The 144,179-nt window shown below is 32.3% G+C and overlaps 11 protein-coding genes, 2 long non-coding RNA genes and 1 other non-coding gene across 19 annotated transcripts; 6 read left to right on the top strand and 8 right to left on the bottom strand.

Annotated features, from left to right (window-relative positions):
• Positions 1 to 6,291: 6,291 nt before the first annotated feature.
• Positions 6,292 to 7,687, top strand: LOC110624082 (legumin type B). The gene is made up of 3 exons (XM_021769158.2): positions 6,292 to 6,546; positions 6,615 to 7,344; positions 7,416 to 7,687. Exons 1-3 carry the CDS (start codon positions 6,357 to 6,359, stop codon positions 7,567 to 7,569), a joined length of 1,074 nt encoding a protein of 357 aa, XP_021624850.1. The 5' UTR covers positions 6,292 to 6,356; the 3' UTR covers positions 7,570 to 7,687.
• A 28,788-nt stretch (positions 7,688 to 36,475) lies between these two features.
• LOC110624329 (legumin B) lies at positions 36,476 to 37,722 on the top strand. Its single transcript, XM_043961298.1, has 2 exons — positions 36,476 to 36,785; positions 36,854 to 37,722. The coding sequence occupies exons 1-2, from the start codon at positions 36,545 to 36,547 to the stop codon at positions 37,585 to 37,587; spliced, it is 975 nt and encodes a 324-aa protein (XP_043817233.1). The 5' UTR covers positions 36,476 to 36,544; the 3' UTR covers positions 37,588 to 37,722.
• A 5,602-nt stretch (positions 37,723 to 43,324) lies between these two features.
• On the top strand, positions 43,325 to 46,487 carry LOC110624717 (probable LRR receptor-like serine/threonine-protein kinase At3g47570). The gene is made up of 2 exons (XM_021769983.1): positions 43,325 to 46,007; positions 46,099 to 46,487. Exons 1-2 carry the CDS (start codon positions 43,325 to 43,327, stop codon positions 46,485 to 46,487), a joined length of 3,072 nt encoding a protein of 1,023 aa, XP_021625675.1.
• Positions 46,488 to 48,341: 1,854 nt separating this feature from the next.
• Positions 48,342 to 48,876, bottom strand: LOC122724875. Its single transcript, XR_006352276.1, has 3 exons — positions 48,729 to 48,876; positions 48,558 to 48,622; positions 48,342 to 48,429 (listed from the first exon to the last, which is right to left on the bottom strand). It is a non-coding gene; the product is annotated as an uncharacterized LOC122724875 (long non-coding RNA).
• Positions 48,877 to 49,232: 356 nt separating this feature from the next.
• Positions 49,233 to 51,932, bottom strand: LOC110624328 (probable LRR receptor-like serine/threonine-protein kinase At3g47570). The gene has a single exon (XM_021769426.1). The coding sequence runs from the start codon at positions 51,930 to 51,932 to the stop codon at positions 49,233 to 49,235; it is 2,700 nt and encodes an 899-aa protein (XP_021625118.1).
• Positions 51,933 to 57,148: 5,216 nt separating this feature from the next.
• Positions 57,149 to 64,984, bottom strand: LOC110624326 (receptor kinase-like protein Xa21). The gene is made up of 6 exons (XM_043960732.1): positions 64,790 to 64,984; positions 64,381 to 64,440; positions 58,998 to 60,433; positions 57,808 to 58,472; positions 57,296 to 57,703; positions 57,149 to 57,191 (listed from the first exon to the last, which is right to left on the bottom strand). Exons 1-6 carry the CDS (start codon positions 64,982 to 64,984, stop codon positions 57,184 to 57,186), a joined length of 2,772 nt encoding a protein of 923 aa, XP_043816667.1. The 3' UTR covers positions 57,149 to 57,183.
• An 11,324-nt stretch (positions 64,985 to 76,308) lies between these two features.
• On the bottom strand, positions 76,309 to 83,292 carry LOC110625242 (probable LRR receptor-like serine/threonine-protein kinase At3g47570). Of its 5 annotated transcripts, XM_043960638.1 has the most exons (8): positions 82,952 to 83,292; positions 82,536 to 82,641; positions 82,296 to 82,414; positions 81,222 to 81,605; positions 80,605 to 80,658; positions 76,986 to 79,611; positions 76,474 to 76,881; positions 76,309 to 76,370 (listed from the first exon to the last, which is right to left on the bottom strand). In XM_043960638.1, the coding sequence occupies exons 5-8, from the start codon at positions 80,605 to 80,607 to the stop codon at positions 76,363 to 76,365; spliced, it is 3,045 nt and encodes a 1,014-aa protein (XP_043816573.1). In that variant the 5' UTR covers positions 80,608 to 80,658; positions 81,222 to 81,605; positions 82,296 to 82,414; positions 82,536 to 82,641; positions 82,952 to 83,292; the 3' UTR covers positions 76,309 to 76,362. The 5 variants fall into 5 exon arrangements, with proteins under 5 accessions (XP_043816573.1, XP_043816571.1, XP_043816572.1 ...); XM_043960636.1 differs by having other exon boundaries at positions 81,222 to 81,381; positions 81,485 to 81,605; positions 82,296 to 83,292; XM_043960637.1 differs by having other exon boundaries at positions 82,296 to 82,641.
• A 662-nt stretch (positions 83,293 to 83,954) lies between these two features.
• Positions 83,955 to 86,238, bottom strand: LOC110625240 (60S ribosomal protein L13-1). Its single transcript, XM_021770844.2, has 5 exons — positions 86,189 to 86,238; positions 85,304 to 85,419; positions 85,057 to 85,190; positions 84,441 to 84,599; positions 83,955 to 84,355 (listed from the first exon to the last, which is right to left on the bottom strand). Exons 2-5 carry the CDS (start codon positions 85,410 to 85,412, stop codon positions 84,134 to 84,136), a joined length of 624 nt encoding a protein of 207 aa, XP_021626536.1. The 5' UTR covers positions 85,413 to 85,419; positions 86,189 to 86,238; the 3' UTR covers positions 83,955 to 84,133.
• A 6,032-nt stretch (positions 86,239 to 92,270) lies between these two features.
• On the top strand, positions 92,271 to 92,403 carry LOC122724959. Its single transcript, XR_006352409.1, has one exon. It is a non-coding gene; the product is annotated as a small nucleolar RNA Z247 (small nucleolar RNA).
• A 12,225-nt stretch (positions 92,404 to 104,628) lies between these two features.
• On the top strand, positions 104,629 to 125,698 carry LOC110625235 (membralin-like protein At1g60995). Of its 2 annotated transcripts, none has more exons than XM_021770838.2 (14): positions 104,629 to 105,033; positions 117,763 to 117,825; positions 118,122 to 118,553; positions 119,644 to 119,725; positions 120,429 to 120,490; positions 120,670 to 120,764; positions 121,232 to 121,311; positions 122,169 to 122,252; positions 122,429 to 122,545; positions 122,885 to 122,970; positions 123,141 to 123,247; positions 124,478 to 124,569; positions 124,659 to 124,735; positions 125,044 to 125,698. In XM_021770838.2, exons 1-14 carry the CDS (start codon positions 104,881 to 104,883, stop codon positions 125,527 to 125,529), a joined length of 2,016 nt encoding a protein of 671 aa, XP_021626530.1. In that variant the 5' UTR covers positions 104,629 to 104,880; the 3' UTR covers positions 125,530 to 125,698. The 2 variants fall into 2 exon arrangements, with proteins under 2 accessions (XP_021626530.1, XP_021626529.1); XM_021770837.2 differs by lacking the exon at positions 104,629 to 105,033 and adding an exon at positions 116,883 to 117,339.
• Positions 105,220 to 106,385, bottom strand: LOC110625246. The gene is made up of 2 exons (XR_002489553.2): positions 106,265 to 106,385; positions 105,220 to 105,494 (listed from the first exon to the last, which is right to left on the bottom strand). It is a non-coding gene; the product is annotated as an uncharacterized LOC110625246 (long non-coding RNA).
• A 793-nt stretch (positions 125,699 to 126,491) lies between the features above and the next one.
• On the bottom strand, positions 126,492 to 127,742 carry LOC110625238 (dnaJ homolog subfamily B member 13). The gene is made up of 3 exons (XM_021770842.1): positions 127,571 to 127,742; positions 127,006 to 127,159; positions 126,492 to 126,933 (listed from the first exon to the last, which is right to left on the bottom strand). The coding sequence occupies exons 1-3, from the start codon at positions 127,740 to 127,742 to the stop codon at positions 126,492 to 126,494; spliced, it is 768 nt and encodes a 255-aa protein (XP_021626534.1).
• Positions 127,743 to 132,168: 4,426 nt separating this feature from the next.
• Positions 132,169 to 136,954, top strand: LOC110625236 (probable receptor-like protein kinase At1g11050). The gene is made up of 2 exons (XM_021770839.2): positions 132,169 to 134,387; positions 136,872 to 136,954. The coding sequence occupies exons 1-2, from the start codon at positions 132,412 to 132,414 to the stop codon at positions 136,891 to 136,893; spliced, it is 1,998 nt and encodes a 665-aa protein (XP_021626531.2). The 5' UTR covers positions 132,169 to 132,411; the 3' UTR covers positions 136,894 to 136,954.
• A 4,354-nt stretch (positions 136,955 to 141,308) lies between these two features.
• On the bottom strand, positions 141,309 to 142,808 carry LOC110624322 (ankyrin repeat-containing protein ITN1). The gene is made up of 2 exons (XM_021769421.2): positions 142,167 to 142,808; positions 141,309 to 142,094 (listed from the first exon to the last, which is right to left on the bottom strand). Exons 1-2 carry the CDS (start codon positions 142,767 to 142,769, stop codon positions 141,309 to 141,311), a joined length of 1,389 nt encoding a protein of 462 aa, XP_021625113.1. The 5' UTR covers positions 142,770 to 142,808.
• Positions 142,809 to 144,179: the final 1,371 nt, after the last annotated feature.

Raw genomic sequence — 144,179 nt, 5'->3', positions numbered from 1 at the left:
CATCAGACAGAGTTTGCAACTCCATGAAGGTCTTATAGTTCATGACGTGCTCCCTCGGGTTACCAGTTCCATCATAAGCCGCCATTGATGGCATCATAAACTTTTTAGGGACAGTCTCTTGCTGTACCCACTTTGAGAAAGGGGAAGAAGTAGGGAAAGAGGTTTGGCTTTGGTCTTTCTTACCTAGCTCAGCGAGGAGCTGTTCTCTCCATTTCTTCAACTTTTGGTCCACCTTCTCGTCTTCTAGGCTAGGTTTTTTCTCCAGGTGGTACTCCTCCTCCTCTGCTCCAGTTCCCGTCCACCCGGTTATTTCGGCGGAATAGTTATCCACCTCCTCATTTTCTATCATCTCTCTCGCCCTCCTCGCATGGATTCGGGCCTCCGGTCCTTCCTCTTCGCCGGCTTTTCTTCCTCTTTCTTCAGTATCGCGGCTGCTGGTTTGAAGACGGTCAGGTGCAGGTCGGGGGTCATTGGTCTGAGGTTCCTCTACAACCGGAAGTGTATTTACTGGAGTGTTGAGGCCTCTCTGTTGCATTATCTGCCCCAACCAGTGGGCGGTATTCTGTAACTGGAAAGCCATGTTTTGAAGATCTTGGTTAGACAAGGTAACAGGGGGAGTATTCCCTGCCAAACTTGGCGAGGGATTAAGAGGAACAGGTGTTTGGTTGTTTAATGTCGTGGGACTAGAAAAAGAGAATTGTTGCCCCTCTTGGGCAGAACTTAGGTCATTTGGGACGTTAAGGTTACTTTCTTGGTGATTGGCCATCGTGGATCTCAGTGGGTTTTGTTAAGAGTGAAAACTCCGGTGATGAAAAGATCTCCGTCGTTTCCCACAGACGGCGCCAATTGATGATCTGAGATCCAATAGAATAGGGTTTTACAAGGGTTTTGGTATTGAAAAATAAAGTTTAAACTTTCTGAGGAGGAGACTCTCCTTTTATCCATTATCTTGCTTGCTGGTGACGTGTAAAGGCCTCTCCATGATTGGGCCACGCATCTCTGCCATACAGATTCTGGTGTACGAGGGTATCAGGCGCCTGCCCCATGCGTAACGGCCTCTGATTCTCCTTGTGCGTACGTTCGAGCGGATCTGCCAGGCTGTCTGGTGAGCATCATTCTGGATCCGGGGTTGGACCGAGAACTTGGGCCAGAGAGGAAGGGACCTACTTTGCGCGGACTGGGTCGATCTGAGTGAGGAAGCTTGATCGGGCCGGCCTTGAAGGTCGGATGAGCCGGACCTGCTTTGAGTACCAAATACGTGAGCCTTCGCTTTGTGGGCTGTAGATTGTGGCCGAGGCCCTGGACCGGGGTGAAGAAATCCAGCGGTCATCAGAACTAATAATAATTTAATAATACACATTTTTTAAATAATAAAACTATTTTATGATTGACGATATTTATTAGCAGGTATTATTAATAATTAAGTAAGTATTTAGTAGTTCACACTTTTATATTCAATGATTTGGTGAGCTTTTTATTGTTGATCTGCTTTACATCTCAATTTAAATTATTTATATATTATTAATTCTGATAAAAATATAATTTTTTATAAATATTTCAATTTTAAATTCAAAATTAAATTATTATAAAAATATAAATAATTTGATAATATAAAATTATTAGATAATATGTTGTTCTTCTAATTATTAATTATTATATTTAAATATTAAAATGAAAAATTAAATTTATTTTAAATAAATATTTAAATTTTGGTTATATATATTAATAAATAAAAATATTAAAATTAAGATAATATTAGTAGAATAAATTTAATTTTGATAATATTAAATTATTAAATAAAAATTTTAATTTAAAAAATATTATAGAATAATAAATGATAATATAATTAAGTCATTTTATAATGATAATTCAATTTTTAATGAAAATATTAAAGTATTATTATATTTTAATTATTTAATAAAATATTTAAATTTAAGAAATTACAAGTATATCATATATATATATATATATATTATTTTGAAAATTATTAAAAATAGCACTCACAAATTTAATCTGATGGTAAGTACATCTGAGTAAAATTAAAAAATTTTAAATTCTACTCCTCCCCTTTATTTTCATTTAAAAAAAATATTAAAAAAAATATTTAAATTTTAAAATGAATGATAATTCAATAAAAAATATAAATTATTAAATTGATAATATAAAATTATTAGATAATGTTATAAATAATTTGATAATTAAAAAATTTAAAATATAAAAAAATTGATAATATAAAATTTATAAATATTATAATGAATTTAAAACGTGCAAACGCATTTTGGATAATATTAGTATATATGAAAAATGAAAGGTGAAAAAATAAAAAATTAATTAATTAACCTATCATTAAAGTAGAGAAAGAAGAATAAATTGAAAAGAAAGAAATTTAAAAATAACATAAAATAGAAATAGAAATTCCAAATATATAGGAAAAATAGAAAAGTAAAAGATAAATAATTAATTAATTAGCCTACCATTAACTAGAGAAATTATCAATTATTATATTATTATATTAAATATTAAATTGAAATTGACCAATAAAAATATAAAAAAATAAACAAACAACTTAAATTTTCTGAAAAAAATATATAAAAGATAGAAATGATCTTAATGATTTTTCTGAAAAAAAATGTGATTAATGCTTTGTTTCTTTTTTTTTTTTTATAAATCTATGGTTTTCAAAATTCATTATAGGTGAATTTTATTAAATAAATAAATAAAGAAATTTGAAATTAAGATTTTATTTATTTTTTATATTAGATAAAATTATTATTTAGTCCGTATAGTATCAAAGAAAAAATTTTATTAGTTAACCACTTAATTTTAAAAATATATTAAAATATTTTTAATATTTTAAAAAGTCTACCATTTAATTTCTCTGTTAGTTTTAATTTGTAAATATTGTAAAAAAATCTAAAATGCCTTTAATATGGAGGATTAATTAGTTAATTTTTTAAAAATTTAAAAATTAACTAATAAATTTCTCAAAATTATAGAGATTAAGTAATATAATATTTAATAATTAACGAAAAAATTAAACTATAAACCTTTTAAAATATCAAGAATATTTTAATATATTTTTAAAATTAAGAAATTAATTAGTGAGTTTTCTTATAAAAATTAAATAGTAATTTTTTCTCTATATTATTAATTTGTATTTCACATGCAATTTATTCATGTTTATATATATATATATATATAATATTACAATAATATATTAAATTTTTATAAAAAATAAAAATTAAAGAAAATCTAAATGATTTTATTAATTTAATTAAAAATAAAATAAAGTTGATTTTAAAAATATAATTCAACTTTATTTAAAATAAATAAATTAAATATATAAAAAGTTTAAAAAATATTTCTAGATAAGAAAGAGAGGATTATGATAAATCACATTATTATATAATAAGATATAATGAAATGCTTTACTTTTAGTCATAAAAATACATTATAATATTAATAAAATATTCAATCTATTAAAACTTTAATATTATATTTCTTAATAAATTATACATTAAATTAAAATATTTTAAATAATAATAAGGATGTATAAATTTTTAGTTTATTAAAATAGAAGTTAATGTAAATTAAAATATCATATTATAAATTAATTAAATAAAAAATCTACTAATAAAAATAAATTATAAATTTTACAATTTAATTATTATTTTATAAATAATAAATTATATATTTTTTTCATTAATAAATATAACGAAGGCCATGCAAGTCACAAACGTAAATATTTAATTTTTTTAAATTAAACTTTTATAGAAATGAATTTTTTTTTTAGTAAATAGGTTCAATTTTTTCAAAAAATTTGTTTGCAAAATCGATTTTATTTTTTTAAACCACCCTTTTTTAAAAATAAACAATATGATGACTAGTCTAGCTTGACTGCCGTAAGCATATCCTATGCACTACCTCTTACACAACCCATGATAATGAACCGGAGGGAGATGGGAGAGAAACCATATCTTCCGGTCCATCCCTCCGCTTAATTAGCTGCCGTATTTGATTTAAATAAAAAAAAATTATTGAATTAAATTAATTTAAAATTTTAATTTAATTTTTTACTCATTTTGATTTGATTTAATTTTTAATTTTAAAAATTTTAATTATTTTAATTCAGTTTAATTTTAATTAAAAAAAATAAAAAATTTTAAACTGAACAGATTAATAACAATTCAGTTTTTATCATAAAAAAATTAAAAAAAATAAATTAAACCAATTAATAATAATAATAATATATTAATCAGATTAATTCGATTCTATTTTTATTAAAATTAATTTGATTTAATTTTATAAATATTAAAATTTTAATTTTTAATTTATATAATTCGATTTAATTTTAAAATAAATGTCTAAATAGGTTGTGAAGCCCTACCACCTACTTTTTTTAATCAGTCTTGGCTCATGCTACAAAGTTTTGATGAAATTACTCACTTCAAAAATTGCGTATATAGGCAAAAGTTCAAACGAAAGTACGTCAATAAGTGTCACCTCTTCCAGCAGCACACCTGCTTCACCTAAAAAAGGTCTTACTGATGTGGTCCAAGATGGAAAGATGTGAAATTCATTCCAATTCCATATAAATACTACCACATTATTTAACATTAATAATAAATTTAATTATGTAAAATTTAAATATTAAAATAATTTTTAATCAATTTAAATTTAAATAAGATAATGAAAAAAATATCCTTTCTCTTCTCACTTTTAAATAAAATGTAATCTAACTTTATTTAAAATAAATAAATTAAATATATAAAAAATTTGAAAAGTATTTCTAGATAAGGAAGATAAGATTATGATATGAGATATAATAAAGTACTTTACTTTTAGCTATAAAAATATATAATAATATTAATTTTAAATCTGATTTATTAATAATAATAATAACTATATACATATTATATATTTCTCTTAACAAAATCGCGAGTTCAAATTGCGACCCTACTTGGAACCTGCCACCCTCCTTGGAATCGATCCCGCATTAACCAAAAAATATAATTCGATACATTGAGGAGTTCGGTATCACCACACAATTAAGCAATCTATTTATTTATTCATTAAAGCACAAGTGGTGTGATGGTCTCCTAATATTTTTTATTCAAAATTATAATATTTAATTAAAATTAAATATAAGAAAAGTTTTTATATACATATTATATTTAAAGAAAATTAATGGGGTCCTAATATTTTATAAAGTATTGAAATTTAATAAAATTATGATTAAAAATATATTTGATCTAAACTATCAATTAAATTCCATAAAATTACACAGTTTTAAGTAGTTTGAAAATCAGATTTATAATGAATAATTTTAAGACATTTCTTAATAAATTATACATTAACTAATAGTATTTTAATTAATAATAAATATATATATGATTTTTTAGTCCATTTAAATAGAAGTTAATGTAAATTACATTGTCATATTTATAAATTTATTAATACATTAAAATTTCCTTTAAATTTTAAAAAATATACTAACTAATAATTTTATTAGTTTTAATTTATAAATATTTTACCATAACTAGTTATTATGGGTTTTCAAAATTATAATAATAACTTTTTAGAATCTTATTCAAAATTTATCTCGTAAAAACTATCTTCTGTGATTTTATTCGGGAGATTTTAATGATTTATATTCGAGAAATGAGAAAAAAAGAGAGTATTTTTATCAAATTATTTTATGAAGGAGTTTAGACAGATACTTAAAAAGTATTTTTGTCAAATTATTTTATACAGAAATTTAATTTTGAATGATTGTAAATTTTTATTAGACTCTAATTTATATTTCTGTTAGATGGATTCATCTTAATATTATTTTAACTACTCATATTTTAGTTAGAGAATCTATTAATATAATCATCTCTTATAAAATTTTATTAATATAATAAATAATTTTACTTTAAAAAATTTATAAATAATTTATTATATAATCCATTTAATTTGAAAAAATTATAGTATTTTAATTTTATACAAAATTTATTAATTAAATTTTTAATATTAAGAATATTTAAATTTTTTGAAATGTTTAATATTTTAAACTAATAAAAGAATTAATTAATAAACTTTTACTAATGAAAAATTAATTAGTATAATTTTTTTTATATTTTAAAAATACTTTAACATAGTTTTTAAAATTAATGAATTAATTAATAAATTATTCCCAAGGATTAAGTAATAATTTTATCATAAAATTGAAATTTAGCTTATCATCTTCTATACCATTGCTGGATCTTGTATCTCTATATAAACTAATTGAGGTATGCTCCTTCTCCCTATCTTTCTCATTCTTTTTTCCGTTGAAACTCTAAGAGTCTATATTGTGTTTGATAGCGTTGGCCATGGGTTTGGACTTGTCCCCAAAGTTTCCCCAGAAAAGAATATTTGAAGGAGAAGGTGGATCATACGACACTTGGTCAAGTTCAGAATTGGCTGAGTTGAAGGTTGGGGGAGCAAAGCTTGCGCTCCAGCCTCGTGGTTTTGCTCTTCCCCACTATGCAGATTCCTCCAAAATTGGTTATGTTCTTAAAGGCAAGTCTCCAAACTTCACCTGTCCATTAATCACACAGATGATTGATTTGATAAGTTTTAACATGCAGGTACTGAAGGAGTAACGGGAATGCTGCTTGCTAATTCTTCAAAAGAGGTAGTGTTAAAGCTTCAGAAAGGAGATGTAATACCAGTGCCTCTAGGAGCTACCTCATGGTGGTATAATAATGGAGATTCAGAATTTGTTATGGTTTTCTTGGGAGAAACTTCCAAAGCTTACGTTCCTGGAGACTTCACCTACTTCTTCTTATCTGGAGGTATAGGAATAATGGCAGGATTCTCATCTGAATTCACTCGTCGAGCATATAATCTCAAGAACCAGGAAGAAGCAGAGAAGCTCGCTAAAAGCCAAACTGGTTCGTTAATCATCAAGATAGAAGAAGGAATCATCATGCCACACCCTCACAAGGACCATCATCATAAAATGGTTTATAACATCGACGCTGCATCAGCTAATGTTGACGTGAAAAACGGCGGTATCTTGAAGATACTAACGTCATATAAACTGCCGTTGCTTGAGCAAGCAGGGTTAAGTGTGAGTCAAGTGAAACTGGAGGCTAATGCCATGTACTCGCCGACATTCACTACCGATGCAGCAACTCTACTTATTTATGCTGTTGAAGGGAGTGGAAGTGTACAAATTGTGGGTATCAATGGTGAGCGAGTCCTGGACACCAACATAAAGGCTGGCCAAATGTTTGTAGTGCCAAAATTCTTCGCTGCTGCTGAAATTGCAGGCAGTGAAGGGCTGGAGTTTCTCTCTGTTTTAACTTCTACAGAGTAAGTATAATTTTCGTGTTTCTAATTGTAATTTGCTGTAAAATCTTTGATTGATGATATTTTTTTTGCAGGTTTTGTGTTGAGGAGCTTGCGACTAAGCAGTCAGTGTGGAATGCCATTTCCCCTGTAGTTTCACAAGTTGCTCTTAATCTGACACCCCAGTTTACAGAAGTCTTCAAGTCCAACCTTACCAAAAACTCCATTATTATTCCTTCAACCAATTAGATTTAGAATAAGTACGTGTATTTTATATTTGGAAGTTTATTTAAAGGGTAGGAGTTATCCACCCCCGTGTGAACTCTTAATCTTTTGTGTTGTTGTTTTAATGACTTCTTTTTATTTACCTAATAGTTAAATAACGAAGAGAAAGAAGCCAAGTATGTGTGTAAATGTGTGTTTTCTCTAGGGCACATTTATTTATTTAAATAAAATTTTATTATCAAAATAATTCAATCAATTTAAATTTAAATAAAATATTAATATTTAATATAAAATAAATATAAATATAAATATTCTATTATTTTTATTTTTTTAAATAAAAATTAAAAATTAAAATAATAAAATATAAAATTTATCAAATTAAACTTACTGTTAAAAAAAAATTCTTAACGTAACGTCACCGAATATATGATTGATAAATTGTTGAATATAGCAATTTATCCCACTTGTCCGGCTTGCCTTATTGGGAAGGAAGAGCGCATCAAGAAAATTCTAGTAACTTCACGGAATAAAAATAAAAACAAATTATTGAACGGTTTCTAATAAATATTTTACGTGTCGGTTTCGAGAGTGACGTGTGACTTGTCAGAAGGTGTAAATATATTGCGTTGTCACGTGTCAGAAGATAAAGATATGGACAAATTCATAAAAGATAAGAACGGCTTAGTGCTTGCCAGATGTGCTTGATATTTGTCAAAAGCCTGTCACGTGCTCTATTTCGTTTTGTGGTCGGTGTTCTTAATTATCTGAGGGTAAAATCAAATTTCACTATGATTTTCAATTTCTATACATGGAAGTGGACGTTTGAATACTCTCTTTTAGATAATCCAAGTTAATTAGGTATGGAAGAAAAATATTTTTATTTTTGATCATTGATTTTCCATCGTTCATATATATTCTAGTTGGAAATTCGCAATTAATCGTTTCTTCTTTTATCCCAACATAATTGACGGAAAATTATAATTTAATAAATATGATATAAAAATTTTTTAATTTTAAAAAATATATTAAAATATTTTTAATATTTTAAAAAATTTATTAATAAATCTACCAATTAATTTTAACAGTTAATTATTATAAAAAATTTAAAATATTTTTAGAGACATAAATTAAATATTTATAAAAATTAAATAATGAAATATTTAATAATTAAAATTAATAAAAAATTAATTAATAAATTTTTAAATATCATAATATTTTAATATATTTTTTAAAATTAAAATATTAATTAATAAATATTTTCAGGGGATTAAAAAATAATTTTTTATATAATTAATGAATATATATAACTTATAATTATCTCCCTTTCTTTCTTTTTTTTTTAATTTTCTCTAACACTTCATTTAGATAAAATTTAAGCGGAGAAATAAAATAAAAAAAATATATTTTATTTTAATTTTTAATTTTAATTTTTCGTGTTTAATTAAATAAAAATAAATAACAATTTATTAAATCCATTTTTATCGAAGTTGTTAATTAGTATTGGATTTGTTAAATTAATTAATGTATTTGATTTGTTAAATTATTATATATTTAGAGTAATTTTATTAAATTAAAATTAAATTAGTATAAAAATTGTTAAATTGATTTTGAATGAAAGTAAAATTCATTGAATTAATGGATAATCATTGTTGGATTTTATGGTTACTAGATCAATCACTAATGACATTAAAATGCAATACTCTACTTCAAAGAAAACTTGAGCAGAAATATTTCTAAAGACAAAAGATGAATACTTCAAACTTTTTCGGGTAAAATACAAATGATATCTTTATATTTTTTGTATGTATTTTAAGTTTGTTAAATTTACTAAATATTGATTGTTATTTATAAAGTCGATATGTATCAAATAAGAGTGAAGAAAATATACTTCAAATTGTTGGGGGAAAAGTTGACAAGGAAAGCATGTGAGTCATTTTGAATAGAGATAAAAATGAAATATTGCATAAACACATGAAGATAAATATTTCTTATCTACACAATTTAGAATCAAATTGGATAGAGACAGAAATATAGAATTAACTTGTTGTCTATTGCAGTATACTAGAGTGGAAGAAGAAATTAAAAGCTGGTAAAACTAATAGAAATATAGAAAAAGATGAGATTATTATGAAACACTGATTCAATAAAAATAGTTCATGAGAATAGATTAGTATAACTTTATTATTTTTTATTTTTATTTATAAAATTTTATTTTTTATCTAAATTATTAGGAATTATTTATGCATCATATGTGTTGTGTGATTGTTTTTTTTTTTTTTTGGCAAATAAGTTAAGTAGACCACCAACTCAACTTGAAATATTTTGTGTAATTTACACAAAAAAGGAGAGTAAATGTATCTCCATTGATGGAAAATCACAATGAGTTTATGTAAGTTAATTTCTAAATATTTATTATTAGCACATTATTTTTCTAATTGTTATATTATCATTTATTGTGTATGGTTAATGAAATATCTATTATATTTTTTTTTGCACTTAAGAAGCTTATTTAAGTGTTATTATTGAGAATATTAATGATAATTTTGAAAATCAGTCTGCTTTTTATGTGAATAAGTGAATTAAAATTTTTAAAAGCAATAAAGGGAGGATGGTTTGTAGTTTTGGATTGATCTTCTGATATTGCAAAATCAAAAACTCCAACTACCTCTTTCTCATGTACATCAACTCATCCTAGAGAACTTTCTCAAACTATATTTTCTTTAAAAGAGGTTGAACAAATATTAGAGTAAAATCAGATGAAAATGAAACAAGTATGAAAATTGGGTGTTGGTTCCACTAACTAAGGCACTTTTGCCAGGCCAAATGACGAGTTTCACCAGATCAAAAGACTGGGCATTGATCCCACTAATCAAAGCATTCATGTAGGGCTATAAGGCGGATCTCGCCAGGCTCAAGGATCGGGTGTTAGTCCCCTATAAAAAGTTTCTAAAGGCATTTGATGAATATAAAATTTTCTAAGGTATTTCATTATCAAAGGTAGGTATCCTTTAAGTTCAACGATTGGGTGTTAAGCCCATATACAGATTTCTCCAAGCCCTTTCTTGCTGCAAGGTGGGTATCCGCTGGACCACATATCCTAGTGTTGGTCTTGTTTTACAAAAGGAACAAATTATTTTATAGCCAGTTGTTAAACCAATGATTGGGCGATATGATCGGGAGTTTACCCTTTGGCAATTCTTATAAGTCATTCAAGTCTGGATTGACAATAAAGGAAAGAGGGTTACGGGCGAGTACCGATCATACAAATGCAAAGATAATAAAAATATGAGAAAAATATTTTCATTTATGCCTCAGTAAAATTACAAAGGAGGAGGGATGACTCCAGGAGTGTCAATCACACTAGCATTCTCTACATCTATTACACTTTCTGCAGAGGCTTGATCGATATTATCAATCCTCTTCTCCTCATGCTTGTCCTCATTCTCCCTCCTCCTCGGAAAGAATATCATCTATCCAAGAAAAGTCTTCAAAAGGAAACCACTTCACCAGCTACTTCTTGACTGAGTCTTAGCCCTCAATGAACATCTCTCCTCTCCGGGCTAGCGTCTCTTGAAGCTCGATATCTAATTCAACAATTCTATTGGAGGTGGCCTAGTTCTCCTCAACCTAAAATTGCAGCTTCTGGACTTGGCACTGAAGCATGACCACTTGATCCTCAGCACTTTTAGTCCAATTCTCAAAGGCAAGTCAAGAAGCTTTGCCCTCACCTAGGTCTGCTGTAATACACGGCTAGATTCCAGCATCGGAATCCCTACTTTTCGGTGGAATCTCCGTTGGAATCTGGAATTCTGAAGATGCCAGAGTCTTCTAGAGGGGTAAAATGTGTTTAAAAAATGTTTTCACTTGATTTTATGGTTTTAAATGGAAAAGAAATGGAGTTTTGAAAAGAATAGGCCAAGGAGGAAGGACCCAGGTTCGGCCGCCGAACATGGGGCTATTTCGGGAGTGCTTTAGGCCTCCAAAGGCTTTGAGGGAAGAAACTAGGTTTGGCCGCCGAACCTCAAGTTCGACCGCCGAACATGGGTTAGTTTCGGAGGCATGTTAGGCTGCCGAAGGTGGTGGAGCTGTGGAGACAGCTTAGGCCGCCGAAGGTGGTTGACCGGCCACCTATAAAAGGCCCTCAGACCGAAAATGGGCGAGTTTTCTCCCCATTCTTGAGCTCAGGTGTGTTCATGTCCTCCTTTGGTTGATTTCATGTTCTTTCTTCAAATCCTTCACGTTTTTATGAGTTTCCTTTTGGGTTTTGAAGTTTGAAAGTCTAAATCAAGTTTTGGGAGCTTGGAGATCCAAGGAGTTTGTTTCCTCCCATCTCCAAGTTAGGGATCGCACCAACCCTCGATCTTCAAGAGGTAAGAGTGGATCTTTGCTTTCCTTTATGTTTTAATGAAGTTTTAAGGAGTTTTGATGCTTGTGTGTGGGTAGATGTGCATGTTAAGGTTTATGTGGGTTTTATGCTCGATGTATGTTATGTTTTTATTGTTGAGATGTGAACCAGGCTTGATATATGTAATGTTGACCCAGCTAAAGCATTGATGAGGACTCTAGCATGGAGTTTTTATGTTTACAGTTATGTAGTATACGAATCAAGCTTGGTATATGTAAGGTTTTAAAATTTTTATGTTTATGTTTGATCATGTATGAGATTTTACCAGGCAACAGGATGTATGTTTGGCTTGCTACGGGTCCCGGCGGCCTTAAGTCGATCTGGATCCTAGCGTCGGTAGCGGTTCGATTTTCGGGTCGTTACAGAGTGGTATCAGAGCCCTAGGTTCATATGGTCGGACCTAGTGTTGTCGGGCTCATAGATGTCATAGAAGGGCAAGCACAATAGAAAAAATCATGTTCACTAGGATAGGATGTAGAGTCCTGTCTTAATTGATGATGTGAAATGCCATGATCCTATGCATGTGCATTAATGTTATGCTATGTATGTGATGCAGGTTCATGTGTTTCCACATGAACCATATGATGCTAATGATTGTTTGTATGCTTGCGTGTTGTTCTTTAGAGGAGTCGGGATGCGAGGCACTCGTCGATCAGTGGAATCGACTGGAGTTCCGTCTGAGAGGGAAGGTATGGGTACCTTTCCCCCTGCTCTGCCAAGAGCGCAGTCGTGTAGAGTCGGCAGATAGGGAACATCAAGGGACCCTGGAAGGTCTTTTGATGTAAGCAGAAAAGGAATGGATCTAAGGAGAATGTCAGCTGATGCGAGAGAAGTAGAGATGGATGTTCAGAGGAGAGATGGAGGTCTGGATATGAGCATGTTTGAAGAAGGTATGGGAGAGTCTCAAGAAGACGCTCAGACTCAGGATTCCAGAATCTCATGTTCAGGAGGAATTGATCCCTCCACCCTGAGTACAGCTGCCACGAAAAGTAAGAAGTGGGGCAGAGGCCTCCGAAGATCGAAGAAGAGTAAGTTCTGGAAGAGATTTAAGTCTAGTCTGGGATTAGGAGGTGGTGCAAGCTCTGGTTCAGATTGTACTGAATGCATGAGGTGTGGGAGGCCGCACAATGAGGTTTGTCGGTATGGGACCAATCTATGTTATAGATGCGGACAAGAAGGGCACATGGCACGTGAGTGTCCTACTGCGCCCTGGTTGGCATAGTCCCAGCGGACAGCTTCAGGTAGAGCAGCTTGGCCAGCAGCTCTAGCCATGTTGCAGGTCAGTGGTCGAGGCAGAGGGAGAGAGCCAGCCTTTTCTTCTGAAGGTTCCCGTGGAGAAGGTCCGTCAGCTCCAGCTCGGATCTTCACCCAAGCTCAACAGGAGGCAAACACATCGAACACAGTGGTGCCAGGTACGCTCACTTTTGCATGTTCCGATGTGTATGTTTTGTGAACCCTGGTGTTTCTCTTTCTTTAGTTGCTCTAGGAGCCATCGAGAGGTTGAGTTGATAACTTCTAGGCTAGAGTGTCCTCTTTGGGTCAGTGGACCCAAGTGTGATCCATCTGTGGCAAAGTCAGTCTGCCGGTTCTTTTCAGTATCAGTTGAGGGTAGATGCCTTCCACCCGACCTTGAGGTCCTATACTTGACTGTCTGGACGTCATCTTAGGGATGGATTGGGTTTTTCTACTCATGGTGCTATCTTGGTCTGCAGAGACAAGGTAGTCAGGTTCAGAGGACAGGATGGGTCAAAGATAGTTTTCTGAGGGGACAGTGTAGCGATGCCTAGAGGTTTGTTGTCAGCCTTTTAGACTCGTATGGTGCGTAGGAAGGGTTGACATAGGGTTCTAGATCTTGTTTGAGAGTTTAGCAGTCAGGTTAGGGAACCAGCCTTAGTGTCAGTTGTTAGAGAGAGTCCTTAGATGTCTTCCCAGACGAGCTGTCAGGTTTACCACCTGCTAGAGAGATAGAGTTTGGAAATAGAAGTGATGCCTAGCATCAGGTTCATCTCTATTCTTCTCTACAGGATGGCACCTGCAGAGTTGTAGGAGTTGAAGGAGCAGTTGCGAGGCTTGGTAGACAAGGGTTTTATCCGACCTAGTACCTCACCCTGGAATACTCCAGTGTTGTTGTGGGAAAAGCAGAATGGATCCTTGAGACCCTGTATTGACCTCAGACAGTTGAACAAGGTCACTACCAAGAATAGGTATCCCTTACTTCGGGTTGTAATCTATTGGACCAGCTCGAAGGAGCCGGTTGTTTTCCAAGATAGATCTGAGATCCGGGTACTACCTGTTGAGGGTTAGAGAAGAAGCCAATTTAGTAGAGAAGAAAAGAGAAGAGAAAGGATCAGAGTGCGCAGCGGAAGCTTATGGAGTTCAGGAGAAGGTTGGGGTATTGCTTAAGGTGTCTCCAATGAAGAGGGTGATTCGTTATGGGTCGAAGGGTAAAGTGGCTCCAAGATACGTCGGACCCTTTGAAGCTAGATTTACCTGCTTCGATGGAGAAAGTCCATTCGGATTTCCATGTTTCTGTGTTATGGAAGTTCGTATCAGATCCAAGTGGGGTTCTCAAAGAACCAGAGGTGGAGATCTCAGGGGGTCTCACCTATGTTGAATTTTCAGTGCGGATCATAGACACACAAACCAGGAAGTGGAGAAACAAGGAATCCCGATGGTGATAACCCTTTGGAATCACCACCTAATGGAAAAGTGTGCTTGAGAGACCCGGGAGTTCATACTCCAGCAGTACCTGTGTCTCTCTTTGGAGAGAGGTTTTAAACTTTTCTTGCTTGCTTGCTTGCTTATTAGTTTGTTGTTTGAACATTCGGAGACGAATATTCTTAAAGGGGGGAAGAATGTAATACCCGGCTAGATTCCGGCATCGGAATCCCTACCTTCCGGCGGAATCTCCGTTGGAATCTGGAATTCTGAAGATGCCAGAGTCTTCTAGAGGGGTAAAATGTGTTTCGAAAATGTTTTCACATGATTTTATGGTTTTAAATGGAAAAGAAATGGAGTTTTGAAAAGAATAGGCCAAGGAGGAAGGACCCAGGTTCGGCCGCAGAACATGGGGCTATTTCGGGAGTGCTTTAGGCCTCCGAAGGCTTTGAGGGAAGAAACCAGGTTCGGCCGCCGAACATGGGTTAGTTTAGGAGGCACGTTAGGCTGCTGAAGGTGGTGGAGCTGTGTAGACAGCTTAGGCCGCCGAAGGTGGTTGACCGGCCACCTATAAAAAGGCCCTCAGACCGAAAATGGGCGAGTTTTCTCCCCATTCTCGAGCTCAGGTGTGTTCATGTCCTCTTTTGGTTGATTTCATGTTCTTTCTTCAAATCCTTCATGTTTTTATGAGTTTCCTTTTGGGTTTTGAAGTTTGAAAGTCTAAATCAAGTTTTGGGAGCTTGGAGATCCAAGGAGTTTGTTTCCTCCCATCTCCAAGTTAGGGATCGCACCAACCCTCGATCTTCAAGAGGTAAGAGTGGATCTTTGCTTTCCTTTATGTATTAATGAAGTTTTAAGGAGTTTTGATGCTTGTGTGTGGGTAGATGTGCATGTTAAGGTTTATGTGGGTTTTATGCTCGATGTATGTTATGTTTTTATTGTTGAGATGTGAACCAGGCTTGATATATATAATGTTGACCCAGCTAGAGCATTGATGAGGACTCTAGCATGGGGTTTTTATGTTTACAGTTATGTAGCATACGAATCAAGCTTGGTATATGTAAGGTTTTAAAATTTTTATGTTTATGTTTGATCATGTATAGGATTTTACCAGGCAACATGATGTATATTTGGCTTGCTACGGGTCCCGGTAGCCTTAAGCCGATCTGGATCCTAGTGCCGGTAGCGGTCCAGTTTTCGGGTCGTTACATCTGCCTAGAGCTTGTCCACTGACTCTAGAGTTTCTTTCATCGTGCCTTCCACTTCGTCAACCCGAGTCTTTAGCCTCGAGTATTCCTCTATCAGGAGTCTTCTATCTGTCTTTTGAGCTCCAAACTCTCGCCTCAGGATCTTATTACGCTCCTTGGCCATATAGACATAGAGGTCACTCTTCAGGGTAGAATGTATAACGTTGTCAAAAAACTCATCCGTCTTGACCTCGTTCAGGCGACGACGGTACCCAAGCCTCAGAGCATTCTTAAATAGTAGGATGACTAGGCTAGGATACTCAAGGAAAGAGGGTGTTCAAGTTAGTGCTAGCAACAAACATTGAATGTTAGGAGGCCATGAGGAATCACCCCACGTTCACAGGAATGGGCTCAATAGAAGGGGGGACTGCAGCAGAAGGCTCAAAAATTGGGACAGGTGTAGAGACACCCATTACAAAAGACTCAAGCTGCAAGTAGGCCGACTCTTCTATTTTAGGTTAGGGAGGAGGAGGAGGAAGCATAATTAATTTTTTTCACTCGGCGGGCACACTTGGGAGGGGGACCGGTTGCCCCAGTGATAGCTTTGCCTTTGCTGGCAGCACGCACCAGTTCAACAAATTTGCCTCTTGACCTAACCATATCTACTTAAATTGAAAAGTAAGTAAGACAGTTTGAAATCTAAAAGAAGGCAGAAAGGGAAATACCTTGATCTCCAGCCAAGGAAGTGCTCTCCTTAAGGCTAGAAAGGCTGGGCAGATGAGGACCCCGAGTCTGGTTCGTTTAGAGATGACTTTGCCAAGACAGAATGACGTTTCTCACCACCTTAGTAATGTTTATTTTATGAGGGGACTTAGCCATCATCAAGAGAAAGGCTAAAGGCTCATCCTCATCCCTCCTTGGATGGGCCCTATCCTTTCTCAGCTCTACCCACAGATTCCAACTCGTTCTGAGACGTCTAAAACCCCCAGACATTTGATGACAGAGGATAAAAAAAACTTGTCCTTCAACCACTTTAATGAAGTGTAACGACCCGAAAACCGGACCACTACCGACGCTAGGATCCAGATCGACTTAAGGTCGCCGGGACCCGTAGTGTAACGACCCGGATTCCGGACCATTACCGGCGCTAGGATCCGGATCGGCATAAGGCCGCCGGGACCCGTAGCAAGCCTCCTATACTCTCTGTATACCTGTGTAAATCCCATACATGATCAAACAGTTCCTGTAAAAATTTTGTTTTGTTTCCTAGCTTAACCTGTGCATGCACTAACTCTGTAACCTGTATACAAACCCCCTAACCAGAGCACTCATTAAGCTCTCTAGTGGGTCCTTACCATATGTGTTAAGCCTGGATACTCATAGTCATTCGTTACACATAAACATAATCGAACATGTATATAAAAAGGGTTTAACATAAAACTGGGCCAAGCACAATACTATACATAATTCTTAACAATACTAAACATCTCTTTCAAGGTTTACATCAATACATGTCCACAACTAGCTATTACATAGACAAAACTCTTCAAACACTCGTCAACTCCCAGAACTTTCCCATACCTGCAAACTAGGGGTAAGGGAAAACGGGGTGAGCTATAAAGCCCAGTGAGTAGAAACATGGGGCAATTTCATATAAACATGCTTTCATGAAATGCATCATAACTCAAACATTTCACGTAACGGATGAATCTTGTCACCATTAGCCCTCTCATCCTATGCCCGACCCTCGACGGAGCTCCGCAGGCTATCACTTAATATCATACAATTGCCAAGACGCGAGGACATGAGGCAGCCCTGGACTTTCATCAGCATGCATACATAGGGGGGATGCCAGGACGCGAGGGCATAAGGCAGCCTTGGACTTTCATCATCATACATAGGAGAGCTAATGGATCACTCAATATTCACCCACATCATCAACGTAGTATGTAATGCACCAACTTCGTGAGACTAATGCATAACACCCTAAAATAATCATAGCAATCATGATGCATGAGTTATGCTTAAAGTTTAAAGCATGGTTCAGTTCTACTCACATCAAACTGACTCTGCTGCAGCTGACTTACTGCTGAGGTCCTCGATTCCCTCTGGTCCGAACCTACATAGGTGGACTCAAATGAGGTACCAAACATAGATTCTTAGGACGCGAAACAACTCCCCGAAAGCCCCCTAGAACGTCATAAAACAAGCATGTAAAACAAGCAAATAAAGGCTGGACAGGGCACTTTCGGCGGCAGGTTCGGTGGCCGAAACCCCCCTCCAGAGACGAAACTCATGCATGTTCAGCGGCACCTTCGGCGGCCGAAAGTCTCGTCCAGAGACGAAACTCATGCACTTTCGGCGGCCGAACCTCTACTTTCGGCGGCCGAAAGGCTCTTTCTAAGTCGAAAGCCTAGCTTTCGGGGGTAAGGTTTGGCAGCCGAAACTGCCTCCTCAAGGGGTTCGGCGGCCGAACCTCCCTTCGGCGGCCGAACCTGGTTTCTTCCGTAAGGCAGAAACCCTGCATCTCACATGCACAACTTCCCCAAAACCACTCAAACATGCATCAAACATAACACAACCTGCATATACTCAAATATATGCACAAAGGGGTCCAAAACTAACTTAAAACCCCAACAAACATACCACAAAAACATGTCAACATATCATCATCACAAAACCCATAAAAACACCTCTAAAACCTAACCATGCATACTGCCCATGAAAACCTCATGAAACCTTCAAAAATCAAGAAAGGAAGTTCAGGATCTTTACTTACCTCTTTCAGATGAGAGAATAAATGATCTCAACGTGGGGTGATGAAGAAATCTTCCCTCAAAACCTCCAAACTTCCTAACTTTGCTCTTTTGTTTAAAAACTTCAAAATCAACATAAAACTCATTAAAACTTTGAATGATTTGAAGGAAACATGAAACTCACTCAAGGAGAACTTCAGCCTCACCTCTGGTTGGCAAAAATGGCAAAAGTGAGCCAAATCACCGACCTTTGACCATTTATAGGTGGCTGGCCAGACCACCTTCGGCGGCCAAACGTGAAGCCGAATGCCATGCATGTTCGGCGGCCGAAAGTGACCTTCGGCGGCCGAACATGGCAATTCCTCCTTGGCTCTTTTCTTTCAAAAACTCATTTCTTTTGACCACTTTTAAAGCATTAAAACTCATTTAAAACATATAAAAACATAATCCGACCCCTCTAGGTTATTCCGACAATGCCGGACTCGAGCCGGGTATTACATTCTCCCCCCCTTAAGAACATTCGTCCCCGAATGTTCCTCATATATATAACAAAACACATAAGCACCTAGAAAAGGGGAAAGCTCACTAACTGACCTCAAAACAAATACGGATACTGCTGAAGCATAGATTCTCGTATCTCCCACGTGCACTCCTCAAGATTATGGTGGTTCCACAGGACTTTCACCATCGGAATTTCCTTGTTCCTTAGCTTTCTAATCTGCGTGTCTAAGATCCGTACTGGCTGCTCTACATAGGTGAGATCTTCAAAGATCTCTACATCAGGCTCACTAAGAACCTTACTCGGATCAGGCACGAACCGTCTCAACATAGAAACATGGAAAACCGGGTGAATTCTCTCCATAGATGCAGGTAAGTCTAGCTTATACGATACCTTTCCGATCTTTTGCAAGATCTCAAAGGGACCAATGTACCTCAGAGCCAGTTTACCCTTTCTTCCAAACCGAACCACTCCCTTCATTGGAGACACCTTCAGCAAAACCATATCCCCCTCCTGGAACTCTAACTGTTTCCTGCGAACATCTGCATAGCTCTTCTGTCTGCTAACTGCCGTTCTAATCCTTTCCCTGATTATGGGCACTACCCTGCTGGTAATCTCTACTAACTCTGGCCCTGCCAGAGCCTTCTCTCCTACTTCTTCCCAGCAAACAGGTGTTCTGCACTTCCTTCCATATAAAGCTTCATAAGGAGCCATCCCGATGCTAGCATGATGGCTGTTGTTGTAGGCAAACTCCACCAGAGGTAGATGCTGCCTCCAAGAACCGCCAAAGTCTAACACACACATTCTCAACATATCTTCTATGGTCTGGATGGTCCTTTCTGACTGACCGTCCGTCTGTGGATGGAAAGCGGTGTTGAAATCCAGTCTGGTGCCCATAGCAGCTTGCAAACTCCTCCAAAACCTGGAGGTGAACTGAGGTCCTCTATCCGAAACTATAGAGACAGGAACTCCATGTAGCTTTACTATCTCTTCAACATATACCTGCGCAAGTTTGTCCACAGTGTAGTTACTCCTAACTGGGATGAAGTGAGCGGATTTAGTCAGTCTGTCCACAATCACCCAGATGGAGTCTAGCCTGTTGGACGTCGCCGGTAATCCCACTACAAAGTCCATGGCTATGTTCTCCCATTTCCATTCTTGAATCGGCAGTGGGTTAAGCATTCCAGCCGGCTTCTGGTGCTCTAGCTTCACCCTTTGACATATTTCGCAGGCTGACACATACTGTGCCACTTCTCTCTTCATCACTGGCCACCAATATACTCTTCTCAGATCTTGATACATCTTAGTGGCTCCAGGGTGAATGTTGTACCTTGCATTATGAGCTTCCCTCATAATGCCTTCCTTTAGCTCTTTGTCATCTGGTATACATAAACGATTCCCATAACGGAGGATCCCTTCTCCATCAAACCTGAACTCTGCACTGTTGCCTGACTGGACCGTCCTGGCAATTTTCACTAGTTCTGGGTCCTCGTGCTGTTTCTGAGCCACCTGCTCCAGAAACACTGGTGTTACCCTCATTTGTGCTATCAAAGCACCAGTACCAGATAACTCTAACTGTAATCCTTCCTCCAAGAGCTTATAAAACTCCGACACCACTGGTCGTCTCTCTGCTGATATGTGGGACAAACTGCCGAGTGATTTCCGGCTTAAGGCGTCTGCCACCACATTCGCCTTACCCGGGTGATACTGAATTTTACAATCGTAGTCACTGAGCAGCTCCACCCACCTTCTTTGTCTCAAGTTCAGTTCTCTCTGACTCAAGATATACTGTAAACTCTTGTGGTCTGTGAAGATCTCGCATCTAACTCCATAGAGGTAGTGTCTCCACATCTTGAGTGCAAAGATAACTGCTGCCATCTCCAGGTCGTGTGTAGGGTAATTCATCTCATGCTTCTTCAACTGCCTAGAAGCATAAGCGATCACTCTGTCATTCTGCATCAGAACACAACCTAGCCCTACTCTGGATGCATCACAGAATACTGTGAAGTCCTCACCACTGACTGGCAAAGCCAACACTGGTGCTGTCGTCAATCTCCTCTTAAGCTCTTCAAAACTTTCCTCACACTGGTTAGACCAAATAAACTTCTGATTCTTCTTGGTTAGCTTGGTCATAGGAGCGGCTATTTTCGAAAACTCCTGCACAAAACGTCTGTAGTAGCCGGCTAAACCCAAGAAACTTTTAATCTCTGTCACCGTAGTGGGTCTAGGCCAGTTAGCTACAGCTTCTATCTTCTTGGGGTCTACCTCTATTCCGTCTGCTGATACAACATGTCCCAAGAAAGAAATGCTCCTCAACCAGAACTCACACTTGGAGAACTTAGCATACAAGCCATGCTCTCTCATAGTCTGCAAAACTGTCCTCAGATGATGGGCATGCTCTTCTGCATCCTTGGAGTACACTAGGATATCATCTATAAAGACGATCACAAAGCGATCCAGGTACTCCCTGAAAACTCTGTTCATGAGATCCATGAATGCTGCAGGGGCGTTAGTTAACCCGAACGGCATTACCAAGAACTCATAGTGCCCATATCTGGTTCTGAAGGCTGTTTTTGGAACATCCTCCTCTCTAACTCTCAACTGGTGATATCCCGATCTCAGATCTATTTTTGAGAAACAACCTGCTCCAGCTAGCTGGTCAAATAGATCATCGATCCTCGGCAAGGGATACTTATTCTTGGTAGTGACCTTGTTCAACTGTCTATAGTCGATACAAAGCCTAAGGGATCCATCCTTCTTCCTGACAAACAGTACTGGAGCATCCCAAGGTGAGGTACTAGGGCGGATGAAACCCTTGTCTACCAACTCCTGTAGCTGCTCTTTCAGTTCTTTCAATTCTGCTGGCGCCATCCTGTAGGGAGGAATAGAGATCGGTCTGGTACCTGGCATCAATTCTATCTCGAACTCTATTTCCCTATCAGGTGGTAGTCCTGGAAGCTCTTCCGGGAACACATCTAAAAACTCATTAACTACCGGTACCGAAGCTGGTTCCCTAACCTGTTTATCTAGCTCTCTCACATGAGCTAGAAACCCCTGACAACCCCTCCTCAACAACCTGCGAGCCTGAAGGGCTGATATCAAGCCTCTAGGCGTCCCCCTCCTGTCTCCTCTGAAGACACATACTGACCCATCCAGATCTCTCAGACTAACTACCTTGTCCCTGCAGTCCAAGGTAGCACCATATGTAGATAGCCAATCCATCCCTAGAATGACGTCAAAATCTGTCAAGTCTAGAACCACCAGGTCGGCTGGAAGGCATCTACCCTCTATGAACACTGGACTGAACCTGCAGATTGACTCTGCTACTGATGGGTCACATTTGGGTCCACTAACCCAGAGAGGACACTCTAACCCAGACACTATCAGACCTAACCTCTCGACGGCTCTAGAAGCAATGAAAGAGTGAGTAGCACCGGGGTCCATCAAAGCATACACATCAGAACACCCAATGATGAGATTACCTGCCACCACCGTGTTAGATGTGTTAGCCTCCTCTTGCGTCATCGTGAAGATCCGTGCTGGAGCTACAGGACCTCCACCTCGGGAACCTGCTGCTGCTGAAGAAGAGGCTGCTCCTCTCCCTCGACCTCTGCTACTAGCCTGAGTTTGTGCTGGAGCTGCTGGCTGAGCTACACTGCCAGAACCCGTCTGCTGAGACTGCGCCATTGGAACTGTTCTAGGACAATCCCGAGCCATATGCCCCTCTTGTCCACATCTAAAACATGCATTTGTCCCAGCTCGACAAACTCCTCTGTGTAACTTTCCACATCTCATGCACACTTGACTTCCCGAACCAGGATTCGAACTACTTCCCATTCCCAATCCAGACTTCAGCTTGTTCCAAAACTTACTCTTTTTAGACTTGGACCTATCCATCTTCCCACTTCCTGACGCCTTAGGCACTGCAGTTTGCGCCACTGTCTGCTTAACCTTCCCTTCAATAATAGCACTGGCCTCCATTTTCTGCGCCATATCTACTATAGTATGGAAGCTCTCCCTCTCAGCTGACTGTATCAAGGAGGCATACCTGGAGTTTAACTTCATAATAAACCTCCTGGACTTCTTCGAATCAGTCTCTAGCGATTGCCCGGAGAAAGGCAAAAGCTCCATAAATTTGTCAGCGAGATCATCCACGGTCATCTCATCACCCTGCCTCAATTGTTCAAACTCTAACATCTTCATCTCCCTCGAGCTATCGGGAAAAGCCCATCCTGCAAACTCGTTAGCAAACACCTCCCATGTGAGACTATCAATCCTTGGTTCCACGTAGCTTCGATACCACTCTTTAGCTTTCTTACATTTCAATGAGAATCCAGCCATCTGAATGGCTCTGGTATCGTCAGCCCCTAGCTCATCTGTAAGTGTCTTCACCGTCTTGAGATACTCAAACGGATCGTCACCTGTATCAAATTGGGGAGCACCCAACTTCAGATAAGCGGTCATTTTGACCTTTCCCCTTCTAGATGAACTAGGCTGTGGTACCGGAATTTCTGGGGCCATAGGTTCTTCTGGTGGTGATGGAGGTGCAACATTTTCTGGTATAGGAGTTACTGTTTCTGTATGATAAGATGGGGGTGGATACATAGGATACTGGGTGGTGAAACAAACTCCGAGGCCTGAGTGCCTCCCTGAGACTCACCCATACCTTCCTCAGACATACCAACACCCAAACTGCTATCCATCCTCTGCCCCACATCCCTATCATCTTCCACCTCCATAGACATTCCACCTTGCACTATTCCCCTTCTGCTTCCATCAAAAGACCTTCTAGGGTCCCTTGATGCTCTTTCCCTACTAGGCCTGCTTGACATAGACCTAGGCAAAACAGGAGGACGGGCATCTGCACCCTCGTCCTGCGGTGGTACTCTAGTCAATCGGGTAGACCGACGAGTTCCTAGCATCTTGTTTTCTGAGAAAACAACACATAGCACAAAAAACACAAAACATCAGTATCATATGGTTCATGTGGAAACACATGAACCCTCATCATCTATAACACATGCATATCATATCATTCACATCATCATCAAAAGGACAGAACTCAACATCCTACCCTAGTGGACATGTTTTTCCTACTGTGCTTGCCCTGCTATAACACTGATGAGCCCTATGCACTCTAGGTCCGACCATATGAACCTAAGGCTCTGATACCAATCTGTAACGACCCGGATTCCGGACCATTACCGGCGCTAGGATCCGGATCGGCATAAGGCCGCCGGGACCCGTAGCAAGCCTCCTATACTCTCTGTATACCTGTGTAAATCCCATACATGATCAAACAGTTCCTGTAAAAATTTTGTTTTGTTTCCTGGCTTAACCTGTGTATGCACTAACTCTGTAACCTGTATACAAACCCCCTAACCAGAGCACTCATTAAGCTCTCTAGTGGGTCCTTACCATATGTGTTAAGCCTGGATACTCATAGTCATTCGTTACACATAAAAATAATCGAACATGTATATAAAAAGGGTTTAACATAAAACTGGGCCAAGCACAATACTATACATAATTCTTAACAATACTAAACATCTCTTTCAAGGTTTACATCAATACATGTCCACCACTAGCTATTACATAGACAAAACTCTTCAAACACTCGTCAACTCCCAGAACTGTCCCATACCTGCAAACTGGGGGTAAGGGAAAACGGGGTGAGCTATAAAGCCCAGTGAGTAGAAACATGGGGCAATTTCATATAAACATGCTTTCATGAAATGCATCATAACTCAAACATTTCACGTAACGGATGAATCTTGTCACCATTAGCCTTCTCATCCTATGCCCGGCCCTCGACGGAGCTCCGCAGGCTATCACTTAATATCATACAATTGCCAAGACGCGAGGACATGAGGCAGCCCTGGACTTTCATCAGCATGCATACATAGGGGGGATGCCAGGACGCGAGGGCATGAGGCAGCCTTGGACTTTCATCATCATACATAGGAGAGCTAATGGATCACTCAATATTCACCCACATCATCAACATAGTATGTAATGCACCAACTTCGTGAGACTAATGCATAACACCCTAAAATAATCATAGCAATCATGATGCATGAGTTATGCTTAAAGTTTAAAGCATGGTTCAGTTCTACTCACATCAAACTGACTCTGCTGTAGCTGACTTACTGCTGAGGTCCTCGATTCCTCTGGTCCGAACCTACATAGGTGGACTCAAATGAGGTACCAAACATAGATTCTTAGGACGCGAAACAACTCCCCGAAAACCCCCTAGAACGTCATAAAACAAGCATGTAAAACAAGCAAATAAAGGCTGGACAGGGCACTTTCGGCGGCAGGTTCGGTGGCCGAAACCCCCCTCCAGAGACGAAACTCATGCATGTTCGGCGGCACCTTCGGCGGCCGAAAGTCTCGTCCAGAGACGAAACTCATGCACTTTCGGCGGCCGAACCTCTACTTTCGGCGGCCGAAAGGCTCTTTCTAAGTCGAAAGCCTAGCTTTCGGGGCAAGGTTTGGCAGCCGAAACTGCCTCCTCAAGGGGTTCGGCGGCCGAACCTGGTTTCTTCCGTAAGGCAGAAACCCTGCATCTCACATGCACAACTTCCCCAAAACCACTCAAACATGCATCAAACATAACACAACCTGCATATACTCAAATATATGCACAAAGGGGTCCAAAACTAACTTAAAACCCCAACAAACATACCACAAAAACATGTCAACATATCATCATCACAAAACCCATAAAAACACCTCTAAAACCTAACCATGCATACTGCCCATGAAAACCTCATGAAACCTTCAAAAATCAAGAAAGGAAGTTCAGGATCTTTACTTACCTCTTTCAGATGAGAGAATAAACGATCTCAACGTGGGGTGATGAAGAAATCTTCCCTCAAAACCTCCAAACTTCCTAACTTTGCTCTTTTGTTTAAAAACTTCAAAATCAACATAAAACTCATTAAAACTTTGAATGATTTGAAGGAAACATGAAACTCACTCAAGGAGAACTTCAGCCTCACCTCTGGTTGGCAAAAATGGCAAAAGTGAGCCAAATCACCGACCTTTGACCATTTATAGGTGGCTGGCTAGACCACCTTCGGCGGCCAAACGTGAAGCCGAATGCCATGCATGTTCGGCGGCCGAAAGTGACCTTCGGCGGCCGAACATGGCAATTCCTCCTTGGCTCTTTTCTTTCAAAAACTCATTTCTTTTGACCACTTTTAAAGCATTAAAACTCATTTAAAACATATAAAAACATAATCCGACCCCTCTAGGTTATTCCGACAATGCCGGACTCGAGCCGGGTATTACACGTAGCAAGCCTAACATACATCCTGTCATACCTGATAAAATCCCATACATGATCATACATTTTCATAAAAATTTAAAATTTTCCATATACCAAGCTTGACCTGTGCATGCACCATAACCACATACATAACAGCCCCATACTAGAGCCCTCATCAAATGCTCTAGTGGGTCAACATAACATACATCAAGCTTGGTTCAACATAAAACATCATTAAAACATTTATAAAAAGATTATGTACAAAGGGATTAACCATACATTACGGCTAAGCACAATACTAAACCTCAATACACTTCTTTATATTACATTACATCATTGTACATGTCCACTACTAGTCTATTACATAACTTAGTCTTTACCCTTGCTGACCTCTCGAGCTATCTCTGACCTGCAAGCCTGAGGGTTAGGGAGAGGGGTGAGCGAAAAAGCCCAGTGAGTAGAAGAATAAAACATTACTATAAAAATATGCTTTCATATAATGCATCACAACACAGTCAATTCACATCACGGATGTACTGACTCAAAAATCCCTCTACTCTGTGCCCGGCCCTCGGTAGAGCTCCTCAAGACTTCTGTTACATACATAAGCTCTGTGCTCGGCCCTCGATGGGGCTCCTCAGGACTTCTGTTACATATCATGATATCTAGAGGGCTAATGGGTCGTCCTGTTGTCCATCCACACCCATAATGAATAATGCAATGCGTCATATTCGTGAACTCTAACGCAAACAACATGTTACATATCATGATGCATGAATATGCTTAAAACATTTGGTTTCTCGAAATAAAAGATTAGTTTAGTTCTACTCACCTCTGGCAGACACTGAACTAACTCTGAGACAGCTAGCACTGCGGGCCTCCTCGGTTCCTCAGGTCCGATCCTACAAAGGTGGACTCAAATGAGGAACCAAATATACTCTATAAGGACTCTAAACATCTCCCCAAAAACCCCCTAAAACCTCACAAAACATGCATGAAAAACAGGCAAAGGAAGGCTGGGCAGGGGACTTTCGGCGGCAGGTTCGGCGGCGGAAAGCCCCTACAGATCCGAAAGTCAGGCACTTTCGGGGGCAGGTTCGGCGGCCGAAACTCCCCTCTAGAGCCTAAAGTCCAACTTTCGAGGGCGAGTTTAGGCGGTCAAAACTTGCCTACATAGGCAGGTTCGGCGGCCGAACATGCCTTCGGCAGCCGAACCTGGGTCCTCCAGAAATGGCAGAACCCGATTCGCCTCTCACATTTTTGCCTCCCAAACCCTCCAAACTCATACACAACACTCACAAGCATGCATAAACATGTATTCAAGCATATAGGGGTATAAAACTAGCCTATACCCCAACAAACATCACATTTAGCATCACATTTCACATTCATTTACCATTAAACTAACATAACCCTAACATTTAGCAACTAGCCTAAACATGCATCAAACACCCTTAAACCCCTCAAAACTTACTTAAAACATAAAAGAAGGTAAAAATATACAGTTACCTCTTGAAGATCGAGAGAGGATGCGATCCTAGCTTGGAGATTGGGAGAAAAAGCTCCGGAGGTCTCCAAACTTCAAAACTTCGGTTTTGAACTTAAAAATCTTCAAAACAAAGATAAAACTCGTAAAAATCATGAAGGATTGGAGGAAAACCTCAAAACCAACCATGGAAGGGCATGGACTCACCTTTACCCGAAAATGGAGAGAAAAACTCGCCCATTTTCGGACATGGGGCCTTTCATAGGTGGCTGACTAGACCACCTTCGGGGGCCAAAGGTGCTCCCAAAACTACACCATGTTCGGCGGCCGAACATGAGGTTCGGCGGCCGAACTTGGCTTTCCTTCTTTGGTGCTTTTCTTTTAAAAACTCAATTTCTTTCTTACTTAAAACCTTAAAACACATGAAAACATTTTAGAAAAATATATTTTACTCTTTTAGAGAGTTTCGACATCTGAGATTCCGCCGGACGGTAGAAATTCCGATGCCGGAGTCTAACCGAGTATTACATGAAAAAGGTATCTGGTTGAATATCGCCTAACATTTCTGCCCGCTAAAAAACTAGAACTCTTCATTTATCTGAATACCTATATAAAATAATTTTTAATAGATTAGAATAATTTTTTAAAAATTAAATTTCAATAATAAACCATATCTTAAAATATTATATTATTTTAATAATTTTTTTCATAAATTTGCATGTTATAACTATGGCGAAAAATAAAATTTTAATAATAAATATTATTATAAATCGACTTTATAGTGATAAATTATAAATAATTGATCGAAAACTTATATTAATATGATTAAAAATATATTTTAATGAATGAAAAATAAATGAGAATGAGTATAATTTAATTATAATAGTTTATTTATTTTTTATAAAAATTTATTTTTTAAATATATATTTATTTTATACTCTCTTATTCTATATTGATATTTTATAATTTCAAAAAGTTTAGACAAATTTTTTATGAAATTTAAAAATTCGATAAATTATATCAAAATTTAAATACTTGAATTAAATTGTTAAATGGAGTACAAAAATTATTTTTATTTTTCACCATTTATTTTGATTATGCTTGTGCATGTGCATGTGCATGTGCTTCAGCCTCGTGGTTTTGAAAAGAAGTGGAAATCGTTTATTTGAAAATTAAATTGCTCAAAGTCATTAATGATTTTCTTTAAAAAGTTGTGATTCATATTTTTTTTTTTATAAAACATACCTTCAAACTAAAATAATCTCGTCCAATAAGTAAATAAAAATATTTAAATTTTAGATTTAATTTACTTTTTATACTTTAAAAAATAAAATAAGATCAATTACTTCATTCTAAATTTTAAATGTAAATTAATAATTTATTTTAATTTTAATAAAAGTTAAATAGCAAATTTCGTTTAAACTCTAATTTTTTAAAATTCAATTAAATATATTTACTATTAAATTAAATTTGTAAATTTGTTGTAAGCATTTAAACTTTGTCCAATATCAATTAATAGTTTAACTTACTCCCATCCAATCACTACAGAAAAATAAAATCCATTTAATTTTATATATTTGAATTAATAATCTTAGTAAAATTATATTTTGAATAATTTATATTTTAAATTTTTAACAATTCCATAAATTTTATTTATTTAACATATGATATATAAAATTGTAAATATTATAAAAATATATATCTACATTTAATTAAGGGAAAATTTCAATAAAAAAAATCTAAAGTTTACCATTTTTTTTGCGATTACACAAACTATTAATTTTATTTAACCGTTCCATTATATACCATCTCAGTACTTTTAATCCCCAATTAAACATAAACCCTAGTAATTAAAAGAGATAAACCTAATCCCCCAAATTAATGCTACCCTTGTGTCACGTGCATAAATTTTCGAGGATGCCGTGACACCATACTGGAGAAGATGTTGCCGTAAAGATTAGGTGGGGAGTTGCTCGAAGGGCCGTTGTGTGTGGGATCACCATACCTGCACACCCTGGTCGGGGGCGGGAGCCGCTTCCCTGATAAGCCCAAGGCAGAGCGAAACCAGTCAGCATGGCAAAACTCCTCGATAGGCTGAACTTGGCGGGCTGTAACCTCGTTGGGGCCTGTCCAAGTGCCGCACAGGCGCAGTGCTCAAAAGCGCCCTGTGACACTTGGCTGGACTTCTGGTAAGTTTGAAATAAGCGGACTCGAACAACTGATATCTGCCATAGATTTATATAAATTTTTATTACATTTTCTATGTTACTTCTTTGGTATAACTTTTTCAAATTGAGGACTTAGGCATTTGGATTTTGTCTGATTTGGATGCTTCACTCGAGTTCATAGAGAAATTAGTAATAGAAATTATTTAGAAGCTCTTGCATATTGCTGATTGGTACATATTACTGGGACAAAACCCTATCGGCAATTCGTTTCTTTCTAAGGTGAGTTTTCCTCATCCACTACCGGTAGTTTGTGCTTCTCAAATACTGGCTCTTGTTACTCTGGTTCTCTCAATGTGTTGTGTGCAATTTCGTCGGAGTTGGTAATACCTTTCTTTGTAGTGACAGCGGACGAATATCCCAAACAGTTTATTTTGCTGTCAATAGTTTTACTTCTAGGGTTTCTAAATTAAGATTATTTTTATTGCTTTTATAAAAAATTCTTATGATTTTTCAAAATGAATGTTAACTAAGTATCGTAAATAAATTGCTCCCGGCTAAACTTCTCTTAATATCTTTTTGAGCAAGAGCTAAAGTAGCTCCGGTGAACGGCGGCCGTAACTATAACGGTCCAATGCTAGATGCAGAGGCGCATAATAGATCGATATGAACATCATGAGCTGTCTCATAATAAAACCTGTTGTTGCTGATACCTTCTTCTCAGTTCCTTCATCCGACATACGTATTTTTAATTTTTCAATGGATTTACATCTTCCATTTGTCCGTATTTCGAGAAAAAGTATCTCTTGCTTTTCGTTTCCCATGTTTGTAGTTTATGTTAGTTAATTTAATTTTATTGATTCAATTTGTCTGAATTATTTTTTACTAGTTGGGACTTGTATCTCTTATCTATTTGTATTTTTTAGCTAATTCAGCCTCATAAATATTATAGGTACATGGATTAAATCATAAAAAGTTCAATGAACTAGTCAGCGGCTTCCTCCTCTACCTCCTCCACCATAGTTGTATCGGGTATTTCTTACATCCACTCTTGAAAAAGTTCGTGCAGGTCATACCGACGTAATGATACTTGCGAGAATCCCATAATTGCAATTGCAAGTCATCACTCAATAAGTTCGGCTCATTTGATGGAAGGTAACGGTGGAGCGCCATTAAGGAAAATTGACATTTCCATAGTTGCGGAATGGGAAGGATAAGGATGACATCAACTCATCAAAAAATGGATCCTAATGAGGGATTTGGACAGTGAAATTTGAATGGAGTGACTCTGATATGGCAAATAAATTATTTTTTTTTTTAGCCATGTGTATTTTATCAAAAAATTCGTTGCAAACTTAATTAAGTGACTATTTTAAATAAATATTTAAATATTAATGATTTTACTGAAACAAATTAAAATTTAATAATTATAATGAAACAATAACTTAACAGTGACCATAAATAAAAACTATTCTAAATATCAGACTCAGTTAAACATTTAAAAAAATTCTCATTGGCACCAAATTTTTTAAAAATAAATATAAATTTTATAATAAGTAAACTAAATATTTACACGTTTATCGGCGGCCGGCCAATATCACTGACTTTGTGATTTTATACTCCAATCCATACAGCATTTAGGCCATTTGAACTAAGTGCAGCCTTCTAACCCTTCTTAGCGTGATGAAAATTAAAAATAATTTGGCTAGGAAAAGCCAGTGACTCCAATTTAAAGCGACCGAATGTAATGCGGAGAATTTTGGTAAAGTGGAGGCCAAAATACTCTAATAGAAAATTAACTAGTGTTGGCCAAAATTATGGAGTGAGGAAAATGGCGAAAGGAATTTAGAATGAAAAATGGAAGCTTGGCCGAATGATATTCAAGAAAATAAAGGCTAAGGGAAATTAATATGGCGCATCGTATAATTGCAATTGGTTGGCCAAAAATAGCTAAAGTGGAAGTTGGGAAGAAAATTTGAATTTTGGGAAGTGAAAGAAAACAAACTATACAAGTGTACAAGGGATGACTGAAGGTAAGCTTACAATTGCTCTCTACCAGTGTCTCTCTTATGTGTCTTAAATGGCTATGTATAAGGGGTACTTACAGTAGTGCGTGCGTCCAATGTGTTGGCTAAAATTAATGGGTTGTTGAGTAAGCCTTTCAATGAGAGCTTGCCACACGGAAGTTTTTTTGAAGAAGCCATGCTGCTGCTGACCGCCGCCTCTCTGATTTGGTGTCCAGCTCCCTCCAGCAGCTTCGGATTTTCCCATACTGAACACCCAAAAGAGGGCCAAATCGGGCCCAACACCTTGTTGCCACCACCTGCTTGAAACTGAGCTGTTTTGAACCTCATTCACGTGACAGACTGCTGGAAATCGTTCAGCCCGCTCAGCACGGGCTTGATTTCCAGCCCATTCGGTGCGAATTGCGCGGCCCAGCTCACCTCTTGTCTGGTTGGCCCGCACGCGTGTCGCCTCTGGGGGCCTGTTACTGTGGGCGCGCCTAGGCCTGATATTGCCCGTGCGCACCTCACTCCCGCGCAGCCTATCCCTTGCGCGCCTGGGCCCCTTTCCAGCCCGTATGAACCTCACAGCTCACTCAACATCTGGCCCAGCGCATCTCCAACTCGGCCCAGCTCTTGGCCCACGTGTGATTCAGCTGTCCAGCAATCTGTCCAGCCCGCCAGCATCTAAAATTGGCCCAATCAAGCCGCACGCTCAGCCTACACGCCCAGCAAACATCCAACACTCCCATGGGCGCCCAAATGACTCAATTTGCCACCAAATGAGCTCCAAATTACCGAAACTAGCCCAAATTGAACAACCAGCACCCAGATTAATTTCAAATGGTTTCAGCCAAGCTGTTTTCATGGAAAATATTCAAAATGGTCCCTGTAATTTTTTGAACCTCTCCAATAACCCAAAATTAACTATCACCGTCCAAAATGACGTGATTATCCATGTACCATCTACTTGGCACCAAAATTAACATCTAACTAATAAAAAATATTTTGAATATTTTTGAGAAAAATTATGGAGATGTAACACTAGTCACGTGTAAGAAAAAAAAAAATATTTATTAGATAAAAGTAATTTAAAAATCAATATATATTAGATAAAAATAATTTAAAAATTAATATTTATTAGATAAAAGTAATTTAAAAGTAATAGAAAAAACCTTAAGAGAAATGGCACTCCAAGGCTTAGCCTGGTGGAAAGTATATCTTGTAGCCTTGAAAGGTCTAAGGTTCGACTCCCCCAACCCTTATTTTAAAAAAAAAAAAAAAAAACCTTAAGAGAAATGATCTTCCCTAAAAGAACAACGGTACACTAAATTTTTTATTTAATTAAAATTAAAGTATGTTAAATAATAAATAATTTATAATTTTTAGAAAAAAAGTATAATATGATATCACATATTTTTATTTTAGAATTTATAATTTAATTTATTTTAAAGTAGTATTTGTGATATCGTGTCATTAGCAAATAGTAGTAATTTTCTAATGCTGTTATAAAATATTGATGTTATAAAAAAAATCTAATTATTAATTAAAAAAAATATAAAAACAATTCTCTCATTTCACTTATTCGTGAAATTCTCATTTCAGAATCTGTGATTTAATTTGTATTAAATTAGTATTTCATGATATAATTTTCATATCAACATTTTTAACCGCATTTAAAAATTAGTACTGCTATTTACTAATAACGCGATACCACATATATTATTTTAATATAAATTAAACCGTAGACTTTAAAGTAAAAATTCAATAAAACCATATAGTAATTTTTTATAATTTCTACATCTATAAATTTAAATTAGTGTATGGTTAAGTTGTTTGTGTCTAGTTAATATAGATTCATAAACATAATTAATGCCCTAAAATATTAAGAGTCATGAGTGTTAAGAGTCACTATTATTTATAATATATGTATGATGGTTTATAATATATATGAGCTTTCATTTTTTTTAATATTTTTTTAATAATATCCATCTCTATTAAATAAAGTTGTATTAAAATATTTCCAGTAAATTGATAGCTGACATGTGATATTTTTTTAGAATTAAAAAGTGACACAATTTTTTAATTAAATTAAATTGTATTAATATTATGTTTATTACTACTTTATAAAATGATTAATTTTATCTAATTTTAGGAATGAAATTTTGATGGTCCCATAATATTTGATTTAATTGTTTCATATTAATTTTAAGGATCAACTTAATTTTAAATATTAATAATTTTAACATAAATAAAATTTTAAGGATTATAATAATATATGAAATTCAAAATAATAATTAAAATTAATAACTTTGATAATACTAAAATATTAATTATCAAATCAATAATTTTTAATAATTTTATTTTCGACATTGGACATTATAAATCATTTTTATCATTATTATCTTTATATCTTTATATTTGTAACACTTTTCTATATAAATATTATTAATTAATACAATAATTATTCTACGTTGATATTTCGACTTTTATCTATGATATTATATAATATCCGCTTAAAATAAATTATGAGTTATTACTACAAAACAGGAATCACGTAGAAGATCTTTGATATTATATAATATTCGCCTAAAATAAATTATGACTTTAATATTATATAATATGCGCCTAAAATAAATTATGAGTTATTATTACAAAACAGGAATCACGTAGAAGATTTTTAATATTATATAATATCCGTCTAAAATAAATTATGATTTTAATATTATATAATATACGCCTAAAATAAATTATGAGTTATTACTATAAAACAAGAATCACGTAGAAGATTTTTGATATTATATAATATCCGTCTAAAATAAATTATAATTTATTACTACAAAACAGAAATCACGTAAAAGAATTTGATAAGTGGGAGACGCGGTCTCACTATGAAAATGGAGACTCATACACTTTAATACCTAAATTATCGTCAAAGACTTACTCTCTCCTGATAAATTGAATTTTAGTATAAAAATACTATTATTAGGTATATTTCCGCTTTGTTTATGATCGTAGAATCACCAACTCATTAGCTAACAATATTCTAATATTATTGAGCAGTTTGCAATATCATCGACGAATTTTCATTAAATACAGTATTAAAAGAGAATAATCACATAAATAAAGATACACTATTCTCCAACACTAAAATTTTTATTGTTTCTCTTTTTATCCAATATTAATTTGAGCGTATTTACTGTGAGCATTTACTACTATCTCACATTTTTTTATTTATCGGTTTCAACCAATTACAAATAGTTCCATTCGGACTACATTATCAATCTAATATCAGTTACATTAATTTCCACTACGTAATAAGAGATTGGGGAGGAAACATGATTATTTTTCTAAGACTTTCATTTATATATATTTTTAATTCAATTATTATAAATTATTTTTTATATATACAAATAATATTATTATTATAAATTGATTGAATTAATTTTATAGTATTATAATTTTAATATTATAATATTTTTTTAATTTTATTATTATAAATTGATTGAATTAATTTTATAATATTATAATTTTAATACTTTACTGTGAAATTAAATTATAAAATAAATTTATCTATAAAAAAAATTATAAAATAAATATTGCAATCAATATAAAACAATAAGCATTAAATTATTTTATTAATTATTATATATTTGAAAGCGATATAAATATATTTTAAAAATAGTTTTGTCATATAATTTAAAAAAGGATTAATCACAAAAAAAACTTGAAATTTTTAATTTTAATAAATATATTCTAAATTTTTTTAACAAATAAATCTTATATTTTAATCGGTAATATATTTCTATATTAACTTTAGAATAAATATCTTAAAATATAATATTATAAAAATATAAAATTTAAGTTTTTTATTAATATATAATAAATGAAATAAATGATATGATTTGATATTCGCTGGGGATCAATTTGTAATCCAGACACCTAGGCGGCCAGGCTACGCTGTGAAAAAATCGTAAGAACGGTGTATGTCTATATTTAAGTAAGGGAAAATTTCAATAAAAAGCCTAAACTTTACAAATTTTTTGACAATTACCATGTTGATTTCCAGTCGCCATTCTCAGACAACAAAATGTTTTGAAGCTTTATGTAGCTAAGCAAACCATTCATATCAGTCTCATGTAATGTCAGCTCACAATCATTAAACTAAGTATTTACAAAAAAGTCACGTGTATGAAAAAGATGGATGAATGAGAAAATTATTATTTAGTTTTTTATTAATTAATTTATAGATTTTAAAAAATATGTTATAATTTTTTTAATATTTTAAAAAATTTATTGATTAATTATTTTATTAATTTAAATTAATAAATATTATAAAAAAATTTAAACTATCCTCGATACCAATGAATTAATCTTATTAACTCTATAAATTTTCCTTCATGAATCCATAGTTTCCAAAATTATGACACCGTCACCGTCTAATCAATTGAGGTAAAATTGAAATTTAGCCTATAATTTTCTATATAATTAATTGAGGTATGCACCATCTCTAGCTATCTCTTTCTCTTTCTTTTTTCCCTTGAAACTCTAACTCCAGACAAGAAAAATGCTTGGATCTATATTGTTTTTGATAGTTATGCTGGAGAAAGTGATAGCCATGGATTTGGACTTGTCACCACAGTATCCCCAGAATAAAATATTTGAAGGAGAAGCTGGATCATACGAGGCTTGGTCAAGCTCAGAATTGGCTGAGCTAAAGCTTGGGGGATCAAAGCTTGTGCTCCATCCTCGTGGCTTCTGTCTTCCCCACTATGCAGATTCCTCCAAAATTGTTTATGTTCTTCAAGGCAAGTTTCCAAACTTCACTTGTCCATTAATCACACCGATGAAATATTTAATAAGTTTCAACATCCAGGTACTGAAGGAATAGTGGGAGTGGTGCTTCCTAATTCTTCAGAAGAGGTAGTGCTGAAGCTTAAGAAAGGAGACGTAATAGCAGTGCCTCTGGGAACACTCTCATGGTGGTATAATAATGGAGATTCTGAACTTGTTATTGTTTTCTTTGGAGAAACTTCCAAATCTTACGTTCCTGGAGATTTCACCTACTTCTTTCTATCTGGAGGTATAGGAATAATGGCAGGATTCTCATCTGAATTCACTCGTCGAGCTTACAATCTCAAGGACCAGGAAGAAGCAGACAAGCTCGCTGGAAGCCAAACTGGTGTGTTGATCACCAAGATAGAAGAAGGAATTAGCATGCCTCAACCTGACAACGAGTTCCTGCACAAAATGGTTTACAACATCGACGCTGCATCAGCTGATGTTGAGGTTCAAATGGGCGGTGTCTTTAAGACACTAACATCATCTAAATTGCCGTTGCTTGAGCAAGCAGGGCTAAGTGTAAGTCAAGTGAAACTGGAGGCTAATGCCATGTACTCGCCCACGTACACTTGCAATGGAGCAGCTCGAGTTGTTTACGTTGTTGAAGGGAGTGGAAGTGTAGAAATTGTGGGTATTTATGGTCAGCGAGTTGTGGATACCAACACAGAGGCTGGCCAAATGTTTTTAGTGCCAAAATTCTTCGCTGTTGCTGAAATTGCAGACAGTGAAGGGCTGGAGTTTCTCTCTGTCTTAACTTCTACAGAGTAACCAATAATATTACTTGTCACTAATTATAATTTGTAGTAAAATCTTTGAATATTGATTATATAATTTTCTTGCAGGCCATGCGTTGAGGAGCTTGCGACGAAGAACTCAGTATGGAATGCCATTTCTCCTGTAGTTTCACAACTCCATTATTATTCCTTCAACAAATTAGAGACTTGATTATTGTTTCAGTGACTTCTTTTCTTTATTTAATAGTTAAATAATGAAGAGAAAGAAGTCCATGTATGCTTTTTGGTAGTGCACATTTAGTTATGTAAATAAATGCCCAACAACCTTTCTTCTGGGCAGCTGCAAATTAAAATTTCCTGCTGCGAGAGAACACCTTTGCCTAGGCTGTATAAGACAACTGATTGAATATCTGATGGGTAAATAAATAAAGGAAAATTTATAATTTAGTCCTCGAGTATTATCATTATTAATAAATTAGTTTCTGTATTTTTAAAAATTTATTAAAATATCTTTATCTTTTTTCTCGGTCAACGAAATAGTCCTTTCATCCATTTCTATCGTTAAAAATATAATAAAAAACCAAATTACTCATTCTTCTCCTTCTCCTTCTTCTTCTCCTTCTCCTTTGATTCTTCCTCTTCTTCTTCAATTCTTCTTTGATTTTTTTTTTCTTTTTTTTTTTAAGAAAAAAATGAGGCGATTTTTCTTCTTCTTCTTTTGGAGGAAGGGGAAAGAGGAGGAGGAGGAGGGACTATTTCATTGATAAAAAGAAATAATAAAAACGTTTTAATAGATCTGAGAAAAGATAAGCACGTTTTAATAGATATGGAAAAAATAAAGACGTCTAAATAGATCTGAAAAAATATAAGGACGTTTTAATAGATTTCTAAAAATATAGGGACTGACTTGTTAGTAATGACAATATCCAGGAACTAAATAAGATATTTTATTTTAAAGCAAAATTAAATTTTAAAAGTTTTTTCTTTTATTCCTCATTTATTTTTAATAGAAAATAGGACGGAATGATTATTTCGTTGATGAAAAGAAAATATAAAAACATTTTAATAAATTTATAAAAATATAGAGACTGATTTGTTAATAATAGCAATACACAAAAATTAAATAATAAATCTTTCATAAATAAATAAACTAAATAATATTTTATTCAGAAAATGGAAAGTAACTAAATACCAAAAATATATATATATATGATTTTATTTTTTTGTTCTATCATTTTCATTGTGCAATGCTATCATCAGTATAATTATGGCTAACCAATGGAGTACCTATGATGTTGATAAGTTCCACATGACTCATCACTAATTTTTGTAATTTTTAATATAACAGTTCCATAAATAAGTGAAGTTAAATCATAAGTTAAAATGATATATATATTGAATTCATTTCGGTTGTAATTATAAAAAAAATGAAATATATGATATTTAAGTGAAAACATATCCAAGAATTTGAATTCAACCTGATCCAACTCTTTGCCATCAAGAGAATAATTAGGGATGTCAGGCGGGCGGGTTTTTACGGGTACTCGATCCGTCCAAACCCTATTAGGACGAATTTGGGTTTTTACAAAACGGATTTAGGCGGATTCGAATTTAAAAAATGTTACCCGTTTCGGATTCGGGTAGAGTTCGGGATTAAGTGATCGGATACCCATTACCCGAACCCGATTACCTATATTAACAAAACTAACCCTAATTTCCTTTTTCATTTTACTCTTTCCTCTCTCCGTGGGCGCCTCTCTCCCTCGCTTCCCTTTCCTCTCTTTGTCGACGCCTCTCCCCCACTTCATTGACGACTGCCGGCAGCCCAGTCACCGGCGACGTCTCCTTTCTCTCCCCATAAATCTTCTCTCTCCTCACTGCGATATCTCCTTCTCTCTCTCCAGTCGGCGACATCTCTCACTTTCCATCAAGGCCTCTCTCCCCCACTTCACTGACGAGTGCCGGCAGTAGGCACCGGCCACGTCTCCTTTCTCTCCCCAGTCGACAATAAATATTCTCTCTCCCCAGTGAGCGATATCTCCTTCTCTCTCTCCAGCGGCGGCATCTCCCACTTCCCAGTCGGAGACAACTCTTCCCTCTCCTCGGTCGGCATCGACGATATCTCCTTCTCTCTTCCAATCGGTGACATCTACTCTTTTCAATTGACGCTTCTCTCCCCCACTTCACTGACGCTGGACTCTTGCCTCTCCCCAATCGTTGTCGGCGACATCTCCTTTCTTCAGGTTTGCAATCAAATTTTTTGATAATCAATATCTTTTATGTGCATGTTGTTAAAAATTTTTAGTTGCTATTAAAAATTTTTAGAATTTATGGACTATTAATCTGATTATTTGGACACTTTTAAAAAATTTAATTATTTGCTATTTGATTTGATTAATGTAATACTGTTGATTTTTAGAATTTATGAAGAATTAATCTGATTATCTGATTATAAATCATTATTTGCTGGGTTGCTGAGTTGCTGTTTCTTGTCATTTAATATTTCTCCTTCTACTCCTACTGCTGGGTCTGCTGGGTCTGCTGTTTCTTGTCAGTAATTTTTGTCATTGAATTGGTTATTTAGATACTTTTAAAAAATTTAATTATTTGCTATTTGATTAATGTGATATTGTTGATTTTTAGAATTTATGAACAATTAATCTGATTATCTGGTTATAAATCATTATTTGCTGGGTTGCTGAGTTGCTGGTTCTTGTCTTTGAACATTTCTCCTTTTACTATTGGGTTTGCTAAGTTGTGCAAATGTTAAGTAGTTTATTTGCTAATTTTTGTCATTGAATTGAATTTAAAAAATCGGGTTCGGGTTTGTGCGAGTATTATTAAACGGGCTTGGGACGGGTTCAGATAATAAAATTAAAATATTAAACGGGTTTGGGACGTGTTCAAAAATTATATATATAATCGGATTCGGGTGCTCTCAATTTTGCGGGTACCCTACCCGTTTTCATCCCTAAGAACAATTATCAAAAATTAAATGAATTATCAACAATTAATAAAAATATAAAATCATTCGTTTTTATTAAATTGTGGTAAATTACAAATCAAATGATTATCAAAAATTACAAACAGTTTAAATATTTAATTTTTAATAATGTGAGATTTTAAGTGCTAATTCTCTATATTTATTTATAGAGATTTTTAAAAATATTTTTCTACAGAGAAATATAAACTCTCATAAAATATATTTTTATACTTAAATCTTAAAATTTTAGTATAATAATATTTATTTATTTATTTAACTGATTAAATAAATAAATATAATTATAATCCCAAACTTTAGTAAATCGATTATATAAATTTTAGATAATTTTAATTAACTCTTTATTTAATTAATTAGATAAAATCACAATTTTTTTAATTTTATGTCAATGTTATTTTATATGTAATAAGTCCTATTTAAATTTTATCTATTAATTTTAGATATTTCACATAATTCAATCTATAAAATCACTTGTTTTTTTTTAAATAAAAAATATAATATATACTAGTAAAAAAAGTTCTAATTATTGTCAAATTATAATGGGAATATCGATTAGAAATATTTGGAGATATTACTTTAAGTACAATAAAAATTTAACAATTATAACTCTATTATAATTTTTTATAATTTCATAAACTTTATATTTACTCGAAATTAAATTAAATTAATATTAAAAATAAATAATAATTTTTATATAATATATTTAAATATTTAAAATACATAAAAAATAATATCAAATTATAATTAACAAATTAACTATAGGAAATATTTCTATCATGTAATGCTCATCAACCTTCCCTGCTTTATTTCTTTCAGCTCATCGTAGATTCCCTCTATCCATAGGGTTGGGGTGTAAGATAATGTACGCTGGTTTCGATCTTCAATACGTTTCATTTTTGGTGTAGTGGCGATAATTTTATAATTGTACATTGAAGGGGAAGGTAATTTGTTTATTATTTTATTGATATATATATTTTTTAATATATATTAAAAAATTAAAATTTATTAAAATGAATTATTTAATTTTTAATATAACAGTATGAATAAGAATATATTAAAAAATAAATAAAATTTTAATTTTATTAATTATATTTTTAAATTCAAAAACGTTATTTTTTTAAAGGAATGTTACAGGTTTAGTGTTAGCCTTGTCACCATGCTGGGCTTGGCCTGCTTACAGCATTGGACCCAGATTTGTACAGCCCAACAGATTTTATTTTTTCTCTTTATTTTCTTTTATTTTTAAAAATTTACCAAAAATATTATAAAGCTCAAAGATCAATATTTTTGTCCCAAAAATTCAAAAAAAAAATTTTGATTACGACCATTCTCTTCTATAGATGCTTTTGATTATAAAATTTTTTAACTGGTTAAATAGATACTAAAATAATTTTTTTCAGAAAATAATACAACTACGATTTGATGAAACTAATAAAATTCGAATAATAAATAAAAAAATAGCCTTAAAAAATTTTAACTTGTCTGAAAAAAATGTGGTTGGTCACTAATTTGAAAATTTTTAGGAAGATGACATCCATCATTGAAATAGGGGCAACTTCATTATTTTCTTGTGGGACTAATTGAAAACTTGCATAATTTTCTTTTGTCTTATTAAACATAAAAATAAAAGACTTTGTTAAAAATTTTTATTTTTAATAAATAAAATCTCAATTAAATTTACTATAATTGCCAGTTAATTTTTAAAATAATTAATTCAAAAAAAAAAATATTTACGTGTCTTGATAAGCCATGAAGCCACAAGTGCTGCATGACTCAACTAGGCCAAACACATGTCTCTATTTGCTTTAAGAAAATACTAATGTTGTCTCTTTCTTGCCATTTTTGAAATAAGTTTTTTTTTTTATTTATTTTTATTTTTTTTATGCTTTTATCTTCTTCCATGTTCTTCTATGGAACTTAGTTGAGACTTTTTAAGTTTCATGAGATGGCGGAAGACATGAATCATCACCTAATTTAATTATTATGATTTGAAAATGGTATAGCAGATTTCTTTAGATTCATTTGAAAAATATTTTGATTTTCATAGTGATAACCTCCCGGCTTTTTTAGCCCAAGAATAAGGACGGATTCAAGAGAAGGCCACAAGTCCAAAACCCGTCAGACCATACGCTTGAAAGACGGCCCAACTTTTCAAGCCTGGAACCAGCAACCTGGAGCAATATGCTATACCAACCCTGTTCGCATGCGTGTCAGAGTAAATTAATTGACCGCCTGGCGTTGGGAAACAGGAAAAAAAGATTTCCTCTCTCTTCTCTTACTCTTCTTCTTCAGGGCCTCCCTTATTTTTCTCTGAAACTCTGGCCTATTCATGAAATATTACATCGCAAACCTGACTTGGGCATCGGAGGGTCTCCACCGGGGGCATTCTCGGTAGACCTCTGACCATTTTTCCCTGTTTTGCAGGTCCTTTCACCAAACAGAACATTGAGAGATCCATCTGATGGGCCCGTATGATAAAGTAAGAAGAAAGCCAGATCTATCATGGATCAGGTTCATGAAGCAGGAGAAAGAAAAAAGATTTATCACACAGAACTATCTCCATCATATGAACTTCACCGCTTAATTTCAAACCTAATAATTTCTATGAAATTCAAAAGGATGACTTTACTTTCTATCGACTTTGCTGAGTTAAGTCTGTGCTCAGACTTAGGTCATATTTTCCTCTCCATTAAAATGTTAATTAGATATTGTTTTGTACATTTAATGAGACCAAAGTGATGGTGGTAACTAGGAATTTCCACACGCACAAATGAGGATTTTGAGACTACTGTTTGTTTTCTCTATGAAATGTTTTGTTTTCTCACTTGTCATGAATCCTTATCTAATAACTCTCTCAACTGCTGCTGCTACTAGCTTTGATGGAAACAAGACGGATCATCTTGCCTTGTTAGCTTTCAAGGCAAAGATTACGTATGACCCTCAAAGTGCTTTTCGATCTTGGAATGATTCCATACATTTCTGCAACTGGGAAGGTGTCACATGTGGTCGCAAACACAGAAGAGTCACCATTCTTGATTTTCAATCTATAGGTTTGGTGGGTTCTCTATCTCCTTCCATAGGAAACATGAGTTTCCTTAGAGAGCTCAGACTACAAAACAACTCTCTCCATGGTGAAATCTCACCGGAACTTGGCCGTCTGTTCAGGCTACAATTTTTACATCTGGGCAACAACTCCTTTACCGGCCAAATACCAACCAATTTGTCCCGCTGCTCAAACTTGCAGATCCTTCGTGTCTCATACAACAAGCTAGAAGGAAACATTCCAATGGAGCTTGGCTCTTTGTCCAAGCTCAGGATATTCTCCATGCAGAATAATTATTTGAGTGGAAATATACCACCTTCCATTGGCAACCTTACATCTCTGGAAGCCTTATCTGCTCGTGAAAATTTCTTGAGTGGAACTATTCCAGAATCTCTAGGGCAACTAAAGAACTTGTTAATGCTTGCAGTTGCTACGAATAAACTCTCAGGTATCATTCCTCCAGCCATATATAATATTTCATCCATCAATATAATTTCTGTGAGTGAAAATCAACTTCATGGATGTCTTCCATCAAATCTTGGCTTCATGTTACCTCATCTTCAGCACTTTCAAATATGGGGCAACCAGTTTAGTGGATCAATTCCAGTGTCATTATCCAATGCTTCAGAACTTGAATACATAGACTTACAAAGAAATAATTTCACTGGAAAAGTAGCTGTTCATTTTGGAGCCTTAAGGAGACTTTATTTTTTATCTCTTTATGGAAATAGCCTTGGAAGTGAGGGAGGTGATGATTTGAGTTTTATCACTTCTTTGCTAAACTGCAGCAATTTGGCTATGCTTGATATATCCAGAAATCAACTCGAGGGAGCGTTGCCCAATTCTCTGGCCAATCTTTCATCACTGCAACGGCTGTCCATTGGCAAAAATCGAATATATGGAGGCATCCCTCCATGGTTTTCAACTCTTGATAACTTATTGGTGATGGGTATAGAAGATACTCAATTAACAGGCACTATTCCTATGGAATTTGGTAAGCTTCAAAATCTGCAACAAATGTTTCTTGGCCACAATAGATTATCCGGAGAGATTCCTTCATCCTTGGGAAATTTATCGTCGTTGACTTTACTTCATTTGCAGGCTAATAAATTACAAGGGACAATTCCTTCTAGCCTTGGAAATTGCCAAAACTTGCTATTCATTGACCTTTCTCAAAACAATCTCAATGGCTCCATACCCAGCCAACTTTTTTCTGTCCCTATGCTAGTTTCAATAGATTTTTCTCAAAATCATTTGGTTGGATCCCTCCCTTCACAAATTGGCTACCTAACCCATTTGAATGAATTGGTTATTTTCCAAAACAACTTGTCTGGCTGCATTCCATTTAACCTTGGAAAGTGCAGTAGCCTTGAATATCTTGTCATGGGTGACAACAAATTTCAATGTACTATACCCACATCGTTTGAATCCTTAAGAGGACTTAGACGTTTAGATTTGTCTATGAACAATTTATCTGGCAAAATGCCAGACTACTTCGTGAACTTTAAGCTAGAATATCTGAATCTGTCTTTCAATAACTTGGAGGGTGAGGTTCCTAGCAAAGGTGTCTTTGCAAATGCAAGTGTCATATCAATTGAAGGTAACAACAGGCTTTGTGGGGGCACATCAGAACTCAAACTGCCAAGATGCATGAGTCATGTATCAAAGAGAAGCAAGTTACATCTGGTTGAAATAGTTGTAATAATAATATCATGTGTTTTCATGGTGGCCATCATGTCAGCTTGCTTATGTTGTTGGTTAAGACATGAGAAAAAAGAGGAATCTCCTTGTCCCTCCATTGACAATTCATTGCAGCAATTTTCATATGGAAGAATTTTCAAGGCAACTAATGGGTTCTCTTCTGAGAATTTGATTGGTGCGGGAAACTTTGGCTCGGTCTACAAAGGCCATCTTGATGAGGATGAAGCAATTGTTGCAATAAAAGTACTCAACCTTCAACAACCAGGAGCTTCAAAGAGTTTCATGGCTGAGTGTGAAACCTTGAAAAACATTCGTCACCGTAATCTTTTGAAGATCATCACTTCCTGTTCAAGTATTGATTTTCAAGGAAATGAATTCAAAGCACTTATCTATGAATACATGCCAAATGGGAACCTAGAGAAGTGGTTGCATCCAACTTCAAACATAGATGCTATGACAATTGATGATCATTGCAGTCTAAGCCTTCTCCAAAGAATAGATATTCTCATAGATGTTGGAAATGCATTAGATTATCTCCACTTTCACTGCCAAAAACCGATTATCCATTGTGATCTAAAACCGAGCAATGTTCTTCTTGATGATGACATGGTTGCTCATGTTGGCGATTTTGGACTCGCAAAGTTTCTTCATCAACCACCTCACAGCAGCTCACTGGTAGTGAGAGGAACAATAGGCTATACAGCTCCAGGTTCACTTGACATATATATGCTAACTTTAATTTCTGTATAATTAACTACTAAATTCATAATCTTTACTTGTATGATTTTGTGGAATTACAGAATATGGTCTAGCAAATGAAATGTCAGCAAATGGAGATATCTATAGTTTTGGGATTATATTGCTGGAGATGATGACAAGAAAGAAGCCAACAAATGTCAATTTTGGGGAAGGTGATGGTCTTCATAACTTGTGCAAAATGGCATTTCCTGATCAAGTGTTGGAGATTGTAGACCCAATTCTTCTACAAGGAGATGAAGCAAGAGAAAATGATAAGCAAGGTTCAATCCAGACAAGAATTGATAACAAAAGTGAATGTCTAATCTCCATGATGAAGATTGGAATAGCATGCTCCATGGAAGCTCCTCAAGATAGAATGGGCATAAGTGATGCACTCAAGAACTTGTATTTGATCAGAAAGAATTGCACTCAAACTACAATGCTCAACTGAGTCCATATCAATAATAACATCTCTTGAAAATTTGGCACACAAAAATTGGTGGGGTTTTTCTTACAACTCCTACTGTTATTTCTATATGGGTTTTTCATTCTTTAAGGCTATTGATCACTTTATAAATTATTAAATAATGTAAATTAATTACTTTACATGTGTCTGATTGATTCAATATGTGTCTGATTGATTCAATATGTGGTAGGAAAATGAATGAATGCCTCCACCACGTCCACACCAAACAATCTGATTCAAATTGACTAAACAACTTTTTGGACTTACATTGGGCTGCCCTTTTCCGTTAAATTTGTGTCGGCAAAATTAATACCGAATCAGATTTGATTCCTAACTCGGCGGAGCCGTATCTCACACAAATTTAAAATAGCATCCATTTAAATTATATAATTATATATATTATACTCAAATTTTATCAATAACATTATATTGATTTATATTTAAATAATATAAAAATTTTAATTTATAAAATTAAGTCAAAAATATTAAATATGAGAATAATCATATATATAAATAATAATAATAACAATAACTTATTAAAAGATTTAATAATTGAAAAAAATATCTATTTAGAAAGATATATGATGAAAAATAAATACATAAATTAATAATATAATATACAATTAAAAAATAGATATATAATCAACAATGGTTATATAGTTTAATATATTTAATCCTTAAAAAATTTAAAAATTAAAGGAGATAGATAAATAAATATTAAAAATAAAATATTTATAACTTTTTCAATTAAAAAGTATTTATGATATTATTTGATACTTATTAATAGTATTTATTATTTTATTTTAAAAATATATCTTTATCTCATATATTAAATTTATTTTTACATATAGCACAGCATTAATTTATTTTTTTATTATAAATTTAAAATAAAATTATATAATAACTATATTTTATAATATAGTTTATAAATGAGAGTATTATTAAATATATTTATAAAATTTATAAATTAGTTTAGCTTACGAGACTTTTAATAAATCCACTCGTAAGCCTCTTAATGAATTTGCTTGATAAGCGAATTTACTCGACGAGACTTTTAATGAGTTTATTCACAAGTATGTTTAATATGAGCATCTTAATAAGTTTGTTCGCGCTTATAAACTTTTTAATAAACTAATTCGTGAACCTTTTAATGAGTTAATTTGTGAATAGTTGAATATTACTGATCTCAAGTTTAGTTGAATATTACTGATCTCAAGTTTGACTTGTTTAATAAACGAGATTAAAAATTAAATTCAAACTTGGTTGATTTAAAAAATGAGTCGAATCAAATTGAATTTTTATTAAATCGAATTTCGAATAACTTAGTTTAATAGTTTTACGGTTTTAGGTATAAAATTTATTATAATAATAATACTAATTAACGTTTCTCCATACATTTATTGTATTTTAAAATCTATTTCTTATTTATTTAAAATATAAATAATAATTGGTTTTCTTAATTTAATTAATTAATTGAGTTATAATGTTATTTTTTAATTTAATATTTTAATTGTATTTTAAAACTTATTTCTTAAATTGAGCCACGTTTGTTACACTAAAATCTAATAATTAACTTTTATTTATAATAATAATTAAAAAATACTATTTAATCTTTATATTATAAAAAAAATTATTTAATTTTTTAATTATAAAAAATATATTAAAAAATTTTCATCACTTTTAAAAAATTTTATTTATTAGTTTTTTCATTAATTTTGATCATAAAAAAAATTAAGTAAAATATTAGGATATATTTTGAAAAAATAAAATTTACATTGAAGAGAAGCAAATGAAAAGATTTCTCGTACAATCGAGAATGAAGTTTTCACTCCGTACATGTCGTAGAGAAATACTTTTTTTTTTTTTTCCAATGCAAACATCAACCTGCTATTTGCTCTGTTTATCCTGCCACTATTGCTTCTTCCACCTGCTTCCAGTATTACCAAAATTTTAGCCACCTTCATGTAAAATTCATGTATTCAACATATTTTTTTAAAAAAAAAAAAAAAAAAAAGTGGGTGAAACTAAGCTGTAAATCCATTGATAATCACTTACCCTTATAAACTCTGCTCTGCTCTGCTCCTTTAGCTGCCTCATTTCAAATTTCACACTTCATGATCCTATTGCAAGTTAGTAATTAGGAAAAAGAAGAGAGAGAAAAGGTTAAATAAATTCTTTTTTTTTTGGTTTCTTAAACAATTTTGTAAATTGGAAGCGATGAATAACTTGCTTGAGTGGAGAGGCCTGCTCTAGCTCCCATATAATACTTTCTGATTGATTGCAACTCATTGACTGCATCACTTATGGCCATTCTATCTTGAGGAGACTCCATGGAGCATCCTACTCCAACCTTCATCATCCTAATTAAGCATTCAATTTTCTCCCCATATCTTACTTGTGTTGGACCTTCATTCCTATTTAATCTTACTTCTTCTTCTTCATCTTCTTGCAATAGAATTGGATCCACAATCTCCACAGCATGATCAGGCAATGCCATCCTTGCAAAATCGTGAAGGTTGAGACCTTCTACAAATATATTATCAGTAGGTTTCTTTGATGTCATCATCTCCAATAACAGTATCCCATAGCTATAAACATCTCCGCTTGTTGATGGATCACTTCCTAGTCCATATTCTAGATTTATGAAAAGAAAAATGGAAAACAACAGTTAGAAATTGAATGTTGAAGCTAAATTAAGAATGTACGAGGAGGTGAGAGGGCAACCATGCATTAATTACCTGGTGCTGCATAACCAATTGTGCCTCTCACTCCCACTGAACTGCTGTGAATTGGACCACTGAGCTGAGAGAGGAACTTTGCTAGCCCAAAATCTCCAATATGAGCAACCATCTCATTGTCAAGAAGAATGTTGCTTGGCTTTAGATCACAATGAATGACTGGCTTTTGGCAGCCATGGTGAAGATAATCCAGTGCGTTTCCTACGTCTATGGCAATGTTTATTCTTTGGAGAAAGCTCAGGCTCCATTGTTCAGTTGGCTCGACATATATTTCCGAACTTGGATGCAACCACTTGTCCAAGTTCCCGTTCGGCATATACTCGTAAACAAGTGCCTTGAAATCATTTCCTTGAAAATCAATACTCGAGCAAGAAGTGATGGTCCTTACAAGATTACGATGACGGATGTTTTGCAAGACCTTGCACTCAGCCTTGAAACTTTTTGCAGCTCCTCTCCGTTGAGGGTTGAGTACTTTTACTGCAATGATGACTCCATCCTCCTCAAGGGTGCCTTTGTAGACAGATCCGAAACTACCAGCACCAAGCAAATTTGCTGTCGAAAACCCATCAGTTGCCTTGAGAATCTTTTGATAAGAAAGTTTTGGAAATGATTTTAATTCCAATGAGCTCGGAGATTGCATCCTTTTCTGCCTTTTGAACCAACAGTACAAGGAGGCTGACAAAATAAGCACACCAAGAATGCATGGAATTGTGATGACAGCTACTTTAATTACTTGAAGTAATTTTCTTTTCTTCGATACGTCGAAACTACATCTTGGCAGACGTAGTTCTTGAATGCCCCCACAAACCATCTTGTTACCTTCAAGTGATGTCGAACTCATATTTGCAAAAACACCTTCCGTTGGAACCTCACCCTCAAAATTGTTGAAAGAAAAATTCAAATATTCCAAGGCAAGTTTCCCTAAAAACTTTGGAATTGGACCAGACATGTTATTATTAGAAAGATCAAATCGTCTAAGGCCTCTTAATGACTCCAATGACATGGGTATGACACCATGAAAATTGTTATTGTCCATGAAAAGGAACTCAAGGCTACGACACTGACCAAGATTACTTGGAATTTCTCCAGACAACATATTTTGGGAAATATTCAGTTCATTCAAATTGAATAAATTGCCAATTTCCAAAGGGAGGGGTCCAACCAAATGATTTTGAAATAGAGATATGGAAATTAACATGGAAGCAATAGGAAAAAGTTGTTTTGGTATGAACCCAGTTAAATTATTCCTAGAAAGACCTATCCGTAGTAAGTTACGACAATTGCCTAAGCTAGACGGGATATTGCCTTGTAACATGTTAGTGTCCAATTGAAGATTAATCAAGAATGATAAGTTTCCAATAGATGAAGGAATTTTTCCAGATAATCTATTTCGATCAAGAAAGAGTTCCTGTAGTTTCTGAAGCTTACCGATTTCAGTAGGAATAGCTCCTGTAATTTGATTTCTTTGCAAGATTATTCTTGGTAAGTTAACAAGATCAAATAAGCCTAGGGGGAGGCTACCTGATATTCGATTATCTGCAATTGCTAGAAATCGAAGATTAGAAGAGAGATTGGCAACCGAATTAGGCAATGCTCCTGTAAACTGACTATGGGATAAATCCAAATATATCAAACTGCTACAGTTTGCCATAGATGCGATGAATTGTAAACCACCATTGAAATTGTTGTCTCCTAAAAATAAAATTCGCAACTGTTTGAGTAGTCCAAACTGGACAAGAACTTCTCCATTGAATTTGTTTCCTGACAAAGTCAATACTTGAAGTTCTGAAGCGTTGGATATTGACAGTGGAATTGATCCACTGAAGTAGTTATTGTCCAGTTGAAGCCGCTGTAGGTGCGGTAGGAGGATTCCAATGTCTGATGGGACACTTCCATGAAGCGAATTAAAAGCCACAGAGAAAATTTTGATGGACGAAATATTATACATGCATGGAGGGATGATACCTGAGAAATTGTTCAATTCAAGTCCGATCGTGGACAAGTGACTTAGTTGCCCCAGGACATCTGGAATACTTCCAATAAGAAAATTGTTAGTGACAGCCAACATTTCCAACAAGCTCATGTTCGCGATAGAAGGTGGAAGGCCGCCAGTCAAATAGTTTACATCGAGGTCAAGTACCCAAAGCTTACGCAAATTTGCAAGCTCGGTTGGAATTTGTCCTTCTAGCTTGTTGTTTTCTAAGAACAACAGCCTGAGGTTTGAACAGAGGGACAAGTTCCATGGAATTTTCCCTTCAACATGGTTGTAATACAGATCAAAAGCTTGTAGCCTAAACAAGCGACCAACTTCAGCTGGGATTTTTCCTTGGAGGCTATTGTTGCGGAGTCTTATCTGCCTAAGGAAACTCATGTTTCCTATATAAGGAGACAAAGAACCCACCAAGCCTTTATCTTCAAGATTAAGAATGGTAACTCTTCTGTGCTTGCGACCACATACGACACCTTCCCAATTACAGAAATGGGCAGAACCATTCCATGACCTCATGACATTTTGAGGGTCATGTACAATCTTTGCCTTGAATTCTAATAAAGCAAGATGATCGTTTTTATTCCCACCACCTGTGGTTACAGCATCAATATTAGAGGGAGTACTTTCCAAGCTCAGCTGCATGAAGAGCAAGAGGACAATGCATTTCAGAGAAAATGGAAAGAGAATGCTGAATCTCTTCATTTCTGAACACACAAGCGCTTCAGCTTTTTTTTTTTCTTGTTCTTTTCGTCTGTAGTATAAATATAAATATATATATATATATGAGGGAAATTTTCATAATTGCATTTCTCTTCCTTTAAAAAATTATTTGAGTGCCAAAATAATGAGATTTTCCACAGAGGGCAGCGGCAAAGACAGGTGTGGTAAGTACGGGGTTGAAATAAAAAAAAATTGATGGAATCAAATTAATTTAAATTTTTAGTTTGATTTTTTATTTATTTCGATTCGATTCGATTTTTAATTTTAAAATTTTCAGTTATTTTGATTCGATTCAATTTTAATCAGAAAAAAAAATTAAAAAAATCAAATCAAATCGATTAGTGATAATAATATATTATTTTCAATAATATAGAAAGATTAGATCATTTTAAAATTAAAATATTTTAATTATTTTTTAAAATATTAAAAATAAAGTGTAAAAAATTATTAAAATTTAAATTAATTAAATTAAATCGAATTAATTTGATTAAATTTCTAACTAAAATCGATTCGATTCAAATTTTATAAATATTAAAATTTTAATTTTTTAAATTATCTTATTTAATTTAATTTTAAATTAAGCCGATCGAATGATCGCAAACATGATAAAAACTGTGGCCAAACAAAATGTGAAGCACGAAATTAAGCACTAAGATTTTAAAATATTATTTTTGCACGCCAAAATAACGAGATTTTCCCCGACGCAGTAGGAAAGGGTTCATAATATGACTTTAAGTGGGAAAAACATTTTGAAAAAAATTACTTAACGTGTTTTGAGTTTTTGTGAAAGTTAAACAATATAGATAATTAGAGTGATTAAGAGTTTTCTAAATAAACATACTAAAAATTTTAATTTTATAAAATACAAAGATTATTTACCACTGGATTTCATACGCTCCGTTTTGAGCAAAACTTAAAAGAGACGAAACTAATTCAAAACTCTTAGAAATTCGTCTCGTTAGACCGATCTAATATTTTCGATCTTGGTTTAGACTCAGGAGATGGGTCGAATCATCCGCGAGCCTGAATCTCGTAAGGGAGAATCTAGCCCGGTGACATAATCGGAGAAAGGACATTAGACCCAATCACTTCACAGTTCTACCCGCATGCATGCCGAAAAAAATTAAATAGTCGTCTGACATAAAAATAAATTCTAATAATTCCGTATATATGGACGTACATAACAGGACATGTGGTACTATCGTTATGCGTCATTAACAGATAAAAGGGAAAGGACCTTCCTCTCGAGGACAAATTTAGACAATCACCATAAATTCTATTTTCTAAATCTCAAAATATCATAATATATAACTCTAATTGCATTTATTTGGGTATCTATATAAAATTGGAAAAGGGAGGAAAAAGCTTGAATTTGTAAATATACCCTTATAAATGTTTGATAATTACAAATTTAGTTTATGTTTTTATTTAAAAATTTTTTATTTCATTAGTCAATTATATTGATGTTCTAATAAATTGAAGAAATATTTTAACATTTAAATTCTATATACAATTAAATTTTAGTATAACATAAACATTTCAGAATTTATTAATAATAATAAAATAAAAATTAAAACTGAACATGCAAGATATATTGAATTAATTTAAACATTTGAATTTTATTATTTAAAAAAAAATAATATATATTAATTTTTTATTATAATAATTAAAATTTGGTATTATCAAAATAAAAAATTAATATTTTCTAATAAGAGTAAAATTTTATGAATAATATTATTTGTATTATTTTAAAATAAATTTATAAATGAAATAATTAACAATAAAAATATAATACATTCTAAAGAAATAGTCATATTTTTCAAATTATAAAATGAATAAATACAATTTATTTTAAAAATAAATAGTTTTAAATAAAATAAAATATAAAATTATTAAATTTAAAATTGTTTTTCCATTAAAAAATTATTTGAGTGCCAAAATAATAAGATTTTCCACAGCGTGTAGTGAGGGCAAAGGTGCCTAAAACTGTGGCCAAACAAAATGTGAAGCACGAAATTAAGCCCTAAAATTTTAAAATATTATTTTTGCATGCTTTCCACAACGCACTAGGAAAGTGTTCATAATACGACTTTATGTGGGAAAAAGATTTTTATAAATATTTGATAATTACAAATTTAGTTTATAAAATATTAACAATAAAAATATAATACATTCTAAAGAAATAGTCATATTTTTCAAATTATAAAATGAATAAATATAATTTATTTTAAAAAACAATAATTTTAAATAAAATAAAATATAAAATTATTAATTTTAAAATTGTTATTCCGTTAGAATAAACTTTTGTTTATCCAAATTTATATTATAATTGAAACTATAATAATTTTTAAAAAATATATGTTACTAATAATTTTATTAAATAATAAATATTAGTGAATAAAATTTAAAAAATTCGCATTCATTTATCATATTTTGTTTATTATAATAAAATTATTTAAACTAAATTTCATATAAAACATGATATAATATCAAAATATTATAAAATTCAAAAATAGAGTTTTATGGTATTTGAAAAAATCAGGTCTCTCTTCTTTTATTCCTTTTCCTCCACTCTATTATAATATCACATATTCCTGTCACTCAGATTTGGACTCGCAAAGTTTCTTCATCAACCACCTCACAGTAGCTCACTGGCAGCGAGAGGAACAATAGGCTATACAGCTCCAGGTTCACTTGACATATATATGCTAACTTTAATTTCTGTATAATTAACTACTAAATTCATAATCTTTACTTCTATGATTTTGTGGGATTACAGAATATGGTCTAGCAAATGAAGTGTCAGCAAATGGAGATATCTATAGTTTTGGGATTATATTGCTGGAGATGATGACAAGAAAGAAGCCAACAAATGTCAATTTTGGGGAGGGTGATGGTCTTCATAACTTCTGCAAAATGGCCTTTCCTGATCAAGTGTTGGAGATTGTAGACCCAATTCTTCTACAAGGAGATGAAGCAAGAAAAAATGATAAGCAAGGTTCAATCCAGACAAGAATTGATAACAAAAGTGAATGTCTAATCTCCATGATGAAGATTGGAATAGCATGCTCCATGGAAGCTCCTCAAGATAGAATGGGCATAAGTGATGCACTCAAAAACTTGCATTTGATCAGAAAGAATTGCACTCAAACTACAATGGTCAAGTGAGTCCATATCAATATTAACATCTCTTGAAAATTTGGCACACAAAAATTGGTGGGGTTTTTCTTACAACTCCTACTGTTATTTCTATATGGGATCATGTGTCTGATTGATTCAATATGTGGTAGGAAAATGAATGAATGCCTCCACCACGTCCACACCAAACAATCTGATTCAAATTGACTAAACAACTTTTTGGACTTACATTGGGCTGCACTTTTCCGTTAAATTTGTGTCGGCAAAATTAATACCGAATCAGATTTGATTCCTAACTCGGCGGAGCCGTATCTCACACAAATTTAAAATAGCATCCATTTAAATTATATAATTATATATATTATACTCAAATTTTATCAATAACATTATATTGATTTATATTTAAATAATATAAAAATTTTAATTTATAAAATTAAGTCAACAATAATATTAAATATGAGAATAATCATATATAAATATATAAATAATAATAATAACAATAACTTATTAAAAAATTTAATAATTTAAAAAAATATCTATTTAGAAAAATATATGATGAAAAATAAATAAATAAATTAATAATATAATATACAATTAAAAAATAGAGATATATAAATTAACAATGGTTATATAGTTTAATATATTTAATCCTTAAAAAATTTAAAAATTAAAGGAGATAGATAAATAAATATTAAAAATAAAATATTTATAACTTTTTCAATTAAAAAGTATTTATGATATTATTTGATATTTATTAATAGTATTTATTATTTTATTTTAAAAATATATTTTTATCTCATATATTAAATTTATTTTTACATATAGCAACAGCATTAATTTATTTTTTTATTATAAATTTAAAATAAAATTATATAATAACTATATTTTATAATATAGTTTATAAATGAGAGTATTATTAAATATATTTATAAAACTTATAAATTAGTTTAGCTTACGAGACTTTTAATAAATCCACTCGTAAGCCTCTTAATGAATTTGCTTGATAAGCGAATTTATTCGACGAGACTTTTAATGAGTTTATTCACAAATATGTTTAATATGAGCATCTTAATAAATTTGTTCGCGCTTATAAACTTTTTAATAAACTAATTCGTGAACCTTTTAATGAGTTAATTTGTGAATAGTCGAATATTACTGATCTCAAATTTGACTTGTTTAATAAACGAGATTAAAAATTAAATTCAAACTTGGTTGATTTAAAAAACGAGCTGAATCAAATTAAATTTTTATTAAATCGAATCTCGAATAACTCTAGTTTAATACATTTACGGTTTTAGGTATAAAATTTATTATAATAACAATACTAATTAACGTTTCTCCATACATTTATTGTATTTTAAAATCTATTTCTTATTTATTTATTTATTTTTGAATCAAACTATTTCTTATTTATTTAAAATTTAAATAATAATTGGTTTTCTTAATTTAATTAATTAATTGAGTTATAATGTTATTTTTTAATTTAATATTTTAATTGTATTTTAAAACTTATTTCTTAAATTGAGCCACGTTTGTTACACTAAAATCTAATAATTAACTTTTATTTATAATAATAATTAAAAAAAATACTATTTAATCTTTATATTATAAAAAAAATTATTTAATTTTTTAATTATGAAAAATATATTAAAAAATTTTCATCACTCTTAAAAAATTTTATTTATTAGTTTTTTCATTAATTTTGATCATAAAAAAAATTAAGTAAAATATTAGGATATATTTTGAAAAAATAAAATTTACATTGAAGAGAAGCAAATGAAAAGATTTCTCGTACAATCGAGAATGAAGTTTTCATTTCGTACATGTCCTAGAGAAATACTTTTTTTTTTTTTTTCCAATGCAAAGATCAACCTGCTATTTGCTCTGTTTATCCTGCCACTATTGCTTCTTCCATTCCACCTGCTTCCAGTATTACCAAAATTTTAGCCACCTTCATGTAAAATTCATGTATTCAACATATTTTTAAAAAAAAAAAAAAAAAGTGGGTGAAACTAAGCTGTAAATCCATTGATAATCACTTACCCTTATAAAGTCTGCTCTGCTCCTTTAGCTGCTTCATTTCAAATTTCACACTTCATGATCCTATTTCAAGTTAGTAATTAGGAAAAACAAAAGAGAAAAGGTTAAATAAATTTTTTTTTTTTTGGTTTCTTAAACAATTTTGTAAATTGGAAGCGATGAATTACTTGCTCGAGTGGAGAGGCCTGCTCTAGCTCCCATATAATACTTTCTGATTGATTGCAACTCATTGACTGCATCACTTATGGCCATTCTATCTTGAGGAGACTCCATGGAGCATCCTGCTCCAACCTTCATCATCCTAATTAAGCATTCAATTTTCTCCCCATATCTTACTTGTGTTGGACCTTCATTCCTATTTAATCTTGCTTCTTCTTCTTCATCTTCTTGCAATAGAATTGGATCCACAATCTCCACAGCATGATCAGGCAATGCCATCCTTGCAAAATCGTGAAGGTTGAGACCTTCTACAAATATATTATCAGTAGGTTTCTTTGATGTCATCATCTCCAATAACAGTATCCCATAGCTATAAACATCTCCGCTTGTTGATGGATCACTTCCTAGCCCATATTCTACAATTATGAAAAGAAAAATGGAAAACAACAGTTAGAAATTGAATGTTGAAGCTAAATTAAGAATGTACGAGGAGGTGAGAGGGCAACCATGCATTAATTACCTGGTGCTGCATAACCAATTGTGCCTCTCACTCCCACTGAACTGCTGTGAATTGGACCACTGAGCTGAGAGAGGAACTTTGCTAGCCCAAAATCTCCAATATGAGCAACCATCTCATTGTCAAGAAGAATGTTGCTTGGCTTTAGATCACAATGAATGACTGGCTTTTGGCAGCCATGGTGAAGATAATCCACTGCGCTTCCTACGTCTATGGCAATGTTTATTCTTTGGAGAAAGCTCAAGCTCCATTGTTCAGTTGGCTCGACATATATTTCCGAACTTGGATGCAACCACTTGTCCAAGTTCCCGTTCGGCATATACTCGTAAACAAGTGCCTTGAAATCATTTCCTTGAAAATCAATACTCGAGCAAGAAGTGATGGTCCTTACAAGATTACGATGACGTATGTTTTGCAAGACCTTGCACTCAGCCTTGAAACTTTTTGCAGCTCCTCTCCGTTGAGGGTTGAGTACTTTTACTGCAATGATGACTCCATCCTCCTCAAGGGTGCCTTTGTAGACAGATCCGAAACTACCAGCACCAAGCAAATTTGCTGTCGAAAACCCATCAGTTGCCTTGAGAATCTTTTGATAAGAAAGTTTTGGAAATGATTTTAGTTCCAATGAGCTCGGAGATTGCATCCTTTTCTGCCTTTTGTACCAACAGCACAAGGAGGCTGACAAAATGAGCACACCAAGAATGCATGGAATTGTGATGACAGCTACTTGAATTACTTGACGTAATTTTCTTTTCTTCGATACTTCGAAACTACATCTTGGCAGACGTAGTTCTTGAATGCCCCCACAAACCATCTTGTTACCTTCAAGTGATATCGAACTCATATTTGCAAAAACACCTTCCGTTGGAACCTCACCCTCAAGATTGTTGAAAGAAAAATTCAAATATTCCAAGGCAAGTTTCCCTAAATACTTTGGAATTGGACCAGACATGTTATTATTAGAAATATCAAATTGTCTAAGGCCTCTTAATGATTCCAATGACATGGGTATGGCACCTTGAAAATTGTTGTTGTCCATGAAAAGGAACTCAAGGCTACTACACTGACCGAGATTACTTGGAATTTCTCCAGACAACATGTTTTGGGAAATACTCAGTCCATTCAAATTGAATAAATTGCAAATTTCCAAAGGGAGGGGTCCAACCAAATGATTTTGAAACAGAGATATGGAAATTAACATGGAAGCAATAGGAAAAAGTTGTTTTGGTATGAACCCACTTAAATTATTCCTAGAAAGACCTAGCCGTAGCAAGTTACGACAATTGCCTAAGCTAGACGGGATAGTGCCTTGTAACATGTTAATGTCCAATTGAAGATTAATCAAGGATGATAAGTTTCCAATAGATGAAGGAATTTTTCCAGATAATCTATTTTGATCAAGAAAGAGTTCCTGTAGTTTCTGAAGCTTACCTATTTCAGTAGGAATAGCTCCTGTTATTTGATTTCTTTGCAAGATTATTCTTGGTAAGTTAACAAGATCAAATAAGCCTAGGGGGAGGCTACCTGATATTCGATTATCTGCAATTGCTAGAAATCGAAGATTAGAAGAGAGATTGGCAACCGAATTAGGCAATGCTCCTGTAAACTGATTCTGGGATAACTCCAAATATATCAAATTGCTACAGTTTGCCATAGATGCGATGAATTGTAAACCACCATTGAAATTGTTGCCTTGTAAAAGTAAAATTCGCAACTGTTTGAGTAGTCCAAACTGGACAAGAACTTCTCCATTGAAATTGTTTCCTGACAAAGTCAATACTTGAAGTTCTGAAGCGTTGGATATTGACAGTGGAATTGATCCACTGAAGTAGTTATTGTCCAGTTCAAACAACTGTAGGCGCGGTAGGAGGATTCCAGTGTCTGATGGAACACTTCCATGAAGCGAATTAATAGCCACAGAGAAAATTTTGATGGACGAAATATTATACATGCATGGAGGGATGATACCTGAGAAATTGTTCAATGGAAGTCCGATCGAGGACAAGTGACTTAGTTGCCCCAGGACATCTGGAATACTTCCAGTAAGAAAATTGTTAGGGACAGCCAACATTTCCAACAAGCTCATGTTCGCGATAGAAGGTGGAAGGCCGCCAGTCAAATAGTTTACACCGAGGTCAAGTACCCAAAGCTTACGCAAATTTGCAAGCTCAGTTGGAATTTGTCCTTCTAGCTTGTTGTTTTGTAAGATCAACAGCCTGAGGTTTGAACAGAGGGACAAGTTCCATGGAATTTTCCCTTCAACATGGTTGTAATACAGATCAAAAGCTTGTAGCCTAAACAAGCGACCAACTTCAGCTGGGATTTTTCCTTGGAGGCTATTGTTGCGGAGTATTATCTGCCTAAGGAAACTCATGTTTCCTATATAAGGAGACAAAGAACCCACCAAGCCTTTATCTTCAAGATTAAGAATGGTAACTCTTCTGTGCTTGCGACCACATACGACACCTTCCCAATTACAGAAATGGGCAGAATCATTCCATGACCTCATGACATTTTGAGGGTCATGTACAATCTTTGCCTTGAATTCTAATAAAGCAAGATGATCGGTTTTATTCCCACCACCTGTGGTTACAGCATCAATATTAGAGGGAGTACTTTCCAAGCTCGTCTGCATGAAGAGCAAGAGGACAATGCATTTCAGAGAAAATGGAAAGAGAATGCTGAATCTCTTCATTTCTGAACACAGAAGCGCTTCAGCTTTTTTTTTTTCTTGTTCTTTTCGGCTGTAATATATATATATATATAGATGAGGGAAATTTTCATAATTGCATATCTCTTCCTTTAAAAAATTATTTGAGTGCCAAAATAATAAGATTTTCCGCAGCGTCCAGCGGTAAAGGTTGATTTGATCGAATTTTATTAAATTGAAAAATTGATTGAATTAAATTAATTTAAATTTTTAATTATTTTTTTACTCATTTTAATTTGATTTGTTTTTAATTTTAATTTTTTTTATTATTTCAATTCGATTTAATTTTAGTCAGAAAAAATAAAAATAAAATCAAATCTAACTAATTTATTTGTGATAATAATATATTATTTTTAATAATATAAAAAAATTAGATCATATTAAAATTAAAATATTTTAATTAATTTTTAAAGTATTAAAAATAAAGTGTAAAAAATAAAAAGAAAAGTTATTAAAAAATTAAACAGATCAAACAGAATCGAATCGATCAGACCGATTCAATTCGATTGAATTTTTAATTCAAATCGATTCGATTCGATTTTTATAAATATTAAAATTTCAATTTTTAATTTATTTTATTCGGTTTGATTTTAAATCGAACCGATCAAATGGTTGCAAAAGTGTCACGAACTGTGGCCAAACAAAATGTGAAGCACGAAATTAAGCACTAAGATTTTAAAATATTATTTTTGCACGCCAAAATAACGGGATTTTCCCCGACGCAGTAGGAAAGGGTTCATAATATGACTTTAAGTGGGAAAAACATTTTGAAAAAAATTACTTAACGTGTTTTGAGTTTTTGTGAAATTTACTTATTTATTTTTATTTTAAATTCACTCAATTAATAATTGTCTGTATACTTTATAATATTAAAGTACTTAATTCTTTTATAAAAAAAAAAAACATTAGTCAAATGTTTATTCTAGATAATAAAAAAAATTAAAAAATATAAATATTTAAAATTATAAGAATTTATGTATAATTAAAATTACAAAGTTAAACAATATAGATAATTAGAGTGATTAAGAGTTTTCTAAATAAACATACTAAAAATTTTAATTTTATAAAATACAAGATTATTTTAATAATAATTTTTATGATGACCATTGAATTTTGTACGCTCCGCGAAACTTAAAAGAGGTGAAATTGATTCAAAATTTTTAAAATTCCGTCTCGTTAGACCGATCCAATATTTTCGGTCTTGGTTTAGACTCAGGGAATAGGTCGAATCACCTGCGAGCTTGGATCTCGTAAGGAAGAATCTAGTCTGGTGACATAACAGGAGAAAGGACATTAGATCCAATCACTTTGCAGTCCTATCCGTATGCGCGTCAAAAAAAATTAAATGGCCGTCTGATATAAAATTGAATTCTAATAATTCTGTACGTACGGACGTATATAACAAGACATGTGACACTACCATTATGCGTCACGAGCAGATAAAAGGGGAAGGGCCTTCCTCTCATAAATATCAGAATATCAGAATATATAACTGCAACAGAGTTTGCATTTATTTGGGTATCTATATAAAATTGGAAAAGGGAGGAAAAAGCTTGAATTTGTAAATATACCCTTATGAATATTTGATAATTACAAATTTAGTTTATTTTTTTATTTAAAATTTTTTTATTTCATTAGTCAATTATATTGATTTCTAATAAATTGAAGAAATATTTTAACATTTAAATTCTATATACAATTAAATTTTAGTATAACATAAACATTTCAGAATTTATCAATAATAATAAAATAAAAATTAAAACTGAACATGCAAGATATATTGAATTAATTTAAACATTTGAATTTTATTATTTAAAAAAAAATAATATATATTAATTTTTTATTATAATAATTAAAATTTGGTATTATCAAAATAAAAAATTAATATTTTCTAATAAGAGTAAAATTTTATGAATAATATTATTTGTATTATTTTAAAATAAATTTATAAATGAAATAATTAACAATAAAAATATAATACATTCTAAAGAAATAGTCATATTTTTCAAATTATAAAATGAATAAATACAATTTATTTTAAAAATAAATAGTTTTAAATAAAATAAAATATAAAATTATTAATTTTAAAATTGTTTTTCCATTAAAAAATTATTTGAGTGCCAAAATAATAAGATTTTCCACAGCGTGTAGCGAGGGAAAGGCGCCTAAAACTGTGGCCAAACAAAATGTGAAGCACGAAATTAAGCACTAAAATTTTAAAATATTATTTTTGCATGCTTTTCACAGCGAACTAGGAAAGTGTTCATAATACGACTTTACGTGGGAAAAAGATTTTTATAAATATTTGATAATTACAAATTTAGTTTATAAAATATTAACAATAAAAATATAATACATTCTAAAGAAATAGTCATATTTTTCAAATTATAAAATGAATAAATATAATTTATTTTAAAAAACAATAATTTTAAATAAAATAAAATATAAAATTATTAATTTTAAAATTGTTATTCCGTCAGAATAAACTTTTGTTTATCCAAAATTATATTATAATTGAAACTATAATAATTTTTAAAAAATATATGTTACTAATAATTTTATCAAATAATAAATATTAGTGAATAAAATTATTTAAACTAAATTTCATATAAAACATGATATAATATCAAAGTATTATGAAATTCAAAAATAGAGTTTTATGGTATCTGAAAAAATCCGTTTCCTCCTTTTCTATTTCTTTTCTTTTTGTCCTATTGTAAAGCATGACCGCCACCCTATTATAATTTCTTTTTCTTTTGTCCTACTCCTTTTATCTTACTGTAACACATAATCGACTGTCACCCTACTATAATACACTACAAAAATTTTCAGAATTACCAACGGATTACTAATGGATTACGATCCGTTGGTAATCATGTAAAAATCCGTTGGTAAACGAATTACCAACGGATTACTAACGGATTACGATCCATTGTTAAAAAGCTCGTTGATAAATTTTTACCAACGGCTTTAAAGTCTGTTAGTATTATTAACGGATTTACTAACGGAATTTTCATTAGTAATACTAACGGATTTACTAACGGATTTTAAATCCGTTAGTAAATTGAGAGAAAAATAATTTATTAACCGATTTTAAATCCGTTGGTAAATCCGTTAGTAAATCTATTGAAAATTTTAAAATAATTATTATTTTAATTAAATAATAAATTTCATTATTAATATTATTTTTTATTTATTATTTCAATTAAATAATAAATTTCATTATTAATATTTTTTTTTATATCACCGCCGCTCTATTATAATATCACATTTTTCTGTCACTTCGATCCATACATACGGATGTATAAGCATACTGCTATTTAATTTTGCGCTATTTAATTCTTCCAGCGTACTGATAGAACTGCGAAATAATTAAACATGCTCTCCTACTTTTTTATCAGGCTAGATCATTCTCTGATAAACCCGCGCATGATCCGCGTATAGGTCTGTTCGACCTACTTTAGTTACGGAATATGCAATATTGACCGGTCTTTTTAGAAGTTCTGATGGATTTTAAATTTATATTTTTCTCCAAAGACTGACCTCACCCCGAGTGTTAAAAGCCTGGCGATCATCAGTATTATTGATGTTATTCTAATTTAACTGCTAGTTTACCAGCCGGAGTATCTCTTTTTTATCCTGCAAGAATCTTTATTTCTTTCTTTCTTCTATACAAAACAGTGAAGCAATCTGATATACACAAAAATTTCCTTGGCAATACAAAAACAATTCTATTCTGTAAGTTGATCCAGTGTTAGAGACAACTTTCTATTTATGCTCAATTTCACTGAATGATATTAGTTTGTAAGATTTAAGGGATTTCTGCAACTGGTACACTCGTATATTTACAAGTAAAACTTTCAAACTTCCCACCATTTTCTTTCACCTCTGTCCATGAAATCTTCCACTTCTCGTAGAGACTTAACCTGCATTGAAAAAGACGCATTGCAGATGCATCAAACAGACACCCTTTATATCAAATAATAGAAGTTTGGGGAATTAAAATGCTCTCATAAAAAGAAAACGAAAAATAGTTAGAAGGTAGAAGGCAGATGATATAAAAACAAGACGGATCATCTGGGCAGTGTATTGCATAAGGAAAGCGGCTAGTTAATCGTTCGTGTTATGATTTTCTGCCATAGAAAGTTGATAACAGAATAAATGAAGATTATCTTATGGACTCCTACATCTAATCTAGCTTTCTCAAGCTACAAAACTGACAGTATTACATTTTCTTTCTATTAGAATTGCCTTTTAACAAAAATTGAATCTCACTTGATCTATGCCAACACCATCTCTGATCATAATTCTAGACAACTGCATGTTGGAGGAAAAAACAGCCAAAAGAAAAAACCTTTCTGCTTCAATACTCCTCTTTGCAAGCATAAGTGTCAAGAAGACTGGAACCGTTGCAGCACCCATTATCCATTGTGATCTAAAACCGAGCAATGTTCTTCTTGATGATGACATGGTTGCTCATGTTGGCGATTTCGGACTCGCAAAGTTTCTCCATCAACCACCTCACAGTAGCTCACTGGTAGTGAGAGGAACAGTAGGCTATACAGCTCCAGGTTCACTTGACATATATATGCTAACTTTAATTTCTGTATAATTAACTACTAAATTCATAATCTTTACTTGTATGATTTTGTGGAATTACAGAATATGGTCTAGCAAATGAAGTGTCAGCAAATGAATGAAAGCCTCCATCACGTCCACATCTGTGGGCAAAAGAAAATTTTAATGGTATATATTGATTAATTTAGAAATTATTAAATAATATGAATTAATTATTTTAAATCAAATAGAAAATGAGTTTAAAAAAAAAGTAATTATATAATAATTTTAAATAAAATAATTAATAAAAATGAAATTCTATAATAAAAATCAAATAGTGCTTAATTTATTTTAATAAGCAATGAAATTATAATTCCGTTGCTATTATAATTAACAAGAAGAAACATAGAAACATAATATTTGTATTATAAATGTTTGCTAAGTTTTTTCTTGGGTAGCGTTAGAAACATAATTAAAATACAAGATACTTAAAATAAATTAATATTTTAGGAAAAATAAGTAAAACTATCACTTTTTGTTATTGAGCTCTTATTCTTTTTCTATAAATTATTAAATGAAAAAAAATTAAAAATATAATTAAAAAAATTATGGATAGATGAAAGGTAAAGAATTGGAAAAAATAATGAAATAATGACATGTAGCTTTTTTGCTTTATTATTGTTTTCCTTGCAATTTTTTTTTCATCTTTTCTTAGATTTGTCATTATTTTATAATAATAATAATAATATAAAATAAGAAAAATGGATAATTTTAAGTAAAATATGGGTTTATTTGTGTGTTTTTTAATATGGTGTCTAGGGTTTCTATGCCTTCTAACGAGGTCGGGAGGTTTTGTTTTAATTTTGCTATATGGGTGTAATGGTACTATCTTGTTAAGTTTTCATGAATCCTTAATAATATTTTTGAAATAAAAAAAAGAAAAATGCATCTTCAGTGGTACCAGCAACAGCGAGCTTTAGTTAAAAAGTGATCATGAAACTATTTGCTATAGTTTTGGGTGTATTCGAGCGGACTTAAATTTAAAATAAATTTGATTAATAAAAAATTTTAAAACTGAGTTTGAAATCCAGTTTAAAATTTTTAGTTTAAACTCAATTCATAATAAATTAATTTATTAAAGTCAATTTAAATTTGAAATTATAACTTTATTTATTAATAAATTTATTTAACTTAAATTTAATTAATTTAAATTTTTAAATTTTTAAACCAAAAAAATAAAATAAAATTTATTAAAATTAAATATAATTTAATTAAATTTCCTTATAACTAAAATCTTGATTTAAACTGGAAAAGAAATCTTTATTTATAAAAAAGTTTCACCTTTCCGTATTTATAAATTTTCAATGCGGAATAGAGAGTACGTTGATTTAGTAATCTTTGATAGATTACATGTGCAGTGAGTAGAATAAATGATAGCTTTTTTAAATTCTAGATAGAAATATATAAATTAATAATATATATGGTTATATAGTTTAATATTTTTTAATTTTTTAAAAATTTAAAAATTAAAAGAGATAGACAAATAAATATTAAAAATAAAATATTTATAATTTTTTCAATTAAAAAGTATTTGTGATATTATTTTATATTTATTAATAGTATTTATTATTTTATTTTAAAAATATTTTTTTATTTCATGTATTAAATTTGTTCTTTGATTAGCATTAACTTATTTTTTATTATAAATTTAAAATAAAATTATATTTTATAAACATATATTTTATAATGTTTATATTTAATGAATTTATAAATAAGAGTATTATTAAATATATTTATGAGTCTTACAAATTAGTTTAGCTTGCAAACCTTTTAATAAATCCACTCACGAGTCTCTTTATGAGTCTGCTCGACGAATCTCTTAACGAATTTGCTCGACAAGTCTCTTAACGAGTATATTCATGAGTTTGCTCATCTTAATGAATTTGTTCACGAATTTATTCATAAACCTTTTAATAAACTAACTCACACACTTTTTCACGAGTTAATTTGTGAACAGTTGAATAGTACTGAGTTTAAATTTGACTCATTTAATGAACAAGACTAAAAATTAAGTTCGAATTCGACTCATTTAAAAAATGAGTCCAACTGTAACGATCCGAAAATCGGACCGCTACCGGCGCTAGTATCCGGGTCGAGTTAAGGCCGCCGGGACCCGTAGCAAGCCTAACATGCATCCTGTAAACCTGTTTAATCCCATACATGATCAACAACATACATAAAAATTTAAAACTTTTCTTTCATACATTCTATCATACACCAAACTCAACCTGTGCATGCACTGAACATAAACATAATCATAAACTTGACCCCTCTGTGGGATCTCATCAATGCCCCCAATGGGTGGCATAACATGTGTTGAGTTGGCTAAACATAGTCATCAATAATCATTAAGATCATGTATCAAAAGGGATTACAATATACTATGGTCAAGCACACTTCTAATCCTCAATATCATTATACATAACATAACTATTCAATTTTTCATCATCTTACAATTTATCATGTCCACTTTCTATCTATTACAATCATATGACTTTACTCTTCTTGACTTCTCTGTCTAGCCCGTACCTGCAATCCTGGGGGATTAGGGAAAATGGGTGAGCTACTAGAGCCCAGTGAGCAGAATAATAGAAAATAACATTTAAAATCTCATGCCATCATGTAATGCAACACATCACAACAAATCACATCTCGGATGGTATTGTCACCAATAGTCCTCTACATTCCAAAGTGTCGGGACGTAGAATGGATACAACCGGTCTTTCTCTTAACATAACATATCATAACATACCAATGTGTCAGGGACGTAGAATGGGTACAACCTGGACTTTCTCTTACATAGTGCCAGGGACGTAAAATGGGTACAACCTGGACTTCCATACCATATCATGCCGTAACATCATCATACCATATGAGGACTAAAGGGTCATCCAATAACCAATCCACATCAACATCATAAATGCAATACAACATTTTCGTGAATTCTAATGCAAGCAACCTAATTTATTTACTTAAAATCGTAAAGGTTTATTCTACTCACCTCTGGCTGAAGCTCTACTGACTCAGAAGCAGCTGAACTCACTGCTGGGGTCCTCGGTTCCTCGGGTCCGAACCTACACAGGTGGACTCAAATGAGGGACCAAACAACTAGAACATAACTCTAAAACATCCTCCAAAAACCCCCTAAAACACCTCAAAACAACCATAGAAAAACATGCAAAAGAGGGCTGGGCAGGGCACTTTCGGCGGCAGGTTCGGCGGCCGAAAGTCCCTCCAGAGCAGAAAGTCAGGCAGGTTCGGCGGCACCTTCGGCGGCCGAAACTCCCAGACAGAGGCGAAACTCATGCATGTTTGGCGGCACTTTCGGCGGCCGAAACTCCCAGACAGAGGCGAAAGTCCTCTTTCGGGGGCAAGCTTCGGCAACCGAATGCTGCCTCCACAAGAGGGTTCGGCGGCCGAAAGTCCTTTCGGCTGCCGAACCTGGTTTCTCCCTAAGGGCAGAAACTTGGTTCAAACATGCACAAATACCTCCAACTCATACCATCATGCATTTAGTTCAACCAAAACATGCATACAAGCTCCTAGGGGTCTCAAACTACCTTAAACCCCAACTACAACACATCAAACAACACAAATCCAACATGCATTGCTCAAAACATAGCATTAACTCAAAAACCCATATAAACCTACTCATGTCATTCTACCCCATAGATCTTCATAAAACTTACTTAAAACATGCAATGAGCTTAAGATCGGCTCTTACCTCTTGAAGATCGAGAGAGAGACGACCTAAACTCGGAGATGGGAGGGATTTGAGTTCTTGAACCTCAAAGCTCCAAAACTTGCTCAAAACTTGAAAATCTTAAAAACAAGATGAAAACTTGTGAAAATCGTGAAAGATTTGAAGGAAAAGCTCAAAGATTGGTGAGGAACGGCGGAAGGGCTCACCTTGGCCGAAAATGGGGAGAAAGCTCGCCCATTTCTGCTAAGGGGCTTTTTTATAGTGGCTGGCCAGGCCACATTCGAGAGCCGAACGTGCCTCCGTATGCATGCCATGTTCGGCGGCCGAACTTGAGGTTCGGCAGCCGAACCTGGGCTTCCCTCACTTATGCCTTCGGGGGCCTAAGGCACACCCGAAATGCCTGCATGTTCGGCGGCCGAACCTGGGTTTTCCTCCAAGGTTGTTTTCATGCAAAAACTCATTTCCTCTTTACTTAAAATCATGAAATACATTAAAACATTTTATGAAAACATGTTTCTACCCTACTAGAGGCTTCCGACATCCGAGATTCCACCGGACGGTAGGAATTCCGAGACCGGAGTCTAGCCGGGTATTACATTCTCCCCCCCTTAAGAACATTCGTCCCCGAATATTCCTCAACTAGCACATAGCATGGCATACACATATCATACATACAAGGCACATAAAACTCACAGGGAACAAACCTCAGAAAAGATAAGGGTATTGCTGGAGCATGGACTCCCGTGTCTCCCAGGTGCACTCTTCCATATTGTGGTGGTTCCACAGGACTTTCACCATCGGAATTTCCTTGTTTCTCAGCTTTCTGATCTGGGTGTCTATGATCCGCACTGGCTGCTCAACATAGGTGAGATCCTCTTGGATCTCCACATCAGGCTCACTAAGAACCTTGCTCGGATCTGACACAAACTTCCTCAACATTGAAACATGGAAAACCGGATGGATTCTTTCCATTGAAGCAGGCAAATCTAGCTTGTACGACACATTCCCAATCTTCTGCAAGATTTCAAAGGGTCCGATGTATCGCGGGGCTAGTTTACCTTTCCTCCCAAAGCGAACCACTCCTTTCATAGGAGACACTTTGAGCAATACCAGATCCCCCTCCTGAAACTCTACTTGCCGTCTGCGGATGTCTGCATAACTCTTCTGTCTGCTTGCAGCAGTCTTGATCCTTTCTCTGATTATGGGTACCACCCTGCTGGTAATCTCTACTAGCTCAGGCCCTGCCAAGGCCTTCTCTCCAACTTCTTCCTAGCAAACAGGTGATCTGCACTTCCTCCCATACAAAACTTCATATGGAGCCATCCCGATGCTAGCATGATGGCTGTTATTGTAGGCAAACTCCACCAAAGGTAGATGCTGCCTCCAAGAACCGCCAAAGTCCAGCACACACATTCTGAGCATATCCTCGATAGTCTGGATGGTCCTTTCTGATTGTCCGTCCGTCTGTGGATGGAAAGCAGTGCTAAAATTCAACCTGGTACCCATGGCATTCTGCAGACTCTGCCAAAATCTGGAGGTGAACTAGGGCCCTCTATCAGACACTATTGAAACAGGGACCCCATGCAGCCTGACGATCTCATCAACATATACCTGCGCCAACTTGTCCACAGAGTAGCCACTCCTGACAGGGATGAAGTGAGCAGATTTGGTGAGTCTGTCCACAATCACCCATATGGAGTCCAATCTGTTGGACGTCGCCGGTAACCCCACTACGAAGTCCATAGCTATATTCTCCCATTTCCACTCTGGAATAGGTAGCGGGTTAAGCATTCCAGCCGGCTTCTGATGTTCCAGCTTCACCCTCTGACACACTTCGCAGGCTGACACAAACTGTGCCACTTCTTTCTTCATCGCTGGCCACCAATAAACTTTCTTCAGATCTTGATACATCTTGGTGGCTCCGAGGTGAACGCTGTATCTTGCATTATGAGCCTCTCTCATAATGTCTCCTTTTAGCCCTATGTCATCTGGTATACACAATCGACTCCCATAGCGGAGGATCCCCTTACTGTCAAATCTGAACTCACTGTCTTTGCCTGACTGAACAGTCCTGGCAATCTTCACTAACTCTGGGTCCTCATGCTGTTTCTGAGCCACTTGCTCCAGAAACACAGGTGTCACTCTCATCTGGGCCACTAAAGCACCTGTACCAGACAACTCCAACTATAGACCTTCATCAATGAGCTTGTAAAACTCCTTCACCACTGGTCTCCTCTCTGCCGTGATGTGGGATAGACTGCCTAGTGACTTCCGGCTTAGGGCGTCTGCAGCTCTACCCACCTTCTCTGTCTCAAGTTCAAATCTCTTTGACTCAGGATGTATTGCAGGCTCTTATGATCTGTAAAGATCTCACATTTTACCCCATAGAGGTAGTGCCTCCACATCTTGAGTGCAAAGATTACTGCTGCCATCTCAAGGTCATGTGTAGGGTAATTCAACTCATGCTTCTTTAGCTGCCTAGAAGCATAAGCGATCACCCTCTCATTCTGCATTAGTACACAACCCAGTCCCACACGGGACGCATCACAAAAGACTGTAAAGTCCTCATCACTAGATGGCAGAGCTAACACTGGTGCTGAAGTCAACCTCTTCTTAAGCTCTTCAAAACTCTCTTCGCACTGGTCGGTCCACACAAACTTTTGATTCTTCCTGGTTAACCTGGTCATAGGAGCTGCAATTTTCGAGAAGTCCTGAACGAACCTCCTGTAGTAACCTGCCAAACCCAAGAAACTCCTGATCTCTGTCACTGAAGTGGGTCTAGGCCAATTAGCTACAGCTTCCACTTTCTTGGGGTCTACCTCTATCCCATTCTCTGACACTACATGCCCCAAGAACGAAATACTTCTCAGCCAGAACTCACACTTAGAGAACTTGGCATACAAGCCATGCTCCCTCAAGGTCTGTAGAACCATCCTCAGATGATGGGCATGCTCCTCTGCATTCCTGGAATACACTAAGATATCATCTATGAAGACAATAACAAAGTGATCCAGGTATTGGCTAAACACTCTGTTCATGAGATCCATGAATGCTGCAGGGGCGTTGGTTAACCCGAACGGCATCACAAGGAACTCATAATGCCCATATCTGGTCCTGAAGGCTGTCTTCGGCACATCCTCCTCCCTTATCCTTAGCTGATGGTACCCCGATCTCAGATCTATTTTGGAGAAACAACCTGCTCCGGCTAGCTGGTCAAATAGATCGTCGATCCTAGGCAACGGGTACTTATTCTTGGTAGTGACTTTGTTCAACTGCCTGTAATCGATACAAAGCCTAAGGGATCCATCCTTCTTTCTTACAAACAAAACTGGTGCACCCCAAGGTGAGGTGCTTGGTCGGATGAAACCCTTTTCTACCAGCTCTTGCAACTGTTCCTTCAATTCTTTCAACTCGGCTGGAGCCATCCTGTAGGGAGGGATAGAGATCGGTCGGGTTCCAGGCATCAGTTCTATCTCAAACTCTATCTCCCTAGCAGGTGGTAAACCTGGCAGCTCGTCTGGGAAGACGTCTAGAAACTCTCTAACCACTGGCACCGAGGCGGGCTCTCTAACCTGACTGCTAAGCTCTCTCACATGAGCCAAATACCCCTGATATCCCTTCCTAAGCAACCTACGAGCCTGAAGAGTTGATATCAGACCTTTAGGTGTACCCCTCCTGTCTCCCCTGAAGACAACCTCTGACCCATCCTGACCTCTGAACCTGACTACCTTGTCCCTGCAGTCCAAGGTAGCACCATGGGTAGATAACTAGTCCATCCCTAGAATGACATCAAAATCTGTCAAATCTAGAACCACAAGATCGGCGGAAAGGCATCTTCCCTCAACAAAGACTGGACTGCACTGGCAGACTGACTCTGCCATTGATGGATCACACTTGGTCCACTGACCCAGAGAGGACACTCTAACTGAGAGATCATCAACCCCAACCTCTGGACGGCTCTCGGAGCAATAAAAGAATGAGATGCACCAGGGTCCATCAAGGCATACACATCTGAACAACCAATGACTAAATTACCTGCCACCACGGTGTTAGATGCATCTGCCTCCTGCTGAGTCATTGTGAAGATCCGTGCGGGAGCTGATGGACCTTCACCTCTGAAACCCGCTGAAGAAGAGGCTGCCCCTCTCCCTCTGCCTCTGCCACTGGCCTGAGTCATGGCTGGAGCTGCTGGCTGAGCCACACTGCCAGAAGCTGTCTGCTGAGACTGTGCTCCAAAAGCTGCCCTAGGACACTCCCGAGCCATGTGTCCCTCTTGCATGCATCTGAAGCAGGCTGCTGTCCCAGCCCGGCAAACTCCCCTATGTGGCCTACCACACTTTGCACAAACTGCATTATCCGCACCAGAGCTCGAGCCACTCCCTAGTCCCAGACTGGACTTGACTTTGTTCCAAAACTTGTTCTTCTTGGGCTTCCTAGTGGTGTTACTCCACTTTTTGCTACCTGAAGCTGCTGCATTAAAAGAAGAAGAGCCTGGGGTCTTTGAACCAGAAGGCTGTGCCACTGACTGCTTAACTGTTCCCTGAACGATGGCACTGGCCTCCATTTTCCGGGCCATATCCACTATGGCATGGAAGCTCTCCCTATCTGCTGACTGGATCAAGGAGGAATATCTGGAGTGGAGTTTCATGATATACCTCCTTGACCTTTTCTGGTCCGAGTCAAGATTTTGCCCTGCAAATGGCAACAGCTCCAACTACCCGAAAATCGGACCGCTACCGGCGCTAGGATCCGGGTCGACTTAAGGCCGCCGGGACCCGTAGCAAGCCTAACATGCATCCTGTAAACCTGTTTAATCCCATACATGATCAACAACATACATAAAAATTTAAAACTTTTCTTTCATACATTCTATCATACACCAAACTCAACCTGTGCATGCACTGAACATAAACTTGACCCCTCTGTGGGATCTCATCAATGCCCCCAATGGGTGGCATAACATGTGTTGAGTTGGTTAAACATAGTCATCAATAATCATTAAGATCATGTATCAAAAGGGATTACAATATACTATGGTCAAGCACACTTCTAATCCTCAATATCATTATACATAACATAACTATTCAATTTTTCATCATCTTACAATTTATCATGTCCACTTTCTATCTATTACAATCATATGACTTTACTCTTCTTGACTTCTCTGTCTAGCCCGTACCTGCAATCCTGGGGGATTAGGGAAAAGGGGTGAGCTACTAGAGCCCAGTGAGCAGAATAATAGAAAACAACATTTAAAATCTCATGCCATCATGTAATGCAACACATCACAACAAATCACATCTCGGATGGTATTGTCACCAATAGTCCTCTACATTCCAAAGTGCCGGGACGTAGAATGGGTACAACCGGTCTTTCTCTTAACATAACATATCATAACATACCAATGTGCCAGGGACGTAGAATGGGTACAACCTGGACTTCCATACCATATCATGCCGTAACATCATCATACCATATGAGGACTAAAGGGTCATCCAATAACCAATCCACATCAATATCATAAATGCAATGCAACATTTTCGTGAATTCTAATGCAAGCAACCTAATTCATCACATGGCATTCATGATGCATGAACATGCTCAAAACTTTATAATTTATTTACTTAAAATCGTAAAGGTTTATTCTACTCACCTCTGGCTGAAGCTCTACTGACTCAGAAGCAGCTGAACTCACTGCTGGGGTCCTCGGTTCCTCGGGTCCGAACCTACACAGGTGGACTCAAATGAGGGACCAAACAACTAGAAAATAACTCTAAAACATCCCCCAAAAACTCCCTAAAACACCTCAAAACAACCATAGAAAAACATGCAAAAGAGGGCTGGGCAGGGTACTTTCGGCAGCAGGTTCGGCGGCCGAAAGTCCCTCTAGAGCCGAAAGTCAGGTAGGTTCGGCGGCACCTTCGGCGGCCGAAACTCCCAGACAGAGGCGAAACTCATGCATGTCCGGCGGCACTTTCGGCGGCCGAAACTACCAGACAGAGGCGAAAGTCCTCTTTCGGGGGCAAGCTTCGGCAGCCGAATGCTGCCTCCACAAGAGGGTTCGGCGGCCGAAAGTCCTTTCGGCTGCCGAACCTGGTTTCTCCCTAAGGGCAGAAACTTGGTTCAAACATGCACAAATGCCTCCAACTCATACCATCATGCATTTAGTTCAATCAAAACATGCATACAAGCTCCTAGGGGTCTCAAACTACCTTAAACCCCAACTACAACACATCAAACAACACAAATCCAACATACATTGCTCAAAACATAGCATTAACTCAAAAACTCATATAAACCTACTCATGCCATTCTACCCCATAGATCTTCATAAAACTTACTTAAAACATACAATGAGCTTAAGATCGGCTCTTACCTCTTGAAGATCGAGAGAGAGACGACCTAAACTCGGAGATGGGAGGGATTTGAGTTCTTGAACCTCAAAACTCCAAAACTTGCTCAAAACTTGAAAATCTTAAAAACAAGATGAAAACTTGTGAAAATCGTGAAAGATTTGAAGGAAAAGCTCAAAGATTGGTGAGGAACGGCGGAAGGGCTCACCTTGGCCGAAAATGGGGAGAAAGCTCGCCCATTTTTGCTAAGGGGCTCTTTTATAGTGGCTGGCCAGGCCACATTCGGGAGCCGAACGTGCCTCCGTATGCATGCCATGTTCGGCGGCCGAACTTGAGGTTCGGCGGCTGAACCTGGGCTTCCCTCACTTATGCCTTCGGGGGCCTAAGGCACACCCGAAATGCCTGCATGTTCGGCGGCCGAACTTGAAGTTCGGCGGCTGAACCTGGGTTTTCCTCCAAGGTTGTTTTCATGCAAAAACTCATTTCCTCTTTACTTAAAATCATGAAATACATTAAAACATTTTATGAAAACATGTTTCTACCCTACTAGAGGCTTCCGACATCCGAGATTCCACCGGACGGTAAGAATTTCGAGACCGGAATCTAGCCGGGTATTACACCAACCCAAGCCGAATCTTAAATAGTTCAAGAATAGTGTTATTATAATAATAATACTTAACATTTCTCCATATTTTAAAATCTATTTCTTATTTATTTAAAATTTAAACAATAATTGATTTTCTTAATTTAATTAATTAATTGAGTTATAATGTTATTTTTTAATTTAATATTTTAATTGTATTTTAAAACTTATTTCTTAAATTGAGCCACGTTTATTACGTTAAAATATAATAATTAACTTTTATTAATAATAATAATTAAAAAATACTATTTTATTTTTATATTATAAAAAATTTATTAATTAATTTCTTAATTATAAAAAATACATTAAAAAATTTTCAATATAAAAAAAATATTTATTACTTTCAGTTAACCATAAAAAAATATTTTTATATCTTTCTATTTTTAACTGTCTCAGAATATTGTTAATTTTTTTTTATATTATGATTAATATACAAAATCTGGGTGAAACTAAGCTGTAAATACATTGATAATCACTTACCCTTATAGACTCTGCTCTGCTCCTTTAGCTGCTTCATTTCAAATTTCACACTTCATGATCCTATTTCAAGTTAGTAATTAGGAAAAAAAAAAAAAAGGTTAAATAAATTCTTTTTTTTTTTTGGTTTCTTAAACAATTTTGTAAATTGGAAGCGATGAATTACTTGCTTGAGTGGAGAGGCCTGCTCTAGCTCCCATATAATACTTTCTGATTGATTGCAACTCATTGACTGCATCACTTATGGCCATTCTATCTTGAGGAGACTCCATGGAGCATCCTATTCCAACCTTCATCATCCTAATTAAGCATTCAATTTTCTGCCCATTTCTTACTTGTGTTGGACCTTCATTCCTATTTAATCTTGCTTCTTCTTCTTCATCTTCTTGCAATAGAATTGGATCCAAAATCTCCACAGCATGATCAGCCAATGCCATCCTTGCAAAATCGTCAAGGTTGAGACCTTCTACAAATATGTTATCAGTAGGTTTCTTTGATGTCATCATCTCCAATAACAGTATCCCATAGCTATAAACATCTCCGCTTGTTGATGGATCACTTCCTAGCCCATATTCTACAATTATGAAAAGAAAAATGGAAAACAACAGTTAGAAATTGAATGTTGAAGCTAAATTAAGAATGTACGAGGAGGTGAGAGGGCAACCATGCATTAATTACCTGGTGCTGCATAACCAATTGTGCCTCTCACTCCCACTGAACTGCTGTGAATTGGACCACTGAGCTGAGAGAGGAACTTTGCTAGCCCAAAATCTCCAATATGAGCAACCATCTCATTGTCAAGAAGAATGTTGCTTGGCTTTTGATCACAATGAATGACTGGCTTTTGGCAGCCATGGTGAAGATAATCCAGTGCGCTTCCTACGTCTATGGCAATGTTTATTCTTTGGAGAAAGCTCAGGCTCCATTGTTCAGTTGGCTCGACATATATTTCCGAACTTGGATGCAACCACTTGTCCAAGTTCCCGTTCGGCATATACTCGTAAACAAGTGCCTTGAAATCATTTCCTTGAAAATCAATACTCGAGCAAGAAGTGATGGTCCTTACAAGATTACGATGACGGATGTTTTGCAAGACCTTGCACTCAGCCTTGAAACTTTTTGCAGCTCCTCTCCGTTGAGGGTTGAGTACTTTTACTGCAATGATGACTCCATCCTCCTCAAGGGTGCCTTTGTAGACAGATCCGAAACTACCAGCACCAAGCAAATTTGCTGTCGAAAACCCATCAGTTGCCTTGAGAATCTTTTGATAAGAAAGTTTTGGAAATGATTTTAGTTCCAATGAGCTCGGAGATTGCATCCTTTTCTGCCTTTTGAACCAACAGCACAAGGAGGCTGACAAAATGAGCACACCAAGAATGCATGGAATTGTGATGACAGCTACTTGAATTACTTGACGTAATTTTCTTTTCTTCGATACTTCGAAACTACATCTTGGCAGACGTAGTTCTTGAATGCCCCCACAAACCATCTTGTTACCTTCAAGTGATATCGAACTCATATTTGCAAAAACACCTTCCGTTGGAACCTCACCCTCAAGATTGTTGAAAGAAAAATTCAAATATTCCAAGGCAAGTTTCCCTAAATACTTTGGAATTGGACCAGACATGTTATTATTAGAAAGATCAAATTGTCTAAGGCCTTTTAATGATTCCAATGACATGGGTATGGCACCTTGAAAATTGTTGTTCTCCATGAAAAGGAACTCAAGGCTACGACACTGACCGAGATTACTTGGAATTTCTCCAGACAACATGTTTTGGGAAATATTCAGTTCATTCAAATTGAATAAATTGCCAATTTCCAAAGGGAGGGGTCCAACCAAATGATTTTGAAACAGAGATATGGAAATTAACATGGAAGCAATAGGAAAAAGTTGTTTTGGTATGAACCCAGTTAAATTATTCCTAGAAAGACCTAGCCGTAGTAAGTTACGACAATTGCCTAAGCTAGACGGGATATTGCCTTCTAACATGTTAGTGTCCAATTGAAGATTAATCAAGAATGATAAGTTTCCAATAGATGAAGGAATTTTTCCAGATAATCTATTTCGATCAAGAAAGAGTTCCTGTAGTTTCTGCAGCTTACCGATTTCAGTAGGAATAGCTCCTGTAATTTGATTTCTTTGCAAGATTATTCTTGGTAAGTTAACAAGATCAAATAAGCCTAGGGGGAGGCTACCTGATATTCGATTATCTGCAATTGCTAGAAATCGAAGATTAGAAGAGAGATTGGCAACCGAATTAGGCAATGCTCCTGTAAACTGACTATGGGATAAATCCAAATATATCAAACTGCTACAGTTTGCCATAGATGCGATGAATTGTAAACCACCATTGAAATTGTTGCCTGCTAAAAATAAAATTCGCAACTGTTTGAGTAGTCCAAACTGGACAAGAACTTCTCCATTGAAATTGTTTCTTGTCAAAGTCAATACTTGAAGTTCTGAAGCGTTGGATATTGACAGTGGAATTGATCCACTGAAGTAGTTATAGCCCAGTCCAAACCACTGTAGGTGCGGTAGGAGGATTCCAATGTCTGATGGAACACTTCCATGAAGCGAATTAAAAGCCACAGAGAAAATTTTGATGGACGAAATATTATACATGCATGGAGGGATGATACCTGAGAAATTGTTCAATGCAAGTCCGATCGTGGACAAGTGACTTAGTTGCCCCAGGACATCTGGAATACTTCCAGTAAGAAAATTGTTAGGGACAGCCAACATTTCCAACAAGCTCATGTTCGCGATAGAAGGTGGAAGGCCGCCAGTCAAATAGTTTACACCGAGGTCAAGTACCCAAAGCTTACGCAAGTTTGCAAGCTCAGTTGGAATTTGTCCTTCTAGCTTGTTGTTTTCTAAGAACAACAGCCTGAGGTTTGAACAGAGGGACAAGTTCCATGGAATTTTCCCTTCAACATGGTTGTAATACAGATCAAAAGCTTGTAGCCTAAACAAGCGACCAACTTCAGCTGGGATTTTTCCTTGGAGGCTATTGTTGCGGAGTCTTATCTGCCTAAGGAAACTCATGTTTCCTATATAAGGAGACAAAGAACCCACCAAGCCTTTATCTTCAAGATTAAGAATGGTAACTCTTCTGTGCTTGAGACCACATACGACACCTTGCCAATTACAGAAATGGGCAGAATCATTCCATGACCTCATGACATTTTGAGGGTCATGTACAATCTTTGCCTTGAATTCTAATAAAGCAAGATGATCGGTTTCATTCCCACCACCCGTGGTTACAGCATCAATATTAGAGGGAGTAGTTTCCAAGCTCAGCTGCATGAAGAGCAAGAGGACAATGCATTTCAGAGAAAATGGAAAGAGAATGGTGAATCTCTTCATTTCTGAACACAGAAGCGCTTCAGCTCTTTTTTTTTTTTTTTTTCTTCTTCTTCTTGGCTGTAATATATATATATATATATATATATATATGGGAAATTTTCATAATTGCATATCTCTTCCTTTAAAAAATTATTTGAATGCCAAAATAAGAAGATTTTACACAGCGTGTATTGAGGGCAAAGGTGCCTAAAACTGTGGCCAAACAAAATGTGAAGCACGAAATTAAGCACTAAAATTTTAAAATATTATTTTTGCATGCTTTCCACAACGAACTAGGAAAGTGTTCATAATACGACTTTACGTGGGAAAAAGATTTTTAAAAAAATTACTTAACGTGTTTGAGGTTTTATGAAATTTACTTATTTATTTTTATTTTAAATTCACTCAATTAATAATTGTCTGTATATTTTATAATACTAAACTATTTAATTCTTTTATGAAAAAACATTAGTTAACTGTCTATTTGATTTAAAAAAATTAAATAATATGAATTTAAAATTATAAAAGTTAAACAATGTAGATAATTAGAGTGAATAAGAGTTTTCTAAATAAAAATATTCAAAATTTTAATTTTTATAAAATACAAGAATATTTTAATAATTCTTACAAAAGAATATATCACTGCCAGAGTTTGCATGCATTTGGGTATCTATATAACATATATAAAATTGGAAATGGGAGGAAAAACTTGGTTATAAATATTTGATAATTACAAATTTAGTTTATAAAATATTAACAATAAAAATATAATACATTCTAGAGAAATAGTCATATTTTTCAAATTATAAAATGAATAAATATAATTTATTTTAAAAAATCAATAATTTCAAATTACAAATTTCACTGAATGATATTAGTTTGTAAGATTTAAGGTATCTCTGCAACTGGTACACTCTAATATTTCAAGTAAAACTTCAATTTTCTCACCATTTTCTTTCACCTCTGTCCATGAAATCTTCCACTTTCTCGTGGAGACTTAACCTGCATTGAAAAAGACGCATTGCAGATGCATCAAACAGACACCCTTTATATCAAATAATACAAGTTTAGGGAATTAAAATGCTCTCATAAAAAAGAAAACGAAAAATAGACTGCTCTAGAAGGTAGAAGGCAGATGATATAAAAAAAAAATGTCACAGTAAAATATACATATATAGGTAACAGTGAAGCATATCATCTATGACTAGAACTACACTAGGAGAAAGCAAGAAATTTAGTAAAAGAGAATCTGGGCAGTGTATTGCATAAGGAAAGCGGCTAGTTAATCGTTCGTGTTTTGATTTTCTGCCATAGAAAGTTGATAACAGAATAAATGAAGATTATCTTATGGACTCCTACATCTAATCTAGCTTTCTCAAGCTACAAAACTGATAGTATTGCATTTTCTTTCTATTAACGTTGCCTTTTAACAAAAATTGAATCTCACTTGATCTATTAATATTTTTTCTATTACAGGGCTTTCCCATGTCTATGCCAATACCATCTCTGATCATAATTCTAGACAACTGCATGTTGGAGGAAAAAACAGCCAAAAGAAAAAAAACCTTTCTGCTTCAATACTCCTCTTTCCAAGCATAAGTGTCAAGAAGACTGGAAGCGTTGGAGCACATAAATGCTTGAGAGTGTGCCCGCTGACAAAGTGATGAGTCCATTTGTAAATTGGTTTATCCGCTGCTTCTTCCACTTTAGCTAAAAGGTAAAATCCTGAAAAAGTGGGCATAGATGTATAGTAGATATTCCACATTCCAGAAGTACTACAGTGTGTTATGAATGCAACAGTGGAACTGGCTGAACGGAAAACACAAACCTGTGCCCAAAGCCAATATGCAGAATGTGTATACATTGGAGGCAACAAGATAGCCATGAATGGAATGGCAATGCAAGGAACAAACTGGACTAGTGCATATGGGCGGAGGTCCTTACAAAACCTGTATGGAGTGTGGACAATCTTGTCTGTTATGCCGGTCAGAGGCTCTAATTCTTGTCTATTAAAGGATAGACATGCCCCAAGATGAAGTGTAGACCTAATCTAGTTAAAGAAATCTTCATAAGGCATGACTGCATCAGGATGATTTAAACCCCACTTTTAAAACCTGCCTGTCACCCCAACCCAGGGACAGCTTTGTAGGAGGGATACAGAGAATAAGGGTGTACCATAGTCCAGTATATATAACCATTAAGGAAAATTTTCATCAAAATTGCTCTCTCCCTTACACCTAGGAACACCTTCAACAGGTATTTGCCCATGATATTCTAAGTAAAATTAGTAAGAATTAGGTTTTCTTCCTTTTTTCTTTTTCCATTCTAGAGAAAGTAATCATCACCATACAGAGAAAATCCGATTGACAAAATTAAATTCCAGCCAGCAAAAAGAATTGTAAGGAAAAATACAGGGTACTTGCCTCCAATACACAATGCTTGTAATACCAGCCAATACTAGAGGTAAAATGGATATTGTGCCTTTTCTCTCATCAATCCTTTCAATGATAAAAATTGCAATACGTGATGTGAATGCAACAGTCATCTGCAACGTTACCCAACAACACAAGCAAAGAGATGAAAAGAAAAAAAAAAAAAAGTGATCCTTTTTCGTATATGAAACAAGCAGAAGAACTCACCGGCAGGCGATCCCACACAAGCCGAGCATCATCAGGCTTGAGATGGTAGTATCCAGAGCCAAAAGCAACAGCAGCCACAACAAGGAAAAAACATGTAACCCCAAAGCTCACCTTCCAGGCTTTTTAAAGTTCACAGAAAATTTTAAACACATACACAATTAACTGCCTCAAAATACATAGAAATTACATAATCTTTACTCTAGGGTAATTGATAAATTGGATTAAACAAAAATGACATACTCCATACTCAGCTTAAAATAATTCCCATGATGGCAAAGAACAAATCCAATCACACCAATAAAAAGGAAAGGAAGATTTGAAACCACATTCAGAGTATTGGGTGTTCCTGAATCAAAGATTATAGTAAACCAACAATGATTAGAAATCAATTGCAACCCAACAACATAAATATATGACTCAACCCAGAAATAAATGCAGACAAAAGCTGAATACTCAGCAACTCAACTTGCATATACATAAAAATAAACGTATTGGGAGCTGAAAATAAATTAAATTTCTTCGAATTCTTTCTCGCTTTGCTCCATTCTCGACCAACAAAGAAACGAAACTCTGTTCAGTACCCAAGTGGAAGCTATTTATTGCGAGACTACAATAAAGAGAAAGAGTTAGAAAAGAAATGGGTTATGTTGAATCACCAAAGAATTGGCGTTTATCAGCGAAATCGTGGTATCCTTGAGATTGAGGAATGGCAGGAGTGACAATCATCAGTACTACGAAACAGAGAATCGCTACTCCCGTGCGCATGCGGTGCTTTGCATGTTTCTATTCCACTTTCCTTTTGTTTATCCTCGAATACAGAGAGAGACAATACTGCATAGAAGAAAAATAGCAGAGCAAGAGGCTGAACTTCTAAGAACAGTGAATAACAACAGATTTTCTTTTTAATTTTTCCCACATAGAAAGGCAAGCAAAAGAAAATTGCAAACTGGTAGATGACAACCAAATGGGATGAGACTATCAAAGGCCTCGAAGCAAATTGGTCTTCCACCAAATTTATATATATATTTTATATATAAATTAATATATTATAATTTTAGATAATATATACAAATTATATTTGTCACAAGTATTGCTCAAATTGTAAATAATATTATTAAAAATGGTTGATTCACGTTTCATCAAAACAAAATGCACGAATCACGATGAATTCTTTCCTAGATAAATTTTATCTAAATATAACCAGTTTTACGAATTGAATTGAACTTAAAAAAATTAAATAAAATTAAGAACACATGAAGTTTTTATTAAATTAACTTATTAAAAAATAAAATAAACAAAATTATTATCATCCATAAAAACTTTTTTTTAGAAAATTTATGATTTAATTTTTAAATATTATTAATAATAATAAATTAAATTATATATATTTAAAAATCTATTAAAATATCTTTATTTTTATTTTTATTAAAACGTCATTGTAATAGAAAAAACATATGGTTGGAAGAAATAGGCATCCTCAGCTCTAAGCTTTTGAGGTTTCAAACCAAGACAAATCACCATATCCTTTTCGTAATTGCTTATTACTTTCTTTTATAAAAAAAAGGCCACAATTGCACCCTGTAATTTTTTATATAATAATTTTTAAAATGATTATCATATAGATTAAACTATGTCAAAATCGACTGAATTCAACACAGTGATCCAAAAACTAAAATGAATACAAGTTTTACCATGCTGTATACCATAGAAACTTAACATTCCGAAGGCTAAAAATGACTAATGTATTTGAGAAAATTTCCAATAAACAGAATCATGCAGATATTGAAAAAAGTAGACCAACATCAACTCTGAATGCTAATTGACAAAGGTTACATTTCCTACTTCTTTTCTTCTTTCTCAGCCTCTGCAGCCTTCTTCATCCTGGCACCAGCATGCCGCTTGTTCATTCGTTCAATGCGCAGCTTGTCATATGCCTTGAATGACTTCATCTCATCAGTGACCTTAACAAGCTCCACAGATGGCTTTTCACGTACAATTGGCATGAATTCCCCTTGTACTTGAGTTGCTGTTCCCAGCTCCTCGGGCGCCGAATCACCAGCCTGCACCAAGTGTGAAGGGAAATTTTAATAATGTAAATGGAGTAACTATATGTGATGAATGACTATCTATGCAAATCACAATTACCTTGAATTTGCGAGCACGTCTTGGGAAGACAACCAACTTAGCCTTGTAGGTTTTCAGCCTCTGAACGTTGGCCTGTAGGCTCTCCAAAGAACGGTTCCTTCTGCGATGATCAACAGCTATTCCAATTGTAGGAGCAAGTTTCTTTGGAATACCTGCAGCCTGGAAACAAGTAACAATACTTGGTAAAAATGTACAGCATATGAACAAATATAATAGGGCTAGGTCAATTATAACAATTTAATAAGAACATAATAATATGTATATGCTATAGAATTAATAACTGTACAATGCCAATGAGAATATGCATTCATAAACTGTATTCGCATTGTGATAGCCATGTAGATAGTTCTGCCTAGAGGAAACACATTTATATTTGCCATATCATGAATGCCAGTTGAGTTGAAATGCTAAAATAATGTCCAAGAAACATTAAAATGCATAGCTCAAATATGGAGGGTAAGACCCTACAAGTAGGTCAACAATGGTTTCAAAAGCACATACGAAAACATAAGAACACTTATGAAATAACAGCATGTGAACTACAGAAGACATATTAGAATAAAAATAGATTACATATGATAAGAATCATGTATATCGATAAAGAAAATCAACAAACCTTGAGTTCTTCAAGAGAAAATCCTCTCCCAGCCCTCAATTTCATGTTATACTTCAATGTTTGTCCATGAACAATAGGACGAAGAGGTCCTGCTGTGGGCCTTGGAAAGATCTTCACAGCTTTCTTTTGACGAGCTGATAAAAGTTACACATAACAGGCATAAATGAGTTGGCCAATACCCTAAAGTAAGAACTTTGGCTGAAATTAGATTTGTTCCAAAAATGAGCGCAATGAAAAAGTTTCTCACCAATGCGTCTTCTTGTTTTGCGAGCAGGTTGGTTAAACCATGTCTTCACATAGTTTTGCCAGTGCTTTTTAAAGTGCCCATTAGGCACAACATTGTTATGTTTCACCATGTCTTACCTAAAAAATCAGGAAGAGAGTAAATGCAAAAATCTTGTCTCCAGAAATGCCAAGGCATGGCATGTAACAGAACAGGTCATAGATTTAACAGCAAAAAATTAAAGTGGAAAAAAGTGTAGGACATTAAAGGAATGCCCTACACATTAAAAGTGCATCACAAGTTCATTTTGATCCTCAGGAACATTTTCATTTAACCATCTTCTTCTCGGTTGTAACCAGCAAGCTACCAAACAACCATTTTTATAGGAAAGATAAAAATTGAAAGATTTTTTTTTTTTGAATTTATAGTAATGCAACAACAAGTGCATTAGGATCATCGACCATCATCTGAAATGCAATTAAGAGAAGAAGTAAAAACCCATGAATAATGAACGCATCAAATGTTATGCAATTTCCGCTAATTAACTAATATAATTTAAATTTCTTACTTCAGAAACAAAAAATGCAATTGATATACTTTTAAACGAGAAAATTCAAACAATAGATCGTAGTTGCTGATTCGCTAAATAAAACATACCACGAATCCCTGTTAAACATCTAGTACGGGAAAGTGATTACCCAACAAATAGAGCTAAAATTGGCAAGATTAAAACCTAGATATCTAAAAAAAGTCAAATTTAAATTCAGTGGCTTCGTACCAGCTAATACTAGATCCTAAGCAAATCTTCCATTTTCTTCCCTTACATAATACCAATTTCTAGGTAAACAAACAACGGAATGCTAATGAAACTGAGTGAAGCAAAGAGGAGGAAAAGAAAAAGATGGAAACCTTGCAGAGCCGTGGAAATGCAGCACCCGGCAGGAAGAACCCTTCTCGCTGCAAAAGCCTAGATAGGGTTTCTATTATCAGAGACTATAAAGCAACGAGGCAACAAACAAAACCCTAGCTGTCCCTCAGGAGTTGGGCCGGTCCTGGATTTTTATTTTCTCTTAAGACAGGCCCAAATAATTAAGAATTAAATAGTCATTTATTTAAAACTTCAACACAATATATTGAAATATAGTTAAAATATATAAAAAATAATCTAATAAAATTAAATTTTAAAATATTTTATTTATTTTTCAAAATATATGAATTTAATTTATTTATTATAATACATTTAACATTTTATTAATGGCATTTGGATGCTATTAACATAAATAATTTACTTTTAACCATTTTTTATTGATATTGTTTATTAATATCTTTAAATTTTTAAATAATATCTCTTGCATATTTATCAATATTATTTTTTAAATTAATCATATTATAAATATAAATAAAATTTGTGTTGATTATATATTATGTAATTAATATGTGATTGAATTATATAATTAAAGATTATAAGTTAATGCAATTTATTTATTATTAAAATTATTTAAAAGATTCAATAAAATTAGTATTTAGTTAAATATAAACACTCTTATAATTAAAGATAAAAGAAGGTGGCCTCCAGTAAATAGCTGGACTCTACTCCTGTTGGTGGCTGACTAGTCACTCCTCTAAATACACCTTAAGAATAATTTAACTTGTGGTACGAAAAGATATTAATATGTCTCAGATAACACACCCTATAAATAAATATAATTAAAATAGGGTGCTATAGCATTTATGAATTTAACTTAATAATAATTGCATCAAAATTGAGTTAAACTCCCTCGATCCTCCGTTCCAACTCAAGAAAAAAAGAGTGATTTAAATCTTAATTTATTATCAATAATTTGCATTTATCAAGTTGACAAAATCGGACTAGCTTATGATTTGGAATATTCTCCCCTAATTTGTCCAATCTTTTTGGGCAAATGTTACGCATAGTGTAGCACATGAAGAAAGAAAGCAGCAAATTGGTCAAATTTATTCTTTAACTATGAGGAAAAAAAATAAAAAATATTTTGTGATTATGCGTATTATCAAATTAAGATCTAAGACTTGGTTTGCGATAAAGTAATACCTTTTATTTATGTATGGTTAGTCAGATGATGATTTTGAATAAATAGTATTAGTGAATGCTGACATGAAAAATAAATTTTATTTAAAATATTTAGTTTGATAATAAAATGGACCCACATCGTTATTCATTATTTCGTGAGCAGTATTTAATTCAAATCGTAAAAACTAATCGAACTGAATTAATTTTTTATTCACTTCGGTTCGATTCGATTTTTAATTTTAAAAATTTCGATTATTTCAGTCTAATTCGGTTTTAATGAGAAAAAAATCAAAAAAATCAAATCAAACGATAATAATATATTATTTTTAGTAATATAGAGAAATTAGATCATATCAAAATTAAAAAATTTTAATTAAATTTTAAAATATTAAAAATAAAATATAAAAAATAAAAAAATTATTAAAAGTTCAAACTAATGAAATCAAATCGAATCACACTGATTTGATTCGGTTCAATTTTTAATTAAAATTAATTCGGTTTGATTTTCATAAATACTAAAATTTTAATTTTTTATTTATTCGATTCAGTTTAATTTTAAATCGAATTGACCGAATATTCACCAATGTCCTCACTATTTCAGTCGGTGTTCTACACTCCGCCATTGAAACACCTAAAATAAAAATACTTGCATGAGCCTTTTAAACAAAGAAAATGAAAGTTTTTTTTATTCTCTACGTATCACAATGCATGATGCAAAAAATAACCAACTTATTCGAATAGTCGATTTTCAAAAAAAATATGTTATATATATAATAGTTTGATAATAATTTAAGAGTCGACAGATTTCATTTGGTAAGGTTATATATATAATTACAAAAACTGTTCTACCACGAATTTAAATTTAGACTTTAATTTAAAAATAGCATAAAATCACAACAGTTTTTTTTTTATGTATTTTTTTTAATTATATAAAGGAGTTCAAAATATCAAATTTTATTTTTAAGTTTAAATTTGTTTTCAATAAATAATGGTCTTATTTAATTTTAAGTAATAGTTTAAAAGTAAACGTAACATAAAAATAAATTTTAATTTTTTTACTTTCACTATATAACATTTCACTAGTGTACAAGAGAAAAAAAAATAAATTTAAAAAATTTAATTTTATAATTTTTATTAAATTTAGATTAATTATATAAACTCAACAGACTCTATTTTTTATTTTTAATTTTTCTAATCATCAAAGTTTTTGATATTTTAGATTTGTGATTAAATTATTTAGACGAAATTCTCAGGTTAAATTAAAAAAACAATTGTCAACCACAGAAAATAGATATTTTAGTTAAAGGGTATATCTACACAATTTAATAAAGACGAAACCTACTCAGAAATTACAATGTAAATTACATTATAAACAATAGTCAATATATAATTGTTATATTTATGACATAATAAATAATAATTTTTTAATTAAACACTTTTTTCATTTTTTATGGAGGTTTGAGAATTTTATTTATTTTTTTAATGGTCAATTCTATATGAATAAAATTTAATCTGAAAATACAAAATAATAATAATAATAATATTAAAGCAACAAACACATGATTTATTACAAATGTGAAATTTCTCAGTAATAAAGTACATAAAAATCTCACCCAGCGGATATAATTGACGTAAAGCACAACTTAGTTAAAGACATCTTAAGCTAATTAAAATGACACTAAGCAAGGAAGGTGATGATCAAACATGTCATTTCCAAGGTAAACTTCTTACACTTGTTCCCAAAGTGGCTGACCAAATAAGGAGTTCTGATTCTTTCTCAGGCCTCTAACTTGCAGTGGACCATTGTTATCACTATAAAAGACAACTCCATAATCTGCATCATCCCTTGAGAGACCGTGAGCCATCACAAATTCGTGCCATTTCGGTGGCCGAAGAAATGGTTTCTCATGCTCACCAGTTTGACGAATGGCCAGTATGAATTCCCATTGACGATCTTGTGCATCGCATGCAGTAAAGTCCCTCTCGTAATATCCATTCTGAATCGGAAATTGCTTCAAGACTTTGGTTGGAATGATTAGCTGAGCTTCTCTATCAGTTTTTCCAAGTTTCTTGCTGAAGACTTTTGTTCCGTTTGGAATGTCTCCTATTATCTCCTTCTTGTGAGCCATAGCTCTCTGTCTATTTTGAGCTTAACTAGCAGAGAGTGTGGTAGATGAAGAAAACAAGATATATGGGTATTTATAGAATTTCTATAGTTGAAGATGCATAATGATGACCTTTCTCAATCAGAAAAGTTATAATGTTCAAATATGGGTCGGCTCATGATTGTGACTATGTCGTATCAGAAAAAGGTAACCCAACGTACTAGAAACGATAGAATTTTTCTTGAACTCAGCGGGCCCATGAGCCACTTGCTACTAAGCTTCAGCAGTTCAGCCAAGATATGTATCTGATAGATTTAAAAATTATTGATCTCAGAAGAAAATTCCGAACCAATAATAGATTAATGCATGGCTGTTAAACCCACTAATTTTATTGAAGAGCATTTGGTTGGTGAATAAAAAATTAATTATGACCCTCAACTCGTGGATAATTACACATCTTCTTAATTTGTCTGAATTTGATAATGATCATTAGATTTTGTGCTTACACATCTCCTTCTCAAACCTCTAACCTGCATCTTATTAGGCTCATCGTTATTTACATAAAACACCACTCCATAGTGTACATCGTTCATCCAAGAGATCATGCTTCACCACAAATGAGAATTGCTAGGACTAAATCCCACTGAACACCATTTTTATCAAATGCTTGAAACTTCTTTTCAGATCCTTTCTCCCTCAGAAATTGCTTCAGAACTCTTGCCGGAACAATTAGCTGATAATCTTTATCAGTTTTAGTACTATCGTTGAAATTATTTCCATTACATAATTGATATGGATGAAATTAAAGTTATTGCAGTGATCTGCATACCCATTTGCATTTAAAGAGAAGGGCTAATCTTAATTTAGCTTCTTGTTAATGTTTCTTAATAAAAAGAAGTATGTTGTATGCTTCCAATTGATACATCCATGCATATTATATTATGTCAAAGTTACAAGAAGACATGAGAGCAGCATAAAGCTTCAAATGATATCACCAGAGGACCCACCTGTCACTAACAATCACTTGCTTCTGATTCTTACAAGTCTTATAGATATATATATATTGATTGACCACGTCTCTAATTTATTTAGTTTACAAAAATATTAAATATAATCATAGAAGAGAATTGTAAAAACTGCTTTTAAATTCAATCATTTCTTCTTCATAAGAGGTAACAACACGAATTTTTTTTTTTTAATTAAAAGTCTCAAATTCGAATTTTAAATATAAAATACTTTTAAATTCAATCACTGCTTTTATGTTTTTGCAACTGATCTGAAAGAGGTAATTTCACATGGGAATCTTAATATCTAGAAGCAAGCAAATCCAGACATTGAACCTCGTCCCTTTCTTTTTGGGTCTTTAGAAGAAAATGAAAAGGACTAAATTTGTCCGTACTGGTTGTGAAGTGAAAATGTCAACAATCTTTGCAATGGCCCACTACTTGCCTGTTAATTCAAGAGTCTGTGCTAACAAATCTTAATTTAATATGCATATACCATTGTCATCTATTTTTGTATTATTTGGCACTAAAAATAAAGTTTAGGAATTTATTTATTTTTTAATTGATTGATTCCATATGAATAAAATTTAATTTTAGTTTAATAAATTTAAAAATAATCGTGATTATAATAAAAAAATCGTTGCAAAACAAAGGGAGAACCCAAAAGAAAGCAACCATTGGTGAAGAAACCACCAATCATTTCCAAGCTTCTACCAAAGAAAAGCAATACATCCAGTTTTGTTGCAAGAATCTACCTAGAAAAGCTTTGATAAACAAAGAAAATTTTTGCAATTTTCAACGAAGAACACAAATGATAACGACAAAAAGATAGGGATCGAGCTAGCATGTGGACCTCTGAAAATCCACCACTTATCTATCACTCTCTTTCTTTCTTTATTACCCAAAAGAAAACAAAAGAAAAATCTATTCAGCTACAGAAAGAAAAAGCAAGAGATGGTCCACTGCAGAGCTCAGTATAAATGCTTCAAGCAAAGAGAAATTTCTCCAACCACTCCACCTAGCCATGGCAATCTTCTCAAAAATACTTACAAGTAGTGATATTTTGAGAAGGCTATCTATACCAGAAAATAGTGTAAAAGCTTTCCCATCAGCCCAAAAGGGCCGTGAAATTATTGAGGATAAGACTAAACTGTAACTGTATTAGCTGTCTTATCTATATTTTACCATTTGTATTCTGCTAATACTTATCTTTAGTCATTCTATTGTAGGACTCTTAGTTATATAACTCTTGTAAATTGATCGTTCATGAATCAACAAATCTATTCTTCATATGGTATCAGAGCCATAAAAACACTCTCACGAATTTTAAATTGATTTATTCTTCCTATCTTCGTTCTTTTGATATGGCTGCTTCTGCTTCGACTGCAGTAGTCCAGATCAATGCACCTACGCATTTTCCTATTCGATTGACGCAAGATAATTTCCCTGTTTGGAGGAAGCAGGTTCAATCCACTCTGCTTGGACTTGATTTGATGGGATTCCTTGATGGTTCGCAACCGGCACCATCGCGATTTCTCAATGACAAAGAGAAAACTCCAAATCCGGCCTATGCAACTTGGTTTCGACAAGACCATATGCTTGTTAGTGCCCTTTTAGGTAGTTGTTTAGAAGCTATTCAACCATTAATCTCGTCTGTTGGTTCAGCGAAAGAAGCATGGGATCGCTTGAATCAAAGTTATGCTAATGCATCACGATCCAGAATTCTTTCTCTTAAAACGAGATTGGCGAAAAACTCTAAAGGCAACAAGGCTGTTGCGACTTATCTCAATGAGATGCGAGCTATTGCTGATGAGTTGGCTCTTACACAAAATCCAATTTGTGATGAAGATTTAATTGTCCATATTATTGCCCAGTTAGGTGATGAATATAAACCTATTGTTGCTGCTATAAAGGTACTAGAATCTGCGATTTCTTTTAATGATTTATTTGAAAAGCTGACTGATTTTGAGAGAGAATTCAAAGAAAAAGAACGGGCAGCTATTCCTGCGATTGCTACTGTGAATTATACACAGAGGTCTGATAGTAAGGTTCAAAACAGTGGCTATAATCAGTCCAATCGCTACAATCAGACTTCCACTTCTCGTCGTGGACGAGGTGGACGAGGTGGACGTAGTGGTCGAAACAATTATCGGCCTGATGTAGTTTGTCAATTTTGTGAGTTTACTGGACATACTACAGCTGAGTGTCGCAAACTTGCAAAATTTCTGAAAGACAATAACATGTCTATTCGAACTGAAACATCTACAGCTACTGCTTCTACACCAGCAGTAAATGCTACTTCTGCGATGTCTGCTTCGACTTCTCAGCCTTGGTTATTTGACAGTGGAGCCTCCCATCATGTTGTTTCTAATCCTAATATGCTGCAGGGATATTCCGATTATGGTGGTCCAGATGAGGTTTTCTTGGGTGATGGTAAAAACTTGTCTATTTCTCATACTGGTTTTGCTAATATTTCTACACCATCCAAATCTTTACATCTCCCTCATGTGTTGTGTGTGCCTCATTTATGTAAGAATCTGATATCTATTGCAAAATTATGTCGAGCTAATAATGTTTCCGTGGAATTTTTCCCTTTTTATTTTGTTGTGAAGGATCTGCGCATGGGGGCGTTCCTACTACGAGGCAAGAACATTGATGATATTTATTATGCTCAATTTCCAAAGCCGTCTGTTTCTCCTTCCTCTTTGCTGTCCGTACCTCAGTTGAATGCTACAACATCTTTGTCGATGATTTCTGCTTGGCATCACAAGCTTGGTCATCCATCGAATAAAGTTTTGTCTTTAGCTCTTAAAAGTTATGGTTTTGAGTCATTGTTAAAGTTTGTTTCATCGCTTCAATGTAATGCTTGTTCTATAAGTAAAAGTCACAAATTGCCTTTTTATGAAAATTCATTTTGTAGTACTCAGCCGTTGCAACTTATCTATACTGATGTTTGGGGGCCAACAACTACATCTGTTGATGGTTTTTCTTATTATGTCACTTTCATAGATCACTTTACCAAATATATATGGATTTATCCCATGAAGAAAAAATCAGAAACACATGATTTGTTTATAGGATTCCAAAAGTTAGTTGAGAATTATTTTCGAACAAAAATAATTTCTGTGTTTTCGGATAATGGTGGTGAATATCAAAAGCTAAAATCTCATTTTCTTAATTCTGGAATTTCCCATTATACAACACCACCTCACACTCCCGAACATAATGGTACCGCTGAAAGACGTCATCGATATATTGTCGAAACTGCTTTATCTCTGTTAATTGCTTTATCTCTGTTAAATTATGCTTCTTTGCCTCTTACTTTTTGGTCTTATGCATTTCAGGTGGCTGTTTATCTTATCAATAGGCTTCCCTCATCAGTTCTCGCTTTTCAAACACCATATTCGAAACTTTTTGGCAAGTCTCATAATATTCAGCGACTTCAGCCTTTTGGATGTTTATGTTTCCCATGGCTCCGTCCCTACAATTCTTCAAAACTTCAGTCTCGATCTGTTCCATGTTTATTTTTAGGATATTCTCCTACCCAATCAGCTTATAAGTCTCTTAATTTAGTCTCTAATCGTCTATATATTTCCCGTCATGTTAAATTCGTATCTCATAGTTTTCCGGTCAAAGATTGTAATAACTATCATTAATATTCTTCTTTGTTTCGAAATCTCCCTTGTGCAGGTACGGTGCGCCAAGAAACATTATTACCTCCTGATTCGACAACCACTTATCCACAGACTGGTTCAATTTTACAAACGGGTTCGTCCTCTATGGTTCCAGCTCCGTCAACTGCTCTTTTGTCTCCTGATTTCATTCCGGCTGCTCCTATTTTTTCTCAATCTGAATCTGCTCACCAATCTATGCATGAGCAAGTTGGCACACCAACAGACACTATACCAGCAGAACGGGCTGTTGTATCTACTTCAGCTGATATTGTCCCAGATACTGCTCTAATTGTTTCTGATTCTTAACCAGCTGCTGCACAAAGAACACAACGGGTTCGCAAGCTGAATACCAGGTATTACAATGATGCTTTCGTTAATATTGTTACTAAATATCCACTGCAAGAAGCAATTGAACCACATACAGTTAAGCAAGCTTTGAAAGATCAGAAGTGGAGACAAGCAATGGACTTAGAATGCAGTGCTTTGCTTCGTAATGGTACTTGGGAACTGGTTCCTAAATCTACCCACATGCCCATTGCATGTAAATGGGTTTTTCGAGTCAAGAGAAAGCCAGATGGATCTATCGATAAGTATAAGGCCCGATTGGTTGCGAAGGGTTTTTTGCAGGAACCAGGAAGAGACTATTTTGAAACTTTCAGTCCAGTGACTAAACCTGTAACAATTCGGGTTGTTTTGAGCATTGCAATTACTCATGGTTGGTCTCTAAGGCAGTTGGATGTCAACAATGCCTTTTTACATGGCACACTTTATGAAGATGTCTATATGGTTCAATCACCAGGATATGTTCATAAAGAATTTCCAGATTATGTTTGCAAGTTGAAGAAGTCACTCTATGGACTCAAACAAGCGCCACGGGCATGGTATAATGAGCTCTCCTCCTTTTTACTTTCTCTTGGTTTTCGAAAATCAATGGCAGATGCATCCTTATTTGTTTACAATTCCAAGGGAATTATTGCTTACTTTCTTATTTATGTTGATGACATTGTCTTGACGGGCAACCATACAGAATTTTTGAATCATTGTGTGCAGCGGTTGTCCATTCGGTTTTCAATCACAGACTTGGGGCAGCTTCATCATTTTTTGGGTGTTGAAGTTATTTCCACACCACATGGTCTCTTTTTATCTCAGCATCGTCATATCTCTTATTTATTAGTCAAATTTAATATGACAGGAGCTAAAGAAGTTCATACACCTATGTCTACTAGTGAGAAATTAATTTTAGATGATGGGTCTTCTTCTGTTGATGCTACTTCCTACCGTCAACTTGTAGGTTCTCTACAATACTTGGCCATTACTAGACCAGATGTTTCTTTTGTAGTAAACCGATTATCTCAATTCATGCATGCTCCAACTCAGCTGCATCTTCAAGCATTGAAGCGAGTATTGCGATATCTAAAAGGTACCATTCATTATGGTCTTTATCTTAATCGGCAATCCAAGCATGTTTTGTCTGCTTTCTCTGATTCTGATTGGGGAGGAGTTTTGGATAAGGGATGATCCACAACAGCTTATGTATTGTATCTTGGTTCGAACATTATTTCTTGGAAGTCTGCTCGACAGAAAACAGTGTCACGATCGTCGACAGAAGTAGAATATAAAGCTTTAGCAAATGCAGCAGCTGAAGTAATTTGGGTGCAAAATTTGTTATCTGATCTTGGTATGCCTATTTCTTCTGTGCCAACACTATATTGTGATAATATAGGTGCTACATATTTCTGCTCGAATCCACTCTATCATACAAAAATAAAGCACTTGGCTTTAGATTACCATTTTGTACGAGAGCGACAAGCCGCTGGTCAGCTACGTGTGTTACACATCAGTAACAAAGATCAGATTGCCAGACATGTTGACTAAACCTCTTGGCAGACCTGCATTTGTTAAGTTTCGATCCAAGATTGGAGTCTCAAATGGATCCTCCATCTTGCGGGGGCATATTGGAGCTTTTTTTCAATTCATGTATAATAAAAAAATATTTATTAAATCATGCAGAATCCGAAAATATTTTCAGATTCTGTGTGTCAAAGAAGCATGTTCGGCAGTCATAGTGCCGAACACACTTGTTCGACACTATGGGTGCGAAGAACCAAAAAAATCATATTGTTCGACACTAATAGTGTCGAACAACATGCACAAGCCATGCAAAATTATAAAGTGCCGTCCACCGCTCCAGCTGCAAGCCGTGGACAAGCCGTCCAGCACTCACAATACTGGACAAAGGGCATGTTCGGCACTGTCAGTGCCGAACATGACCTTTACTGCTCAACATTTTCATATAAAAATAATATTTTATTAATTTTTTAATTTTTCTTAAATTTAAAAATTAATTAATAATTTTTTTAAAATTATAAAAATTAAATTAAAGAAATTAAAAATATTTTTTAATCTGAAATGTTTTTCATTTTTATTTATTAAAATTTAGTCTTTAAACAATTAAGTTTTTTAAAATTATAAAAATTAAATAAAACATATTTTAAAAATATTTTTAATTTGAAATGCCTTTCATTTTTATTTATTAAAATTTAGTTTTTAAACAATTAAATTTTAGAATAAAAAGTATTATACTTAAATTTTCAATATATATAATAATAAAAATTATAAATACATGCAAAATTATAATTTATAATTTTATTTTTATATATCAATTTAAAAATATATAATATATAATTTATAATTTTATTTTTATATGGCAATTTATAATTTTTATTATTATGTGTATTGAAAATTTAAGCAGATTAAAAAATATATTTAAAATTTTTTTAATTTAATTTTTATAATTTTAAAAAATTTATTAATTAATTTTTAAATTTAAAAAAAATTAAAAAATTAATAAAATATTATTTTTATATAAAAATATTGAGCAGTAAAGGTCATGTTCGGCACTGACAGTGCCGAACATGCCCTTTGTCCAGTATTGTGAGTGCTGGACGGCTTGTCCACGGCTTGCAGCTGGAGTGGTGGACGGCACTTTATAATTTTGCATGGCTTGTGCATGTTGTTCGACACTATTAATGTCGAACAACATGATTTTTTTTATTGTTCGGCACCCATAGTGTCGAACAAGTGTGTTCGGCACTATGACTGCCGAACATGCTCCTTTGACACACAGAATCCGAAAATATTTTCGGATTCTGCATGATTTAATAAATATTTTTTTTATTATACATGAATTGAAAAAAAGCTTGTCATATTGAGGATCCAAGATTGGAGTCTCAAATGGATTCTCCATCTTGCGGGGGCATATTGAGGATAAGACTAAACTGTAACTGTATTAGCTGTCTTATCTATATTTTACCATTTGTATAATACCTATTTTTAGTCATTCTATTGTAGGACTCTTAGTTATATAACTCTTATAAACTATCGTTCATGAATCAACAAATCTATTCTTCATAGAAATCATTTTACATGTTAAAGATGATTCTGGAAATGTCTGGTCATTCCGTTGCAGGATTCCGGCCATCGGCTTTTCGAAACCAGTTGTTTTTGGGAACTGGTTTAAGTTTGTTCGCAGTAAAGATTTGAAGCCCCGCGATACTATTGTGTTTTATAAAGAGATGGATGAGTGTAGTGGAGCTCAATACAAGATTGAAGTGAAGAAAAGAGACCAAGTTATTAGGAAAGATACAGTAACTTGTAAAAATACCCTTGTTATAAATCACCATTACCATTATCTTTCAGCCTTAATTGCAGAATTAGCTAACCAAAACATGCTGGGAACCAGATTAATTGACTGCTAAGAGAAAATCTAATGATAATTCAAATGCTCTGTTTCTTGCTATCTAATTGTTAGAAGTTGCAATCGGTGAGTTGGTTACACAAGTAGCTGGCTGAGCCATTCTCGAAACTAAGCAGACTCATTACCGAGAGAAAAGCTAGTGATTATCGAAATGTTCCAAGTACTCTGCTCGACTCTGTTTCTCTTGCAACCTACTCTGTTCCCTGTCTTGCTATTAATAAAAAAGAGAAATTTATTATTTAGTTCAGTTAAAATTTATTTGGTGATATCAGGTTCTCACGTCGATAGTAAAGTCGACAACAGACCAAAACAGAACTTCCGAATAAATGTATAGCAAAAATTAATGTGAATAACTTTTAAATATACCTTTCAAATTATTTAGTAAATTTTAACAAAATGTTATATAAAGTCAATTTTAATTTTTATTTTATTTAGATTTAATTAACTCAACTTTTACATTTTCATATAATTTTAATTAATTTATAAATTATTAAATTTAATAATTTATATGCCAATCCATAATATAGCTTGCATTTTACATATATTATTATTATTATTTTATATAAATTAATGATAAAATCATTGAAAAAACCCTAATATTTATATTATTTTATATTTTAATTCAACGTTTAAATTTTAATTTAATTGACTCAATATTTATTTTTAGATATAATTTTAATCAATTTTTAAAAATCAAACTATAAAATTTAGATAGAATGTGAAAGTAATATTTTATTTTTTTAAATATAAATTAATTTTATATATGAAAATAATATAAATTATATTTAACTATAATTAAATAATATATTTAATTCTAAAAATAATAATAATTTAATTATTAAATATGCAGTGTAAATAGATTTTGGATTATATTAATAATTATTAAAATTTTATAATAAATATATTATTTTTAATTATTTTATATATAATTTTATTTTAAATTAAATAATATGTTTGCTATAAAATATTTATAATTATTACCGTAAAATAAAATTTATTACGATTGAAAATTCAACTATATATTTAATAATTAGATTATTTATTTTTAATTTTAATTTTAAAAATTAATTAAAATTATATCTAAATATAAATTATTCAATTAAAATATTTTTGTATTTTATAAAATAAATTTTTAGATTTTTATAAATTCATTAATATATTTTGAAAATTTATATTATTTAGTTTATGTAATTTTAATTATATCATATAGTACCTATATATTTAAATATTTATACTATTTATTCTTTTTAATTTTAATTTTTATATTTAAATTTTAATTTATATTTTTTAATTTAAATATTTAAATATTTATATTTATATTTTAATTTAAATTTTAATTTAAAAACTTTATACATTAAATAAATATTTTTTATAAATTTAGTGAAACTGAAATTATCACTAAAAAAATAAAATTAAGTCTCTAACTTAAATTTCTATATTCGTCACAGGAACGAGACATATATATAATTGAAATTAATTTTCATTTAATTAAAAATAATATTAAAATCATTGAATTAAACATAATAAATTAATAACGAAAATTTATTACCAACACTAAACAAGATGATATTATTTAATTTTAACAACTAACATTTATAGAACGAAATAATATAATCATATTAGTTATTTTATTTTATTATTTTTTTTTTTTGAAATGGGGGATGGGGGATTCGAACCTGAAATCTATCAGGTTTAACCGGATGCACTTACCATCAGGCTAAGTCTGGGAGTGCATTAGTTATTTTATTATAACCCCAAGATTAATGTATATAATATAAAAAAATAATTCTTTTTTCAAATTATTGATAATTTCAATAAACTAATATTGAATAAGACTGAAATTTATAAAAATAATATTTTTAAAATTTAGACTATTAAATTGTTTTTATTAACTTAATATCATCTTTGCTTAATTGAATTTTAATACTGCAAATATACTTTTTATCACTTTTATAGCAGCAATTAATTTTTTCTGTCACATTTTGTTTTTCCAATTTAATTAAAAATAAATATTTTCTTCATTTAATAAAATTAGGTTATCGGACTTTAAACTATCCATGACACTAATTAACAACTAATTATAAATCACTATAAATAATAGACTTTTGTGTATATATTTTTACAATAATTTTCAGTGTTATAATTATGACTTCTTACTTAGTCACATTATTGATAGCACTGAAGGCGAGTTTTGCTGAGTAGCGGAGTCTTATTCCCGTCTAATACTCTAAGAGGATTTCAATTCCAGACCCCTGACTCTACAAAGTACCATTCGTCAAAACTTTCCATTTTTTAATGGGCGATTATAAGATTTTCAAAGATAGAATCATCTCTACAATGAAATCAGTTATTGCCTAAACTTTCATAGTATTTCTCAGGACATACCTAATAACGTATGCTAACAGCATTACTGTCCTGGTGGACAACCGCCCTGACAATTCTAGCATGTGGAGTACCTTCCGCATGGTATAATTTATTCTTACCTCGATGGTATGCGATTCGGAATAGGAATGCAGCTTTACCTACCGCATGGGATAATTTGTTCTTACCTTTATGGTATGCGATTCGGAATAGGGACGTAACTTCATGGTAGACATCAGAACTGCAAACGTCAATTTCTTGAAGGGGATAATTCAACTATGCCCCTTTCAAAATTTGACTGGCATAGTAAACTAGATTTTATTCTCCTTTGTCCTCTTCAACGAGTACAGAGCTTATTATTTTTTACATCACGTATATATATAAAAATAATATTTCGCTTTCCATAGGTGAGTTTAGCAAAAGAAAAAATGATAAAAAAATAAAATGAAAATCATGACGTCCCAAAAAATATTTCCAGATTTTTGGGAGCATAGTTCTGAACAAGTTTGTTCGACACTTTGCCAAACGCTTTGCGCATGCAAACGCCAGCTGGGCGCCTACATGCAAAGGTGCATGCGGAGCTCTCTACATATACCTACTCTAACTAGGCTAGAGTTAGAACTTTTGGCTTTAAAATGCCAAATTTTTTTCTTTCCACAGGTTGAATTTGTTCAATTTTACTCTTTCCCCCTTCCTTTTCTTCTTCAGTGCAGTTGTACTCTTCACCATTTGTGCTGTTTAACATTTCTCTTTTTCTTTTTTCTCTAATATACTCCTATAAATTTTTAGACATCTTCCATCTTATTATCAGATATATCCTAAAATTTCTTTTTTTTTTTAAATATATAATTTAAAAAAAAATGTGTATGCTTATTTTTTTTAGATATATAAAAATATAATTTTTAGTGTAGTAAAAAATTTATAATTAATGATTTAATATAATGATAAAATATTTTATGTGATTTTGGATTGAAAAATTTTAGTTTATTGTGATTTTTTTGTGATTTAATAGAAAAAAAATATTATTGATGATTGTGATTTAATAGAAAAAAATTATTATTGATGATTTAATTTAGTGTTAAAATTCATATGTTTATAAATTTAGTTATAAAATTTTAGCTTATAATAAATAATTTCTTTAATTATAATTAATCTGTATTTTTATAAATTGATTTCTAAACATTATAATTATTTATACTTTTTACAATTAAATTTCATATTTTATATTTAAAAATAAATTAATAAAATTAAACTAAATTCAAGTTCAAATTTTTTCTCACCTATATTTTCCTTTTTCAATGATGTTTCTATTTAATTAAGACAAAAAAAATATCAAATCTTTTATTTAATTATTTTTACATATAAAATATTAAAATTTAATAAATAGAAAAACTAATTTATAATTATAACGAATTATTAATAATTATAATATTTAAAAATTAATCTATAAAAATATAAAAATTAATTTTAATTAAAAATATAAAATTAAAATCAAAAAATTATTTTATTAATCAAATAAAATTTAATGGACTAAATTTAAAAATACAGATATTAAAATATAGATTTAATTAAATATTAAAAAGTAAATTGTAATTTATTTAATTAGGTATTAAATGAAAAAAGTCTCACTTATTTTTAAATTTATATAATTTATGGAAAAATTTTTTTAAAAAATGTTATGATATTTATTAATAATTTTATATTAATTAGTCTTAACCAACGTGCATTGCATTTTTAATATTCGTTAGATATATATTAATTATATATATTTAAGCATTTTTAAATTTTAGTATTTATATATAACTCAAAATTTAAATTTTTATTAATTTTAAATTAATTTAAATAATGAAATAATTATTTACTTAATTTATCATCCACTATAAATTTAAATTCAATTACAAAATGGTCATCTCTTATAAATTTAAATATATACAAATTTCAAATTTTTTTAAATTTAAATTAATTTAAATAATAAAATTATTATCTACTAAAATTTTAATTATATGCTTAAATAAATGTAGATTTTACATAATTTATAATTAAAATTTTTAAATGTTAAAATTTATATTAAATTCAATAAATTATTTTTATTATAATAAAAAAATTACTTTTCTTAAATTTAAAACTAATAATATTTGAAATTAATTTCACTTATTATAATAAGTTTTCAATAATTATTAGTAATAGCAATATTAATATTTATATTATTTTAATTTATTTATAAAAAATATTTATTAATTTTTATTATAAATATAATTGATCAGTTATTATAATATATATAAAAATAATTACAGAATGATTTTTTATAGGCTGAAAGGTGAGTTATATTGCATTTAAATTATAATTTAATTAGACACTAATTATTTATTTTATTATTATTTTTTAAAATTACTATTATCCTAATAAATTTCAATATTTTTAAATTTAAACTATTAAATTTCTTTTATCAAATTTTTTTAAGAAAAATATTTATTTGAAAAATTTTAATATATTTATTAAAATTTTGTAAATATATAAGTTAATGTCTTATTAAGATTTTGTTGCTTCAATATACTATAGTGGAAAAAAAAATTAAATAATATGATAATTTTTTTAGAGTATTTTTAAAATTTTTTAAATATATAGATAATATTAAAATAATTCATATTTAAAGTTAATTATATATCTTATAATTTTTATATTTTAAATTTGAACTTATTATCTAATATTTTAATATTTTGATAATTATTTAATATTTTTAAATAATATTTAAGTTTGTTAATTAATAATCTTATCTCAAAAATTTCAATTATTTAATTATTGAATGTATATATATATATATATATATAAATGAAAATCTATACAATTATGGATAATGGTTTTATTATTTAATTTAATATAAATTTATTTAAAAACATTAAAGTTTTAAATGTGCAAAATTGTTAAAATTTTAAGATAATAAGTATTAAAATATATTTGAATATTAATTAATTATATTATAATTTTTATCTTTTAAATTTGAACTTATTATCAAATATTTTTATATTGTGATAATTATTTTAATATTTTTAAATAATATTTAAATTTATTATTATTATTATTATTATATATATATATATGAATGAAAATTTATGCAATTATGGATAATGATTTTATTATTTAATTTAATATAAATTTGTTAGAAAATATCAGAGTTTTAAATGTAAAAACATAGTTAAAATTTTAAGATTATAATTATTAAATATATTTAAATATTAATTAATTACCAAATAAAATTAATTAAACTCAAAAAATTAACAAATTAAATCTAATAGTTTAATATTGTGATAATTATTTTAAAATTTTAATAGTTTTATTAATATTTAATTTATTATTTTAATAACTTTATTAATATTTAAATTTATTATTTTAATAATTTTATCTCAAAAATTTTTATTTTTTATTAAAATTTGAATATTAAAATAATTAATTTTTAATAATTATCCTATCTAATTACCAAATAAAATTAATTAAACTAAGAAATAAATTATAAAAAATGGAAAAAATAAAAAATAAATGAATTCATTAATAATAATAATTCAATTCAATTAATATTAAAATTATTATTTTATTTATTAATATAATGTATCATAAAAAATTTTGAATCTTAATATAAACTACTTATTTTTATATACAAAATTATTTTATTTAATTCATTACTTTTTAAAAAATATATTTTAACTTACAATAAAATTTGAATAAATAGAATTTAGATGTTAACAAACATATTCTATAAATAAAATTTAGTCAAGAATTTTTTCAATTAATTTAAATTTAAATAGATTAATAATATAATTAAATAATTAAAATAAAATATTTTAAATAATAACAAATTATAATTATTTTTTTTAATAATTAGTTTAACTTATAATAAAATTTAAATATTAAGAGAATTTTTTATGATGAAATTTAATTTACTTATAATTTAAATATTAAAAAATTTCTTTGATCAATTTAAATTTAAATAAAATATTAATATAATTAAATAATTAAATTAAAAAATTTTAAAAGTAATAAAATTGTAATTAATAAATTTATATATATATATATAAATTTCTTTTTATATATAATTTATGGTTTTATGTAATTTTGTTTTTAAAAATTTTTATTTTGTAAATGCTCGCATAACGTATGAATTTCTTTTGCATATTTCATTCTTTAACAAATTTATGAATTAAAATATAAAATACTAAAATATATAAAATTAAAAAAAAAAGTCGAGATTTGTAATTCTTGAGTGTGAATATGGTATTTACCTTGTTCTGCATTAGGATAACTCTATTCCTTTTCGGCTAAACAATTACCCATATAAGGTCCCAAAACGACCCCACAACAAACACTCTCTTCGTCATCTTCACCAGCTATGGCTTCCATAGAGAAATTGAGAAAACAATGAAACATAGCCGCAGATCACCACCGATCAGACCCATCATCGGAAGAAGATCAATGATCCAATTTCAAACCCTTCTTTTAATTCCTACAGCTTCTCTTCTGAATTTTCCAACTTCAAATACGTAATACTCGCTCACTTTCTGATATATAGAAGGAAAATTTTGATATTCTTTGAGGTAGATATAGAGATATAGACACATATAGAAAGGAAGGGATTGGGAGATTTGGAGAGAGGGAGAAATGGATTCAGAGCAAACTTTTATAAGGGTACACGAAAGATTCTCGCAGATGCTAACGCCTAAAGTTAGGGTTGCTTTGGAATATATCTATTTGTTCATAGCCGTCACTCTCTTTTGTATTCTCGTTGTCATGCACGCCAATTATGTTCAACAGGTGATTTTAATGCCTTCTCCTCTCCCCACCACCATTTTCAACGGTCTTTGATGCTTTTAATTTTGTTTGGGGCACTGTTTGTAGCTATTTGTTGTTTTATTTAAAATTGAATGATTTCAAATGGTGGGATTCTAAGCTTGGTGCTTTGTTCTGTTTGTGGAAATCAAATTCAGGTTAGTTTTTCCATTTCCAATTGAAATTACTGTTCTTTAGTGGTAGAAGTGAAATGGGAGGAAGTTATCAGATTGATAAAGGTGTAACATAGGCAAAATTTATAGGATACCCACAGAAAAGTTTTATCTAGTTAATTGAGCCAGAAAGGAGCGCAACGAAAAAGTTTCTCACCAATGCGTCTTCTTGTTTTGCGAGCAGGTTGGTTAAACCATGTCTTCACATAGTTTTGCCAGTGCTTTTTAAAGTGCCCATTAGGCACAACATTGTTATGTTTCACCATGTCTTACCTAAAAAATCAGGAAGAGAGTAAATGCAAAAATCTTGTCTCCAGAAATGCCAGGCATGGCATGTAACAGAACAGGTCATAGATTTAACAGCAAAATATTAAAGTGGAAAAAAGTGTAGGACATTAAAGGAATGCCCTACACATTAAAAGTGCATCACAAGCTCATTTTGATCCTCAGGAACATTCTCATTTAACCATCTTCTTCTCGGTTGTAACCAGCAAGCTACCAAACAACCATTTTTATAGGAAAGATGAAAATTGAAAGTTTTTTTTTTTTTTTGAATTTACAGTAATGCAACAAGCAGTGCATTAGGATCATCGACCATCATCTGAAATGCAATTAAGAGAAGAAGTACAAACCCATGAATAATGAACGCATCAAATGTTATGCAATTTCAGCTAATTAACTAATATAATTTAAATTTCTCACTTCAGAAAAAAAAAATGCAATTGATATACTTTTAAACGAGAAAATCCAAACAATAGATTGTAGTTGCTGATTCGCTAAATAAAACATACCACAAATCCCTGTTAAACTCCTAGTATGGGAAAGTGATTACCCAACAAATAGAGCTAAAATTAGCAAGATTAAAACCTAGATATCTAAAAAAAGTCAAATTTAAATTCAGTGGCTTCATACCAGCTAATACTAGATCCTAAGCAAATCTTCCATTTTCTTCCCTTACATAATACCAATTTCTAGGTAAACAAACAACGGAATGCTAAAGAAACTGAGTGAAGCAAAGAGGAGGAAAAGAAAAAGATGGAAACCTTGCAGAGCCGTGGAAATGCAGCACCTGGCAGGAAGAACCCTTCTCGCTGCAAAAGCCTAGATAGGGTTTCTATTATCAGAGACTATAAAGCAACGAGGCAACAAACAAAACCCTAGCTGTCCCTCAGGAGTTGGGCCGGTCCTGGATTTTTTTTTTCTCTTAAGACAGGCCCAAATAATTAAGAATTAAATAATCATTTATTTAAAACTTGACCAACACAATATATTGAAATATAGTTAAAATATTTAAAAAAATAGTCTAATAAAATTAAATTTTAAAAATATTTTAATTATTTTTTAAAATATATGAATTTACTTATTTATTATAATACTTAGAGGATTTAACATTTTATTAATGGCATTTGGATGCTATTAACATAAATAATTTACTTTTAACCATTTTTTATTGATATTGTTTATTAATATCTTTAAATTTTTAAATAATATCTCTTGCATATTTATCAATATTATTTTTTAAATTAATCATATTATAAATATAAATAAAATTTTTGTGTTGATTATATATTATGTAATTAATAAGTGATTGAATTATAAAATTAAAGATTATAAGTTAATGCAATTTATTTATTATTAAAATTATTTAAGAGTTACAATAAAATTAATATTAAGTGAAATATACATACTCTTATAATTAAAGATAAAAGAAGCTATACATCCATATACAATTTTAGTTACAAACAAACATAGATATAATTTTATTAAAATTATAAAATATATCTAAAAAGATATATAAAATCATCTCTTTAATTCAATTTTGCATAATTCTAGTTAAATTATTGATAAAAAATTAGAATCAAATCAAAGTAATAAATATAAATTTATTTAAATTAAATATTTATAATAACAATGATTCAATTTCGATTCTAGTATATATATGCTAAATATGGTCTACAACGAGTAAAGGTAGGTTTACGTTAAGTAATTGGACTCCATTTTTGTTAGTGATCGACTAGTCACTCTTATAAATATGCCTTAAGAACAACTTGACTTGTGGTATGAGAAGATAATAGTATGTCTCATATAACACACCTTTTAAATAAATAATTTAAAAAGAAATTATAATTATCATATCTGACTTGATCTTTACTGTTAGAAAATTATGATTTTAGTTTTTGAGATTGGACCCAATCTTATAAAAAAAAATCTATTAGTATTTTAATATTTTAAAACATCTTATGCTGATAGTTTAAATGAATTTTAGGATTGATTAATATAATTAAAGAGAGTGTTATAGCATTTGTGAATTTAGTTTATTGATAATTGCATCAAAATTGAGTTAAACTCTCTCGATTCTCAGCTCTAACTTAAGAAAAAAAAAACAAGAGTGATTTAAATTTAAATTTATTATAAATGATATGCATTTATTGTGCAATCGGTCGGTTCGGTTTCAAATCGAACCAAACCGAAAAAACCGAAAATCGAATTGTAAAAATATTAAAAACTAAAAAAATCGATTATAAAAATAGAACCAAACCGAACCGAACCGATAAAAATCGGTTCGGTTCGGTTCGATTCAAACTGAAATCTATATTTTTTAAAATTTTTTTCTTCTAATTTTAGTAAAATAATTCAATAAATGTTTCACATAAATTTATCAATAAAAATTATCTGAATATATCTATGGATAATATTTAAAAAATTCATATAAATCCATATAAAATTTAAAAATATAAATCAAACCAATGTTTTAAATAATAAAAATATATTAAAAATCGGTTTTTCGGTTTTTCGATTATTTAACACGTTTAAACCGAACCGAACCGAAAATCGAATGAGTTGAAAAATATTAACCGAATCAAACTGAACTTTTTGATTAACCGAACCATTAAACCGAAATCGATCGGTTCGGTTCGGTTTTTCGGTTTAAACCGATTTACGCTCAGCCCTACATTTATCAAGTTGACAAAACCGCACTAGCTTATGCTTTGGAATATTCTGCCCTAATTTTTCCAATCTTTTTGGGCAAATGTTACACATAGTGTAGCAAGAACGAAATTGGTCAAATTTGCTCTTTAATTATGAGAAAAAAAAAGTATAAAAAAATATTTTATGATTATGCATATTATTAAATTAAAATTTGAGATTTGGTTTGCGATAAAATAGTACCTTTTAGTAAAATTATAATTTTGAATAAATAGTGTTAGTGAATGCTGTCATGAAAAATAAATTTTATTTAAAATATTTATTTTAATGATAAAATGAACTCACTTAAAATAAAAAATTAATTATTATTTATTGTTTTCTCATTTAGGTGTAATACTGAAATGAATTAATTTTAATTTTAATTTAATTTTTTATTCATATTCGTTCGATTCAATTCGATTTAGTTTTTAATATTAAAAATTTTAATTATTTCGAGTTAATTTGATTTTAATCAGAAAAAATTATTAAAATTAAATCAAATTTATTAATGATAATAATATATTATTTTCAATAATATAGAAATTAGATCATATCAGAATTAAAATATTTTAATTAAATTTTAAATTATTAAAAATAAAATGTAAAAAATAAAAAAAATTATTAAAAATTTAAACCGATGAAATTAAATCGAATGAAACCGGTTTGATTCAATTTAGTTTTTTATTAGAATTAATTAAGTTTGATTTTTATAAATACTAAAATTTTAATTTTCGATTTATTCAGTTCAGTTCGATTTGAACCGAGTTACGAATGCTCACACCTCCCCTAACCATTTCAATCGCTATTGAAGCACCTGAAATATAAATACTTCCAAAGAAAATGAAAGTTTTTTTTATTCTCTACGTATCACAATGCATAATGCGAAAAATAATTAACTTATTCACTTATGCAATAAAGAAATTAGCAAATAAATGTGTTAAGTTTTGTATAAAAACTATTTAACAATGTGCTCTCCAGTATAATAGTAATCATATGACATAAGCATGAAAAAAAAACATATTATTACTTATAAATAAAGATTTATAATTCTTAAGATAATATAAAAATCTACTTATCAAGAGAAGAGTTGATTTTTATTAAATTTAGATTAATTATATAAACTCAACAGACTCTTGTTTTTCTTTTTAATTTTTCTAATCATCAAAGTTTTTGATATTTTAGATTTGTGATTAAATTATTTAGACGAAATTCTCAAATTAAAGGGTATGTCGGAATATTTGAGACAAGCACTTTCAGATGATACAAAGGCAATTGATCTTCTCTTTCTTTGTGGCAAATTTTTCATTTGGCAATTGAACATTAAAAAAGCACAATTGCAGCCAAGTTGGACTTTTTATTTTCCAAGTATAAAATGTCACACTAAAAAAAGGTGGCTAGTTTTTTTTATCAGGCTTTATATTATTTAAAATTTGTATGATACAGATTACATTTTATTAAATAAGTAAAGATTTAAATTTATAAATATGATTTAAATAAAGATTTAAGTTCAACTCCTCCTTCTCTATAATAATAATAATAATAAAAAAAACTCAAAGGGGAATAGTTAACTGGTAACAATCACAATTAATGTTTGAAAAAGACAAACATAAACATTTCTTACGGATATATGCACAATTTAAAGACGGAACGCTAGTCAGCAATTACAGTGTAAATTTAGTCAATATATAATTGTCATAATAAATAATAATTTTTTAATTAAATATTAAATAATTGATTTGTCACTTTTCTTTTCATTTTAGGTGGAGAATTTTATTTTCATCTTTTATGAGTTAATTTGATTTTGAGGATATAAAATAATAATAATAATAATAATAAAAAATTTTTATACTAAATCAGCAAACACATGGTTTATTACAAATGTGAAATTTCTCAATAATATACATATAAATCTCACCAAGGGGATATAATTAACGTAAAGCATAACTTAGTTAAAGACATCTTAAGCTAATTAAAATGACACTAAGCAAGGAAGGTGATGATCAAACATGTCATTTCCAAGGTGAAACTTCTTACACTTGTTCCCAAACTGCCTGACCAAATAAGGAGTTCTGATTCTTTCTCAGGCCTCTAACTTGCAGTCGACCATTGTTATCACTATAAAAGACAACTCCATAATCTGCATCATCCTTTGAGAGACGGTGAGCCATCACAAATTCGTGCCATTTTGGTGGCCGAAGAAATGGTTTCTCATGCTCACCAGTTTGACGAATGGCCAGTATGAATTCCCATTGACGATCTTGTGCATCGCATGCAGTAAAGTCCCTCTCGTAATATCCATTCTGAATCGGAAATTGCTTCAAGACTTTGGTTGGAATGATTAGCTGAGCTTCTCTATCAGTTTTTCCAAGTTTCTTGCTGAAGACTTTTGTTCCGTTTGGAATATCTCCCATTATCTCCTTCTTGTGAGCCATAGCTCTCTGACTATTCTGAGCTCAACTAGCAGAAAGTGTGGTAGACGAAGAAAACGGGATATGGGTATTTATAGAATTTCTATAGTTGAAGATGCATAATGATAACCTTTCACAATCAGAAAATTTATAATGTTCAAATATGGGTCGGGTCATGATTGTGATTGAATCTATGTCGTATCAGAAAAAAAGTTGTTGAAAGAAACGCAACGTACTAGAAAGATAGAATTTTTCTTGATCTCAGCGGGCCCATGAGCCACTCGCTACTAAGCTTCAGCAGTTCAGCTAAGATATGTATCGGATAGCTTTAGAAATTATTGATCTCAGAAGAAAATTCCAAACCAATAGATCAATGCATGGCTGTTAAACCCACTAATTTTATTGAAGAGCATTTGGGTGGTGACTGGAAAATTAATTACGACCTCAACTCGTGGATAATTATACATCTTCTTAATTTGTCTGAATTTGATAATGATCATTAGATTCTGTTCTGTGTTCATACTATGACAGCACGTGCATTTTGTAAGACTTAGACTCACCTATGACCTAGATTAATATAAACAATAGCATACATTTTAAAACTATGGCATTTCATTGGACACATATCTGAAACACATGATTTTCTTATCTTCACAAGAGAAAACACCAAGTTGTCAGTCGGATGTGTAATATTTTCAACACTCTAGAACTTTTCTGTTCGCTTTAGTAGTTTTGAGTTGGTAAACCTTTTTAGATGACGTATATTGCTTATGTGAGTTGGGCAGACCAGGGTAATTGAATGCCAACATGTAGATGGCTCCTAAACGTCGGCAGTCCAGATGTACATGGCTCCTAAATCAATATTTCTTTGTTTTTCATTTTAATTAAAAGTTTCAACGCTGGATTGGAATAATGAATCTAAAATTTAAATATTTAGTTATGGTTGTTATCACCAGAGGACCCACCTGTCACTAATAACCACTTGCTCTTGCTTCTGCTTCTTGCAAGTCTTATAGATATATATATTAATTGACCACGTCTCTATTTATTCTTTAATGGATCTGCCGATCGCAAATTCAGATTAATTAAAACGGTGAAATTATTTGCTCTCTTAATAAATTTGGTTGGCAAAATAAATAATATTAAAATTATTTAAAATTATATTAAAATTTGATTTTAAGTATAATTTTTAAAAAGAGAAAAACTAAATATTTAATTTTAATCATGAGTATGATTCTTAATAAAAATCGTAATTGAAACCGAACAATTGTACGTGACTAGTGCCCAATAGAAACTCTGCACTTGTTAATTAGCAGCATATGTAAAAAGAAATGGAGTTCACAGGAAAATCATATTATTAATTAAGTCCTAAAAAATTAAATATTAAATGTTCATTTTTTTCCAAAGGTGATGCGATGCGATGCGTAACAGATTCCCAATGCAAGAATTTTCACGGTGTGGACAGTGAAAGGCAAGCGTTTTTCTTCACAGATGCCGGATTTTCTGGATTTTGACTAAATTAATTTTGTTTTTATATTATTAATTAAATTAAAAAAATTATTATCATAAATTATAATTACAATAAAAGCAGATGAGCCGTTGATTATTCTATCCCACGATGTTGGATGAAAAAAAAATCGACTCTTTTTAATTTGTATAAAATTTAAAATACTTAAATAAATTATAAATTAAATTTAATAATTCATATAATCTAAATTAAAATTAATTAATTTTATCAAATAAAAAATTAATTAATATTTTTTCTAACTACATGTATTATGATTTACACTAAATCTATGTATTAAAATAAGCTTGGGATTTAATTATTCTATATTTGAAAATAAACATTTTATCACCAATACGGGATAATCAACTGATGTTTTCTACCTCAACAACTACTTGCTTTTTGCCTCGAATAAGTTCAGAATTAAAATAAATAATTAATTTTATTACATATCTTTCCAAAATCTTAGACTAATAATCCAGAGGCTACTTGCAAATCGAATAAATGTTTAACGTACGACGACGGGCTATACGTACCTGCAACCTTATCTTCTTTGTAAGAAATATTAAGGTTTCAACTCGTCTTCTTGTTGGGAAAATAAAGCTTTCTTTTGATTGCTATACAGTGAATAGTCCATGTACTGGTATTAATAAATATTTCTCTTTTCCTTAATTATCAGAAATAATTATATTAATATTATTAAATTCTTTATGCATATTGTTAAGGTAGACATATAATCTCCAATTTCTAACCATAAATACAATCTATTATTACATTTTTTTTATTCAGACATAAAGAAATCAGTACATGTTAAAGAAAATAATACAGAGATAAAGAGAAAATTCAAAATAAGTAAAAAGAAAAAGAAATTGAAGAATAAAAATTAAATTAAATTAATATAATATTGTTTAATTTAAATATTTTAATTAAAATTATTTACTTTAATTAAATAATTAATTATATAATCGACCACTTAGCCAAACATATTTATGCATGTTAATTTAGCTTCAATATGAATACGTATTATTGAATTGTAATTGAATAATTAAATTAAATTAATGAAATTTGATTATTTTAACAGATATAAATTCGATTCAATTATCTGTTAATATTTTAAAAAATGATAAAATTTTCTGTTACTCGAAGGCTGACTCTTAATTTCATAAAATATTAGTAAATATTAAAAAATATTTCTTTAAATATATTAAATTAAATATATTACAATTAATTTTATTATATTTTAATAGAAAATTAAAATAATTTATTGCTTTAAATAATCTTTAAAGTAATAATTCTTTTATAAAAACATAATTTCAAACCAATTCTTTAATGGAATGTTAACGGCAACCAAACCCAACTTTTAGTTTGGAGTCCATTCCATTATAGGTGAGCATTCGGTCGGTTTGATTAAAAACAAAATTGAACTGAATAAATCGAAAACTGAAATTTTAGTATTTATAAAAATCGAATCAAACTGATTTTGGTTAAAAATCAAATCGAATTGAACCGGTCTGATTTAATTTGATTCGATTCGATTTGATCGGTTTTAATTTTTAATAATTTTTTTATTTTTTACTCTTTATTTATAATATTTTAAAATTTAATTAAAATATTTTAATTTTAATATAATTTAATTTTTCTATATTATTAAAAAAATATATTATTATCACTAATCGGTTCGGTTTAATTTTTTCGATTTTTTTTTTATTAAAATCAAATTGAACCAAAATAACTAAAATTTCTAAAATTAAAATTTAAATCAAACTAAAATATATAAAAAACCAAACTAAATTTTTAAATCAATTTTTTCAATTTGAACCGAATACTGCGAACCCTTACCTTACATAGCTTCACGCAAAACGAGCAGTCTCTTCCATTTACAATTTAAATTATTTTTTTAAATTAATTTTTTTTCCAAAAAATCAAAACCCATTAATTATTGCAATATACAATTGAATGGTGCATAATGGATTTTTTTTTATAATTTTAAAAAATTATCAAAAAAAGAATTACGATGATTTCAATCCATAATAAAGTGAGACTTTTATCTCGACACCATTAATTATTAATAAATAGTAATATTACATTTAAAATTTAATTAAAAATAATATTTAATTAAAACAAATTATATTTTAATCTTTTATAAAATATATAATTTAATTTATATATTTATAAATTTAGTTATAAAATTTTAGTTTATAATAAATAGTTTCTTTAGTTATAATTAATTCTGTATTTTTATAAATTAATTTCTAAATATTATAATTATTTACAAATTAATCTCATTTATTTATTAAATTTGATATCTTATATTTAAAAATAAATTAATAAAACTAAATTAAAAATTTTTGTACGATATATATATCTAAATTCAAGTTTAATGAGTTTTTCCTTATTTAATCTTTTCTTTCTCAATGATTTTTTATTTAATTAGAATAAAAAGAAAATATCAAATTTTTATTTAATTATTTTTACATATAAAATATTAAAATTTAATAAATAAAGAGACTAATTTAAAAATTAATCTATAAAAATATAAGAATTAATTTTAATTAAAAATATAAATCAAAATTAAGAGATTATTTTATTAATTAAATAAAATTTAATGCACTAAATTTAAAAACTAAAATATAAATTTAACTAAATATTAAATAGTAAATTATAATTTATCCATGGTAATTAAATATATTAAATGAAAAGTCTCAATATCTGAAAAATATAATTTATTTCTAAATTTATATAATTTATAGAATAAATATTTTAAAAAATATTATGATATTTATTAGTAATTTTATTTTAACTAGTTTTAATCAACGTGCATTGCACGTTTAATACTCGTTAGATATATTAATATTTTTTTAAAAATTTATAATATAAACAAATTATTATCTAAATATTTTATATATTACTTTTTATTTTTTTATTATTATTTAATATTTAAATGTGTTATTTTAATAATTTTATGTTATAAATTTGACTTTTTTTAAATAAATAAATTTAAATTTTTAGTATTTATATAGAACTCAAAATTTAATTTTTTTATTAATTTTTAAATTCAATAACAAAACGGTCATCTCCTATAAATTTAAATATATACAAATTTCAAAATTTATTAACTTTAAATTAATTTAAATAATAAAATTATTATCTACTAAAATTTTAATTATATACTTAAATAAATGTAAATTTTACATATTATATATTTATAATTAAAATTTTTAAATGTTAAAATTTATATTAAATCCAATAAATTATTTTTATTATAATAAAAAATTTAATTCTCCTAAATTTAAAACTAATAATATTAGAAATTAATTTCACTTATTATAATAAGCTTTTAATAATTATTAGTTATATCAATATTAATATTTATATTATTTTAATTTACTTATAAAAAATATTTATTAATTTTTATTATAAATATAATTGATCAGTTATTATAATATATATAAAAATAATTACAGAATGATTTTTTATAGGCTGTAAAGGTGAGTTATATTGCATTTAAATTTTAATTTAATTAGACAGTAATTATTTATTTTATTATTTTTTTAAAATTATTATTATCATAATAAAATTTAATATTTTTAAATTTAAACTATTAAATTTCTTTTATCAAATTCTTTTTAAGAAAAAATATTTATTTGAAAAATTTGTAATATATTTATTAAAAATTTCTAAATGTATAAGTTAGTGTCTTATTAAGATTTTGTTGCTTCAATATATATTATAGTTAAAAAAATTAGATAATATGATAATTTTTTTAAACTATTTTAAAAATTTTTTAAATATATAGATAATATTAAAATAATTCATATTTAAAGTTAATTATATATCTTATAATTTTTATTTTTTAAATTTGAACTTATTATCTAATATTTTAATATTTTCATAATTATTTAATATTTTTAAATAATATTTAAGTTTGTTAATTAATAATCTTATCTAAAACTTTTTAATTATTTTAATTATCGAATGTATATATATATATATATATATGAATGAAAATCTATACAATTATAGATAATGATTTTATTATTTAATTTAATATAAATTTATTTAAAAAATTAAAGTTTCAAATGTGCAAAATTGATAAAATTTTAAGATAATAAGTATTAAAATATATTTGAACATTAATTAATTATATTATAATTTTTATCTTTTAAATTGAACTTATTATCAAATATTTTTATATTATGATAATTATTTTAATATTTTTAAATAATATTTAAATTTATTATTATTATTATATATATATATATGAATGAAAATTTATGCAACTATGGATAATGATTTTATTATTTAATTTATATAAATTTGTTAAAAAATATCAGAGTTTTAAATGTAAAACATATTTAAGTATTAATTAATTACCAAATAAAATTAATTAAACTACGAAATAAATTATAAAAAATGAAAAAATAAAAAATAAATGAATTCATTAATAATAATAATTCAATTAAATTATTAAAATTATTAATTTATTTCTAAATATAATATATCATAAAAAATTTTTGAGTATGAATTAAATATAGAATATTAAAAATAAAAATAAAAATAAAAATCTATTCACTTTCAAATTAAATTGCATATTCATCAATTCATGTAGTATAAACACAACAGAGAATATTAAAAATACTAAAATATATAAAATTAAAAAAAAAAAAAAAGTCGAGATTGGTAATTCTTGAGTGTGAATATGGTATTTACCTTGTTCTGGATTAGGATAACTCTATTCCTATTCGGCTAAACAATTACCCATATAAGGTCCCAAAACGACCCCACAACAAACACTCTCTTCGTCATCTTCACCAGCTATGGCTTCCATAGAGAAATTGAGAAAACAATGAAAAATAGCAGCAGATCACCACCGATCAGACCCATCATCGGAAGAAGATCAATGATCCAATTTCAAACCCTTCTTTTAATTCCTACAGCTTCTCTTCTGAATTTTCCAACTTCAAATACGTAATACTCACTCACTTTCTGATATATAGAAGGAAAATTTTGATATTCTTTGAGGTAGATATAGAGATATAGACACATATAGAAAGGAAGGGATTGGGAGATTTGGAGAGAGGGAGAAATGGATCCAGAGCAGACTTTTATAAGGGTACAAGAAAGGTTCTCGCAGATGCTAACGCCTAAAGTCAGGGTTGCTTTGGAATATATCTATTTGTTCATAGCAGTCACTCTCTTTTGTATTCTCGTTGTCATGCACGCCAATTATGTTCAACAGGTGATTTTAATGCCTTCTCCTCTCCCCACCACCATTTTCAACGGTCTTTGATGCTTTTAATTTTGTTTGGGGCACTGTTTGTAGCTAGTTGTTGTTTTATTTTAAAATTGAATGATTTCAAATGGTGGGATTTTAAGCTTGGTGCTTTGTTCTGTTTGTGGAAATCAAATTCTGGTTAGTTTTTCCATTTCCAATTGAAATTACTGTTCTTTAGTGGTAGAAGTGAAATGGGAGGAAGTTATCAGATTGATAAAGGTGTAACATAGGCAAAATTTATAGGATACCCACAGAAAAGTTTTATCTAGTTAATTGAGCCAGAAAGGAAATAATTTTCTTTTTCTTATGTATTGTCATTATCACTATTATTTCTTGATCCTGGAATTATGACTTTTTAAATGGAACTGATTTTTTTGGCAAATGAAGCCTGGATGTTCCAGTGAGCTCTCTGGTGCTGAAACAATGGAAGCCCAGCTTATTCAAATCAAGGTACGCAATTGTTACAATATCTTCAAGCTGGAAAAGAAGAGAAAAACATAGTCAGCTAGAATGTCTTTGTGCTGAGAAAAATTTTTTTTTTAGCTTATTTTCTGATCCATCAATTTTAAACTCTATTTTTGCTCACATTATTATTATTTTTTTAAGGTTATAGTTATCTTAACCAGTAGTAGTCTTAATTTTTCACATTAACAGTTTGATTGTAATACATTTGTTTCCTTAATATTTCGTCTTTAGATTGGTTTTACTCTCATACATAGAATACTGGCATCTGTTTGTTTGTGTAGATAACCAGTGCAGGCTTGTGGTCACACAATGAGTCTGAATCCAGTATAGCAGACAGTCCCATAGAGGAGACTGTATCGGATAAACTAGTATTGCTAGATGTGGATGAAGATGGATTAACTTATCTGGCTCCGAAGTTATGGATGAATTGGATTGGTTCGAGTGCTAAGAAAGGGAAGCTAGCATTGAAATTCTGGAAGACTGACTCTGAACTTCTTGAACATCAGCCTGGAAGCTCTCCCAGCAGTGACAGCTCTGCGCCAGTTGATGATGTTGCAAGAATTGATAAAGTGGAGACACGCAGTAGTTTCCCTGTATCAGCCAAGGAAACTTTTAAAGCAGCAATTGTTCATTTTGGCAAAAAGTGGCACAGGCGATTATCGTTCATTTGGAGATATGCAGTGCAACTAATTCAAAGCTTCCAGAAGTTGTGGGTGAGTTGATGAAAGAAAACTCACGGCTGGTGCTGGATTTACATTTCCCTGGTCCCCTTTTTCCTGTCCTCTCATTAACTGAATCAGAAATGGATAAAGTCAATAGTACTTCATAACATATTGGTGCACTTATTTCTATTGTGTTCATTTCTAACGAGTCCTTTCACATGACATGACAGCTTATACATTTTGTATGCATGAACTACTTGTAACTATGATACATTGTGCCGACTGCTGAAATATAATTCAAGAGTGAGGACGCCCAGGTTTAGAACTCTACTATTTTAGGTCAAAGGGACTGTAATCTGAAAATTTAAACTGGTAGGTGAGAGACCAAGAACAAAGTTTTATTCTCCAATGGTGGCTGATAATTATATCTTTTGTGATATGCAGCTACTGTGCTAGATCAATAATTTAGTGTAGATGAGCGGTCATGTAACTTTTACCATTTTTCTTTTGAAAGTAACATTGCCGTGTAAAATTTTGACTGGCCTTTTACATTATAATTTTATGCCTATTGATTTCTCTGGTTCTTTTCTAAAGCATGGTGTATTTTGATTAGTTTCTGCTATTTAGTGTGCTTTTGAATCTCAAACTGAGTTTTTTAGCTATTTAGGCTCAATTAGGTTGGCTCAATCGGAAATATGAGGCTATATAGTCCTTCATTGTTTATGCTATGTCTGGAAAAGCTGTAAAATAGGAGTGAAGTAAATTAAGTGATGAAAAGTTTGTAAAAGATTCCATATTTCCTTTCTTTGAGAAAAGGGAGAAAGTGAAGGGGAGGAAAATGACAAAAAATTCTCCCCTTGGGCTCACACCTTCCTCCCAAATATGGAAGGAAAATGGGGTAAAAGGGGGGTAAAAAATTAATCTTTTGCCCATAATATATTGGGTGGAAATTGTGATGAAAATGAGTAAAATTAACCCTTTGTCCATAATACAATTTGAGAGAGAGAAAGAGGGAGACAGAGAGAGAGAATTTCAAGCTATTTGATTGATTATAAGAATATGCTAACTGCTTGACTTACTGATCCTTACTTGATTTTCATGAATTAATGGTTTCTTTGCTTAACTGTAATTTCAAGTGCAGAATATCACAGGCATCCATTTAAATCTTGATGTTCCCAAGTGGATGAGAATATTTTACTTGGACAGGCTTAACTTATATGCAGGTAAACTAGTCCCTTATTTAGTTGTTTATCGATAAAGATACTGCTGTATACACTAAATAATTTGATTTTACATGATGCATATACACTAAATAGTTTGAAGCTATCTTAATTCTGTCAAGGTAGAACATCTATGTTTTCTTTTGCTTGTTTTTAGATCCATATTTGGATAAAAGAGGATCTCAAATCATAGCTTGACTGCAGGACTATAAATGAATTATGTCTGTTTTTAGAGCTTTTGGGGAATAAACTAAAAGCTCTTCATTATTTATTTTTGTCCTTGATGAGGTTATGATTCAGTTATCTATGCTAACAGGTTTCTTGGTGTCATGTGTGGCAAAACTTACTTAGAGATTATCTTTTAAGTTCTTCAGGGATATTAATACTTTCCTGGGTTTGTGTTGATATTAGATTTACATTCATCTGTAAAATTTTTGGTGAAGTTTTTAACATACAATGTAGATGCAAGAAATTGGAAAGATGAATTTTGTATTCACATTATACTGTAAATGCACAGGCATTAGTATATATTATAGACTGTTTTATCCCATTCATGATTTTCTTATGTTGCAGCTGTTGTTTTCTTCAGGATTCATCTATTGTTCCAAACCTTTTTATTTGACATTTTTTTAGCTTGTCATAATGGCCTTTTCTGTACACCCGTGATATGTATTAATACAGTAAGGTGTTCTTCTATCTGTTTCAGTTCAATGGCTAGAGAAGAAGAGCAAGGCATTTGAACCAACTTATTTATACACCATGGAAAAGGTACATTTTCATCCTTTTCTTCTTTCTAAATCTTTGGTCTTCCAACTTCCATTGCATGAATTTTTGTTGCATTAGATGCTAGATATGATAAGAGTTTTTCACAGGTTTGGACAAAAAATTCTATCATATTTTTGAAGCCTATTTAGTCTCTGTATCTGACAATTTTTTTTGGCTCTCAGGGTTATTTCTTGCTTCCTGAGGATGCTAAATCCCGGCATAATATACGTACTGTTAACATTAGCATATCAGCTCGGCATCCTTGCTTTGGGAACAGGTCATATTTCTTAGCAATAAAATATGTGCTTGCAATTGACAAACTGTGCCTATTAGTTATATTTTCTATATTATAATATTTATATTATTGAACATCAAGTGGCAAGGATTTTGTAATCTGCGGCTATTGCAGGGCTTGAAAAATTATGGGTTTGGTGTTTGAAATCATAGAATGGATTGAGAAATTAAGAGTTTGAAAAAGTCATATGACTAAAAAATTTTCTGCAGTGGAAACGTGTTTGAAAGGATTGTTAGGTGAAGTTGTAAGTGATAATGAACCTGACCCTTTCAGCCCAATGCTTTTTGAGTAGCCAATCATATAGTAACCGTTTATCAAAAGCTTCATTTTTTTTCTTCTCTCTTTTGCTGTATTTAATATATGAAATAAAGCATATAGAACCTTGCAATGTTTATTGTTGGTTTTATGCATCCTCTTTCTCTACTTAGTGAATACTTCCTTATTTCTAGGTGGCAGCAGCTTCTCATTAACAGAATTGTTGGATATGATACCATACTGATGAATAGTTTATTGAGTTCTCCTGGACAAGGTATAAACTCTAGTCCTGACTCCTTGCACTTGTTTAAATAGGAATCTTCTTTTTTCAATACATCACTAGAAACTAAATATATAATTTAAATAATCAATGCATAAGCTCATCTTGGTTCCCATTGCATGAATACATTTTTCTCATTTTCTTAGTTTGAAGTCTCTTTTTTTAAGCTTCATACTTCTAGAAAGTATTTCAGTTGCTAATGCAATAATTGTTGTCAGTTTTTCATCACCTGGCAACAAATATTTGTCATGATTCTGTATTTTTTAGTCCTAAGATTTGTTTCTACTTGCTGCTACGATTTATCAAGGGTGGCATCTTTCAACAAGTGTTTACATGGATGCTGTTCTAATGCAATTTGCATAGGTTGCACAAGTAGCTTTCTCTTGGTTTCAATAATAGAACCCAAGGGACTCCGGTCATTTAGATGGTCTTCTGGGTTCTGACTCATTGTTGCTTTTGTTTTTCAGAGGTTTTAAACTGCCATTTTCTCTTGTCACTGATTTGTTGTGTGTTATGAATTCAGAAATTCATCTGCACTGAGATTGCAGGTTAGGAGCTTGTATGTCAACTCAAAAGGTCACAAAATAAAGCATGGAAGCGAGAGAGAGAATGCATATGGAAGCATTCATGCACACTCACAACATTATTACTTTGTTTCTCCTTTTATCTGATAAATGCTAACTATAAGAATGAGTAATTTGGTGTTTGAGATTTGATATGATATGTCTGGTCTAAGTATCAATATATGGAACTATCATCACTAAGCATGGATGGATATATGATGCATCTTTGGCTTGTTGAGTTTTAGTTATTTCATGTTTGACCTAAGCATGTTTTGAGTCTCTTTGCAGGCTATCTTTATAATTTTCAATCAAAGGAGTTCTACAATCTTAGTTATCCACAAGAACCAGCAGAAGGTCCTGCAAGATTTGGAGGTCTGATTTGGGTGGTTGCGACCTTTATTTATTTTTTAGTTATTTTTAACCACCAATATCCTTTTGGTGGTATTGGTTCTTGCTAAATTTAGCTGGAGTTCTGGACTATAGTTTTGAGTTGGTTTTTAATTGATGGATACTCTGATGAGCTATGTGTTCTGTTGGCTTCCTTGTAGACTATCTTGTAACCAAGTGTGGCGTGCTAATGATGTCACTATTTGTTTTCTTCACCACCACAATGTCAGTATCCTTTACATTGCGAGAGACACAGACTCGAATGCTGAAATTTACAGGTGTGCTTTCTTTCAATTTGCACATAGAGGATATAACAGTTTTATCACTATTCAATACATGCATCCTTGAGACCGTTTCATTTTCTTCTAATTAACATTTTGCTTTACATCTTAAAGTCTTGCAAGTAGGTTCAAAGTTCAAACTGTTGCTTAGGTTTCTAGGAAGTACAACCAGTGTTCTGATTGTTTATAAAATGGGTCCTCTATCTTTTGGTATCTTTTAATGTATTAGATTTTAGATACAAGGCAACCATGCTTTGGATACCACAAGGTGTTGTACCTTCAATTTCCCTTTATTTTTTGATAGCATTGCATGTTCACTTTTTTGAAAATTTTCAGTGCAGCTTCAACACCATGCTCGACATCGGCTGCCGACCTTTCAGTTGATCTTCGTGCACGTGATTGAGTCACTCGTCTTTGTTCCTGTAAGAAAAAAGATCTTGTTGAGTTATTACTGATGAGATATTCTTTTCTCCAATAACGTTCAGTGTTTGCTTGATATCAGCTTATAATTTAAATTCTTATTCAGTGATATTTGCTCCAGTAGTTCTCACTGGCAGTTGATGACTGATGGAGTTCTCCATTGGTTTTGCAGATAATGATTGGGATCCTATTTTTCCTTTTCGAGTTCTATGATGATCAGCTGTTGGCTTTCATGGTCTTAATTCTTGTTTGGTTGTGTGAACTATTTACACTGATCAGGTCACACTCCCCCTTTCTCACATATGTTACGCATAACTAACTAGATGTGATATCTACTTGTGCATTACTGTCGCATGTTATATAAAGAAAGAAATGTAAAGGTGGAATATTTTGGACCAAAATAGTGCACTTTTTGGGAAGACTGCTTGATACCAAACAGCTGTATAAAAAGATAGCAATTACCTGTAGAGAGGCATTCTGAACTGAATATGAGAAAACGTCTTTGTCACTCTTCTCTAATCTTCTACTTCTATTTCTAGTTCTCTCTCAGATCTATTTCTGCTTCTTCTCTCTGTTACTGATTTTTACAGTTCTGATACATTACAGTTATTTCTGATTGATGGTCTATATTATGGCCATATTTAGGTTATGGTAGCCTACATAATTGTTCTGGTTACATAATGTGATCATTTCACCCTACACCCATGTGGGGCCTACTCTTTATTCATGTCCTTTTCCATAGAAGTGGGAGGCTCCTAGCGGGTAGGTGGTGAAAATGAAGTAATAAGGGTCAAATATATATTTACTCCCTTGTACTATTTGGGAATAATCCATTAAACACTTGAACTAAAATCAAAACATAGAACACTTGATTAACCATGAATTAGTAACTTCTTTTTTTTTTTTTTTTACTATTATCTAAAGTTTGCTGAATTATCATAAACTAACAAAGTTTTTTTAGTCGTATTGAGGGTAAATTTGTCATTTACTGGAAATTTAGAGTACAATCACTGAAATTTAAAGTAGCAATAAGTTGGACTATTTATTTACTTTTTCTGGACAAGTCAATGGTGACATGATTGATTTGTGTTTATTTGTTATTATTTTTACAAGTTCATCTATTTAGTAGGTTATAATTTTAGTTGGAGTATTTAATGGGTTAATATCAAATAGTATAAGGGTGCAAATATTTGTGTTCTCTGTTGGACATAATGGCTTGAGATCTTTGATTGGGATTACAATGGATTTGATAGCTTTGTTGACACTAGGTGCTTTAATTCTGGAAATGGTCTAAGTAGCTTGAGGTCTAACCATGATTCAAGGGTTCACAAATACACATTAGTCGCTTAGATGTCAGATCAATGTATAGATCATGGTGCATCCCCTACATATAATACTCAGCAGAGTCATCACACCTTTAGCGCTTGTTCGCATATTTTAGTGTGTATGTGCAAGTGTCCATGCTTATTTTGTACCTTTATAATGAGATTTTGCTCGCTGAACTTGCAGTGTTCGCACGCCAATATCAATGAAGTTCTTTCCACGCTTCTTTTTGCTCTATTTTCTGGTTTTTCACATCTACTTCTTTTCCTACGCATATGGTATGGACCTAATGCTCTGTTTTATTAATCTTTCTTTTAGCTCGAAAACCTTGCTTTTATCTGAGGATATTGATCAAATTATTTTCCAGGTTTTTCATATTTGGCTCTTTCTACAACTGCAGCATTTATGCAGCATCTTATTTTATATTTCTGGAACCGATTCGAGGTAACATTCATAACCTTCTCAAGTATTTGGCAGTTTTCCTGTTTGAGGTTGAGGTTGAGGTTGGAGTTGGAAGGAGAGAAGGAAAAAAAAGGGCCCTCTTTGAAAAAGGAATATTTTAGATGTTGAAAAAAAAGAACAATTTTAACGAAGTTGTTTAGTTTTTTGGAGTTCTTGTAACCAAAACATGTCAAATTTTTCTTCAAACCAATTTGCATAATCTCTTCTTTTACGTTGCAAATTTGTTAATAGGGCAAAGTTCCATCTATAAATAATTCTGTATGTTCGTCTGTGCTATATGCATATCTCAGGTACCGGCTTTACAAAGGTTTATGCAAAATAGACGGTCACAGCTTCAGCAACACCCAGATTTCCAAATCACATCCTCTACAATTCTGGCATCAACTCTACACATTACGAGATTGAACACGAGGAACGAAGGTCCTGTTACTATGAACTTGCCCTCTGGTCCTGGTTTTAGACCTAGATCTGAACAAGCAATGCCAGCAAATGAAGGAGAACCACCTGGGCCTCAACAACCGGTCGGAAATGACAACCTTGGCAGGGTTGGCAACACCATGCAGATTCCAGGTCAAACAGATCTTCGGCAACCGGAAACTGGTCCCAACCCTGGCTCCATGAACTCATTTAGTTCACTACTGTTATGGATCTTAGGAGGGGCTTCTTCTGAAGGCCTTAACTCACTTTTCTCAATGTTTAGAGACGTGAGAGACCAAGGACAAGTTTATGCCGACTCCTCCAGACCAGAAAACAGGACGAACCAGGATGTTCAATGATGATGAAAATTTCTTTTGAGAGGGATTGCAGTGTTGGTTTTTACATCAGATATCTGTATTTCATGCTAATCACATAATAGATCATGGGGTATACTGGAACTGTTGTATAGAAAAAGCAACATGTATCATTATTATCAAACGTTAAATGTCAACTCTCTTTTGTCAGCCATTAAGGCAGCAGAGGAACATCAAAAGCAAACTGGTAATTATAACAATTAATGGGCAACAAAACAGCAGCAGCTCTTTATTCTCCAACATCAACGACTTAAGATTCTCCCCTCCCTTAACAGAGTCTCAATTCCAACCATCTTGCACACAACGGGCACGCAAGTATGTTTGGATATGGTGAAAGTTGAGGGGAAGGAAAATAAGTAAAGGAAAATGTGACTTATTTTACTTTAGTTATTTTCTTTCTGAATTGAAAAGAAAATAGAGAGAAAATGTAACTTCTTACTGCTACTTCTTACTTATAAGAGAAAATAAATTTATTTTCCTTTTATTTTCCATCAATTCAAACATGATGAGGGAAAATAACGAGTTAAAAGTAAAATTTATCTTCTTCTACTTATTATCCTCATTCACCTGTAAGCTATCAAACAAAGTGTTAAAACTAATATATGAAAATTATTTGAAAATAAATTATTATCCGTACTCATATTACATAAGTTATAAATTTAAGATGAATTTTATTTAATTTTTTCATAAAAAAACTATTTTTTTTTTAAATCCATCATAAATTCGCTATATTTTATTTTTTAAATCCATCATAAAGAAACTTTTGTTTATTTGTTTTCGAGTTTATCGATTTTAATATCTCCAAATTCCCAGAAATTTTTTGAACCCCACTGCCTTCACAATTAGAGAACGAAGCCCATGCACAACATCAGTTAAAATTATAAGGCAACAGTAGGAGAAATTATACTCTATTTATGAAATTAAATATCATAAATTTATAGGGATAATCAAGAACATTCTTGTAGAATACTGGAAGCTTCAATCCTTTGTTCATCACTCAATTCAAATGGAAATTCAACCAAAAATTTGATACGTAAATCACCTCTCCTTCCTTCTTCTTTAGTTGGCATACCTTGACCTCTAATAATCTTCACAAACCCTGGATATATAATATCATCAAATGATAAGCACATTTTTTCTCCTCCTAATATTGGAACTGAAATTGTGCAGCCTGTAAGAGCCTGCAACAATGGTATCTCAAGCCCAATCTCCAAGTCGTCACCTTCTCTTTCAAACAATGGATGTCTCTTTTCATCAATCAATAAAATCAAATCTGCTGGGTGATATCCTGGTCTTTCGTCACCTTTTCCTTCAAATGTAATCTTTGTTCCTTTCTTCCATCCGGGTTCCACTTTTATCATCAGGATTTCTTCTTCCTGATCCATTATCCTGCATGAAAATATAACGTGGGTTACGTAATTATCTCTGCATGCATGGGGAATAAGAAATATAGTAACGTACCCGTTTCTGATTACGTTTCTATTGATCTTGATTTTCTTGATGCATCCATGCCAGAGCTCTTCTAATGTGCATTGAAGCTTCCTCTCAACCGGGGGAGGTGTTTTCCGAGCAGTGGATTGAGAGTATATAATAGGTGTAGTGTTGCCTTTTCGGGTTGAATTTGTTACTGAAGGAATTGCTGTATCAGAGGCCCTCCTTCTACCAGTGCTTTTTGATCGGTAGATATCTCTCGCCGGAGAGCTACTCCGGCTGGCGTTTCTCGACTGGCAGGTGGGACTTGGGGAAGGTGTTCGTCTCTTTTTACTCAGACTCTTCAAGAGACCAGAAGGCCGTATAAAGAAAATCTCGTCCATGCTTTTATGGCGATTACAGGAATCTTCTGAAGATGGCACATCTCTTAGTATTGGTGGTGTTGTGGGTTCATATTCAATTGGGTTTTCTTTAATCTTTTTCTCATTAATGGCCTGAAATCAAAGAAATTCAAGAATCAAATAAAAAAAAAATATAAACAGATTTTCTTAGGCATATAGAATTTTCTGACAAGATTATAAATTTACCGTGTTGTCTTCATTGATTTGGTGGAATTTGTCTTGTGATTCAGCTTTGTTGGATGGATTCTTGTCAGAATTCTTTTTCGTAATAAGAGACTTGTATACTTTACACATATCTTTAATGGCTGCATTCTTAGAAAATATGCCGTAAAAGTCTAGTGTCGGAGAACGTTGAGAATCTCCCATGGCAAAGAACAATAGTTTCAGAGAAAAGAAGGAAAGAGGAAGAAGAAGAAGAATGGTAAATTGAAAATTAACCAGAAAGAAAGTGTGGTGCAAAATGGTATGAAGCAAGAAGCTAGCCTTGGTAGGAGGAGCTTATATTAGGCAGAATCTGTTAGGAAAATTTTCTGCTTAATTATGTGGTATTAAAAAATTATTAATATATTTTTTAAAATTGAATTATTAATTAATAAATTTTTTATATTATAAAAATTAAATAATAATTTTTTTAAAGAAAAGTTAATAACGGTGCTTGCTGTACATGCTTTTTTTAATTTTTACGTGGTGTTACTATATTTAGGGAATTTTATTAAATAATCTAATATTTTCCATTTAATGTTCTGTTATTTTTTTCTTTTTTGGAATTTATTTTAATTCTTGGATCAATTAGTTCTCACTGACAATGAATTTGCGAGAAGTAGGGGTGAACATTCGGTCGGTTCGGTTCAAAATTGAATCGAACTAAATAAATTAAAAATTGAAATTTTAGTGTTTATAAAAATCAAATCGAATTGATTTTGATTAGAAACTGAATCAAACCGAACTGATTTGATTCAATTCGATTCGGTTCGGTTTAATCAATTTCGATTTTTAATAATTTTTTTATTTTTTACTCTTTATTTTTAATATTTTAAAATTTAATTAAAATATTTTAATCTTAATATGATTTAATTTCTCTATATTATTAAAAAAACATATTATTATCACTAATCGATTTGATTCGATTTTTTCGATTTTTTTCTGATTAAAACTAAATCGAACCGAAATAACCGAAATTTTTGAAATTAAAAACCGAACCGAAATATATAAAAAATCAAATTAAAATTTTAAATAAATTCAATTTAATCAACTTTTTTAATTTAAAGCGAATACTGCTAACCCCTAACTAAAAGCATCAAATATCAATGGATCGATACAAGGATCAATAGTTGTTTGTTACAAAATATAAGTAATCTCATACACTATTATTTTTTGTTTAGTATGATTTATTTTATATAAAAAAAATTAAATAAATAATTATAAAATTATTTAAGATTTTTTTTAAACAAAAACTTTTTAATTAAAAATAATTATTTTTTATTTTAATTAAAAAATTATTAAAAAATTTAATTAAATTAAATTTTTATAAATTTTTTTATAACATGTTGATTAGACCCTACACCGGATACTTGTACGACAAGCACCTCACTATTTAATTATTATTATATTATAATAATAATATATTTTATTATATTAATTTAATAGTATTATAACATGTAAATAATATTATTAAATTAATTTTTTTGAAATAAAATATTATTAAATTAATATAAGATAAATATATTATTATAATATAATAATAATTAAAAAATTAAAAAATTAAAAAATATATATATTTTTTAAAATCAAAGGCTGTGCTGGTGCCTAATAGGCGTCTAAGTGTGGAGTAGCGGAGGGCTTAACCCTTACATAAGCAGATATTTTAATAAATATTTTAAATTTTAAATATTTTTTTAAAAAAATAAAAATTAATTAAATATATTACTGATTGAACTTTTTTTTTTGAATCAAATTACTGATTCAACTTTAAATTTTATTTATTATACTCTAAATTTTATAGATGGATGAAGTTATATTAAAGTAATTTTATTAATTTATAGAAATTTAGAATCTAATCAATAAAATTTTAAATATATTAATAATAATTTTTTTTTTTATTTTTTTAAATAAATCATTAATAAATTATAATTTATATTTAATTATTATAATTATTATAAATTTTAGATATTTAACCAGTTATAATTTTAATTCAGATCAATATTTTATAGATTTATCTAAAATAATATATGGGTGTAAATATATATTTATTTTATTATTATTATTATATATATATATATATATATATATATATATATATATATATATATATTTACTAGAGGTAAATAATATTTAGTTTAAATTTAAAAAATAAATTAAATTAAATTAATTTAAAAATTTAATTTGATTTTTTATTTTTTTAATTTGAATTTGAATTTTAAAATTTTCAATTGATTTGATTTAGATTGATTTTATTAAAAAAAATTTAAATTTAAGCGATTAGTAATAATAGTATATTATTTTAATAATATAGAGATTATATTATAATTAAAATTAATATATTTTAATTAAATTTTAAAATATTAAAAATAAGAGATAAAAAATAAAAAAATTATTAAAATTTAAATTAATCGAATCGAACTGAATCAAATCGAATCGATTTAATTTTTAACTAAAATCAATTTAATTTAATTTTCATAAATATTAAAATTTTTATTTTTATTTTATTTAATTCGATTTATTTTTGAATCCAACCGAAAAGAATACTATATTTTTTTATAGATAATTAAATATATTACTGATTGAACTTTAAATTTTATTTATTATACTCTAAATTTTATAGATCGATGAAGTTATATTAAAGTAATTTTATTAATTTATAAAAATTTAGAATCTAATCAATAAAATTTTAAATATATTAATAATAAATTAAATTATTTTTTATTTTTTTAAATAAATCATTAATAAATTATAATTTATATTTAATTATTATAATTTTTATAAATTTTAGATATTTAACCAGTTATAATTGTAGTTCAGATCAATATTTTATAGATTAATTTAAAATAATATATGAATGTAAATATATATTTATTCTATTTTATTATTTTTATTATTATTATATATATTTACTCAGGAGGTGAATAATATTTAGTTTAAATTTAAAAATAAATTAAATTAAATTAATTTAGAAATTTAATTTGATTTTTTATTTATTTTAATTTAATTTTTAATTTTAAAAATTTATTTTATTTCGATTCAGTTTTTACTTTAAAAAATTTAAATTTAAGCAATTAGTGATAATAATATATTATTTTAATAATATAGAGAGATTATAGTATATTTGAAATTAAAATATTTTAATTAAATTTTAAAATATTAAAAATAAGAGGTAAAAAATAAAAAATTTATTAAAAATTTAAATTAATCGAATCGAACTAAATCAAATTGATTCGATTTAATTTCTAATTAAAATTAATTCGATTTAATTTTCATAAATATTAAAATTTTAATTTTTACTTTATTTAATTCGATTTATTTTTAAATTTAAGTGATAAAATATTATTTTTTTATAGATAGATCGAATATATATATTAACCGTTTAATATAAAATATCTAATTTAACTCTCAAATTATTATGCATTATAAATGAGAATGGAGAATTTAGGATGATAATTTAGGACAATAAAAAAGGAAAAATAAATAACTAAATATTTGATATAATTCATTAAATACTCATTACTTATTAAACACGTAATTTATAAAAGTAAATTTTATTGCAAATTTTTATTCTAAATTCTCCCAGTTGTATTCTAAACTTTTTTAATTACATTTTATTTTGTTTTTCTAAATTTCATTAATTGTGTTATCAATTTTTTTAAATGATAAAATTATTCTATTTTTTTAAAAAGTTGTTATTTTGTAAAAAATTGAAACGCAATTAAAAAATTTAAAAACATAGTTAATAGTATAAATTATTTTTGACTTTTTATAAGATACTATTGATTTATATTTAATTATTATAAATTTATAAATGTAAATATTTAATAAATTATTATTTTTATTAAGCGTATAATGGTTAAAAAATGGAACCATTTAACATGATAACGCAAGCATTAGGTGATGGTGATGCATGATTTGATTGGGAAAGCTGGACACGTGGACCAAGGAGATAGTGCCGTTGCAAGACTCCAATTTACAAGCTATGTCACCAAGTCAATTATCTAGTATCCGATGAAACTTGAAACAGAGAATCTCTGACTAAAAATAATATCTTTCACAGCACGTGACCAAATTATTGGTCTTACCAAACCTTGGACTTTTAAGTAGAGACTCATCCACCTGTCTAATTGACCCATTCACTAACATTTTATTGAGAAATTTATTATTTAATATCTGATTTAGCATAATTTTTTTTTAAATTTTTTAATTTTAAAAAATATATAAAAAATAAAATTTACGCAATTTTTATATATTTTTTATTGCTTGAATATGGGAATTTTTTAATTCAAAAATTGAAAAATAAAAAATATAATTGAACTAATTTTTTTTAAAATTCTTTGATTTTAAATTATAAAAAAAATAAAGTAAAAAGAGCAGAAGGATCCAAACGGATGTATGGGATCAAAGCACCAAATAAGGATAAACCAAACCATAAATCAGACATGAAACAGTTTCCAATAAGAGAAGGCAAGGACTGAAGTGGGCCCAAGATGGTCTCTGTTGTCTGCAGGTGGAGCCGCCCTTCAACTCGGAAGATCAGCACGTAGCATCAAAACCCAATTTCCTAGGTGCTTCGTATAGATCGCGACTTTCTGTTACAGCAAGCCAGCAGCTGCCAGAGCTCCGAATCTATTGAGAAACAGACAGAGATAAATTGACCAAAGCAAATATTGTCATTTCCTCATCATTTCACAATCTCAAAATTTTCAGCATTCAACATTTCAGTCTGAATGATTCCCTTCCCTAACTTCGAGCTTTTGCAAACCAAATACCAGAACCCAGAATCCGCTAAACAGTACATAACCCAAGCAAAATCTTGAAGCCAAGTGTAGAAATGGCTGATCTTGATTTGCTGCTTCTCTTGTTACTCTCTCTTTCTGCTATTATCTCCCCTACTCATGAAGCAGCTATCACCTATCTTCCTTCTGCCCAAAACAATTTTTCATCACAATGCCCCGTGGACCTTAACTATGTATTGAGAATCCCATGGAACAAAACTGTTTGTCAAAATTACCAGCCATCCAAAAATGACAGTTCCAATTCCCAAATTGATATGACCAATAAGGATCCATGTTGCATGGCCCTTCTTTCCCTCTTTGGGGTAGGCCTTGCTCAGCATCTCAAGCAAACCTCTCTCTTTCAGCTTCCTAGCTTACCCACCTCTGTTTCTTGCCTTCAATATTATCAAGCAAAGCTCAGCTCTCTCTCTCTTGCTGATGATATTGTGTCTCACTGTTTTGATCCTATGCAGTTTGTATTAACTCCTAATTTATGTGCCCACGTGCAGACTTCTCAGGATTGGGTTGCAAAATTGGGAAAATCAACTGTTCTTGACTCTGCTTGCAAGCCTGATCTTGTTGATCTTACATCTTGTAGTGCATGTGTGGCTGCTGGTTTTAAGGTTCAATCTGAGCTGATATTAAAAGATGGCGATAATACTCATGCCACAGATTGTTTTTACTTTACAGTTTTGTATGCTGCTGGTATTGTTAACGAGTTTGGTCCAGAAAGTGATGGTGCTGTTACATGTATATTTGGGTTAGACTTGGAATCTAACATGGGTTCATCTAGTAAAGCTCATTCTGCTCTTGTTTTTGGCTTAACTGGTGCTGGTGTTGCTATTTTGGTCACGTCTAGCTTGTTAGGATTTTATTTTTGGTATGATAAGAAACGGAGGAAGAAAAATATTTCTAGTTTTCCCTTTGATTTGGAGGATCAAGGGTCTAGGCCAATACTGAGGCCAAATACTGGATCAATTTGGTTGAAGATTCATGATCTTGAAAAAGCAACAGAAAATTTTTCACAGAAGAATTTTATTGGTAGGGGAGGATTTGGTTTTGTTTACAAGGGGGTTTTGTCTGATGGGACAACTGTAGCTGTTAAGAGGATTATAGAATCTGATTTTCAAGGTGATGCAGAATTTTGCAATGAAGTTGAGATAATCAGCAACTTGAAGCACAGGAATCTGGTGCCTCTTAGAGGGTGTTGTGTAGCTGATCAAGATGAAAATTATGCTGAAAAAGGGAGTCAAAGATATCTTGTTTATGATTACATGCCTAATGGGAATCTTGATGATCATTTGTTTCCATCATTTGATGATAAAACAAGGAAGAATCTATTGACATGGCCTCAAAGGAAGAGCATAATTTTGGATGTGGCGAAGGGATTAGCTTATTTGCACTATGGAGTGAAGCCTGCAATATATCATAGAGATATTAAGGCCACAAATATATTGTTAGATGGTGATATGAGAGCAAGAGTGGCTGATTTTGGTTTGGCAAAGCAGAGTAAAGAAGGTCAGTCTCATCTCACTACAAGAGTGGCTGGAACTCATGGATACTTAGCTCCTGAATATGCTCTCTATGGGCAACTGACTGAGAAGAGTGATGTTTATAGTTTCGGAGTAGTTGTTTTGGAGATAATGTGTGGGAGAAAAGCTCTTGATTTCTCTTCAACAGAGTCGCCACGAGCTTTTTTGATCACTGACTGGGTTTGGTCATTGGTGAAAGCTGGAAAAGTAGAAGATGTATTGGATACTTCTTTGCTGAGAGATGGGGATTTTTCGAGTTCGAACCCGAAGGCCATAATGGAGAGATTTGTACTTGTTGGAATTTTGTGTGCTCATGTGATGGTAGCTTTGAGGCCTACTATATTGGATGCTCTGAAAATGTTGGAAGGAGATATTGAAGTTCCAACTATTCCGGATCGGCCGATTCCTTTCAGCCATCCTTCCTCTTTTGGTGATAGTGATAGCTTCTGCATCTCCCCAGCATTGGGTTCTCCACAAGTGAATATTGGTTACATGCTCAGGTAAAGCCAGAAAGTTTGGAATTTCATATTTTGCTTTGCCTAATGCATACAGAAAAATGTAGCCATGTTTTTAGAAGATTTCTTCTTTTTTTTTTTTTTTTTAATTTCTTTTTTAATCTTCACTTGGGATGTTATTATTAATGGATAACAGGATCATGTATCTCTATAAAAAGAAAATTCATAGGAAATCACTAATTTTAGTTTCAATGTTTCATCTCTGTGCAGTAAAATGTAAATACCTCAAGCTTGACATAGCCTGATTTCAGTTGTGACTTGCACAATATAAATGAAATATTTCATATAATCTTTTGTGGCACTGTGTTGTTGCTGCATAGGTTTCCACTATTTTTTTTTTTAATCGGGAATTAGAGATTGAGAGAGTAGAACATGAGATCTTTCAGACTTATTTAGATGCACTTATCATCCAGTTGCATTTATCATCCGTCTAAGCTAGAAAGTATACAAATTTAATTAAGTGTGTTATTTATCAATATGTTAAGGGTGGAAATTTTATTTTCCATTTTCAAATAGTTTTTTATTATAACTTTTAAAATTTAGCTAGAGGTTTGGAATGAATTATTTATACTAGACATTCTTTTCTATTAAAATATAATATAATTATTTTTAATTATATTTATTATTATAATTTATATATTAATTATTTTTCATTTTACATTTTTTATGTTGTGATATTATTTATTAATTTAATTTTACAATACTTATATATACTTAGATTTAGATAGATGTTTAATTATAACTAATGTGGGTGAAATAGAGTTGTGCTGTAATTGGTCAATCCAATAAAAAAGAAAATGTGAGGTGGTTGTGCCTGTGTCAGTCACTCTGATAACTCTAACACTCAAATCAATAAATTGAAAAGAAAAGACGAATGTAAGGAATTGCTTAAAACTCAAGTGTAATTATATAAAAATTGTTAATTATACTGTTTCCTGCAGATTCGGTTGGTACCGGCTAATTGATAAGAGATTCAACTAGCTAATTGATTGCAGATCTTGTGATTATAGGCATAACAGGTATTTGCTGGATTGTATTTCTAATGGTAATTTTATATGAAAACTCGACCTATCTAGGAGAGAGCGAGTCTTGATGAAGAACCAAGCACTGTGGTGTTTGGGTCTTCCTTTCCACGGGTGGGACCGCGTATCGACTTATCAGACTCTTGTTACGTGGCTCTGTCTTATGGTGAAAACTCATAACTTATTTTGGGCGATTGTTGCGTAACATCAGAGGTCTCCCATTGGTCTTTGATTCTTCAGATTCGAAGGTGCCAATTGTCTTCACGATCTGGGGCACGTGAGTCATTTGGATTGGCCTTTCTCTACTCAAGTCACTTCGCCTACTCCTACCCATAAAATGAAGAATGCCTTGTCTACGAGTCTTATTCAAAATCTATCATCGAAACCATCATATAAAAATCCTACTTCTCCTCCATATATCACTTTTACTTGCAACTAACTTTTATGTTTTTAGAAAAGTCTCGACCACTTCTCTCATTTGCACACTTAAGGTAATTCTTATTTGCTTTCAACTTTTATATCCATGAATAGGAACACTTCTTTTTCTACTTCTAGTGGAAGTCCTACCTCAAACTCCTCCTCTGACGGTTCTATTCGTGTTCCAGCACCCACCATTCTGCTGCGGGTGGCCCCTGATGGTGGAGGCAGTTTGATCAGTGACGTCCCTTCCATACTAATAGAGGGAGATATAGATCATCTTCACGACAACTATCACATCTCTCGATAAATCTTTCATGTCTTTGCTCTATCCTTGAGCGTTCGCACAGATTACCAGATCCCTGTAGAGGATACCATCATAGTCTATGAAGAGCAGTTGAAGGCGGGTCTTTGATTTCTTTTGGACCTTTTTTTTACTGAGATCCTTCAATTCCATAAGCTTTCAATCGCCCATCTGCACCCTAACAGCTAGAGAATCTTGGTGGCCTTCTAATTCGTTTGTTTCAACAACAAGATTGAGCTGAGCATGACCCTCTTCTCTCAACTGTACTAGCTAGGTGCTCGAAGAAACAAAGAGCTCTGATTTTTCAGTGGGAGGAAATGCCAGACACTATTTGACTGGATTTCTTCTTCCCTAAAGTGATGGAAGAACAAGTTTTTTATCCTCCACTACCGAGTTTCTGGGGGTTTTGATCCCTTTCAAACGAACTAGAACATATGAGTGGAGCTGAGAAAGGATGGGGTCCAACTACGGAGGAATGAGAAAGAGGCTTTGGACTTTCGTTAGACGATGGCCACGTTCTAGAAGACAAACATCCTCAAGGCGGTGAGGAACTCTGTTCTGTGTTGGCAGAGCCAACCCCAGGCAAGCCAGGCTCAGGATCCTCACCTGCCCAGCCTTTTCTACCTTAGGGAAAGCAATTCTCTAAGCAGCGAGCATGGTATTTCTTTTTTCCAGCACTCTTTGTATTTTAAACTGACTACCTTACTCACTTGTTGTTTTGTGCAGATATGGCTGGGAAGAAGAATAAGTTGTCTGAGGCGGCTCGTGCTGACCGTAAGGGCAAATCTTTTGCTGGGGCAACCGGTCCCCCTCCTAAATGACTCGCCGAGCAAATAAAGTAATCATGCTTCCTCTTCCTCTGCCCCCTCCTACAATAGAAGAATTGGCCCCTTCTCAGCCCGAGTCTTCTGCAAGGGGTGTTCCTACAACAACCCATGTCCCTGCTGAGCCCACACCGGAAAATGCTAGCGTTGAGTCCTCGAGGCCTCAAAACATCCAACACTTAACGCTGGTGCTGATCCAGACGACCTTTCTTCTTGAGGAACCCAACCTGTCAGTCCTTATGGCCAAGAATGCTTTGAGGCCTAGGAACCTTCATCGTTTGGACGAGGTTGAGACAGACAAGCTTTTTGACAACATCATGCACGCTGCTATGAGTGTCCTCTGCGCGTACATGGCCAAAGAGCGTAATAAGGATCTGAGGTGAGAGCTCGGGGCTTAGGAGATAAACAGAAGACTCTTGCAAGAGGGATGCTCTAGGCTGATAGACACCTGCCTTGTGGCTTGTCATATAATGCTTTTATTGGTTGGACTAATACCCAGATTATAGCCTAGTGGAACCTCCCTTGTGGCTTGGCATAGAATTCCTTGATTAGCGGGATTAACACCCGGATTATAGCTTAGTAGGACCCGCCTTGTGGCCTAGCATAGAATGCCTTAGTTTAGTGGGACTATTACCTGGATTATGGTCTGGAGGAACCTGCCTTATGGTCCGGCATAAGATGCCTTATTTAGCGAAACTAACACTTGGATTATGGCCTAGCAAAACCTGCCTTGTGGCTCGATATAAGATGCCTTGTTTAGCAAAACTAAGACTTGAATTATGACCTGGTGGAACTCGCCTTGTAGCCTAGCATAAGATGCCTTATTTAGCGGAACTAATATCCTAATTATGGCCTGACAAAATTCATCTTGTGGCTCAATGGAACCCGCCTTGTAGCTCGGCATAAGATGTCTTATTTAGCAAGACTAACACCCGGATTATGGCTTGGCGAAACTCGCCTTGTGACCCGGCATAAGATGCCTTTTTTAATGAGACTAACACCAGAATTATGGCCAAGTGGAAGGTGGGTTCAAAAGTTATATGAGTCAGTTTGGGCCGGACTATTTCAATTGGTATCAGAGCTACCCTAGATCAGAAAAATTGTGCAGAGCTAGTGGGCCTACGAGGAAAGGGCTACCCGTGTGAGACGAGGTGGAGCCGTCCGAGGTACTAGCAAACCACAATACCCGAGGGTCCGATTCTAGTTTAGCAATTGTATCCGACTCAGTTGTGATGAGGACGTCACAAATTTAGTAGGGGAGAATGTAATGTTCAGCTGCTTTCTTAGAAAAGAATCCCACGTCGGCAGTTTACGGCAAATTAAAATTGCATATAATAGCTAGCATGAAACTACTAAATAACTTGGATTAACCATTTTGAGTCAAGTGAAAAGTGGGTCCAAAAGTTATTTGGGTCAGTTTGGCCAGGCTATTTCAATCTACCTTATGGACTAGCATAAGATGCCTTGTTTAGTGGGACTAACACTCAGATTATGGTCTAGCAGAACTCGCCTTCTGGTCTAGCATAAGATGTCCTATTTAGTGGGACTAACACCCAAATTATTGCCTGGCTGTACCCGCCTTATCGCCCAACATAAAATATCTTATTTAGTGGGATTAACACCCGGATTATGGCCTGGCAGAATCCACCTTGTGGCATGGAGTAAGATACCTTGTTTAGCGGAACTAACACCCAGATTATGGCATGGCGAAACTCGCCTTGTGGTCTGGCATAAGATGCTTTGTTTGGCAGGACTAATACCTGGATTATGGCCTGGTGGAACCCACCTTGTGGCCTTTAATGAATGCTCCTTAATCTTTTTGAAGAAGGCAACCCAATTGTTCCTCGCCCCCTGAAGAACATAACACATGAAAAAAATATATCATTAACTGTTATTGATAAAATTTTCTCAGATTACAAATATGTTAGGAGTGGGAAATGACTCAACCATCTAATTTTTCCTGCTTATAAGACTTGGACGAATAGCTTTCGAGACTTTAAATAGTCATTTCCAGTTTTTGCTCAACTTACCAGTCCTGGCATTACCGATTATCACATCTGTTCTTTTAAAGACTAAGTCTCCCACATTAAAAGCACGTGGCCTGACTCTACTATTGAATATTCAGGATATCTTTTATGATCTATTTATTTTTTCTCTTACCATCGTTGGGTCCTCCTACAATTACATGTATAACCCTTATGCGTTCACGGTTAGGGGTAGTTTCAGGAGTTGTTACATCGTGATTGAGCCTCTTCTCTTCTCCATTCTTTCTAGCAAACTTTCAAAGTGTGTTGTCTCTTATTAACCTCTTGATCTCGTCTTTCAGCTACCAGCATTCCTCCTTATTGCTTCACATGCTATCTTATGATTTAATTCATAAATAATTTACTCAGTGTTTCACATGCTATATTATGATTTAATTCCTCACTTGTATTATTTCTGCGTTAAACCGTGATACAAAATTCCTTAAAAACTCACCCTCTCCTTAGCGAATCTTCCGCAGATTAGAGGAGAGCTTTTTAGGAGGTTACAAGTAATAAACTTGCATTTAAATAACATAGTGAATTACGTAAAATTCTGAATTAAACTTGAGCTCAGATGTTGGTACTATTTTTGAGTCAAACCTGCGAGTGTTGATGGAAACACTCGGCATAACACAAAGTTATTAATATCATGAAGCTACGTAGTCATCCTAAAAATCGTCAGGTGAATCCTGGGATCTGCTATCCTATTATTTTTATCCAAACTTGAGAGTTTGAATTTAGTGAGAAATGTCTCTGCCATGATCTCTTTCGAAAGAGGCGAGGCATCATCCAGGCCAAAGTCCTCTTCATGCTCCTTCTAATACCTTTGAACAACCTATACCAGCTTCCAGTCAACATTCTTTGGAGCCTCATCTGATGACTCTTTTTCTTTGAACTCGTGCTTCCCTTTGGACCGTGTCTAGATTGTTTCTGTCCAAGGCCTTGGGATATCACCGGAGGCTTCCTCCCCATAAATGACGCCTCCCCTCGAGTTTTGTGTTGCTCAGGAGTAGCCTGCAACCTTTTGATGTATTGGAGCATTTGTTCATTGTTCAGATTATTAAGATTTGCTTTGTTGACCATAGAGGGTGTGTTTTGTCCACTGCTAGGAGTGAAAATGATAGCACCCTCATTGGTAGCAACCTTAGTAGCAACTCATGAATTGCCGGCCATTTCAAGAAAGAGAAATGAGAGATTTCTTTTTAAGAGAAAAGGGGATAATAGACAAGTTTTAATCCAAATGAATAGAGAGAATTTAATTAATTTTTCGATAACGGAACCAAATGATGTAGTCAAAATGAAACTGTGTTGTGATTGGTTAATCCTACAAAAAAGAGAATGTGAGGTGGTTAGCGTCTATGGCAGCGACTTTGATATTCAAATCAGTAAACATAAGAGAAAGAACGAATGTAAGGAACTACTTAGAACTCAAGAAGAGTAGTTGAATAAGAATTGTATACTTTTATCTCTACAATTGTTAGTTTTTATAAACTATAAGAATATTAAATTAATTATAGTATTTTTTGGAGATCCGGCTAGTGCTGGCTAATTGATAGGAGATCCCGCTGGCTAATCGATTGGGAATCCCGTGATTACAGATGTAACGATGGTCTATTAGATTGTATTTGCTAATAGTAACTTTATGTGAAAACTCGATCTATCTAGAAGATGGCGAATCTTGATAAAAAATGGAGTGTTATAATATCCAGGTTTTCCTTTTAATGGATGAGACTGCGTATCAACTTATTAAATCCTTATCACATTGTCCTATTTTATGGTGAAAGACGTAAGGTATGAGCTTGGAGAATTGTTATATAACATTAATAACCATTTCAATGAGTGATTAATAATAAAAATAATTAAAAATTTAGTAATGCTGCCAAAATTTAGGTAATATGTAAATATTATTATCAATAATTTGAGACTAAAATATAGTTAAAAGATAGATAAAACATACATTAAAATTAAATTAAATTTTTTTGCAATTCTTATACATATATATTAATTATATTTAAAATTTTTATGTTGAGTATTAATAAACTAAAAACTTATATATTAATTAGATATATAGATTTCTTTTTTATATAGATTTTTTTTAAAAATAAATAAAAAGAAAAATGATAAAATTTAAATTTAGAGTTTTATTTAAATCCAAGCACAATTGGTATAAGTTTAGAAAATCGCACATTGGAAAATTTAAAAACTAATTAGAATTATACATACACATCATAGAGAAATAACAAGAACTTCAATAAGGCTCAAAGTCTTTTGATTAATGGAAATTATCTCTTGGAAGAAAAAAAAAAAAAACTTAATTAACATAAGCAAGATATTAATTTAGAAATACTTTGGTAGATCTTCTGAACCACCCAAATAAAAAGGGAGGCAATATGTAACCAAATAATAAATTGAAATAAACGATGAATGATAATGTTAATTATGAACAATGTTTTCCCTGCAGAAGTCCAATTTTCTCTCAGCCTCATGTTGAACGCCGCCGCAAAGAAATATGCTTGTGATATGTATACGATTGTGAAGCACATGACAATTACAAGGAAAACCTGTAAAATCGTATTTTTGAAAGGGATTCCACTAAACATCACCAGAATAATAATAAGAGAGAGAGCCAAAGAAACAGTGTTGGAAAACCAGAAATATGTTTCTGTCCGCTGAAGGGCATGATCAAGATAAGAAGGAGCCGAAGCAGCATTAGCGTCGATAATTGGCTTCTGGTCGTTATTAAATTGAGGTGGGTTTACCCCAGCTTGAAAAGCTATCGTTGCTGTTAAAGTAGCAGCTACGAGAATATTGCCTCGTGCCTCTTCGAATCTCTTGCCGACATTCTTTAAGTAGTTATTCCAGAATTTACACGTTATGGCAACTAGGCCTCTGTTTTTTTGCACTGTTGATGATGGAGATTTATTAATACGCTCTTTGTTCCTCTGAAGACCTGCTGCAGCTTCAAGAAGGATGATCTTTATTTCCAGGCCTTTTGAATCCCTTGGACTGTGCTCTAAAGCATCCAGTGCTGTAAATCCATTCTTGTTCAAGGTATTTGCGTTCTCTGTGATGCTTGTCTCCGAGAATAAGTATTTTACAATCTGCATAAGCAAAAAGATCATTACTTTTGGGTGTATTTTCTTACGTGGCCAGCAGCGGCAGGATCAACAAACCTGCACTTGTTTGAGGATCGCAGCAAGGTGCAAAATGGTATTTCCATTATCATCCTTGGCACTGACAAATTCATCATCTCGTACCGTTTCCACCAACAATTTCAAAGCCTCCAACCGATTATATTTAACGCATAAGTGCAAGATTGTCTCTCCATTATCCATCTTCTCTCTTATTGACCCGGGACAAATGCTCATTAATTCCATTATAACGGTAACTCGTCCTTTCATGGCAGCCAAGTGAAGTGGGATTCTTCCATCTTGATCACGTGCCCAGCAAGCATCAGGATTCACAGTTACCAATTCTCTGACAATATGGGAGTAGCCTTCTGCAGAAGCGAAGTGAAGAGGCAAGCGACAAAGAGAGTCAAACTCCTCGGCTAGTTTGGGCTTCCACTTGAGGAGTGCTTGAGCAAACTGAAGGTGACCTCGCATGGCTGCGATGTGCAAGGGAGTTTCATGGAAGGAAGTAACGGTGACCCTATCAAGAATGAGTTCATCTTGTTGAAGCAATGCATCTAACTCAGCTACATCCCCTTTCAATGATGCTTGATAAATGACGAGCTGGTCGTGCTCGATTGAGGTGTTGAGGTTCTCTATAGACATCCTATGCAAAAGGGGGTGGTGATGGGGGTTTCTGGTTAGACGGTGTCTGCTTCTTGATGAGAATAAAGACGATGGTAATATATATACATGATTTTACAATAGAGTTGATGACCAATTTACGTGGTTAGAATTGATTTTGACCAGTATTTGGCACCTGCTATTACCAGAAATGCCTCGTAATATCGTGAGTTTCAAGATATCTCACGACATATTAGAACTTTGAAGACATCCATAACTTTTGTAGCTTTCTTTGATTTTGTCTTTGGTATCTGTTAATCTATGTGGTTTTGTTCTCTTATAGTTCGGTTGTTTCTTTTGGATTTGAAGTAATCTGTTTTTTTTTTTTGTTTTTTTTTGAAGAGAATGCTCATCTTCCATATCTTCTTCAATTCTGCATCTCTTTTCATCTCTGGAAAAACAATCCTCTCGAAATATGGGATGAACTCCACACATTATTATAGACTCGTAAGCATGATCCACTCGATATGTTGGCTTGGATGAGTGCCTGGAAATGCAGAACTGAAAGGAAGCTTCAAGGGAACTCTCTTCCACGTCCAACAGTTCATTCCAAAGGAACACATGTGCTGAAAATAAAGGATCAACTACAAAATTCAGCGTCTCCAAGATTAAGTTTTCACTCCTATGTCTAGATTTGTCAATGAGATTAGCTATGCAACTAATGTTCGTAATATGATCACGAGAATAATTTTTTGGATAAAAAACAACACATAAAGAAAAACCAGTCAAATTTGACTGATCTAGTCTAAATGAAAGAGAAGTGATAGGGAAAGGGGATTGACGATCGGAGAAAATAGAGAATAAAATTAGTTATTTAAATTTAAGCAATACTGAAATTAGATAATATACTAAATAACTAAAAAATATAGCTAATTGAAATTAGCAAATTAAATTTAGGAACTGACGACTTTATTTAGAAATTGCAATAGAAGTGACAGTCTAATGTGCTCTGTATTGTGATTACACTGAGATATACTACCATAATGACTCAGTGCCTTTTAAATAGATATTTCAAAGGCACTAATAAAATATCAATAGCATAAATGAGAAGATATTACTACTATAGTGAACGTGTCTTGACTCAATAATAGATAAGAAAATGGACCCTAAAAAAATCTGAACAGAAAACAACTAATAAAGACTAAATCAGACTAACGTTAACCATGTGCTAATTTTAAATCAATATTTAACACACCCCCAGCTTGATTCAAAATTGCACACCCCAAGTTGATTTCTGAAATAGACATGCTTATCTTGAGAAAGTGACTTTATGAAAATATCTGCCACTTGATCATTTGTACTGTAATATTGTAATGAAATCACTCCCTATGCTACAAGATCACGAATAAAGTAAACTCGAATGTCTATATGCTTTGTTCTTCCATGAAAAGC

This window comes from Manihot esculenta, chromosome 10 (assembly GCF_001659605.2).
Source record: "Manihot esculenta cultivar AM560-2 chromosome 10, M.esculenta_v8, whole genome shotgun sequence".
NCBI classification, from domain to species: domain Eukaryota; kingdom Viridiplantae; phylum Streptophyta; class Magnoliopsida; order Malpighiales; family Euphorbiaceae; genus Manihot; species Manihot esculenta.
Note: the sequence above shows the minus strand (reverse complement) of the source record. Positions and strands in the feature narration are given on the sequence as shown.

Excerpts from the sequence above, each read along its gene's own strand:
- LOC110624082 (XM_021769158.2), top strand. The coding sequence starts at position 6,357 with ATGGGTTTGGACTTGTCCCCAAAGTTTCCCCAGAAAAGAATATTTGAA. Across the intron at positions 6,547-6,614 it reads AATTGGTTATGTTCTTAAAG|GTACTGAAGGAGTAACGGGA; the intron begins GCAAGTCTCCAA and ends TTTAACATGCAG. Across the intron at positions 7,345-7,415 it reads TCTGTTTTAACTTCTACAGA|GTTTTGTGTTGAGGAGCTTG; the intron begins GTAAGTATAATT and ends TTTTTTTTGCAG.
- LOC110624329 (XM_043961298.1), top strand. The coding sequence starts at position 36,545 with ATGCTTGGATCTATATTGTTTTTGATAGTTATGCTGGAGAAAGTGATA. Across the intron at positions 36,786-36,853 it reads AATTGTTTATGTTCTTCAAG|GTACTGAAGGAATAGTGGGA; the intron begins GCAAGTTTCCAA and ends TTCAACATCCAG.
- LOC110624717 (XM_021769983.1), top strand. The coding sequence starts at position 43,325 with ATGAGGATTTTGAGACTACTGTTTGTTTTCTCTATGAAATGTTTTGTT. Across the intron at positions 46,008-46,098 it reads AATAGGCTATACAGCTCCAG|AATATGGTCTAGCAAATGAA; the intron begins GTTCACTTGACA and ends GTGGAATTACAG.
- LOC110624328 (XM_021769426.1), bottom strand. The coding sequence starts at position 51,932 with ATGAAGAGATTCAGCATTCTCTTTCCATTTTCTCTGAAATGCATTGTC.
- LOC110624326 (XM_043960732.1), bottom strand. The coding sequence starts at position 64,984 with ATGTCATCATCAAGAAGAACATTGCTCGGTTTTAGATCACAATGGATA. Across the intron at positions 60,434-64,380 it reads GTGAAAGAAAATGGTGGGAA|ACGAGCTTGGAAAGTACTCC; the intron begins GTTTGAAAGTTT and ends CTCTTCATGCAG. Across the intron at positions 57,704-57,807 it reads AATTGGTTATGCAGCACCAG|AATATGGGCTAGGAAGTGAT; the intron begins GTAATTAATGCA and ends TCATAATTGTAG.
- LOC110625242 (XM_043960636.1), bottom strand. Across the intron at positions 76,882-76,985 it reads AATTGGTTATGCAGCACCAG|AATATGGGCTAGGAAGTGAT; the intron begins GTAATTAATGCA and ends TCATAATTGTAG.
- LOC110625240 (XM_021770844.2), bottom strand. The coding sequence starts at position 85,412 with ATGGTGAAACATAACAATGTTGTGCCTAATGGGCACTTTAAAAAGCAC. Across the intron at positions 85,191-85,303 it reads CAAAACAAGAAGACGCATTG|CTCGTCAAAAGAAAGCTGTG; the intron begins GTGAGAAACTTT and ends AACTTTTATCAG. Across the intron at positions 84,600-85,056 it reads TTTCTCTTGAAGAACTCAAG|GCTGCAGGTATTCCAAAGAA; the intron begins GTTTGTTGATTT and ends ACTTGTTTCCAG.
- LOC110625235 (XM_021770838.2), top strand. The coding sequence starts at position 104,881 with ATGGATTCAGAGCAAACTTTTATAAGGGTACACGAAAGATTCTCGCAG. Across the intron at positions 119,726-120,428 it reads CAGGCTTAACTTATATGCAG|TTCAATGGCTAGAGAAGAAG; the intron begins GTAAACTAGTCC and ends TATCTGTTTCAG. Across the intron at positions 122,546-122,884 it reads TCGAATGCTGAAATTTACAG|TGCAGCTTCAACACCATGCT; the intron begins GTGTGCTTTCTT and ends GAAAATTTTCAG.
- LOC110625238 (XM_021770842.1), bottom strand. The coding sequence starts at position 127,742 with ATGGGAGATTCTCAACGTTCTCCGACACTAGACTTTTACGGCATATTT. Across the intron at positions 127,160-127,570 it reads ATTCCACCAAATCAATGAAG|CCCGAAAAGGCAACACTACA; the intron begins ACAACACGGTAA and ends TAACAAATTCAA. Across the intron at positions 126,934-127,005 it reads AGAAACGTAATCAGAAACGG|GATAATGGATCAGGAAGAAG; the intron begins GTACGTTACTAT and ends ATTTTCATGCAG.
- LOC110625236 (XM_021770839.2), top strand. The coding sequence starts at position 132,412 with ATGGCTGATCTTGATTTGCTGCTTCTCTTGTTACTCTCTCTTTCTGCT. Across the intron at positions 134,388-136,871 it reads AATATTGGTTACATGCTCAG|ATATGGCTGGGAAGAAGAAT; the intron begins GTAAAGCCAGAA and ends TGTTTTGTGCAG.
- LOC110624322 (XM_021769421.2), bottom strand. The coding sequence starts at position 142,769 with ATGTCTATAGAGAACCTCAACACCTCAATCGAGCACGACCAGCTCGTC. Across the intron at positions 142,095-142,166 it reads CGATCCTCAAACAAGTGCAG|ATTGTAAAATACTTATTCTC; the intron begins GTTTGTTGATCC and ends TTGCTTATGCAG.